We start from the raw sequence: 144,179 nt of genomic DNA, 5'->3' as shown, positions 1-144,179 counted from the left end.
ATAGCCCCCTAGCCTCAGTCCATGTCTGTCAAAACAACACCTCCATAGCCCCTATCCTCAGTCCATGTCTGTCAGAACAACACCTCCATAGCCCCCTAGCCTCAGTCCATGTCTGTCAGAACAACACCTCCATAGCCCCTAGCCTCAGTCCATGTCTGTCAGAACACACCTCCATAGCCCTATGCCCAGTCCCATGTCTGTCAGAACAACACTTCCATAGCCCCTATCCTCATCCATGTCTGTCAGACAACCCTGCCCTACTCAGTCATGTCTCAGACACACCTCCATAGCCCCTAGCCTCAGTCCATGCCTATCAGAACAGCACCTCCACAGCCCCTAGCCTCAGTCCATGTCTGTCAGAACAGCACCTCCATAGCCCCCTAGCTTCAGTCCATGTCTGTCAGAACAACACCTCCATAGCCCCTCAGTCCATGTCTGTCAGTACAACACCTCCATAGCCCCTAGCCTCAGTCCATGTCTGTCAGAACAACACCTCCATAGCCCCCTAGCCTCAGTCCATGTCTGTCAGAACAACACCTCCATAGCCCCTATCCTCAGTCCATGTCTGTCAGAACAACACCTCCATAGCCCCTCAGTCCATGTCTGTCAGTACAACACCTCCATAGCCCCTAGCCTCAGTCCATGTCTGTCAGAACAACACCTCCATAGCCCCCTTATCCTCAGTCCATGTCTGTCAGAACAACACCTCCATAGCCCCTTATCCTCAGTCCATGTCTGTCAGACAACACCTCCATAGCCCCTAGCTCAGTCCATGTCTATCAGAACAACACCTCCATAGCCCTCTATCCTCAGTCCATGTCTGTCAGAACAGCACCTCCATAGCCCCCTAGCCTCAGTCCATGCCTATCAGAACAGCACCTCCATAGCCCCTAGCCTCAGTCCATGTCTGTCAGAACAACACATCCATAGCCCCCTAGCCTCAGTCCATGTCTGTCAGAACAACAACTCCATAGCCCTCTATCCTCAGTCCATGTCTGTCAGAACAGCACCTCCATAGCCCCTTAGCCTCAGTCCATGCCTATCAGAACAGCACCTCCATAGCCCCTATCCTCAGTCCATGTCTGTCAGAACAACACCTCCATAGCCCCCTAGCCTCAGTCCATGTCTGTCAGAACAACACCTCCATAGCCCCTAGCCTCAGTCCATGTCTGTCAGAACAGCACCTCCATAGCCCCCTAGCCTCAGTCCATGCCTATCAGAACAGCACCTCCATAGCCCCTAGCCTCAGTCCATGTCTGTCAGAACAGCACCTCCATAGCCCCCTAGCTTCAGTCCATGTCTGTCAGAACAACACCTCCATAGCCCCTATCTCAGTCCAGTCATGTCTGTCAGAACAACACCTCCATAGCCCCCTAGCCTAGTCCATGTCTGTCAGAACAACACCTCCATAGCCCCTAGCCTCAGTCCATGTATGTCAGAACAACACCCTCCCTCCACAGCCCTATAGCTCAGTCCATGTCTGTCAGAACACACCTCCATAGCCCCTATCCTCAGTCCATGTCTGTCAGAAACAACACCTCCATAGCCCTTATGCCTCAGTCCATGTCTGTCAGAACACACCTCCATAGCCCCTAGCCTCAGTCCATGTCTTCAGAACAGCACCTCCATGCCCCTAGCCTCAGTCCATGTCTGTCAGAACAGCACCTCCATAGCCCCTAGCTCATTCCATGTCTGTCAGAACACACTCCATAGCCCCTACCTCAGTCCATGTCTGTCAACAACACCTCCATAGCCCCCTGCCTCAGTCCATGTCTGTCAGAACAAACACCTCCATAGCCCCCTATCCTCAGTCCATGTCTGTCAGAACAACACCTCCAAGCCCCTATCCTCAGTCCATGTTGTCAGAACAACACCTCCATAGCCCTAGCCTCAGTCCATGTCTGTCAGAACAACACCTCCATACCCCTACCTCAGTCCATGTCTCTGTCAGAACAACACCTCATAGCCCTTATCCTCAGTCCATGTCGTCAGAACACCACCTCAAAGCCCCCTAGCCTCAGTCATGCCTCGTCAGAACAGCACCTCCATAGCCCCCTAGCCTCAGGTCCATGTCTGTCGAACAGCACCTCCATAGCCCCTAGCCTCGTCCATGTCTTCAGAACACACCTCCATACCCCTAGCCTCAGTCCATGTGTCAGAACAACACATCCATAGCCCCCTTGCCTCAGTCCATGTCCTGTCCAGAACAACACCTCCATAGCCCCTAGCCTCAGTCCATGTCTGTCAGAACAACCACAGCCATAGCCCCCTTGTCCTCAGTCCATGTCTGTCAGAACAACACCTCCATAGCCCCTAGCCTCAGTCCATGTCTTCATACACACCTCCATACCCCCCTAGCCTCAGTCCATGTCTGTCAGAACAACACCCCCATAGCCCCCTTATCCTCAGTCCATGTCTGTCAGAACAACACCTCCATAGCCCCTAGCCTCAGTCCATGTCTGTCAGAACAACACTCCATAGCCTCTATGCCTCAGTCCATGTCTGTCAGAACAGCACCTCCATAGCCCCTAGCCTCAGTCCATGTCTATCAGAAACAGCACCTCCATAGCCCCTATCCTCAGTCCATGTCTGTCAGAACACACCTCCATAGCCCCTAGCCTCAGTCCATGTCTGTCAGAAACACACACCTCCATAGCCCCTAGTCCTCAGTCCATGTCTGTCAGATATCCCAGTCCAGTCTTCAGACTCCATAGCCCCTAGCCTCAGTCCATGCCTATCAGAACAGCACCTCCATAGCCCCTACCTCAGTCCATGTCTGTCAGAACACACCTCCATAGACCCCCTAGCTCAGTCCATGTCTGTCAGAACAACACCTCCATAGCCCCTATCCTCAGTCATGTCTGTCAGAAACACACCTCCATAGCCCCCTAGCCTCAGTCCAGTCTGTCAGAACAACACCTCCATAGCCCCCTAGCCTCAGTCCATGTTACTGTCAGAACAACACCTCCATAGCCCCTATACCTCAGTCCATGTCTGTCAGAACAACACCTCCATAGCCCCCTATCCTCAGTCCATGTCTGTCAGAACAACACCTCCATAGCCCTCTATCCTCAGTCCATGTCTGTCAGAACAACACCTCCATAGCCCCCTAGCCTCAGTCCATGCCTATCAGAACAGCACCTCCATAGCCCCTAGCCTCAGTCCATGTCTGTCAGAACAGCACCTCCATAGCCCCCTAGCCTCAGTCCATGTCTGTCAGAACAACACCTCCATAGCCCCTATCCTCAGTCCATGTCTGTCAGAACAACACCTCCATAGCCCCTCAGTCCATGTCTGTCAGTACAACACTCCATAGCCCCCTATCCTCAGTCCATGTCGTCAGAACAACACCTCCATAGCCCCTATCCTCAGTCCATTGTTGTCAGAACAACACCTCAGACCCCTAGCCTCAGTCCATGTCTGTCAGAACAACACCTCCATAGCCCCTAGCCTCAGTCCATGTCTCTCAGAACAACACCTCCATAGCCCTTATCCTCAGTCCATGTCTGTCAGAACAACACCTCCATAGCCCCCTTATCCTCAGTCCATGTCTGTCAGAACAACAGCTCCATAGCCCCCTAGCCTCAGTCCATGTCTGTCAGAACAACACCTCCATAGCCCTCTATCCTCAGTCCATGTCTGTCAGAACAGCACCTCCATAGCCCCCTGGCTCAGTCCTGCATCAGAACAGCACCTCCATAGCCCTAGCCTCAGTCCATGTCTGTCAGAACAACACCTCCATGACCCGAGCCTCAGTCCATGTCTGTCAGAACAACACCTCCATAGCCCCTATCCTCAGTCCATGTCTGTCAGAACACCTCCATAGCCCCCTAGCCTCAGTCCATGTCTGTCAGAAACAACACCTCCATAGCCCCTATCCTCAGTCCATGTCTGTCAGAACAACACCTCCATAGCCCCCTAGCCTCAGTCCATGTCTGTCAGAACAACACCTCCATAGCCCCTATCCTCAGTCCATGTCTGTCAGAACAACACCTCCATAGCCCCTAGCCTCAGTCCATGTCTGTCAGAACAACACCTCCATAGCCCCCTAGCCTCATTCCATGTCTGTCAGAACAACACCTCCATAGCCCCCTATCCTCAGTCCATGTCTGTCAGAACAACACCCATAGCCCTAGCCTCACCATGTTATCAGAACACACCTCCATAGCCCCTAGCCTCAGTCCATGTCTGTCAGAACAGCACCTCCATAGCCCTTATCCTCAGTCCATGTCTGTCAGAACAAACACCTCCATAGCCCCAGCCTCAGTCCATGTCTGTCAGAAAACACCTCCATAGCCCTCTATCCTAGTCATGTCTGTCAGAACACACCTCCATAGCCCCTCAGCCTCAGTCCCATGTCCCAGTCAGAACAGCACTCCATCAGCCCCTAGCCTCAGGCCATGTCTGTCAGAACAGCACCTCCATAGCCCCCTAGCCTCAGTCCATGTCTGTCAGAACAACACCTCCATATCCCCTAGCCTCAGTCCATGTATGTCAGAACAACACCTCCATAGCCCCCTTGTCCTCAGTCCATGTCTGTCAGAACAACACCTCCATAGCCCCTAGCCTCAGTCCATGTCTATCAGAACAAAACACTCCATACCCCCTAGCCTCATCCATGTCTGTCAGACAACACCTCCAGCCCTTACCTCAGTCCATGCTCGTCAGAACAACACATCCATAGCCCCTAGCCTCAGTCCATGTCTTCAGAACAACACTCAAGCCCCTACCTCAGCCATGTCTGTCAGAACACACCTCCATAGCCCCCTAGCCTAGTCCATGCTATCAGAACAGCACCTCCATCAGCCCCTAGCCTCAGTCCATGTCCGTCAGAACAACACCTCCATAGCCCCCTAGCCTCAGTCCATGTCTGTCAGAACAACACCTCCATAGCCCCTAGCTTCAGTCCATGTCTGTCAGAACAGCACCTCCATAGCCCCCTAGCCTCAGTCCATGCCTATCAGAACAGCACCTCCATAGCCCCCTAGCCTCAGTCCATGTCTGTCAGAATAGCACCTCCATAGCCCCTAGCCTCAGTCCATGTCTGTCAGAACAACACCTCCATAGCCCCTATCCTCAGTCCATGTCTGTCAGAACAACACCTCCATAGCCCCCTAGCCTCAGTCCATGTCTGTCAGAACAACACCTCCATAGCCCCCTAGCCTCAGTCCATGTATGTCAGAACAACACCTCCATAGCCCTATCCTCAGTCCATGTCTGTCAGAACAACACCTCCATAGCCCCTATCCTCAGTCCATGTCTGTCAGAACAACACCTCCATAGCCCCTATCCTCAGTCCATTTGTCTGTCAGAACAACACCTCCATAGCCCCTACCTCAGTCCATGCCTATCAGAACAGCCCTCCATAGCCCCTAGCCTCAGTCCATGTCTGTCAGAACAGCACCTCCATAGCCCCTAGCCTCAGACCATGTCTGTCAGAACAACACCTCCATAGCCCCTATCCTCAGTCCATGTCTGTCAGAACAACACCTCCATAGCCCCCTAGCCTCAGTCCATGTCTGTCAGAAAACAACACCTCCATAGCCCCCTATCCTCAGTCCATGTCTGTCAGAACAACACCTCCATAGCCCCTCAGTCCATGTCTGTCAGAACAACACCTCCATAGCCCCTTAGCCTCAGTCCATATCTGTCAGATCAACACCTCCATACCCCCTAGCCTTCAGTCCATGTCATTCAGAACAACACCTCCATAGCCCTATCCTCAGTCCATGTCTGTCAGAACAACACCTCCATAAACCCCCTAGCCTCAGTCCATGTCTGTCAGAACAACACCTCCATAGCCCCTAGCCTCAGTCCATGTCTGTCAGAACAACACCTCCATAGCCCTCTATCCTCAGCCCATGTCTCTCAGAACAGCACCTCCATAGCCCCCTAGCCTCAGTCCATGTCTATCAGAAGAGCACCTCCATAGCCCCCTAGCCTCAGTCCATGTCTGTCAGAACAACACCTCATAGCCCCCTAGCCTCAGTCCATGTCTGTCAGAACAACAACTCCATAGCCCTCTATCCTCAGTCCATGTCTGTCAGAACAGCACCTCCATAGCCCCTAGCTCAGTCCATGCCTCTCAGAAACACACCTCCATAGCCCCTATCCTCAGTCCATGTCTGTCAGAACAACACTCCAATAGCCCCCTAGCCTCAGTCCATGTCTGTCAGAACACACCCATAGCCCTACCTCAGTCCATGTCTGTCAGAACAGCACCTCCATAGCCCCTAGCCTCAGTCCATGCCTATCAGAACAGCACCTCCATAGCCCCTAGCCTCAGTCCATGTCTGTCAGAACAAGCACCTCCATAGCCCCTGATCTCAGTCCATGTCTGTCAAACACACCTCCATAGCCCTCCTCAGTCCAGTCGTCAGAACAACACCTCCATAGCCCCTAGCCTCAGTCCATGTCTGTCAGAACAACACCTCCATAGCCCCCTAGCCTCAGTCCATGTATGTCAGAACAACACCTCCATAGCCTGATCCTCAGTCCATGTGCTCGTCAGAACAACACCTCCATAGCCCTATCTCAGTCCATGTCTGTCAGAACAAACACCTCCATCAGACCCTACTATCCTCAGTCCATGTCTGTCAGAACAACACCTCCATAGCCCCCTAGCCTCAGTCCATGCCTATCAGAAGAGCACCTCCATAGCCCCTATCTCAGTCATGTCTGTCAGAACAGCAGCTCCATAGCCCCCTATCCTCAGTCCATGTCTGTCAGAACAAACCCTCCATAGCCCCTATCCTCATCATGTCTGTCAGAAACACACCTCCATAGCCCCCTAGCTCAGACCATGTCTGTCAGAACAACACCTCCATAGCCCCCTATCCTCAGTCCATGTCTGTCAGAACAACACCTCCATAGCCCCATCCTCAGTCCATGTCTGTCAGAACAACACCTCCATAGCCCCTAGCCTCAGTCCATGTCTGTCAGAACAACACCTCCATAGCCCCTAGCCTCAGTCCATGTCTGTCAGAACAACACCTCCATAGCCCCTATCCTCAGTCCATGTCTGTCAGAACAACACCTCCATACCCCCTTATCCTCAGTCCATGTCTGTCAGAACAACACCTCCATAGCCCCTAGCCTCAGTCCATGTCTATCAGAACAACACCTCCATAGCCCTCTATCCTCAGTCCATGTCTGTCAGAACAGCACCTCCATAGCCCCCTAGCCTCAGTCCATGCCTATCAGAACAGCACCTCCATAGCCCCTAGCCTCAGTCCATGTCTGTCAAAACAGCACCTCCATAGCCCCTAGCCTCAGTCCATGCCTATCAGAACAGCACCTCATAAACCCTAGCCTCAGTCCATGTCTGTCAGAACAACACATCCATAGCCCCTAGCCTCAGTCCATGTCTGTCAGAACAACAACTCCATAGCCCTCTATCCTCAGTCCATGTCTGTCAGAACAGCACCTCCATAGCCCCCTAGCCTCAGTCCATGCCTATCAGAACAGCACCTCCATAGCCCCTATCCTCAGTCCATGTCTGTCAGAACAACACCTCCATAGCCCCAGCCTCAGTCCATGTCTGTCAGAACAACACCTCCATAACCCCCTAGCCTCAGTCCATGTCTGTCAGAACAGCACCTCCATAGCCCCTAGCCTCAGTCCTGCCTATCAGAACAGCACTCCATAGCCCCTAGCCTCAGTCCATGTCTGTCAGAAACAGCACCTCCATAGCCCCCTATCCACAGTCCATGTCTGTCAAAACAACACCTCCATAGCCCCTATCCACAGTCCATGTCTGTCAGAACAAACACCTCATAGCCCCCTATCCTCAGTCCATGTCTGTCAGAACAACACCTCCATAGCCCCCTAGCCTCAGTCCATGTCTGTCAGAAAAACACCTCCATAGCCCCTAGCCTCAGTCCATGTCTGTCAAAACAACACCTCCATAGCCCCCTTATCCTCAGTCCATGTCTGTCAGAACAACACCTCCATAGCCCTCTAGCCTCAGTCCATGTCTGTCAGAACAACACCTCCATAGCCCCTAGCCTCAGTCCATGGCCTATTCAGAAAACAGCACCTCATAGCCCCTAGCCTCAGTCCATGGTCTGTCAGAACAGCACCTCCATAGCCCCCTAGCTTCAGTCCATGTCTGTCAGAACAACACCTCCATAGCCCCTAGCCTCAGGCCATGTCTGTCAGAACAACACCTCCATAGCCCCCTAGCCTCAGTCCTGTCAGAACAATACCCCCTAGCCCCTATCTCAGTCGTTGTCAGACAACACCTCCATAGCCCCTATCCTCAGTCCATGTCTGTCAGAACAACACCTCCATAGCCCCTAGCCTCAGTCCATGTCTGTCAGAACAACACCTCCATAGCCCCTAGCCTCAGTCCATGTCTCCAGAACAACACCACCATAGCCCTTATCCTCAGTCCATGTCTGTCAGAACAAACCTCCATAACCCCTTATCACCGTCCATGTCTGTCAGAACAACACCTCCATAGCCCCTAGCCTCAGTCCATGTCTATCAGAACAACACCTCCATAGCCCTCTATCCTCAGTCCATGTCTGTCAGAACAGCACCTCCATAGCCCCTAGCCTTCAGTCCATGCCTATCAGAACAGCACCTCCATAGCCCCTAGCCTCAGTCCATGTCTGTCAGAACAGCACCTCCATAGCCCCCTAGCCTCAGTCCATGTCTGTCAGAAAAACACCTCCATAGCCCCTATCCTCAGTCCATGTCTGTCAGAACAACACCTCCATAGCCCCTAGCCTCAGTCCATGTCTGTCAGAACAACACCTCCATAGCCCCTAGCCTCAGTCCATGTCTGTCAGAACAACACCTCCATAGCCCTCTAGCCTCAGTCCATGTCTGTCAGAACAGCACCTCCATAGCCCCCTAGCCTCAGTCCATGTCTGTCAGAACAGCACCTCCATAGCCCCTAGCCTCAGTCCATGTCTGTCAGAACAGCACCTCCATAGCCCCCTATCCTCAGTCCATGTCTTTCAGAACAACACCTCCATAGCCCCTAGCCTCAGTCCATGTCTGTCAGAACAACACCTCCATAGCCCCTAGCCTCAGTCCATGTCTCTCAGAACAACACCTCCATAGCCCCTAGCCTCAGTCCATGTCTGTCAGAACAACACCTCCACAGCCCCTAGCCTCAGTCCATGTCTGTCAGAACAACACCTCCATAGCCCCTAGCCTCATTCCATGTCTGTCAGAACAACACCTCCATAGCCCCTTATCCTCAGTCCATGTCTGTCAGAACAACATCTCCATAGCCCCTAGCCTCAGTCCATGTCTATCAGAACAACACCTCCATAGCCCCTAGCCTCAGTCCATGTCTGTCAGAACAGCACCTCCATAGCCCCTTATCCTCAGTCCATGTCTGTCAGAACAACACCTCCATAGCACCCAAGCCTCAGTCCATGTCTGTCAGAACAACACCTCCATAGCCCTCTATCCTCAGTCCATGTCTGTCAGAACAGCACCTCAATAGCCCCCTAGCCTCAGTCCATGCCTATCAGAACAGCACCTCCATAGCCCCCTAGCCTCAGGCCATGTCTGTCAGAACAGCACCTCCATAGCCCCTAGCCTCAGTCCATGTCTGTCAGAACAACACCTCCATAGCCCCCTTATCCTCAGTCCATGTCTGTCAGAACAATACCTCCATAGCCCTAGCCTCAGTCCATGTCTGTCAGAACAACCCCACCATAGCCCCTAGCCTCAGTCCATGTCTGTCAGAACAACACCTCCATAGCCCTCTATTCTCAGACCATGTCTGCCAGAACAACACCTCCATAGCCCCCTAGCCTCAGTCCATGTCTGTCAGAACAACACCTCCATAGCCCCTTATCCTCAGTCCATGTCTGTCAGAACAACACATCCATAGCCCCCTAGCCTCAGTCCATGTCTGTCAGAACAACAACTCCATAGCCCTCTATCCTCAGTCCATGTCTGTCAGAACAGCACCTCCATAGCCCCTAGCCTCAGTCCATGTCTATCAGAACAGCACCTCCATAGCCCCTTATCCTCAGTCCATGTCTGTCAGAACAACACCTCCATAGCCCCCTAGCCTCAGTCCATGTCTGTCAGAACAACACCTCCATAGCCCTCTATCCTCAGTCCATGTCTGTCAGAACAGCACCTCCATAGCCCCCTAGCCTCAGTCCATGTCAATCAGAACAGCACCTCCATAGCCCTAGCCTCAGTCCATGTCTGTCAGAACAACACCTCCATAGCCCCCTAGCTTCAGTCCATGTCTGTCAGAACAACACCTCCATAGCCCCTCAGTCCATGTCTGTCAGTACAAACACCCCATAGCCCCCAGCCTCAGTCCATGTCTGTCAGAACAACACCTCCATAGCCCCCTAGCCTCAGTCCATGTATGTCAGAACAACACCTCCATAGCCCCTATCCTCAGTCCATGTCTGTCAGAACAACACCTCCATAGCCCCTATCCTCAGTCCATGTCTGTCAGAACAACACCTCCATAGCCCTCTATCCTCAGTCCATGTCTGTCAGAACAACACCTCCATAGCCCCCTAGCCTCAGTCCATGCCTATCAGAACAGCACCTCCATAGCCCCCTAGCCTCAGTCCATGTCTGTCAGAACAGCACCTCCATAGCCCCCTAGCCTCAGTCCATGTCTGTCAGAACAACACCTCCATAGCCCCCATCCTCAGTCCATGTCTGTCAGAACAACACCTCCATAGCCCCCTAGCCTCAGTCCATGTCTGTCAGAACAACACCTCCATAGCCCCCTAGCCTCAGTCCATGTCTGTCAGAACAACACCTCCATAGCCCCTATCCTCAGTCCATGTCTGTCAGAACAACACCTCCATAGCCCCTAGCCTCAGTCCATGTCTGTCAGAACAACACCTCCATAGCCCCTAGCCTCAGTCCATGTCTCTCAGAACAACACCTCCATAGCCCTTATCCTCAGTCCATGTCTGTCAGAACAACACCTCCATAGCCCCCTTATCCTCAGTCCATGTCTGTCAGAACAACACCTCCATAGCCCCTAGCCTCAGTCCATGTCTATCAGAACAACACCTCCATAGCCCCCATCCTCAGTCCATGTCTGTCAGAACAGCACCTCCATAGCCCCCTAGCCTCAGTCCATGCCTATCAGAACAGCACCTCCATAGCCCCTAGCCTCAGTCCATGTTGTCAGAACAGCACCTCCATAGCCCCTAGCTCCAGTCCATGTCTGTCAAGAAAAACACACCTCCATAGCCCTATCCTCAGTCCATGTCTGTCAGAACAACACTCCATAGCCCCCTAGCCTCAGTCCAGGTCTGTCAGAACAACACCTCCATAGCCCCTAGCCTCAGTCCATGTCTGTCAGAACAGCCTCCATAGTCCCCTAGCCTCAGTCCATGTCTGTCAGAACAACACCTCCATAGCCCCTATCCTCAGTCCATGTCTGTCAGAACACCTCCATAGCCCCCTAGCCTCAGTCCATATCTGTCAGAAGAACAGCTCCATAGCCCCTATCCTCAGTCCATGTCTGTCAGAACAACACCTCCATAGCCCTAGCCTCAGTCCATGTCTGTCAGAACAACACCTCCATAGCCCCTAGCCTCAGTCCATGTCTGTCAGAACAACACCTCCATAGCCCCCTAGCCTCAGTCCATGTCTGTCAGAACAACACCTCCATAGCCCCTAGCCTCAGTCCATGTCTGTCAGAACAACACCTCCATAGCCCCTTATCCTCAGTCCATGTCTGTCAGAACAACACCTCCATAGCCCTCTATCCTCAGTCTGTCTTGAAAAACACCTCCTAGCCCTAGCCTCAGTCATCTGTCAGAAAAACACTCCATACCCCTAGCCTCAGTCCATGTCTGTCAGAACAACACTCCATAGCCCCCTAGCCTCAGTCCATGTCTGTCAGAACAACACCTCCATAGCCCCTAGCCTCAGTCCATGTCTGTCAGAACAACACCTCCAAAGCCCTACCTCAGTCCATGTCTGTCAGAACAACACCTCCATAGCCCCCTAGCCTCAGCCCATGCTTCGAACACACCCCATACCCCCTTTCCCCCTCCTCCCCCCCCCCCCTCCATGTCTGTCAGAAAAACACCTCCATAGCCCTCTATCCTCAGTCCATGTCTGTCAGAACAGCACCTCCATAGCCCCCTAGCCTCAGTCCATGCCTATCAGAACAGCACCTCCATAGCCCCTAGCCTCAGTCCATGTCTGTCAGAACAACACCTCCATAGCCCCTATCCTCAGTCCATGTCTGTCAGAACAACACCTCCATAGCCCCCTAGCCTCAGTCCATGTCTGTCAGAACAACACCTCCATAGCCCCCTAGCCTCAGTCCATGTCTGTCAGAACAACACCTCCATAGCCCCTATCCTCAGTCCATGTCTGTCAGAACAACACCTCCATAGCCCCTAGCCTCAGTCCATGTCTGTTCAGAACAACACCTCCATAGCCCCTAGCCTCAGGTCCATGTCTCTCAGAACAAACACCTCCATAGCCCTTATCCTCAGTCCATGTCTGTCAGAACAACACCTCCATAGCCCCTTATCCTCAGTCCATGTCTGTCAGAACAACACCTCCATAGCCCCTAGCCTCAGTCCATGTCTATCAGAACAACACCTCCATAGCCCCCTAGCCTCAGTCCATGTCTGTCAGAACAGCACCTCCATAGCCCCTTATCCTCAGTCCATGTCTGTCAGAACAACACCTCCATAGCCCCCTAGCCTCAGTCCATGTCTGTCAGAACAACACCTCCATAGCCCTCTATCCTCAGTCCATGTCTGTCAGAACAACACCTCCATAGCCCCCTAGCCTCAGTCCATGTCTGTCAGAACAGCACCTCCATAGCCCCTAGCCTCAGTCCATGTCTGTCAGAACAACACCTCCATAGCCCCTAGCCTCAGTCCATGTCTGTCAGAACAACACCTCCATAGCCCCCTAGCCTCAGTCCATGTCTGTCAGAACAACACCTCCATAGCCCCTAGCTTCAGTCCAAGACAACATTCCAACACTCTCGAGGAACATTTACAGTCATTGATTGCATCCCAAATGGAACCCTATTCCCTATGTAGTGCACTACTTTTGACCAGGGGCCATAGGGCGACTTTGTGTCATAATTTAAAGTAGTGCACTACATAGTGAATGGAGTGTCATTTGGGACGCAGAGTTGTCTGCTACAGCATGACAAATTGAGAGTATTGTTGGGACGTAAGTCTGTGTCTATCAAGTAGGCAAAGACATGTGTACTGTACTCCATCTAAAGTATTTATACAGTAGAAAGAATGGTGGGCCTGGACAGTAAGTCTGACTGACTGACTTGCGAGTTGACACAAGTCAGGCAGGGTATAGTTGCCTTGTTACTTTCGAACAGGTGCCTTCCCCACAGTCCAAATGCTTAATTTACCATACTGTGTCATGCTTGTATGAGGAACATCAACATTTTGACCAGCCAGGACCCATGGGTGCAGAAGAGACCATCAATGGGTCTTGCTTGGTTCAACAAACATTAGAACAACTACACCAGTTTGACAGAATCTGAAATGGAATGCCAAGGGGATGTTTTGTGGGCTCAATCTATACTATCTCTCCTACACACTGAAGAAGGCTGCAAAGCCAAAACGTCTGTGTACGCTATCCCTGATGAAGTGAAAATATTTTTTTTTACATCGAAAAATGAAGTAAGCTTTATGAGACATCTTTTTGAGTGAGGACCAATCACACCTTTTGTTTGTCTGAATTAAGGGGTTTAAGCACCAGCCAAGCTTGTGGGAGAGTAGCTCTCCACTCTCATATCAACCTGCGCTATATTAGCCGCCTCGTGTTTCAACTGACACGACACCAGGCGTGTCCACACAAGAACCAGCCCGTCGTCCTCCCTGACCCAATGAACAAAATGACAGATTTGATCAATTTAATGTGCTCCACCAGCATTTAAATCTCACTCCTAATTTCAAATCCGGATGAAATGAATAGTGGGTTGGTTGACGTTGTATCTCAGTGACATCCATGCACGCCGGGCCAAGAGCATATTCAAATCAAATCCCCCAAAAATATTTATCAAATTGTCCGAATCCAACAGGTGTAGACTTTAACGTGAAATGCTTAGAACAATAGTAACACAAGAGGAATAAAATACACAAGAATGAAGCTATATACAGGAAGTACCAGTAGATCAGTAGTGAAGGATGTAGAGGGGAGATCTCCTGATGACTTCAGGGCTGCAGTAGATCAGTAGTGAAGGATGTAGATGGGAGATCTCCTGATGACTTCAGGGCTGCAGTAGATCAGTAGTGAAGGGTGTAGAGGGGAGATCTCCTGATGACTTCAGGGCTGCAGTAGATCAGTAGTGAAGGATGTAGAGGGGAGATCTCCTGATGACTTCAGGGCTTCAGTAGTGAAGGGTTTAGGGGGAGATCTCCTGATGACTTCAGGGCTGCAGTAGATCAGTAGTGAAGGGTGTAGAGGGGAGATCTCCTGATGACTTCAGGGCTGCAGTAGATCAGTAGTGAAGGATGTAGAGGGGAGATCTCCTGATGACTTCAGGGCTGCAGTAGATCAGTAGTGAAGGATGTAGGGGGGAGATCTCCTGATGACTTCAGGGCTTCAGTAGTGAAGGGTTTAGGGGGGAGATCTCCTGATGACTTCAGGGCTGCAGTAGATCAGTAGTGAAGAATGTAGAGGGGAGATCTCCTGATGACTTCAGGGCTTCAGTAGTGAAGGGTTTAGGGGGGAGATCTCCTGATGACTTCAGGGCTGCAGTAGATCAGTAGTGAAGGATGTAGAGGGGAGATCTCCTGATGACTTACTTCAGGGCTGCAGTAGATCAGTAGTGAAGGATGTAGAGGGGAGATCTCCTGATGACTTCAGGGCTGCAGTAGATCAGTAGTGAAGGATGTAGGGGGGAGATCTCCTGATGACTTCAGGGCTGCAGTAGATCAGTAGTGAAGGATGTAGGGAGGAGATCTCCTGATGACTTCAGGGCTGCAGTAGATCAGTAGTGAAGGATGTAGGGGGGAGATCTCCTGATGACTTCAGGGCTGCAGTAGATCAGTAGTGAAGGATGTAGAGGGGAGATCTCCTGATGACTTCAGGGCTTCAGTAGTGAAGGGTTTAGGGGGAGATCTCCTGATGACTTCAGGGCTGCAGTAGATCAGTAGTGAAGGATGTAGAGGGGAGATCTCCTGATGACTTCAGGGCTGCAGTAGATCAGTAGTGAAGGATGTAGAGGGGAGATCTCCTGATGACTTCAGGGCTTCAGTAGTGAAGGGTTTAGGGGGAGATCTCCTGATGACTTCAGGGCTGCAGTAGATCAGTAGTGAAGGATGTAGAGGGGAGATCTCCTGATGACTTCAGGGCTGCAGTAGATCAGTAGTGAAGGATGTAGAGGGGAGATCTCCTGATGACTTCAGGGCTGCAGTAGATCAGTAGTGAAGGATGTAGAGGGGAGATCTCCTGATGACTTCAGGGCTGCAGTAGATCAGTAGTGAAGGATGTAGAGGGGAGATCTCCTGATGACTTCAGGGCTGCAGTAGATCAGTAGTGAAGGATGTAGATGGGAGATCTCCTGATGACTTCAGGGCTGCAGTAGATCAGTAGTGAAGGGTGTAGAGGGGAGATCTCCTGATGACTTCAGGGCTGCAGTAGATCAGTAGTGAAGGATGTAGAGGGGAGATCTCCTGATGACTTCAGGGCTTCAGTAGTGAAGGGTTTAGGGGGAGATCTCCTGATGACTTCAGGGCTGCAGTAGATCAGTAGTGAAGGGTGTAGAGGGGAGATCTCCTGATGACTTCAGGGCTGCAGTAGATCAGTAGTGAAGGATGTAGGGAGGAGATCTCCTGATGACTTCAGGGCTGCAGTAGATCAGTAGTGAAGGATGTAGGGGGGAGATCTCCTGATGACTTCAGGGCTGCAGTAGATCAGTAGTGAAGGATGTAGAGGGGAGATCTCCTGATGACTTCAGGGCTTCAGTAGTGAAGGGTTTAGGGGGAGATCTCCTGATGACTTCAGGGCTGCAGTAGATCAGTAGTGAAGGATGTAGAGGGGAGATCTCCTGATGACTTCAGGGCTGCAGTAGATCAGTAGTGAAGGATGTAGAGGGGAGATCTCCTGATGACTTCAGGGCTTCAGTAGTGAAGGGTTTAGGGGGAGATCTCCTGATGACTTCAGGGCTGCAGTAGATCAGTAGTGAAGGATGTAGAGGGGAGATCTCCTGATGACTTCAGGGCTGCAGTAGATCAGTAGTGAAGAATGTAGAGGGGAGATCTCCTGATGACTTCAGGGCTTCAGTAGTGAAGGGTTTAGGGGGGAGATCTCCTGATGACTTCAGGGCTGCAGTAGATCAGTAGTGAAGGATGTAGAGGGGAGATCTCCTGATGACTTACTTCAGGGCTGCAGTAGATCAGTAGTGAAGGATGTAGAGGGGAGATCTCCTGATGACTTCAGGGCTGCAGTAGATCAGTAGTGAAGGATGTAGAGGGGAGATCTCCTGATGACTTCAGGGCTGCAGTAGATCAGTAGTGAAGGATGTAGAGGGGAGATCTCCTGATGACTTCAGGGCTGCAGTAGATCAGTAGTGAAGGATGTAGATGGGAGATCTCCTGATGACTTCAGGGCTTCAGTAGTGAAGGATGTAGGGGGGAGATCTCCTGATGACTTCAGGGCTACAGTAGATCAGTAGTGAAGGATGTAGTGGGGAGATCTCCTGATGACTTCAGGGCTGCAGTAGATCAGTAGTGAAGGATGTAGGGGGGAGATCTCAGCCCAGCTGGAATTCTCTGGATCTGTATGGATATCACACACACATGATCCCCTGAGGGTTACACACACACACACACACACACACACACACACACACACACACACACACACACACACACACACACACGCAAAGGCACACACACGCAAAGACACACACACACGCAAAGACACACACACGCAAAGACACACCCGCAAACACACAAACAAGATTGCCTGAGGGTCTCACACACACTGTGTTCTTTTTTGTGTTGCAGTCTGAGAGTACGCTTTCCCTTTCTGTGGCATGCTGCACATTAATGGTGGCACGTGCATACACACACACACACACACACACACACACACACACACACACACACACACACACACACACACACACACACACACACACACACTCTGAGTCAGAGAACAGTCAGAACAGAACACTCCCTCCTCAGTGCTGTTCTCCCCAGGCATCCCACTGCTAAATTTAGTCCCTCTGATCTAAATATAGGTCTCTGCTATGGGGACGTTGGGCTGGTATAGAGGCAAGAGGAGGAGAGGAAAGTAAACAACAAGTGGAGGAGGGGGGTGAACAAGCGGGAGAGAGAGAGAGGTTCAGATGAAGGGAACATGAGGGAGGGAGGGAGGGAGGGAGGGAGGGAGGGAGGGAGGGAGGGAGGGAGGTTCACAGTTACCCGATGAACAATTAATAAGCTAATTACAGTACATCAAAAGGATCTTGTCTCCCTCTCATGCAGGATTTATTTTTTTATTAAAGATGGGAAGGTGGGGGGGACAGAATAAATAAGGAAATGAAACAGAGAGAGCAGAACAGTCCTGGTTCTGTTTTATTAAAGATGGGAAGGTGGGGGGGACAGAATAAGGAAATGAAACAGAGAGAACAGAACAGTCCTGGTTCTGCTCCACTAGGACTGACAGAATAAGGAAATGAAACAGAGAGAACAGAACAGTCCTGGTTCTGGTCCACTAGGACTGACAGAATAAGGAAATGAAACAGAGAGAACAGAACAGTCCTGGTTCTGGTCCACTAGGACTGACAGAATAAGGAAATGAAACAGAGAGAACAGAACAGTCCTGGTTCTGCTCCACTAGGACTGACAGAATAAGGAAATGAAACAGAGAGAACAGAACAGTCCTGGTTCTGGTCCACTAGGACTGACAGAATAAGGAAATGAAACAGAGAGAACAGAACAGTCCTGGTTCTGGTCCACTAGGACTGACAGAATAAGGAAATGAAACAGAGAGAACAGAACAGTCCTGGTTCTGCTCCACTAGGACTGACAGAATAAGGAAATGAAACAGAGAGAACAGAACAGTCCTGGTTCTGCTCCACTAGGACTGACAGAATAAGGAAATGAAACAGAGAGAACAGAACAGTCCTGGTTCTGGTCCACTAGGACTGACAGAATAAGGAAATGAAACAGAGAGAACAGAACAGTCCTGGTTCTGCTCCACTATTACTGACAGAATAAGGAAATGAAACAGAGAGAGCAGAACAGTCCTGGTTCTGGTCCACTAGGACTGACAGAATAAGGAAATGAAACAGATAGAGCAGAACAGTCCTGGTTCTGGTCCACTAGGACTGACAGAATAAGGAAATGAAACAGAGAGAACAGAACAGTCCTGGTTCTGCTCCACTAGGACTGACAGAATAAGGAAATGAAACAGAGAGAACAGAACAGTCCTGGTTCTGCTCCACTAGGACTGACAGAATAAGGAAATGAAACAGAGAGAACAGAACAGTCCTGGTTCTGCTCCACTAGGATTGCTACTTTGAAGGATTTTAGGCTTCTTATAGCAGTGTCATTGTGAATAGTGGTTGTCTTCACATGTCAGTATTGTGAATGTTAATTTGTCTTATATAACGTGCATTATTCTCATGTAAAATATAATGATGAAATATCATAGTGCAGCAGTCATTTAGCAGTATTGTGTCTTCATGTTGTGAATGGCAGTGTATTTATCTTGATATCCTAGTATTGTGAATGGTGGTGTATTTATCTTGATGTCCTAGTATTGTGAATGGTAGTGTATTTATCTTGATATCCTAGTATTGTGAATGGTAGTGTATTTATCTTGATATCCTAGTATTGTGAATGGTAGTGTATTTATCTTGATATCCTAGTATTGTGAATGGTAGTGTATTTATCTTGATATCCTAGTATTGTGAATGGCAGTGTATTTATCTTGATATCCTAGTATTGTGAATGGTAGTGTATTTATCTTGATATCCTAGTATTGTGAATGGTAGTGTATTTATCTTGATATCCTAGTATTGTGAATGGTAGTGTATTTATCTTGATATCCTAGTATTGTGAATGGTAGTGTATTTATCTTGATATCCTAGTATTGTGAAGGGTAGTGTATTTATCTTGATATCCTAGTATTGTGAAGGGTAGTGTATTTATCTTGATATCCTAGTATTGTGAATGGTAGTGTATTTATCTTGATATCCTAGTATTGTGAATGGTAGTGTATTTATCTTGATATCCTAGTATTGTGAATGGTAGTGTATTTATCTTGATATCCTAGTATTGTGAATGGTAGTGTATTTATCTTGATATCCTAGTATTGTGAATGGTAGTGTATTTATCTTGATATCCTAGTATTGTGAATGGAAGTGTATTTATCTTGATATCCTAGTATTGTGAATGGCAGTGTATTTATCTTGATATCCTAGTATTGTGAATGGTAGTGTATTTATCTTGATATCCTAGTATTGTGAATGGCAGTGTATTTATCTTGATATCCTAGTATTGTGAATGGTAGTGTATTTATCTTTATCCTAGTATTGTGAATGGTAGTGTATTTATCTTTATCCTAGTATTGTGAATGGTAGTGTATTTATCTTGATACCCTAGTATTGTGAATGGTAGTGTATTTATCTTGATATCCTAGTATTGTGAATGGTAGTGTATTTATCTTGATATCCTAGTATTGTGAATGGCAGTGTATTTATCTTGATATCCTAGTATTGTGAATGGTAGTGTATTTATCTTGATATCCTAGTATTGTGAATGGCAGTGTATTTATCTTGATATCCTAGTATTGTGAATGGTAGTGTATTTATCTTGATATCCTAGTATTGTGAATGGTAGTGTATTTATCTTGATATCCTAGTATTGTGAATGGTAGTGTATTTATCTTGATATCCTAGTATTGTGAATGGCAGTGTATTTATCTTGATATCCTAGTATTGTGAATGGTAGTGTATTTATCTTGATGTCCTAGTATTGTGAATGGTAGTGTATTTATCTTGATATCCTAGTATTGTGAATGGAAGTGTATTTATCTTGATGTCCTAGTATTGTGAATGGTAGTGTATTTATGATGATACCTGGAATGCAGCAGTGTTGTCAATGCTAGTTTTTATGTTATATCAAGTCCTCTGCTGATCAAACTTTAACATCAACACTCAATCCTTCCACTTTTCTCTCCCTCTTCTATCCCCATCTCTCACTCTCTCTCTCTCACTCTCTCTCTCTCTCTCTCTCTCTCTCTCTCTCTCTCTCTCTCTCTCTCTCTCTCTCTCTCTCTCTCTCTCTCTCTCTCTCTCTCTCTCTCTCTCTCTCTCTCTCTCTCTCTCTCTCTCTCTCTCTCTCTCTCTCAAACACAGATGGACTGGGTGACTAACGGTGGTATTGTGAAGAAGCTTTCCTCCATCAAAGAGGACGAGGAGGGGTCTGAGGAGGCTCAACACTCGCCCCTCCCCAAAATGCCACGTTCCCCTCTGGGTCTGGGATGGGGGCTGGGCTCGCCCCTGCGCTCCCCACTGCGCTCGCCCCTGCGTAGCCCCTCCCGGCCCCCCACCGACCACCGCAGGCATCGCCCCACCACTCTCCAGATTCCTGTGGTGAGCTTCAGTTGCGCCCCTCTGGACCTCAGTCCCAGGTAGGAACCCTCCGTTGCTGGGGGGAGCGCTTTAATGGACGGACTGTTGATCAGTCAATCCGTGATGTTTTTGACGACATCAGCATCCAGTGCAACTTTTATTATGACTGTTGACTCCGGTTCTCGTACCACAGGCTACTGAAGGAGCTTTGAAGACATACTATAGGATCAAAGACAGGAAATATAGGACTTTTTCTGACATTATCTAACAAGGATGCCCAGGCGATTATTCCACAATCTTATTCTAGACTATTCTAGATTGTCTCTACCAGTCAGACTGGGGGAGTGTTTCAGATTGATGCCAGGTCACAGAGGGACAATGGCCACTTTGTATACTACCTCATCGCCTGGCTGTAGTGCTACGAGCCTATTTCACACCTTAGCACAGCGCACGTTATGCAGATCCATTCATTTATGTTGTGTTCAGTTCACTGTTTATATCAGGATCAACTGTTCATTGGTGTTCTTCTGCCATCTGGTGGCCACAATACAAACTGATATACATGTCTGTTTCTCTCTCTCTCTCTCTCTCTCTCTCTCTCTCTCTCTCTCTCTCTCTCTCTCTCTCTCTCTCTCTCTCTCTCTCTCTCTCTCTCTCTCTCTCTCTCTCTCTCTCTCTCTCTCTCTCTCTCTCTCTCTCTCTCTCTCTCTCTCTGTATCTCTCTCTCTCTCTCTCTCTCTGTATCTCTCTCTCTCTCTCTCTCTCTCTCTCTGTATCTCTCTCTCTCTCTCTCTGTATCTCTCTCTGTATCTCTCTCTGTATCTCTCTCTGTATCTCTCTCTGTATCTCTCTCTGTATCTCTCTCTGTATCTCTAGGTTTGTGGATGGCATTGAAACAGACAGTGTTAGTAGTTTGGGCCAGAAGTTTGACTTCAGCCCCAGTGTGACCCAGAACATCCCACACAGCTCTAGTCCAGGTAGGCCGCATTCATAACCTCCTAAACACAATACTGTACAGCATTGCTATGCATAGTGATGTCCGTTGATCTAGATGAACACACACAACTGTTCTGGGATATTTCAATGTGCTGCTAAGTGTGTTTTAGAACTCTTTCAAACTTAATTGCTCTCTTTCCTGCATGAGCTCTCTCTCTCCCACCGCCGATGACATGGACGTCGATTAAGGCAGCCTCCCACATCTCTCTGTTTCAGAGGGGTTGGGTTAAATGTGGAAGACACATTTCAGTTGAATGCATTCAGTTGCATGCATGCAACTAACTAGGTTTCCCCCTTTCCTGTTTTCTCTCTCTCTCTCTCTCTCTGTGTGTGTCTTTCTACAGGAATGCAGGAGGATGTAGAGAATGTACAGACTATTACTAAACTGACAGAAGAGGTGAGTGACATACAGCAGCACCACTGAGGAATAACTGCCATTCCTAGACTGGATTTTAATGGCAATTCTTAACTTTGCCCTATTCATTCCTCCCCCTCCCCTTCTCCCTGCCCTATGCCCTACTCCCTCCCTGCCCATGTCCTGCCCCCCTCCCAGATGACTAGCCTATCCCTGCAGGTGTCACAGGTCAGCCAGGACCTCCAGGAAATGACACGGCTGCTCAAGCCTCTCCTCCAGCCCCTCCTCCTCCAAGGCTCTTCCCAGTCCGTCCTCTCCTCCCTTATGGCTGCCCTGACTCCGCCCACCAGTGAGACTCTCAGTAGCTCCGCCCCTCCACCTCCCAAAACTCCTTCCAACACCAACTTACTGCTGTTGGAAGATACAGAGATAGAGGGGGAGAGGAGACACCTGGATAGCCACTTTCAGACAACCATCCCCCTGCCCCATCCTCACTCGGCTTCTATAGGGGCAGAGATGACCCCGACTAGCCCTGTTCAGCTCAGCTTCATCGACGAGGAGAGGCCCACTGTCTGAGAGAAAGGATTCACCAACACAGGACTGGCATGACGAGACTGGCATCATGGCATGGCTGGCATGACACCCCTCATATCACTGCATGAGGCACATGCCCATGGCTGCCCTGGGTTACTGTTTATTTAATACTAAGATAACATGAAGTAAGTTATTATTACCAAATGTATTTATTCCTAATATGAAATGTTATGAACTGACAAGTTATTGTTATACCATATCTATCACTGGCTATGATCAAATGAAACACATCAAAAATATAAGTCTTGTTTTACAGTTTAGGCTCTAGAGTTGGTTTGACGCAGAGTGACTGCAGAGAGGATCTTGTCCAGCCAGGCTGTATTAGACATTGTCAGACTTACACCTGTCGTGTCTTTGCTATCGTTAAATTGAAGACTTATAGTTTTTATCATAGATTCCTGTAATTAGGGATTACGCGATCACTTGAGTAATAACGTAATTAATTAACTATGAATTCGAGGGCACCAGGGAAAGTTATTAGATTACAAAGTTATAATTTCCCAATATAACCTTTCAGATATTTTCATATCTGATCAATAGTCTTCTAATTAATGATTTATTTACTCTACCTCACGTCAGTCTCATTCCAAACGTTGTAAATCGTTGATTATCTGCACGAACCCAGTCTTCACTATGAGTCATCCATACATCAATTGTCTTAAATCATTTATTTATTACTAACTAATTAATTCACAGAAATGCATAAACAAACAAACTTAAAATAGTTACATGAAATGATGGGAGCAATATGCCCTAGTGGGCTGAACCGGCATGGCGGCTGTTAGACAAGGGGAAAATGGCGTTCGACTAAGAATTCACTACAGAGTCCATAATTATAACAATTGACATGCTAATCCTTACACATGAACACTCACTCATTCGGGAACAATTGCAATCAATATATATATAGTTACGCTCGGTGTGTGTGTGTCTTGATCGTTGGAGAGAAGTTAGTTTCTGTTGGAGTGAAGTTAGTTTCTGTTGGAGATTCGTCGGTCTCTGTCTTGGCTATTGTGGATAGTTCAGAGTGACATTCGTTATAGAATGATTGTTTCGGCGGTTGTCTTTCTTCGCGTTCAATGATACCGAATTCCTAGCTGCAGACTAGTAGTCAATATCAAAGACTTGTTCTCATTCGTCTTAAGAGTTTAACCACGTGGTATGGTTAAAGATTCAGCCAATGGTACTTTAACCTTCGTTCTCCTCCTAATGGAGAAAAGCATGGTCTAAATGGTAATTTCTTAAAGTTGGCTTTTATTCAGATAGCAGAGAGGGGTGGTTCCATGGTCTCTGACCCAACTGGCTCAGGGGCGGTCCTTGGATTTAGTTCAAATACAACAGGGAGTTGTATTTTCCTTCATTAAACAGTTCAAAATCATATTACACAATTATACAAACAGTATCATACTCACTCATTCATTTTATACAACACACAGATGTAAACCTCATATCTGAGGTTATTATATAAACAGCGGTATGGTAATGTGGTCCCACAGTCTCACATGAGTTTCCCACGTGGTGACAAATGGACCGGTTCATAGCTGGACTGTCCACCGATCTTTCATACTTTTGCAGGAATATGAAATATGTTCGTACCCCAAGTTCTGTGAGGTGGAAGAGAATTCCTTTGTCCTGAAAGTTTACCCTCTCTCTTAATACTGTTTGTGGTGGGGGGATTCTCAGGAATTTACGACATCTCTCTGTGATCACCGCATGGGTTGTGGTGGAAAGGGAGAGGCAGGGAGAGGGGGATGGGGTTTGCAGTACCCAAGCAGGCAACATCATGACACACCAAACACACAATAAAAACACAACTGGTCAGCTGCTTGCCAGTCAGAGTTTTATTTGAGCTCGTGGCCGTGGCTCAGTGTCAGGTCCATTGGTGTTAAGAATGGTAGTAGATGACTTGATCGAGCATTGGGCAGGAGGGATCGGATTGGTTGGGCGAGAGGGGGACAACTCTAGACCCTGGTTACTCAGTGAGGCGTCTGAAGGACTGGACGTTGGGAAACACCGGCTTGCGGTACTCGCCCTTCTCCAGGAGATACTGACGGCCCTCGTAGTTGGGGTGCTCGTAGAAGACGCACAAGCCGCCCAGCACCTTGCAGGAGGGCACCTCGCGCCAGTGGAACTTCTCCAGCACGGAGGGGCAGTCCTCGGTGGCCTCGAACGCCTGGCCTGCCAAGTCTCCCTTCCCGTACAGCTGCAGCTTGTAGGGGATACCGCTAGCCTGGAGGAGGAGGTTAAGGTGGGGGCATCAGTACAGAGGGGAGGGCAGGATAGGTCAAACAGAGATATAGCAGAGATATAGAAAGACGTCAGACATATTCTGGATCTCATTCTCAGATCTCTACAATTCAAGATGATCAACAGGATTTAAATACTGAATGTTACACCAGCTGCATGCTGGGTAAGTCTAGTCTATGTTACTGCTACATTAATACTGAATGTTACACCAGCTGCATGCTGGGTAAGTCTAGTCTATGTTACTGCTACATTAATACTGAATGTTACACCAGCTGCATGCTGGGTAAGTCTAGTCTATGTTACTGCTACATTAATACTGAATGTTACACCAGCTGCATGCTGGGTAAGTCAATCAATTCAATCAATTTTATTTTATATAGCCCTTCGTACATCAGCTAATATCTCGAAGTGCTGTACAGAAACCCAGCCTAAAACCCCAAACAGCTAGTAATGCAGGTGTAGAAGCACGGTGGCTAGGAAAAACTCCCTAGAAAGGCCAAGTCTAGTCTATGTTACTGCTACATTAATACTGAATGTTACACCAGCTGCATGCTGGGTAAGTCTAATCTAAGTTCCTGCTACATTACATTGATATTTCATAACTTCTTGTAATTATCTCTGATTAAGACAAAAACAACTGGAAAATACATACTGTATATTTGTGTATTTCTAGAACAGATACACAGTATTTATGTAACTCTATCAATGTAATGTCTACATGGTCAGTACCATTGACCTAAAATGACACCATAGAAACAGATGACACAGATGGGTCAATATACATATAACAATATCTACATAACAATATCTACATAACAATATCTACATAACAATATATATATAACAATATCTATATAAGAATATACAATTCCCCTAGAGTCAAAAAACAGATCAAGTTTGATGCACACGGACTCAGGTGCGAATGGAACTCTATTCGCTGTTTAGTGCACTACTTTAGACCAGAACCCATAGGGCATAGTGCACTACTTTAGACCAGAACCCATAGGGCATAGTGCACTACTTCAGACCAGAACCCATAGGGCATAGTGCACTACTTTAGACCAGAACCCATAGGGCATAGTGCACTACTTCAGACCAGAATCCATAGGGCATAGTGCACTACTTTAGACCAGAACCCATAGGGCATAGTGCACTACTTCAGACCAGAACCCATAGGGCATAGTGCACTACTTTAGACCAGAACCCATAGGGCATAGTGCACTACTTCAGACCAGAACCCATAGGGCATAGTGCACTACTTTAGACCAGAACCCATAGGGCATAGTGCACTACTTTAGACCAGAACCCATAGGGCATAGTGCACTACTTTAGACCAAGGACCATAGGACATAGTACACTACTTTAGACCAGGACCCATAGGGCATAGTGCACTACTTTAGACCAGAACCCATAGGGCATAGTACACTACTTTAGACCAGGGCCCATAGGACACAGTGCACTACTTTAGACCAGGGGGCATAGTACACTACTTTAGACCAGGGGGCATAGTACACTACTTTAGACCAGGGGGCATAGTGCAATACTTTAGACCAGGGGGCATAGTGCAATACTTTAGACCAGGGGGCATATTGCCCTACTTTAGACCAAGGGGCATAGTGCACTACTTTAGACCAGGGGGCATAGTACACTACTTTAGACCAGGGGGCATAGTGCACTACTTTAGACCAGGGGGCATAGTACACTACTTTAGACCAGGGGGCATAGTGCACTACTTTAGACCAGGGGGCACAGTACACTACTTTAGACCAGGGCCCATAGGGCATAGTACACTACTTTAGACCAGGGGGCATAGTGCACTATTTTAGACCAGGGGGCACAGTACACTACTTTAGACCAGGGGGCATAGTACACTACTTTAGACCCGGGGGCATAGTACACCACTTTAGACCAGGGGGCATAGTGCCATACTTTAGACCAGGTGGCATAGTACACTACTTTAGACCAGGGGGCATAGTGCACTACTTTAGACCAGGGGGCATAGTGCACTACTTTAGACCAGGGGGCATAGTACACTACTTTAGACCAGGGGGCATAGTGCAATACTTTAGACCAGGGGGCATAGTGCCCTACTTTAGACCAAGGGGCATAGTGCACTACTTTAGACCAGGGGGCATAGTACACTACTTTAGACCAGGGGGCATAGTGCACTACTCTAGACCAGGGGGCATAGTACACTACTTTAGACCAGGGCCCATAGGGCATAGTACAGTACTTTAGACCAGGGGGCATAGTGCACTACTTTAGACCAGGGGGCACAGTACACTACTTTAGACCAGGGGGCATAGTACACTACTTTAGACCCGGGGGCATAGTACACCACTTTAGACCAGGGGGCATAGTGCCATACTTTAGACCAGGTGGCATAGTACACTACTTTAGACCAGGGGGCATAGTACACTACTTTAGACCAGGGGGCATAGTACACTACTTTAGACCAGGGGGCATAGTGCACTACTTTAGACCAGGGGTCATAGTGCACTACTTTAGACCAGGGGTCATAGTGCACTACTTTAGACCAGGGGGCATAGTACACTACTTTAGACCAGGGGGCATAGTGCACTACTTTAGACCAGGGGGCATAGTACACTACTTTAGACCAGGGGGCATAGTGCAATACTTTAGACCAGGGGGCATAGTGCCCTACTTTAGACCAAGGGGCATAGTACACTACTTTAGACCAGGGGGCATAGTGCACTACTCTAGACCAGGGGGCATAGTGCCCTACTTTAGACCAAGGGGCATAGTACACTACTTTAGACCAGGGGGCATAGTGCACTACTCTAGACCAGGGGGCATAGTACACTACTTTAGACCAGGGCCCATAGGGCATAGTACAGTACTTTAGACCAGGGGGCATAGTGCACTACTTTAGACCAGGGGGCACAGTACACTACTTTAGACCAGGGGGCATAGTACACTACTTTAGACCCGGGGGCATAGTACACCACTTTAGACCAGGGGGCATAGTGCCATACTTTAGACCAGGTGGCATAGTACACTACTTTAGACCAGGGGGCATAGTACACTACTTTAGACCAGGGGGCATAGTACACTACTTTAGACCAGGGGGCATAGTGCACTACTTTAGACCAGGGGGCATAGTACACTACTTTAGACCAGGGGGCATAGTGCACTACTTTAGACCAGGGGGCATAGTACACTACTTTAGACCAGGGGGCATAGTACACTACTTTAGACCAGGGGGCATAGTGCACTACTTTAGACCAGGGGGCATAGTACACTACTTTAGACCAGGGGGCATAGTACACTACTTTAGACCAGGGGGCATAGTGCACTACTTTAGACCAGGGGGCATAGTGCACTACTTTAGACCAGGGGTCATAGTGCACTACTTTAGACCAGGGGTCATAGTGCACTACTTTAGACCAGGGGGCATAGTGCACTACTTTAGACCAGGGGGCATAGTGCACTACTTTAGACCAGGGGTTATAGTGCACTACTTTAGACCAGGGGTCATAGTGCACTACTTTAGACCAGGAGTCATAGTGCACTACTTTAGACCAGGAGTCATAGTGCACTACTTTAGACCAGGAGTCATAGTGCACTACTTTAGACCAGGGGTCATAGTGCACTACTTTAGACCAGGGGTCATAGTGCACTAATTTAGACCAGGGGTCATAGTGCACTACTTTAGACCAGGAGTCATAGTGCACTACTTTAGACCAGGGGTCATAGTGCACTACTTTAGACCAGGGCGCACAGAAAATACCTTTCTGTCTTCTACACAACTACACCCGCTCTTTACCATAATGGCTCATCCACTTACAAAGTGAACCATCTTGCAGGAGCAGACGTGGTCGTTGAGGCCCATCCAGCGCTGGTAGTCAGGGTACTCTCCCCTGGTCAGTACATACTGGTAGCCGGTGTAGTTGTGCCTCTCGTAGACCACCCAGGCACCACTCTCCACCCTGATGGAGTTACAGCGGCTCAGGTAGGAATGGAAGTCTGTGCAGTCGCTGTCACACTCATAGCGTCGGCCCTGGTAGTTCTTGTCCTCATAGAACACGATCTGGAGAGACAGAATACAACAGACTGTATTCTGATAACAGATTGACCTCTATTGTTCTCCCCCTGAGCTAAATCTAATGTCCATTTGGAACCATTAAAATACTCTGTTATCCTGACTGGGTACAACTAGTGTTTACTACTGATCACATCACATTTCATTGGTCACGTGGACATATTTTGCAGTTGTTATCGCAGGTGCAGCGAAATGCTTATGTTCCTGACTTCAACAGTGCAGTAATTCCTAACAAAACAAAACAATACATGCAAATCCCCAAAATACAAATAAATAATACAAATGTAAAAAATATTAGAACGAGCAATATCAGAGTCCGGAATATATTGTAAATATATACAGTATGTATATTATGGTGTGTATAGACGGTACGGACAGTATATGAATAGAAAATGTGGGTACAGCGGTAGTTGACCAGAATACAGTATATACATATAAATTGGGTAAAACAGTATGTAAACATTATTAAAGTGACCAGTGTTCCATGTCTATGTACATAGGGCAGCAGTCTCTAAGGTACAGGGTTAAGTACCGGGTGGTAGCCGGCTAGTAACAGTGACTAAGTTCAGGGCAGGGTACTGAGCGGAGGCCGACTAGTGGTGACTGCTTAACAGTCTGATGTCCTGGAGATAGAAGCTGTTAATCAGTCTCTCGGTCCCAGCTTTGATGCACCTGTACTGTCTCCTCCTTCTGGATGGTAGCGGGGTGAATACGCCGTGGCTCGGGTGGCTGAGGTCCTTGATGATCTTCTTGTCCTTCCTGTAACACCGGGTGCTGTAGATGTCCTGGAGGGCAGGCAGCGTGGCCCTGGTGATGCGTTGGGCTGACCGCACCACCACCCTCTGGAGAGCCTTTCGGTTGTGGATAGTGCAGTTGCCGTACCAGGCAGTGATACAGCCCGACAGGATGCTCTCAATTGTACATCTGTAAAAGTTTGTGAGGGTCTTAGGTGACAAGCCAAATTTCTTCAGCCTCCTGAGGTTGAAGAGGCGCTGTTGCTCCTTCTTCACCACACTGTCTGTGTGGATGGACTATTTCAGTTGTCAGTGATGTGTATGCAGAAAAACGTGAAGATTTTCACCTTCTCAACTGCGGCCCGTCAATGTGGATATGGGGGTGCTCCCTCTGCTGTTTCCTGAAGTCCATGATCAGCTCCTTCGTTTTGTTGACGTTGAGGGAGAGGTTGTTTTCCTGGCACCACTCAGCCAGGGCCCTCACCTCCTCCCTGTAGGCCGTCTCGTCACTGTTTGTAATCAGGTCTGCCACTGTTGTGTCGTCTACAAACTTGGTGATTGAGTTGGAGACGTGCGTGGCCACGCAGTCATGGGTGAACAGGGAGTACAGGAGGGGGCTGAGCATTCACCCCTGTGGGGCCCCAGAGTTGAGGATCAGCATAGTGGAGGTGTTGTTGCCTACCTTCACCACCTGGGGTTGGTCCGTCGGGAAGTCCAGGACCCAGTTGCACAGGGCGGGGTTCGGACCCAAGGCCCTGAGCTTTGTGATGCGCTTGGAGGGTACTATGGTGTTGAATGCTGAGCTGTAGTCGATGAGCAGCATTCTTACATAGGTATTCCTCTTGTCAAGATGGGATAGAGCAGTGTGCAGTGTGATGCCGATTGCCTTGTCTGTGGATCTGTTGGGGTGGTATTGTAGTGGATCTAGGGTGTTGGGTAAGGTGGAGGTGATATGATCCTTGACTAGTCTCTCAAAGCACTTCATGATGACAGAAGTGAGTGCTACGGGGCGATAGTCATTTAGTTCAGTTATCTTCACTTTCTTGGGTACAGGAACTATGGTGGACATCTTGAAGCAAGTGGGGACAACAAACTGGGATAGGGAGGGATTGAATATGTCCCTAAACGGACGCATGACTCAACCTTCACCTCCCGAGCCTGTTGGGGAGTTGCAGCGATGAGACAAGATCGAAAAAGGGGGTAAAATAATCATCTGTGATTGTCTGGAGTCCCTGTCTCGTGTCTGAGTTGTTGAATTGTGACTCCACTTTGTCTCGCCTGTTTGATTGCTTTATGGAGGGCATAGCTGGTCTGTTTGTACTCGTCCATGTTCCCAGTCACCTTGCCATGGTTCAATGTGGTGGTTCGCGCTTTCAGTTTTGCATGAATGCTGCCATCTATCCACAGTTTCTGGTTTGGATAAGTTCTAATCGTCACCGTGGGAACAACATCCTCTATACACTTCCTGATGAACCCAGTCACCGTGGGAACAACATCCTCTATACACTTCCTGATGAACCCAGTCACCGTGGGAACATCCTCTATACACTTCCTGATGAACCCAGTCACCGTGGGAACAACATCCTCTATACACTTCCTGATGAACCCAGTCACCGTGGGAACATCCTCTATACACTTCCTGATGAACCTAGTCACCGTGGGAACAACATCCTCTATACACTTCCTGATGAACCCAGTCACCGTGGGAACAACATCCTCTATACACTTCCTAATGAACCTAGTCACCGTGGGAACAACATCCTCTATGCACCTCCTGATGAACTCAGTCACCGTGGGAACAACATCCTCTATGCACCTCCTGATGAACTCAGTCACAGTGGGATCAACATCCTCTATGCACCTCCTGATGAACCCAGTCACAGTGGGAACAACATCCTCTATGCACTTCCTGATGAACTCAGTCACAGTGGGAACAACATCCTCTATGCACTTCCTGATGAACTCAGTCACAGTGGGAACAACATCCTCTATGCACTTCCTGATGAACCCAGTCACAGTGGGAACAACATCCTCTATGCATCTCCTGATGAACTCAGTCACAGAGTCAGTGTATACATCAATGTTATTCTCAGAGGCAACCCAGAATATATCCCAGTCCGCATGATCGAAAATAATCTTGAAGCATGGATTCCGATTGGTCAGACCAATGTTGAACCGTCCTTAACTATAGTAGTTCTGGTGTTTGTATCAACAGTATCAAACAATGCTACGATCAATGACATTGCCGAAGCTAACATACGGCATAGCATAAGAATAAACTCCCTGCCTACTGCCTGAAGACTATCGTCAATTCAAGAAGACTCATTTCAAATGAGCATTGACTAAGTTGATACATACTCAATGACTTGGTTATAACAGACAAAGTGCAGAAACAGCTCCCCACACTATCTGACAACATCAAACATAGACTACTGCAGCAACCGCTCCCCACACTATCTGACAACATCAAACATAGACTACTGCAGCAACCGCTCCCCTCACTATCTGACAACATCAAACATAGACTACTGCAGCAACAGCTCCCCACACTATCTGACAACATCAAACATAGACTACTGCAGCAACCGCTCCCCTCACTATCTGACAACATCAAAACATAGACTACTGCAGCAACGGCTCCCCTCACTATCTGACAACATCAAACATAGACTACTGCACCAACCGCTCCCCTCACTATCTGACAACATCAAACATAGACTACTGCAGAAACAGCTCCCCACACTATCTGACAACATCAAACATAGACTACTGCACCAACCGCTCCCCTCACTTTCTGACAACATCAAACATAGACCACTGCAGCAACCGCTCCCCACACTATCTGACAACATCAAACATAGACTACTGCAGAAACAGCTCCCCACACTATCTGACAACATCAAACATAGACTACTGCAGCAACCGCTCCCCTCACTATCTGACAACATCAAACATAGACTACTGCAGCAACCGCTCCCCACACTATCTGACAACATCAAAACATAGACTACTGCAGCAACCGCTCCCCACACTATCTGACAACATCAAACATAGACTACTGCAGAAACAGCTCCCCACACTATCTGACAACATCAAACATAGACTACTGCAGCAACCGCTCCCCACACTATCTGACAACATCAAAACATAGACTACTGCAGCAACCGCTCCCCACACTTTCTGACAACATCAAACATAGACTACTGCAGCAACCGCTCCCCACACTATCTGACAACATCAAACATAGACTACTGCAGCAACCGCTCCCCTCACTTTCTGACAACATCAAACATAGACTACTGCAGCAACCGCTCCCCTCACTATCTGACAACATCAAACATAGACTACTGCAGAAACAGCTCCCCACACTATCTGACAACATCAAACATAGACTGCTGCAGCAACCGCTCCCCACACTATCTGACAACATCAAACATAGACTACTGCAGCAACCGCTCCCCACACTTTCTGACAACATCAAAACATAGACCACTGCAGCAACCGCTCCCCTCACTATCTGACAACATCAAACATAGACCACTGCAGCAACCGCTCCCCTCACTATCTGACAACATCAAACATAGACCACTGCATCAGTCCTTCAGTTTAAAAGTCACCCTTTGAAGTCATCAAATCATAGAATCCCCTTGTAGGTATTAAGTATGTTTTAGACAATGTTTCTATTTTGAGTTCCCCTCCAAATACCGGTGTGTGTGTGTGTGTGTGTGTGTGTGTGTGTGTGTGTGTGTGTGTGTGTGTGTGTGTGTGTGTGTGTGTGTGTGTGTGTGTGTGTGTGTGTGTGTGTGAGAGAGAGACGCCACTGTGCTCCTTCAGCTAAAGCTGTTATCCTGTCCTCCGGACGTTCCATACTCACCCTTCCCATCTTTGACATTGTTTTAGTACCGCCCAAGTCTCCCTGTGTGAGGTGGCGCTGGATCCCGTACCCCGCTCCCTTTTATACCCGCCGTGCCGGTCCTTTGTTTTATCAAACCGCTACAAATGCTTTGTCATGAAAATGAGATCCAAAAATGTAGTCAGTGATTCGAATGCTGTTCATGTCATTTCCAGAAAAGACAAGTGGGGATTATACGACATAAAGGACTGAGCTGACTGAACGGTCAGCTCAGTTCACAGTCTGACCCCGTGAACAGCCTAACTCCCCACCCCACTGAGGTAAACACACAAACAGATACACACACATGCCAATATTATAAACATCAAGACACTCACTAACACACACACACACACACACACACACACACACACACACACACACACACACACACACACACACACACAACAGAGGACGGGTTCGTGGTAATGACTGGAGCGGCATGAATGGAATGGTATCAAATACACCAAACACATGGTTTCCAGGTGTTTGATACCATTCCATTGACTCCATTCCGGCCATTATTATGAGCCGTCCTCCCCTCAGCAGCCTCCTGTGACACACACATACCGACACACACATTAATAACAATATCAGTGCCACAACCAAGACCTCTGCCAAAATGTGAGATCCCAGATGAGTTGGATTATTGCGTTCCAGGACATTGAGAGAACAGAACTGCTGACTCAACTCCCTCTGTTCTCTGTATCAAAATACCAACAGAATCAAGTTTCATCCAATGATCAAGCTGGAAAGCAGCTGTCATTCAAGTCAATGACCAATCATTACAGCATTAGGCTACTGCTGGGTTGTGACAGAGCCGTGGCACCCGCCCAATGAGGGGAGGGTTCACATGGCCTCTATGGGCCTGTTTGTTTGTGTGTGGAATTGATGCAATACAACACGACAATACAACACTACAATACAACACTACAATACAATACTACATTACAATACAATGAGACATATCAATACAATACTACAATACAATACAATGAGACATATCAATACAATAGTACAATACAATGAGACATATCAATACAATGCTACAATACAATACAATGAGACATATCAATACAATAGTACAATACAATGAGACATATCAATACAATGCTACAATACAATACAATGAGACATATCAATACAATACAATGAGACATATCAATACAATACTACAATACAATACAATGAGACATATCAATACAATGCTACAATACAATACAATGAGACATATCAATACAATACTACAATACAATACAATGAGACATATCAATACAATGCTACAATACAATACAATGAGACATATCAATACAATACTACAATACAATACAATGAGACATATCAATACAATGCTACAATACAATACAATGAGACATATCAATACAATACTACAATACAATACAATGACACATATCAATACAATACTACAATACACTAAGACACTACCACAATACAATAAGACAATACTACAATACAATAATACAAACGTTGAATACAATAAGACAATACAATATAATACAATACTGCAATAGAATAATACAATACTACAACACAATAATACAATACTACAATACAATAAGACATTTCAATACAATACAATAATACAAACCTACGAATACAATAAAACAATACAATATAATCCAATACAATAATCCAATATGACAATACAATATAATACAATACAACAATACAATACAACTTTTCAATATAATCCAATACTACAATACAATAATATAATACTACAATAATACAATACAATAAGATAATACAAGAATATAATACAATACAATACAATACTACAATACAATAAGACAATATAATACAATAATATAATACAATAATACAACACAATAATAGAACACAATAATGTAATCAATTAATACATCAATACATCCATATATATAGTACAATAATACAATCAAATAATACAATAATACAACACAATAATACAAAACAATTCAATAATACAATGCAAAAATACAATTCAATAGTACAACAATACAACACTATACAATAATACAACACATTACAATAATGCAATACTATACAATAATGCAATACAATACTACAATACACCACAAGACAATAATACAAGACAATAATACAATAAAATAGTACAATACTACAATACAATACTACAAGACAACAATACAAAAATACAATACAATAATACAAGAATACAATATAACACAATAATACAATAAAGTAATATAATACAATAATACAATAATATAAGTAAGGTGGGATAATCAACGAGCGGTTATGCATTCTGGAAAATAATACAACGCTGTGTAAGGTCAGTTCCACTCAGCTAGCGCGTCATGGAACACACCGTAATGTCTTCATTCCTTTCCGGAGAATGCATGGAGCCCCGAGTTGATTATCCCTTTCATGCCTTGAATATAATTTATCACATTTGCCGCTAGAAATGTGTTCATTTGCTGGTAGAATAGTTGCCGTGGTAACCAAACAAACAGACTAGTTTAGCTAACCAAACCATCAGTCCTAGCTTGCCATTATGAAAAACGAATTCAACAATGCCAATAATGCTTTCAATTCGACTTTTGCTTTCAAAAGCACCTCTAACATAGAACATGTAAGAATGAACTATAGCCATTGAATTATACCATGCAAATATACCGTGCCTTATAGGGAAATAATGCACACTATAGAATGCCCTTCAAGCCAATCAGAAACAAGTATTCAACAATGCCATGGTATAATTTTTTATATTGGCCAGAGAGTTGAGAAGCACCAGAGAGTTGATACTGTAACTACTGCATGGACATCTCTCTATCAGTCTGGTGAATTCTGGTTCTAGACTGATTGACTTCCTGTCTCTGACCTGGTGAGACTGACAGAAGAACATTCCTCTATCTATTGAAATAGGCATTAGTCTTGCAGTAAACACATTTTTGTGGCTGGTGTGTATATGGGTAGCCTCAATGTTCAATGTTGGAATCCTTGTCCAATTCTCTACTTTAAATAACCACAGCGCAGCACTCAAACGTAACTAAACTGTCTTGCCACTGTCTGTCAGCGACACCTGTCTGTCACCCTGCACCTCCAGCAGCTGCCACAAGGGGGCAGCATCTCCACTGTATAAAGCCTCCTATCATGTGTTCACAAAATGTGTCAGTTGAAAATGAAATTAGGTCATTTTTCCATTCTGGTCTCCATGGTTTTTGTTGGTTGACAGGGTCCATCCACATCAGTCATGGTCTCCATGGCGATGAGGTGGCAAGCCAGCACACTTTGCTAACAAACTTACTTAACCCCTGGGACAGTGGCTGACATTGCTATCGTCTTTCTAAGTTCACAGACGAGGGATTGTGGAACAGACCCAGAGGAGTGCCTTGTTGGGGTTCATTCAGTCAGTTTCATGCAATTAGTTCAGTTTCAAATGTAAAAATGTCAATATTTACAGTTACAGGTAAGGAGAGAAAGATTGTTTGCCTTGAGTTCTGGTGGAGGCTGTCTTTGAGGAGGCCCTACATCACCCCACCCCACTACACACACACAAACACACGCAAACTTGTGCGCACACATACACATAGACATGCAAGCGTGTGCACACACATACACACACTCTCCTGGATCAGGGTTAATAACTGTGTGGTTAGCTGTCAGAGGCACTTAGTGTGAAGCTGGGCAGGCAGAGAGGGCTAACATATACATATACACACACACACACACACACACACACACACACACACACACACTCACACTCACACTCACACTCACACTCACACTCACACTCACACTCACACTCACACCCACACACACACACAGGCTCTCTGGCTGTTAAGGAGCCCTGGCTCTGCACACAGAGAAGGAGGATGGGATGAATGAAAGAGAGAAAGGAAGGCAGGCAGGACAAAGGGTAGCTGTTCCAACAGTCAGAGAGGTTAAGGGTGACGTTGTCCCTTACAGGTGAGATCTGCTGAGACATAATGAGACTGGACAACTTCCTTCATCCACAAGTTCACACACACTGTCTGGAAAGAGGGCGCTCCCCCACAACCAACTCTCTCAGAAATATGGACTCAACTACCTCCATAACATGCTGCCAGAGCCGCAGGAAGTCAGGGGGTTTTGGGGGGGGTCTATATCGGTCTGCTAATACAGGACTAGTAAAGGACCCAGTGCCATACTTTGGTGAAAAAATGACAACTAAATGTATTGGAGTGTTAACCAGCATTTGTAACTTGAGTCTGATAATTATCTGTACAAAACAGTTAATCTGATAATACTTGTGGAACATAAAAATACTTGCTTGACATACAGTTTGTTCTCCAGTTTCTTGAAATATAACTTATTTCTGTGTCAACTGAACTGGTCGATTCATTCCTTTCACAGTTTAGTAAACTCTCTTATCCAGAGCAACTTACAGTAGGGAGTGCATACATGTTCATACTGGTCCCCCACGGGAATTGAACCCGCAACCCTTTTATTGCAAGCACCGTCCTGTACCAACTGAGCCACATCATCACACACTGTCATCACAAACCAATTGAAGTCTCAATGTACTCAATTACTGTATTGTGCGTTGTTGTTCGTCATGGTGATAGAAAGTCTGCAGGTACTAACCTAGATGACCAGCGTATGTACAGTACACTCATGTACATTTACATTACGTGGTTTGTAAGGATGGCACACTAATACTGCACAAAAAAGTGATTGTTTTCCATGTTATTTGATCAAGAAAAATATTGAATTTGATGTGGATGTTTTGTGTCTTTGTCCATAACGTTGCACCTTTTGATGTAAATGTTTGAGGACAGGGTTTAGTTCTATCTGGATTCCATCAGAATGACATCACAGAGAAAGGGACTGGGCAACAACTCTTACAGTTCCAACTATTGAATCCTGCAAGATACTGTTCTTAATTATACAACTACCTTTGGTGCCAAAGTGGAGATGCTGTAAAAACATTTGTCCACGCTACAGACGTCTATATCGGTCCGCTAATACCTGTAAGGGCCCAGTACACTACTTTTGTGGAAAAATATTTTTTCAAATATATATACACAACCATTCAAAAGTTTGGGGTCACTTAGAAATGTCCTTGTTTTTGAAAGAAAAGCTAATTTTTTGTCCATTAAATAACATCAAATTGATCAGAAATACAGTGTAGACATTGTTCATGTTGTAAATGACTATTGTAGCTGGAAACGGCAGATTTTTTATGGAATATCTACATAGGCGTACAGAGGCCCATTATCAGCATCCATCACTCCTGTGTTCCAATGGCACGTTGTGTTAGCTAATCCAAGTTTATAATTTTAAAAGGTAATTGATCATTAGAAAACCTTTTGCAATTATGTTAGCACAGCTGAAAACTGTTGTTCTGATTAAAGAAGCAATAAAACTGGCCTTCTTTAGACTAGTTGAATATCCGGAGCATCAGCATTTGTGGGTTTGATTACAGGCTCAAAATGGCCAGAAACAAAGAGTTTCTTCTGAAACTCATCAGTCTATTGTTGTTCTGAGAAATGAAGGCTATTCCATGCGAGAAATTGCCAAGAAACTGAAGATCTCATACAACGCTGTGTACCACTCCCTTCACAGAACAGCGCAAACTGTCTCTAACCAGAATAGAAAGAGGAGTGGGAGGCCCCGGTGCACAACTGAGCAAGAGGACAAGTACATTAGAGTGTCTAGTTTGAGAAACAGACGCCTCAGAAGTCCTCAACTGGCAGCTTCATTAAATATTACCTGCAAAACACCAGTCTCAACGTCAACAGTGAAGAGGCAACCCTGGGATGCTGGCCTTCTAGGCAGAGTTGCAAAGAAAAAGCTATATCTCCGACTGGCCAATAAAAATAAAAGATTAAGATTGGCAAAAGAACACAGACACTGGACAGAGGAACTCTGCCTAGAAGGCCAGCATCCCAGATATTCCGTTAAAAATCACCCATTTCCAGCTACAATAGTCATTTACAACATTAGCAATGTCTACACTGTATTTCTGATCAATTTTATGTTATTTTAATGGACATTTTTTTAAATTTTCTTTCAAAAACAAGGAAATTTCTAAGTGAGTCGTAACTTTTGAACGGTATTGTATGTATATATATATATACAGTACCAGTCAAAAGTTTGGACATACCTACTCATTCAAGGGTTTTTCTTTATTTTTACTATTTTTTACATTGTAGAATAATAGTGGAGACATCAAAACAATGAAATAACACATATGGAATCATGTAGTAACCAAAAAAGTGTTAAACATTCTTCAAAGTAGCCACCCTTTCCCTTAATGACAGCTTTGCACACTCTCTTCATTCTCTCAACCAGCTTCACCTGGAATGCTTTTCCAACAGTCTTGAAGGAATTCCCACATATGCTGAGCACTTGTTGGCTGCTTTTCCTTCACTCTGTGATCCAAATCATCCCAAACCATCTCAATTGGGTTGAAGTCAGGTGATTGCGGAGGCCAGGTCATCGGATGCAACACTCCATCACTCTCCTTCTGGTCAAATATCCCTTACACAGCCTGGAGGTGTGTTGGGTCATTGTCCTGTTGAAAAACAAATTATAGTCCCACTAAGCGCAAACCAGATGGGATGGCATATCACTGCAGAATGCTGTGATAGCCATGCTGGTTAAGTGTGCCTTGAATTCTAAATAAATCAGTGTCACCAGCAAAGCACCATCACACCTCCTCCTCCATGCTTCACAGTGGGAACCACACATGTAGAGATCATCTGTTCACCTACTCTGCATCTCACAAAGACATGGCAGTTGGAACCAAAAATCTCAAATTTGGACTCATCAGACCAAAGGACAGATTTCCACCGGTCTAATGTCCATTGCTCATGTTTCTTGGTTCAAGCAAGTCTCTTCTTCTTCTTGGGGTCCTTTAGTAGTGGTTTCTTTGCAGCAATTCGACCATGAAGGCATGATTCACAAAGTCTCCTCTGAACAGTTGATGTTGAGCTGTGTCTGTTACTTGAACTCTGTGAAGCATTTATTTGGGCTGCAATTTCTCAGGCTGGTAACTCTAATGACCTTATCCTCTGCACCAGAGGTAACTCTGGGTCTTCCTTTCCTGTGGCGGACCTCATGAGAGCCAGTTTCATCATTGCGCTTGATGGTTTTTGCAACTGCACTTGAAAAGAAACGTTCAAAGTTCTTGAAATGTTCCAGATTGACTGACATTCATGTCTTAAAGTTGTTACTCTTTGCTTATTTGAGCTGTTCTTCCCATAAAATGGACGTGGCTTTTTCTGGATACCACCTCTACCTTGTCACAACACAACTGATTGGCTCAAACGCATTAAGAAGGAAATAAATTCCACAAATTAACTTTTAATGAGGCACACCTGTTATTTGAAATGCATTCCAGGTGACTACCTACTCCATATGCTGGGGCTCCATATGGTGGGGCTCCATATGCTGGCGCTCCATATGCTGGGGCTCCATATGGTGGCGCTCCATATGGTGGGGCTCCATATGGTTGGGCTCCATATGGTGGGGCTCCATATGTTGGGCTCCATATGATGGTGCTCCATATGGTGAGGCTCCATATGCTGGCGCTCCATATGCTGGGGCTCCATATGGTGGCGCTCCATATGGTGGGGCTCCATATGGTTGGGCTCCATATGGTGGGGCTCCATATGTTGGGCTCCATATGATGGTGCTCCATATGGTGGGGCTCCATATGGTGGGGCTCCATATGTTGGGGCTCCATATGATGGTGCTCCATATGGTGAGGCTCCATATGGTGGCGCTCCATATGCTGGGGCTCCATATGGTGGGGCTCCATATGGTGGCGCTCCATATGGTGGGGCTCCATATGTTGGGGCTCCATATGATGGTGCTCCATATGGTGAGGCTCCATATGGTGGCGCTCCATATGCTGGGGCTCCATATGGTGGGGCTCAATATGGTGGGGCTCCATATGCTGGGGCTCCATATGCTGGGGCTCCATATGTTGGGGCTCCATATGCTGGGGCTCCATATGCTGGGGCTCCATATGCTGGGGCTCCATATGTTGGGGCTCCATATGGTTGGGCTCCATATGCTGTTGCACCTTCTAGTTGTCTGCAGTGCAGTGCAGAAATCCTGGTAGTGAGTCTCCAAACAAACGTGAGGTTTGGGATCAAAGTCCAGCTCATCCCTGGAGCACAGATAAGATGAATGTGACTGTAGCCCAGCTATGTTTACCATGCCGTAACTAACATGATTATAACTCTGGATCAAACGCTACACTTCACAGTCTGATTGTTTTCACATTGGTCTAGCCTCTTATTCACAGACATCGAACGGGACCATCCCATTCAAATAATTTATGTCTAAGTATTTTTTATTTCCGACAGACAGACAGGTAGCATACAGACATACAGTCAGGTGACAGACAGACAGGATGGTAGATACAGTATATTGTAGACAGACAGACAGGATGGTAGATACAGTATATTGTAGACAGACAGACAGGATGGTAGATACAGTATATTGTAGACAGACAGACAGGATGGTAGATACAGTATATTGTAGACAGACAGACAGGATGGTAGATACAGTATATTCTAGACAGACAGACAAGATGGTAGATACAGTATATTCTAGACAGACAGACAGGATGGTAGATACAGTATATTCTAGACAGACAGACAGGATGGTAGATACAGTATATTGTAGACAGACAGACAGAATGGTAGATACAGTATATTGTAGACAGATGATAAAAGCCACTCGATGACCAAAGTTTCTCTCAGCCTCTCAGCCAGACCTTTATGCCACAAAATAACCACCATCAACTGTTTCCCTATTATTTTGAGATTTGGTCATGTGTAGAGCTACCAGTGGCAGTCATGGAATATGTTACAGTATTATGACCATGTGATAAATCAAATGAAGACAAAGGGGAGGGGGAAAGAGAAGCTGGAGTGAGTTTTGGTCTTGGAGTCTGTAGATTACATTATGTTAGTGGCGTAAGAAATGAAAACTGTTCTCAGTTCCTGCCTATGTTGACTTAACCATCTAGACCCTTAAGATCAAGTGGCAAAGCAAGGTCTTTTAGCTCAATTAACGTCTGTCTGACCCGTGTGCTGCCGTCAATGTGTTTTGCATTAGCTAAGAGGCTACATGAGCTCCCCTCCCTTTGACCCAACAGTAGAGGACCTATGTGGTAATGTTATGACTCTTCAAGGTCCCCAGAAGGTGCGTCATGCCAGACAGGCACATCATACATGCTATCACACCAAGTCATTTAACCTACTACTCAGGTTAACTCCTTGTATAATCTGATTGCTACATGATGTATACCAGGTACCAGGTAGATCAATCAACTGAAATGTTAGAGAGTCTTTTCATGACTATTTAATGTGTGTGTGTGTGTGTGTGTGTGTGTGTGTGTGTGTGTGTGTGTGTGTGTGTGTGTGTGTGTGTGTGTGTGTGTGTGTGTGTGTGTGTGTGTGTGTGTGTGTGTGAGAGCATACTTTCCCTTCGAAACTGTGTGTGTGTTGCCCAATGTCTTGAGGCTTAGGGTCGTGCCTGCAGAAATGTAATATGTTGGAACAAAATTCCTGTGGAGAAAATACCTCTTCAGGTTCCTCACCTTTTTCTTTGTCTCATGAGGAGCCTCTGAAACCCCATGGCACGTGATCTTATCATTGCAATTGTCTCGTATCACCATGATAATGCATGAAATATAATGTGATGAATGTGGTAATTACACTTTTTCAGGTTTTTCATTTATGCCTTTGTAGCAGAATCTGTCAAATCCTGAAACAATTTAATAATTTATTCCTATGAATGTTTTGTCGACTATACCCCCATTTTTTTAAATAATAATTTGCATTCAATTTCGTTCTGTGACTATGCAATTAAAATTATGCCAATATATTCAAGGTATCAGAAGTCGAACACCAAGTAATTGTGTAGCATACAATTCCAACTTCAATTTCCCTGACGGCCTTTGAACAATATTTTCTTCGTCTGTAAAAACAATTGCTGTTGTTTTATGTTAGGTTTCATCTTCCTTTTCTTCTTCGTAGTGCGCACCCATTATTCCTCCGATTGGTGGTGTTGCTAATAGGCTAACATACAACTGTAGTTATTGCGGTAAAGTCGTTCAGTAAGTACAGACACAAATGTGTCCTCTGACATTATGTGCTAGCCTGGGTACCAGTCTTCTGAGCCAACATTCCACTCCTTGCCACAAGACAAATGACAGGAGAGGCAAGGAGTGGAATGTAATACATAGCTGAACAGAGACCGCAAACAGGCTAATTATGTGCCAACGGTCATTGTTAATTCACATTAATTGGAAAGATTTCGTTTTGCAGAGTAAAATAATATATATATATTTAAATATATTAACAATGAAGTAACGAAATAGGCCTGACAAATAGGCAAAAAATATCGGAACTAAAATAACAAATGCTTTCGGCTCATGCGTCAAGATGCGACTAATTATAAACAGAGAATAGTTTTGGTTACAATCACTAACCTACTGTTGTGAATATAGTTTAGACTAATGTTTTAAGCCACCATTTACTCATTGGGAAATAAAATAATTAACATTTGGGTATTAGATTACTTTAGACTATTTGTCTAATAAATTACACCATTCCCTTATTGGCAACTGTGTGAAAATGTATATTTGTCCTATTGAGACATTCTGGAATCGAAAAAGTATCAGTAACAACGCTACAATTAACAAAATGTAATCTACACATTAGTTATAGGTTACGGAATGTCCTTCAAAGTGGTAACTATAGAAATCAAGAGACCTGTTAGTTTAAACTCCACAGAAATCAAACGAGGCGAAAGTATGTAAATTAATTACTTTATAGTTGATTGTTGAAGGTAAGAGAATAGTTGTGAATAATGATTGTTTGTGAAGACCTGTAAAAAGCAAAGTTGAGGCTTTTTGTTGACTGTATAAAATGTCCATAGGGTTGCGCTGTTTTCACGTCATATGAATGACACTCGCAAATGCTACCACTATTTCGGGGCCCTCTGTCTCTCTTGAATATTCATTCTACTAATACAAGTGTCAACATAGCCAATGAAAAGCATCGTCAACTAGGTTGGTTGGTGGCCGACCTACTTGTGGCGATGGACTGTCAAATTTCAGTCTGCAAGATGTAATTATCTAACTCAGGTGAGAAACAAAGCTCCATTTTGTAATTCTTTAAACATTGTATTGCATTCAATGTCGACGACCTGGTGCAGCTTGTCTAAAATCCTGTTGCACGTACGGTAGACCTATAACTACTGACCGTACGGTAGACCTATAACTACTGACCGTAAAGTAGACCTATAACTACTGACCCTACGGTAGACCTATAACTACTGACCCTGACCGTACGGTAGACCTATAACTACTGAAAGTACGGTAGACCTATAACTACTGACCGTACGGTAGACCTATAACTACTGACCGTACGGTAGACCTATAACTACTGAACGTCTTGACTGTAACTCATTGCTGCATGTTTGGTATTTTGATTGATATGTTAGCTTGGGTGTTTTATTGAGGCAATTTTGTTGACTACGAAACGTGTTATGCCCCTGACAAAAAAAGTGGAATATTTCATAACAACGTGAACAACATTATCATTAAATATTATTTAATCTTATAAATCAAATGAAAATAATGTATGTCATGCACTCATAGAAAATATAGTCCAGTAGGCCTAGTTACAGAAAACCGTCATTTAACATGCCACCAACACAGTGAGAATGTTCGTTTGTACAGACGTTATGTACGCCGATGCCTAACACCTTATATATAGACTATCTAGGTATCCGTTGTAAGCCTATAAACGTGTTGGCAATCAGAACGCTGTTTTTATAGTCGAGGAACAAAACGTTTTGAACACATGGCGTTTATGTAGGCCCTGGGTCTGTCTTGTGAAAATGTTATACTATTTTACCAGGCCATACTGCATAGAATATGCCTATACCCTTTACATGTGAATTAAGTATATCATAATTGTGTGTGTGTGTGTGTGTGTGTGTGTGTGTGTGTGTGTGTGTGTGTGTGTGTGTGTGTGTGTGTGTGTGTGTGTGTGTGTGTGTGTGTGTGTGTGTGTGTGTGTGTGCGTGCGTGCGTGTGTGTGGTGAGAATCCATGAGATACATTCTCTCGATTACACTAATTTATTAGTTGCTCGCGCATTTAAACATTTAATCTGACTCAGGTTAGTTAATAGGAAGTAAGTGAAACCAACCTTACATTTACGACACTCATTTGATTGCTATAGTCTTGATATTGGATTTGATTTGAATTTTGTTAGTCATTTAATCATAAATATTGCATGAGTTTTAGGCATATGTATTGTACGTCGAGGAGGACATTATAACGCGGTTACGCACACGGCAAACGCTATCAATCTTGGTTCTGTTTAAATGCCAGAACATTCAGGTTAAGCGTTTGACTGTAGTCTACATGATGTGTCAGAATGATCTCTTGAAAGTCAACAATTGAGAGGAGACAGATTGCACCCAGATATTGTGATCGATCGGCCAATGTCAATTGTTGACATTCCAGACATTTTTGGATCACCTGCTCAAAAGTGAGGAGCTCAATTTTGATTAGCGTGAAAGCCGTCCATGTGCAGTGTTACAAAGGCCAATGACTGATGTTGAATGGATATACAGTATAATAGCTTCTGATACCTCCTCCATTATATCGTAATAGCATCTGATACCTCCTCTCTCGCACCCTGTCAAACGAAGTCTCCGTATACTCCCTCTCTCGTATCATCTATACTATAGATGTCTTGATTCTATAGCATAACCAACGGTCCGATATTTGGTTACCTTGCTGCTTCCACTATTCGTTAAGCCCATCTATGGCTCCGGTAGTAAAGATAAAGTAACATTCTAACTTCATATCCTCTGGAAAGCAAGGAATAAATTAACAAACGTGGACTCTTGAGTTGTGCTGCCTGTCGTCCATCCCCTCGAGCGCATTATAGGCGGTTCAATCTAGGAGCTCCGACAGTGAGGTCTCTCTCTCTCCGCCCCCTTCACACACAAACAAACACGCAAGCAAGCACACAGAGCGTATTTCCTGTATCTGCCTTATCTATCGTCCTCTCGCTCGCGCTCTGTCAAGCTGCTTTGCTATCATACTCAAGTAGAGCGCGGAGGAGAACCATCGAGCTCCGAGTGACGGATATCCGACTTCTGCTCCCCGAAACATCCCCAAGTCCAGCCCTGGATTCAATACTTATAATCAATGGACAGAGCTTTCTACCCAACCAGGCGAGGTACAGACACCACGTAAACAGTGAGTAAAACTTGTTCACCTACTCTTTTATTATGAACTTCACCTTTTCAGTCAGCTTTAGCCTACTTTACCAACATTACAAATACAAATAAAAGTATTAGGTGTCAGTTTATAACAATGATAATAACAACAATGGTTCAAGGCCTAATTATAATAGTAATAGTAATATTTTAAAGGATAAAAATGCTATTAATTAATGATCGTTAATATTAGGCCCAATACAATGTACATTTAATCATTGGTCGTGCGTCTAGCCTGAATAATTGGCTATTAAAAATAATAGCCTAAATGGGTGAAGAATAAAAATTATAAGCAAGGTGTCAATGTTTTGGCGATAATTTAGCGTAAATAATGCTCTATCATTAGGTTACCATATAAAAACTATTATTAGCTATGATAGTAATATTTGGTTTGGATTATATTATCTCATATTTAGATTTTTCATGTAGCCTAACACCTTTAGATTTCAGATAAAAATAAATGTAGATTATACATTCCACATTAACAATAAAGTGTATCAACAGCTTTACTACTGACAATTATTATAATTATAATAATTATTATACTTTTATAATTCTACTTGAGTGTGTACGTTCTGATTTAAATCATTTCGCAAAACAAAGACGAACTCACTGTGTTGACTGCAAAATATATTTAGCACGGGTTAGTATCAGGTCGAGCCTATATCAATTTTACATTTCCCATGCTAATTCATTTAGGACAATTTATCACATTGCGTACCTAGCTATCCAACATGCATTATCTTAGTGAAATTAGTTTCGTTTTGGAGTTTGAAAATGTAGTGCTACTGACTTATTACTCTACTTTTAGAGTTTTATTTCAACTTTTAATTAATCCAAGTAAAAGGCGTAGTGTCCCGAGTCAAACCACTGGCCATAGGTCTAGCCTATATACCTACTTTTTGATTGAGACGTTGACGTATCAATACTTTTCCATGTGTATATTCTCAACTGCATTTAAATGTTTTATCGGAAACACGTCACGGGTCAAATTCAGGAATTTTAGCGCGTTTCAATGTTCATATGTTGAAGACAAACGAATGAGCAACCGGACTGAGAAAGCTGTCTTGCACCATAAGGGAATAAATAATCACCCTACCCTGCATAAATGTCTTTCATTAAAAAAAGTCATCTAAAATGAAACATTTATAAGCTGGCCTAATGAGTGGACAGGGCACATTTTTTGCTCAAACGTTTTTACAGCGAGAGAAAGAGCAGCGTTGCTCTCATCAAGACGAAGCCTATTGTCCCCAAAAATGTCAACAGCAGTAATGTAGTGGTTCCATCAAAATGCCGGTTTCATTTGGATAAACTTGGTTTCACTGCAGTATGCCAAGTGGAGAGAAAAAAGTTGTTCCTCCAGCTTTCTGTCCATTTCTCTCTCCCCAAATAAAAACTTCAGGGCTTGACTATTTAAAAAAAATGACTGAATGAAATGACTGAATGAAATGACTGAATGAAATGCCCCCTTACCATTTTCCTACTTTAACGTTATTTGAAATCTATGTAATACAGTACATGCAAAAGCTAGGCCTCTTACCATGGGTGTGTCTCCCTCATTAAGCATACAGTTAAATGGTTAATTCAAATAAAATCCTATTTTTATTCATCACATGCTTCATAAACAATAGGTGTAGACTAACAGTGAAATGCCTACATAAGGCCCTTCCCAACAATGCAGAGAACAAGAAAATAGACAAATAATAGAGAAGTAAAAGATGTAATAAGACTGTAAGTAATAATACATTCACAATGAGTAATGATAACTTGGCTACAGTGCATTCGGAAATTATTCAGACCCCTTGACTTTTTCCACATTTTGTTTTACGTTACAGCCTTATTCTAAAATTGATTAAATTGTTTTTCCCCCTCATCAATCTACACACAAAACCACACGATGACAAAAAAAAAACTGGAAATATGACATTTATATAAATATTCAGACCCTTTACTCAGTACTTTGTTGAAGCACCTTTTGCAGCGATTACAGCAATTACAGCCTTGTCTTGGATATGATGCTACAAGCTTGGCACAGCTATTTTCAGGTCTCTCCAGAGATGTTCGATCGGGTTCAAGTCCGGGCTCTGGATGGGCCACTCAAGAACATCAGGGACTCCTGCGTTGTCACTCCTGCGTTGTCTTGGCTGTGTGCTTAGAGTTTTTGTCCGGTTGTAAGGTGAACATTCTTCCCATTCTGAGGTCCTGAGCACTCTGGAGCAGGTTTTCATCAAAGATCTCTCTGTACTTTGCTCCGTTCATCTTTGCCTTGATCCTGACAAGTCTCCCAGTCCCTGCCGCTGAAAGACATCCCTACAGCATGATGCTGCCACCACCATGCTTCTCCGTAGGGATGGTACCAGGTTTCCTCCAGAATTGACACTTGGCATTCAGGCCAAATAGTTTAATCTTGGTTTCGTCAGTCCAGAGAATCTTTTTTCTCATGGTCTGAGAGTCCTTTAGATGCCTTTTGGCAAACTCCAAGCGGGCTGTCATGTACCTTTTACTGAGGAGTGGCTTCTGTCTGGCCACTCTAACATAAAGGCCTGATTGGTGGAGTGCTGCAGAGATGGTTGTCCTTTCTGGAAGGTTCTCCCATCTCCACAGAGGAACTCTGGAGCTCTGTCAGAGTGACCATCGGGTTCTTGGTCACCTCCCTGACCAAGGCCCTTCTCCCCCGATTTCTCAGTTTGGTGGGGCTGCCAGCTCTAGGAAGAGTCTTGGTGGTTCCAAACTTCTTCCATTTAAGAATGATGGAAGCCACGTGTTCTTGGGGAACTTCAATGCTGCCCCACATATGTGCCTTGACACAATCCTGTCTCGGAGCTCAACGGCCAATTCCTTCCACCTCATGGCTTGGTTTTTGCTCTGACATGCACTGTCAACTCTGGGAGGTTATATAGACAGGTGTGTGCCTTTCCAAATCATGTCCAATCAATTGAATTTACCACAGGTGGACTCCAATCAAGTTTTAGCAACATCTCAAGGATGATCAATGGAAACAGGATGCACCTGAGCTCAATTTCGAGTCTTATGGCAAAGGGTCTGAATACTTCTGTAAATAAGATATTTCTGGGTTCAATAAATTAGCAAAAATTAGCAAAAAACTGTTTTTACTTTGTCATTATGGGGTATTACATGTAGATTGATGAGAAAATGTTTATATTTAATCCATTTTAGAGTAAGGCTGTTACGTAACAAAATGTGGAAAAAGAGGAATGGGTCTGAATACTTTAAGAATGCACAGTATACACACGGGGTATCAGTGCCAAGTCTATGTGCAGGTGTACAAGGTCATTTAGTTAGATATGTACATATACCTAGGATTAAGTGACTGATAATAAACAGTAGCAGCATACCGTATGTGATGAGACAAAAATGTTAGTGGAAAAAGCTTCAATGCAGATAGTCCAGGTAGCTGTTTGGTTAACTATTTAACTAACTATATATTTAGCTGTCTTCTTTAGCAGTGTCATGGCTAGGGGGTAGAAGCTGTTCAGGGACCTGTTGGTAACAGACTTGGTGCATCGGTACCGCTTGCCATGCAGTAGCAGAGAGAACAGTCTATGACTTGGGTGGCAGGAGTCCTTGACAATTTTTAGGGCCTTCCTCTGACACCACCTGGTATTGAGGTCCTGGATAGCAGGGAGCTCGGTCACAGTAACGTACTGGGCAGTACGCACAACCCTCTGTAGCACCTTGTGGTTGGATGCAGAGCAGTCTCCATACCAAGCGGTGATGCAGCCAGTCAAGATGCTCTCAATGGTGCAGCTGTAGAACTGAGGATCTGAGGGCCCATGACAAATATTTTCAGCCTCCTGAGGGGAAGAAGCCTTGTTGTACCCATAGTGCGGCGCACAATTGGCCCAGCATTGTCTGGGTTTGGTCAGGGGGGCTTTACTTAACTCATTGCACTCTAGCCACTTTTTGTGGCGGGCCGGGCGCCTGCAGGCTGACCTTGGTCGTCGGTTGAATGGTGTTTCCTCCGACACATTGGTGCGGCTGGTTTTAGGGTTAAGCGGGCGGGTGTTAAGAAGCGCGGTTTGGCGGGACATGTTTCGGAGGACACTCGACCTTCGCCTCCCGAGCCCGTTGGGGAGTTGCAGAGATGAGACAAGATCAAAATTGGGGTGAAAAAAGGACACAAAAAATGACATTGCGTCATCTGTGGATCTGTTGGGGCAGTATGTGAATTGGAATGGGTCCCGGGTGAGTGGGATTAAGGTGTTGATGTGAGCCATGACCAACCTTTCAAAGCATTTCATGAATACAGATGTGAGTGCTTTGGGGCGATAGTCATTTAGACAGGTTACCTTGGCGTTCTTGGGCACAGGGTCTATGGTGGGCTGCTTGAAACATGTAGGTATTACAGACTGGGTCAGGGGGAGGTTCAAAATGTCAGTGAAGACACTTGCCAGCTGGTCAGTGCACGCTCGGAGTACACGTCTTGGTAATCCGTCTGGCCCTGCAGCCTTGTGAATGTTAACCTGTTTAAAGGTCTTGCTCACATCGGTTACGGAGAGCGTTATCACACAGTCGTCCTGAACAGCTGGTGCTCTAATGCATGGTTCAGTGTTGCTTGCCTCGAAGAACATAGAAGGCATATAGCTCGTCTGATATGCTTGTGTTACTGGGCAGCTCACAGCTGGGTTTCCCTTTGTAATCTGGGATAGTTTGCTAGCCCTGCCATATCCAACGAGTGCCAGAGCTGGTGTAATACTGTAGGATTTGATCTTAGTGTATTGACACTTTGCCAGTGTGATGGTTCGTCGGAGGTCGTAGCGGGATTTCGTATAAGTGTCCCGATTAGTGTCCCACTTCTTGAAAGCGGTGCTCTAGCCTTTAGCTCAGTGCGGATTTTGGCTGTAATCCATGTCTTCTGGTTGGGATAAACTTATTAAGGAAGCCGATGACTGGTGTGGTAAAATCCTGAATGTTATCGGATGAATCCCAGAACATATTCCAGTCTGTACAAGTGAAACAGTCCTGTAGTTTAGCATTCACTTTATCGGACCACTTCGCACTGGTACTTCCTGTTTGAGTTTTTACTTGTAAACATGAAACAGTAGGATAGAGTTATGGTCAGATTTGCCAAATGGAGAAAGAGGGAGAGCCTTGTATGCATTTCTGTGTTTTGAGTAAAGCTGATCTAGAATTCTGTCAACCCTAGTTGTACAGGTGACGTGCTGGTAAAAATGTGGTAAAACGGATTTCAGTTTCCCTGCATTAAAATGACCGGCCACTAGGAGCACCGCCTCTGAATGTGCATTTTCTTGTTTGCTTATGGAGCTATACAGCTCGTTGAGTGCGGTCTTAGTGCCAGCATCGGTTTGTGGTGGTAAATAGACAGCTATGAAAAATATAGATGAAAACTCTCATGGGAAATAGTATGGTTTACAGCTTATCCTGAGGTATTCTAACTCAGGCGACAAAAAACTCAAGACTTCCTTAACGTTAGAGATTGCGCACCATCTGTTGTTAACAAAGAGACACAGGTAGAAGCTTTCAGTTTTCAGAATGAATGGGTATGGGCGGGCAGTAGGCCTAGTTAATTAAAACATGCTTTGGTGTGGTAGGTTTGATTAAATTCCATCAATTGGCTCCATGTTTGAGTTAAAGTTTGAGTTGAAACAAGTTATCAAACTAGCATTGAAAGGTATTTTGAAGAGAAAATAATTGATTGGTACTTTAATAAAATATGGCAAATGCATGGCTTATGCAGTACTGGGTGTTCACAGTGAATGGTATGACTATGTTGACCCTGTGTTGTCTAGTACATTTGGCATCCATGTGAGTGTGAGTGTAGTATACTGTAGTGAGTGTAGTATACTGTAGTGAGTGTAGTATACTGTAGTGAGTGTAGTTGCTCTAGTGAGTGTAGTATACTGTAGTGAGTGTAGTATATTGTAGTGAGTGTAGTTGCTCTAGTGAGTGTAGTATACTGTGGTGAGTGTAGTATACCGTAGTGAGTGTAGTTGCTCTAGTGAGTGTAGTATACTGTAGTGAGTGTAGTATACTGTAGTGAGTGTAGCATACTGTAGTGAGTGTAGTTGCTCTAGTGAGTGTAGTATACTGTAGTGAGTGTAGTATACTGTAGTGACTGTAGTATACTGTGGTGAGTGTAGTATGCTGTAGTGAGTGTAGTATACTGTAGTGAGTGTAGTATACTGTAGTGAGTGCAGTATACTGTAGTGAGTGTAGTTGCTCTAGTGAGTGTAGTATACTGTGGTGAGTGTAGTATACTGTGGTGAGTGTAGTATACTGTAGTGAGTGCAGTATACTGTAGTGAGTGTAGTTGCTCCAGTGTGTGGTCTCTATGTGTCTGTACAGTCTCCCAGTGTTGTATACTTGTGGTTTCTGTGTGTCTGTATGTGTTTATATTGAGAATACATGGCCTTCATGAGGCCAGGGTCACAGTAGAAGTCTGTGTAAAAGTTCAAACCGGAACCTTTTTGTGACGGGAGCAGTTCCTTTTTTAAACATTGTTAATAAGATATTGTCGAGGTGGCATCAGATTAGACGCATGACTTATTTGAGGCGTGGCTTCCAGATTTTTTGGTCACTTGTTAGCATAAATGTCATTCCTGTTCATCATGTTAAGTTTGTACACAGCAAATTATAATGTTCCTTGAATATTTCTGCATGTTACATATTCTAATATAATAATAACATTAACATTGCTGATTACATAGAGTAATAAAGTGGTAACTATTCCAACTTTGGAATTTGCATAGGCTCTTGAGAAAGTCCTGCACCTCGTTTAGCCTCATTGAAGCTACAAAACGGTCAGTGTTCAACCTTAACATGTGACGGCAATACAACAGAACAGATGAACAACAATGACATTTACTCTAACGGGGACCATAAAAGATCTATCTTAAAGCCACGCCCCTACTAAGCCACACCTCCACTACAGGGTGTCATTAAAGGTTCCTCCAAGAACCCCTCAACTAACCAAAGGTGCAAATATGAAGCATTGACTAGAAATGGTTCCTTGAGGATCCCCAACGTTCCTCAAGTCACTAATTCTAAGAGCGTACAGCATAATCTTTATTATTGTTATTATTATTATTGTTATTCTTATTATTGTCATTATTAACGTTATTGTTATTATCATTATTGTTGTTATTATTATTATTGTTATTATTATTGTTATTATCATTATTGTTATTATCATTATTGTTATTATTATTGTTATTATCATTATTGTTATTATTATTGTTATTATTACTGTTATTGTTATTATCATTATTGTTATTATTATTGTTATTATTATTATTATTATTATTATTATTGTTATTATCATTATTGTTGTTATTGTTATTGTTATTATTACTGTTATTGTTATTATCATTATTGTTATTATCATTATTGTTATTATTATTGTTGTTATTATTATTATTGTTATTATCATTATTGTTATTATTATTATTGTTATTACTATTGTTATTATTATTGTTATTATTATTGTTATTGTTATTATCATTATTGTTGTTATTATTATTGTTATTATTATCATTATTATTATTGTTATTATCGTTACTGTTATTCTTATTATTCTTAATATTGTTATTATTATCATTATTGTTATTATTATGATTATTATTGTTATTATTATTATTATCATCATCGTTATTATTATTATTATTGTTATTATTATTGTTATTATCATTATTATCTTTAATAACGACAAGAAGAGGAAGGAACAACACCTAATAGACACTTGAAAATAAGAAATAGAAACATATATCATATTAAATCTGAGTCTTTTAAAACCCCTTTTCTGTACGGTCCTTTTCATCACCAGACCATAAACATCACGTAGTGGTGCATTGTTCACTTCTTATCAGTTACATCAGCCATATATTTCAACAGTCTCAATGACCGAGTAGCTGTAAACAGTCTAAGAGAGCATGTTGACGGCGTTGATATACGAAGAGATCGACTGTCAACTCCGTCAAGCCTAATGCGTTGTGAACGTTCCATCATCCTCCGAGCTCTTGGAATATTCAGACATAATACTCTCAATGAGGGGTTTGTATACAGCAACTCTTTTGTACAGGACTTTTCTGTTTGGTTACTCAGCCCCTGGATGCATTCCAAATGGCACCCTATACCCTATAGTGTTCTAGGTTTGACCAGAGCCTATATAGGGAAAAGAGTGCCATTTGTGACACAGCCCTTGTTCTGATCTAGTCGTGTGGATCAAAGCTGGAGGGCACTGCTGTGTGATGTCATCAGATGTTATCAGGAGGAGATCTAATGTACTGATAGACATCCATCCATTCAATCAGTCTGACAACTGGCCACTGGACAAACTCACAGGATAGGACTGGTGTGATGAGAGGCGAAGTGAAGAGCTGTGAACACTGAAGTGTGTGTGTGTGTGTCAGAGAGAGAGAGAGAGACCTATGTTGGCAGGGGTAGAGACACCCAACACATATCCTTCCCCTTCATACATGTCTGGTAATAATTTCTCCCTGTTAATGACTCTGGGTGCAGAGATGACGGGGGGGGCGGAGGGGAGGTGTTTAATCCTGTGTCTGTCTTTCCCAAATCCCATGTAGACGTGTTTATCAGAAGCAGATCTGCAATTCTCGGGGGGAATATAGTGTTTAGTCAATAGCTGTTAAGATTTATAAGCTTTTAATTACACAATGCTCTCCAATCAGGCCTAGCTCTCCCATAGTAGGCTAGCTCCCAGGGATCTGGTCCCATAGCATGATGTCTGGTGGCTGGACCAGTGAGGTAGAGACCAGGGATCTGGTCCCATAGCATGATGTCTGGTGGCTGGACCAGAGAGGTAGAGACCAGGGATGTGGTCCCAAAGCATGATGTGTGGTTCTGGACCAGAGAGGGAGAGACCAGACAAGGGGTCTGTGGTTCTGCACCAGAGAGGGAGAGACCAGACAAGGGGTCTGTGGTTCTGGACCAGAGAGGGAGAGACCAGACAAGGGGTCTGTGGTTCTGGACCAGAGAGGGAGGGACCAGACAAGGGGTCTGTGGTTCTGGACCAGAGAGGGAGAGACCAGACAAGGGGTCTGTGGTTCTGGACCAGAGAGGGAGAGACCAGACAAGGGGTCTGTGGTTCTGGACCAGAGAGGGAGAGACCCGGGATGGGGAAATAAATGACCTGAGACAGCACTGTACAGTTCAGGTCAACATGATAGTGTGAAAATGGTATTAGACTGCTGCCTCAGATCACCCAGGTCCCTATGATATGTTGTGGCTGGATCCCCTCACTGTCAGGCCTAGGATGCCTCAGATCACCCAGGTCCCTATGATATGTTGTGGCTGGATCCCCTCACTGTCAGGCCTAGGATGCCTCAGATCACCCAGGTCCCTATGATATGTTGTGGCTGGATCCCCTCACTGTCAGGCCTAGGATGCCTCAGATCATCCAGGTCCCTATGATATGTTGTGGCTGGATCCCCTCACTGTCAGGCCTAGGATGCCTCAGATCACCCAGGTCCCTATGACATGTTGTGGCTGGATCCCCTCACTGTCAGGCCTAGGATGCCTCAGATCACCCAGGTCCCTATGGTATGTTGTGGCTGGATCCCCTCACTGTCAGGCCTAGGATGCCTCAGATCACCCAGGTCCCTATGATATGTTGTGGCTGGATCCCCTCACTGTCAGGCCTAGCATGCCTCAGCTATGCAGTCCTATGGGAAAGAAAGAAAGTGACTGGTCTTTCCAGTTAAACAGAGGGAGAGGCAGCTCGGGTTCTTCCGGATTACAATATTTTGTTTGTGTTGGAAGGCTCTTTTTAAAGGCTGTTATTAATTTGGCATGTGCGTTTTATTGTCATCATGTGCTGCTTTCAGAATGGGTTAATTATCATGCCAGGGGAAACCACAGATTGTGAAACAAACACATCAGATTGCATGACAGATAGCCCCTTTACGTCTAGAGGGTGGTGGCAGACTGCAGTTCGAACCCATGTCTCCTGCACACTATGAGACTGTGTTAGCCTGCTGAGCTGAATCCAGATAGGCAGCAGACTGCTCCTGCTTCTATAATAGTTGTGTGACAAAGTCCGACAGCCAATGGAAGTCGTCAGATCTCAGACACGGTGACTCAAGGTTCCTAACCACATCCGTCTGCTAGAGGCAGCAGGTACTTTAGCTCAGAAGTTCTTGCTTTGGAGCCAAGATGGTTGCTCATGAATTAGGAACCTTTATGTCTTGAAAGTAGTGTGTCAAGTTATAGCCTGTTGTTATAAATAACTTTGCCTGAAAAGCCAACTATCACCCCCTTGATTAGTGGCATAGCCTTTTGGTCAAACCGTAGACCTGGCTATACATACTGTATCATCTCTGGCGACAGACAGGGCGGCAGGTAGCCTCGTAGTTAGAGCGTTGGTCCAGTAACTGAAAAGTTGTTGGTTCAAATCCCAGAGGTGAAAAAAATAATCTGTTGATGTGCCCCTGAGCAAGGTACTTAACCCTGATTGCTCCTGTAAGTCACTCTGGAGCAGAGTGTCTGCTAAAGGACTGAAATGTAAGTTGACAGGCCTCCCTAGCATGAGATTTGGTTGTGTATGGAGTGCTGTGTAGATGACTATAGAGTCTGATAGCAGTCAGTAATATTATTTACAGTAAAGAGCCTGGTGATTTCCACCAGATGCTGGGTTTCTGTTTGTTTGTTGTGGTCTGCTTTTTCTGCTCTCGTCATCTGTAAATAAAAAGTAATGTCTTCAGTATGGGAGGGTTGATGGGTACAGGGAGGAAATGACCACAGCACTCACGCCTCCAACACAACATGAACAGATGAAGGGGTCAGCTCAGTGTGAGAGTTTGATACAGATGAAGGGGTCAGCTCAGTGTGAGAGTTTGATACAGATGAAGGGGTCAGCTCAGTGTGAGAGTTTGATACAGATGAAGGGGTCAGCTCAGTGTGAGAGTTTGATACAGATGAAGGGTCAGCTCAGTGTGAGAGTTTGATACAGATGAAGGGGTCAGCTCAGTGTGAGAGTTTGATACAGATGAAGGGGTCAGCTCAGTGTGAGAGTTTGATACAGATGAAGGGTCAGCTCAGTGTGAGAGTTTGATACAGATGAAGTGGTCAGCTCAGTGTGAGAGTTTGATACAGATGAAGGGGTCAGCTCAGTGTGAGAGTTTGATACAGATGAAGGGGTCAGCTCAGTGTGAGAGTTTGATACAGATGAAGTGGTCAGCTCAGTGTGAGAGTTTGATACAGATGAAGGGGTCAGCTCAGTGTGAGAGTTTGATACAGATGAAGGGGTCAGCTCAGTGTGAGAGTTTGATACAGATGAAGTGGTCAGCTCAGTGTGAGAGTTTGATACAGATGAAGGGGTCAGCTCAGTGTGAGAGTTTGATACAGATGAAGTGGTCAGCTCAGTGTGAGAGTTTGATACAGATGAAGGGGTCAGCTCAGTGTGAGAGTTTGATACAGATGAAGGGGTCAGCTCAGTGTGAGAGTTTGATACAGATGAAGTGGTCAGCTCAGTGTGAGAGTTTGATACAGATGAAGTGGTCAGCTCAGTGTGAGAGTTTGATACAGATGAAGGGGTCAGCTCAGTGTGAGAGTTTGATACAGATGAAGGGGTCAGCTCAGTGTGAGAGTTTGATACAGATGAAGGGGACAGCTCAGTGTGAGAGTTTGATACAGATGAAGGGGTCAGCTCAGTGTGAGAGTTTGATACAGATGAAGTGGTCAGCTCAGTGTGAGAGTTTGATACAGATGAAGGGGTCAGCTCAGTGTGAGAGTTTGATACAGATGAAGGGGTCAGCTCAGTGTGAGAGTTTGATACAGATGAAGGGGTCAGCTCAGTGTGAGAGTTTGATACAGATGAAGGGGTCAGCTCAGTGTGAGAGTTTGATACAGATGAAGTGGTCAGCTCAGTGTGAGAGTTTGATACAGATGAAGGGGTCAGCTCAGTGTGAGAGTTTGATACAGATGAAGGGGTCAGCTCAGTGTGAGAGTTTGATACAGATGAAGGGGTCAGCTCAGTGTGAGAGTTTGATACAGATGAAGGGGTCAGCTCAGTGTGAGAGTTTGATACAGATGAAGGGGTCAGCTCAGTGTGAGAGTTTGATACAGATGAAGGGGTCAGCTCAGTGTGAGAGTTTGATACAGATGAAGGGGTCAGCTCAGTGTGAGAGTTTGATACAGATGAAGGGGTCAGCTCAGTGTGAGAGTTTGATACAGATGAAGGGGTCAGCTCAGTGTGAGAGTTTGATACAGATGAAGGGGTCAGCTCAGTGTGAGAGTTTGATACAGATGAAGGGGTCAGCTCAGTGTGAGAGTTTGATACAGATGAAGTGGTCAGCTCAGTGTGAGAGTTTGATACAGATGAAGGGGTCAGCTCAGTGTGAGAGTTTGATACAGATGAAGGGGTCAGCTCAGTGTGAGAGTTTGATACAGATGAAGGGGTCAGCTCAGTGTGAGAGTTTGATACAGATGAAGGGGTCAGCTCAGTGTGAGAGTTTGATACAGATGAAGGGTCAGCTCAGTGTGAGAGTTTGATACAGATGAAGGGGTCAGCTCAGTGTGAGAGTTTGATACAGATGAAGGGGTCAGCTCAGTGTGAGAGTTTGATACAGATGAAGGGGTCAGCTCAGTGTGAGAGTTTGATACAGATGAAGGGGTCAGCTCAGTGTGAGAGTTTGATACAGATGAAGGGGTCAGCTCAGTGTGAGAGTTTGATACAGATGAAGGGGTCAGCTCAATGTGAGAGTTTGATACAGATGAAGGGGTCAGCTCAGTGTGAGAGTTTGATACAGATGAAGGGGTCAGCTCAGTGTGAGAGTTTGATACAGATGAAGGGGTCAGCTCAGTGTGAGAGTTTGATACAGATGAAGGGGTCAGCTCAGTGTGAGAGTTTGATACAGATGAAGGGGTCAGCTCAGTGTGAGAGTTTGATACAGATGAAGGGGTCAGCTCAATGTGAGAGTTTGATACAGATGAAGGGGTCAGCTCAGTGTGAGAGTTTGATACAGATGAAGGGTTCAGCTCAGTGTGAGAGTTTGATACAGATGAAGGGGTCAGCTCAATGTGAGAGTTTGATACAGATGAAGGGGTCAGCTCAGTGTGAGAGTTTGATACAGATGAAGGGGTCAGCTCAGTGTGAGAGTTTGATACAGATGAAGGGTCAGCTCAGTGTGAGAGTTTGATACAGATGAAGGGGTCAGCTCAGTGTGAGAGTTTGATACAGATGAAGGGGTCAGCTCAGTGTGAGAGTTTTATACAGATGAAGGGGTCAGCTCAGTGTGAGAGTTTGATACAGATGAAGGGGTCAGCTCAGTGTGAGAGTTTGATACAGATGAAGGGGTCAGCTCAGTGTGAGAGTTTGATACAGATGAAGGGGTCAGCTCAGTGTGAGAGTTTGATACAGATGAAGGGGTCAGCTCAGTGTGAGAGTTTGATACAGATGAAGGGGTCAGCTCAGTGTGAGAGTTTGATACAGATGAAGGGGTCAGCTCAGTGTGAGAGTTTGATACAGATGAAGGGGTCAGCTCAGTGTGAGAGTTTGATACATATGAAGGGGTCAGCTCAGTGTGAGAGTTTGATACAGATGAAGGGGTCAGCTCAATGTGAGAGTTTGATACAGATGAAGGGGTCAGCTCAGTGTGAGAGTTTGATACAGATGAAGGGGTCAGCTCAGTGTGAGAGTTTGATACAGATCAAGGGGTCAGCTCAGTGTGAGAGTTTGATACAGATGCAGGGGTCAGCTCAGTGTGAGAGTTTGATACAGATGAAGGGGTCAGCTCAGTGTGAGAGTTTGATACAGATGAAGGGGTCAGCTCAGTGTGAGAGTTTGATACAGATGAAGGGGTCAGCTCAGTGTGAGCGTTTGATACAGATGAATGGGTCAGCTCAGTGTGAGAGTTTGATACAGATGAAGGGGTCAGCTCAGTGTGAGAGTTTGATACAGATGAAGGGGTCAGCTCAGTGTGAGAGTTTGATACAGATGAAGGGGTCAGCTCAGTGTGAGAGTTTGATACAGATGAAGGGGTCAGCTCAGTGTGAGCGTTTGATACAGATGAAGGGGTCAGCTCAGTGTGAGAGTTTGATACAGATGAAGGGGTCAGCTCAGTGTGAGAGTTTGATACAGATGAAGGGGTCAGCTCAGTGTGAGAGTTTGATACAGATGAAGGGGTCAGCTCAGTGTGAGAGTTTGATACAGATGAAGGGGTCAGCTCAGTGTGAGAGTTTGATACAGATGAAGGGGTCAGCTCAGTGTGAGAGTTTGATACAGATGAAGGGTTTCATTTCAAAACGCTATTTATCAATTTTCAGAAATGTTGAGAAATGAGCTTTTATTGTTTAAAGAAATGATGAAACAGATTGGTGTTTTTCACTATCTCATATTGGCATGGGGTTGTTCAAAAACACACATGTATTTGTTTAAAATCTATCACTTGATGTTTTAATTTCAGAGAGACAAATAATGAAATAGTTTTGCTAAATGCTGCAATATCCACCTGACTCTCAGAGTAAGTAGTACTGCTAGGTTTTACAGTGAAATGTACACTTTTCTTTTACATTTGTGACATCAATATATTTTTTTACAATAATAATTAAACAGTCATATGAGATCTGTATGTAAAACATTTACATTTGACATTTTAGTCATTTAGCATATGCTCTTATCCAGAGTGACTTACAGTAGGTGCATTCATCTTAAGATAGCTAGGTGAGACGACCACATACAGTATCACAGTCAAATGAACAGGATACACACATTCCATTCCAGCTAAACAACAGATATATATAGCACAACGGGACCAATGGAATCATCCCAAAAGTGCAAATCAATTGACCCAATGCCTCTGTCTCTTTTCAAACGCTCAACATATCTCAAAGAAAACAGATACTATTTAAACCCTGATCTGATAGAGTCTCCACAATGTCAACACCAGTAAGATATAGATAGCTGCCTGTAGACTCCTACTAGATCAACTAAGTTTAGTGGAGGGTACACTGATCCTAGTTCAGTGCCTATGTTCAAGGGTAACTTCGTCCTAAAGAACAAATGCCTCCTCTATTTTCTCTTCTCTCTCTCTCTCTCTCTCTCTCTCTCTCTCTCTCTCTCTCTCTCTCTCTCTCTCTCTCTCTCTCTCCCTCTCTCCCTCTCTCTCTCCCTATCCCTCTCCCTCTCTCTCTCTTCTCTCTCTCTCTCTTCCCTGTCTGCAGGTCCATACGCTCTGTTGGGAGTCCCTCCTGGAGGTTGGAGGGGGATGGAGCGTGGTGGTACTGAGAGCCCCTGTCTGCGGGACAGTCCCGAGCAGAGAGGGGACAGCCCGGACACCTGCGCCCCCCCGCCGGGCAAGATGAGCCGTCTGGAGGTCAACGGGAGCCCCACGGGTCCACGCACGCGCCTCAACGGCACCCCGTTACGGCCCCTCGGAGGTAGGGGAACACACAGAGGAACACATACACAAGCAGACACACACACGGTCTTGCGCAGCTAACTTTGTGGGGACATACAATTCAGTACCATTCAAAGTCCTATTTTCCCTAACCCTTAACCCTAGCCATAAACCTAATTCTAACCCTAATTCACCACAAAAAAACAATAAACAGCAAACGAGACGTAACGACTGGAGTGCTCACAGGCACTACAAAAAAACAAGATCCCACAATCTAAGGTGGGGAAAAGGGCTACCTAAGTATGATCCCCAATCAGAGACAACGATAAACATGTGGAACTCTATGCACGCTGCGCCTTGGTCCGCTCATTTCAACGAACGTGACAGAGACACATATTTCCCTCAGATTACACAGATCCACAAAGAATTCCAAAACAAACCCGATTTTGATAAACTCCCATATCTACTGGGTGAAATACCACAGTGTGCCATCACAGCAGCAAGATGTGTGACCTGTTGCCACAAGAAAAGGTCAACCAGTGAAGAACAAACACCATTGTAAATACAACCCATATTTATGTTTATTTATTTTCCCTTGTGTACTTTAACCATTTGTACATTGTTACAACACTGGATATAGACATAATATGACATTTGTAATGTCTTTATTCTTTTGAAACTTCTGTGAGTGTGTAATGTTTACTGTTAATTTTTATTGTTTATTTCACTTTTGTATATTATCTACCTCACTTGCTTTGGCAATGTTAACATATGTTTCCCATGCCAATAAAGCCCCTTGAATTGAATTGAGTTGAGAGAGACTGAGAGAGAGAGAGAGACAGAGAGAGAGACAGAGAGAGACCGAGATAAGAGTGAGACAGACAGACAGACAGACAGACACACAGAGAGAGAGCGAGAGAGAGAGAGCGACAGAGAGAGAGCGACAGACAGACAGACAGACAGACAGACAGACAGACAGACAGACAGACAGACACACAGAGAGAGAGCGAGAGAGAGAGAGCGACAGAGAGAGAGCGACAGACAGACAGACAGACAGACAGACAGACAGACAGACAGACAGACAGACAGACAGACAGACAGACAGACAGACAGACAGAGACAGACAGACAGACAGACAGACAGACAGACAGACAGAAGAGAAGAGAGAAGGATTCCTCCTCATAGCCATGGCTTTCTGCTAGTGTTAATGAGGGAGCTGTCTTTGAACTGGGGGATATCAGCCTCTCTGTTTAAAACCACAGCATGGCGGTGTGGAATGGGCCACACACATGCTATCCTAACACTATAGTCCAGAGAGCAGTTTATGTATAGTGTATGTTCACTTGTAGGGACATATACACACACACTTCCACAAATGCGTGCGCAAACACACACACACACACACACACACACACACACACACACACACACACACACACACACACACACACACACACACACACACACACACACACACACACACACACACACACACACACACACACACACACACACACACACACACACACACACACTCCCTAGCTGAGTTATTGGGATATAGCGTGCCTGATGAGACTTGGTTTCCTGGAGTTGATTTGTCGTTGTGCTGTCAGTAGCTTGATTGATTCCTCCAAGTGACTAGTCCTTGAGGATTAGCTGAGTATGATGGAGGGTTTCAGGCTTGGAAAAGGCACAGTTTCATGACTAATGCAAATTATACAATTATTCACTGGTCTCTTTTTTTTTATCTGTGAAAGACATCATTCTGATGTCCTTAATTTGTTATGAGTGGTTCAGAAAATGACTTTATGCAAGACATTGATATGTGCTGTGTGTCAGTGCTTAGTAGTTAAGAGCGTTGGGACAATAACCGAAAGGTCACTGGTTCAAATCCCAGAGTAGACTAAGTGATGAATGTGTCGATGTGCCCTTCAGCAAGGCACTTAGCCTTAATTGCTCTGGATAAGTGTCTGCTAAATGATGATAAGTTATTGAGTAATAACTGAGCTAATCTTCTAGCCCTCCCTCTGTGTTCATATCAAGCCCAGGTTGTATTGGATTCATAATTTCTTTCTTACTGGAATGGAGAAGGTTGTTTATTGTCACTCAGTCCTCTCTCTTTCTTTCTCTCCCCTCCTCTCTCTCTCTCCCTCCCCTCCTGTCTCCCTGTCTCTATCTCGCTCTCTCTCGCTCTCCCCACTTCTCCCCTCTCTCTCCCCCTCCTCCTGTCTCCCTGTCTCTATCTCGCTCTCTCTCGCTCTCCCCACTTCTCCCCTCTCTCTCCCCCTCCTCCTGTCTCCTGTCTCTCTCTCGCTCTCCCCACTTCTCCCCTCTCTCTCCCCCTCCTCCTGTCTCCCTGTCTCTATCTCGCTCTCTCTCGCTCTCCCCACTTCTCCCCTCTCTCTCTCCCCCTCCTCCTGTCTCCTGTCTCTCTCTATCTCTCTCTCCATCCTCCACTTCTCTCTCTCTCTCTCTCTCTGTCTCTCTCTCTCTCTCTCTCTCTCTCTCTCTCTAGGTCTGATGATCCCTGTGTACTGTGTAGTGGAGCAGGTAGATGGGGTCGTGTCTGGGGGTGTGGTCTCTGACGGGGATGGGCGTGGTGACAGACATGCTGAGTTTGTATTGGTTCGTAAGGACATCCTCTTCACCCAGCTGGTGGAGACAGCCCTCGTGGCCCTGGGCTACTCCCACAACTCAGCCGTGCAGGCGAGAGGTGAGTCAGATAGGACAGGAGTGTGTGTGCGAGGGTGTGTGTGTGTGTGGGGGGGGGGGGGGCCTGTGAGAGGGTCAGAGAATTATCCTTTCTGAAAGAGCTGATCACAAACCACCTTTTAAATGTTTGCCGTCATGTGTTTGTCACTTAATCTGCTACTGGCAATATTACAAAACACACTTCATTTTGTGATTCAGTGATGAGAAACACACTATTATTCTTGCTCGTGTAAAGCTGGTACAAGTTACAAAAGGAACGCAATTTACGTGCGACCTAAAGCAAGAACAGTCACACCAAGGCTGCTTCCAACCCTCCACAACAGTAAAACAGTCACACCAAGGCTGCTTCCAACCCTCCACAACAGTAAAACAGTCACACCCAGGCTGCTTCCAACAGTAAAACAGTCACACCAAGGCTGCTTCCAACCCTCCACAACAGTAAAACAGTCACACAAAGGCTGCTTCCAACCCTCCACAACAGTAAAACAGTCACACCAAGGCTGCTTCCAACAGTAAAACAGTCACACCAAGGCTGCTTCCAACCCTTCACAACAGTAAAACAGTCACACCAAGGCTGCTTCCACAGTAAAACAGTCACACCAAGGCTGCTTCCAACAGTAAAACAGTCCCACCAAGGCTGCTTCCAACAGTAAAACAGTCTCACCAAGGCTGCTTCCAACCCTCCACAACAGTAAAACAGTCACACAAAGGCTGCTTCCAACCCTCCACAACAGTAAAACAGTCACACCAAGGCTGCTTCCAACCCTTCACAACAGTAAAACAGTCACACCAAGGCTGCTTCCAACCCTCCACAACAGTAAAACAGTCACACAAAGGCTGCTTCCAACCCGCCACAACAGTAAAACAGTCACACCAAGGCTGCTTCCAACAGTAAAACAGTCACACCAAGGCTGCTTCCAACCCTCCACAACAGTAAAACAGTCACACCAAGGCTGCTTCCACAGTAAAACAGTCACACAAAGGCTGCTTCCAACCCTCCACAACAGTAAAACAGTCACACCAAGGCTGCTTCCAACCCTCCACAACAGTAAAACAGTCCCACCAAGGCTGCTTCCAACCCCCCACAACAGTAAAACAGTCACACCAAGGCTGCTTCCAACAGTAAAACAGTCACACCAAGGCTGCTTCCAACAGTAAAACAGTCCCACCAAGGCTGCTTCCAACAGTAAAACAGTCACACCAAGGCTGCTTCCAACCCTCCACAACAGTAAAACAGTCAAACCACGGCTGCTTCCAACAGTAAAACAGTCAAACCAAGGCTGCTTCCAACAGTAAAACAGTCACACCAAGGCTGCTTCCAACAGTAAAACAGTCACACCAAGGCTGCTTCCAACAGTAAAACAGTCACACCAAGGCTGCTTCCAACCCTCCACAACAGTAAAACAGTCCCACCAAGGCTGCTTCCAACCCTCCACAACAGTAAAACAGTCACACCAAGGCTGCTTCCAACCCTCCACAACAGTAAAACAGTCCCACCAAGGCTGCTTCCAACCCTCCACAACAGTAAAACAGTCCCACCAAGGCTGCTTCCAACCCTCCACAACAGTAAAACAGTCACACCAAGGCTGCTTCCAACAGTAAAACAGTCCCACCAAGGCTGCTTCCAACCCTCCACAACAGTAAAACAGTCACACCAAGGCTGCTTCCAACAGTAAAACAGTCACACCCAGGCTGCTTCCAACAGTAAAACAGTCCCACCAAGGCTGCTTCCAACCCTCCACAACAGTAAAACAGTCACACAAAGGCTGCTTCCAACCCTCCACAACAGTAAAACAGTCACACCAAGGCTGCTTCCAACAGTAAAACAGTCACACCAAGGCTGCTTCCAACCCTTCACAACAGTAAAACAGTCACACCAAGGCTGCTTCCACAGTAAAACAGTCACACCAAGGCTGCTTCCAACAGTAAAACAGTCCCACCAAGGATGCTTCCAACAGTAAAACAGTCTCACCAAGGCTGCTTCCAACCCTCCACAACAGTAAAACAGTCACACAAAGGCTGCTTCCAACCCTCCACAACAGTAAAACAGTCACACCAAGGCTGCTTCCAACCCTTCACAACAGTAAAACAGTCACACCAAGGCTGCTTCCAACCCTCCACAACAGTAAAACAGTCACACAAAGGCTGCTTCCAACCCGCCACAACAGTAAAACGGTCACACCAAGGCTGCTTCCAACAGTAAAACAGTCACACCAAGGCTGCTTCCAACCCTCCACAACAGTAAAACAGTCACACCAAGGCTGCTTCCACAGTAAAACAGTCACACAAAGGCTGCTTCCAACCCTCCACAACAGTAAAACAGTCACACCAAGGCTGCTTCCAACCCTCCACAACAGTAAAACAGTCCCACCAAGGCTGCTTCCAACCCCCCACAACAGTAAAACAGTCACACCAAGGCTGCTTCCAACAGTAAAACAGTCACACCAAGGCTGCTTCCAACAGTAAAACAGTCCCACCAAGGCTGCTTCCAACAGTAAAACAGTCACACCAAGGCTGCTTCCAACCCTCCACAACAGTAAAACAGTCAAACCACGGCTGCTTCCAACAGTAAAACAGTCAAACCAAGGCTGCTTCCAACAGTAAAACAGTCACACCAAGGCTGCTTCCAACAGTAAAACAGTCACACCAAGGCTGCTTCCAACAGTAAAACAGTCACACCAAGGCTGCTTCCAACCCTCCACAACAGTAAAACAGTCCCACCAAGGCTGCTTCCAACCCTCCACAACAGTAAAACAGTCACACCAAGGCTGCTTCCAACCCTCCACAACAGTAAAACAGTCCCACCAAGGCTGCTTCCAACCCTCCACAACAGTAAAACAGTCCCACCAAGGCTGCTTCCAACCCTCCACAACAGTAAAACAGTCACACCAAGGCTGCTTCCAACAGTAAAACAGTCCCACCAAGGCTGCTTCCAACCCTCCACAACAGTAAAACAGTCACACCAAGGCTGCTTCCAACAGTAAAACAGTCACACCAAGGCTGCTTCCAACAGTAAAACAGTCACACCAAGGCTGCTTCCAACAGTAAAACAGTCCCACCAAGGCTGCTTCCAACCCTCCACAACAGTAAAACAGTCACACCAAGGCTGCTTCCAACAGTAAAACAGTCCCACCAAGGCTGCTTCCAACCCTCCACAACAGTAAAACAGTCACACCAAGGCTGCTTCCAACAGTAAAACAGTCACACCAAGGCTGCTTCCAACCCTCCACAACAGTAAAACAGTCACACCAAGGCTGCTTCCAACAGTAAAACAGTCACACCAAGGCTGCTTCCAACCCTCCACAACAGTAAAACAGTCAAACCACGTAAAGCCAAACATTGCTACAGGACAGAATAAATAAAGACCAATGACTGAAATAAATACCTTGCCGGTCAACCCCAAAGACGACTACAGACCAAACAACAGAGACAAAACCGTTCCACATTCCAACCCCGTAAACACAGGCCCTAAATCTGGCAACGTGAAACCAGTTACTAAACCTGGCAACGCCCTGGACTCACTCCGCTCCTCCCAAATGGATACGTTTTGTTATTTGAAATAAGCTTTTATGTTAAATGATTAAATTCTGGTTGAAATCTTTCATTTTTTCCCTCTGTGTAAACAAAATGACACAGGTAATTTTTTAACATGTGACATTGAGCTGGTCGGCAGGTCATTTCAACTCGTGACATTGAGCTGGTCGGCAGGTCATTTCAACACGTGACATTGAGCTGGTCGGCAGGTCATTTCAACATGTGACATTGAGCTGGTCGGCAGGTCATTACAACACGTGACATTGAGCTGGTCGGCAGGTCATTTCAACATGTGACATTGAGCTGGTCGGCAGGTCATTACAACATGTGACATTGAGCTGGTCGGCAGGTCATTACAACATGTGACATTGAGCTGGTCGGCAGGTCATTACAACATGTGACATTGAGCTGGTCGGCAGGTCATTACAACATGTGACATTGAGCTGGTCGGCAGGTCATTACAACATGTGACATTGAGCTGGTCGGCAGGTCATTACAACATGTGACATTGAGCTGGTCGGCAGGTCATTACAACATGTGACATTGAGCTGGTCGGCAGGTCATTACAACATGTGACATTGAGCTGGTCGGCAGGTCATTACAACATGTGACATTGAGCTGGTCATAGCTCCAGAACTAACATTATGAGCAATACTACTTCTGATCCATTTTTACCAAATACCACTGTGTCCATTGTGTGTCTCTCACACACACACACACTCGCACGCACGCACGCACGCACACTCACACACACACACACACACACACACTATTGCAGATGGAGGCTGGCAGGCCGGGGCTATCTGTGTTTGATTCCCCTGATCCTAATGTGATTAGCCTTGTTTAGTTTAGCTGTTCCAGCCCTGGTCTTGAGGAAGGACAGGGGAATGTGTCTGTGTACACATCCCAGGATGCATTTCAGATGCAGAGGGAGAGAGGGGGTGGGGTCTCATTGTCAGATGCAGTGTCTATATAGGGGAAGACTTTTCTTATTTTCTTTTCTGTTGAACCAGCACTGTGTAGGCAAGCAGGCATGGGTCTTACTTAAATCACTGTCATTTCATACTTTGTAATGCCATTATTTTATCTCTGTTTGGATGTGGTTCAATTTCTATAGTTCTATGCTCAGCCACAAGACCGTTCAATGAATAATGGAAACACTCTAGATCGGGAGCGATAAGCGACCAATTCAAAATGAAAGTCTATGTCCTGATGCCCATTTCTAGTCATCCCCTATTTCCTTAATACTCACCTGTCTTTAGATCTGGAGATATCTCTCAGAGCTCTCTATATGATGTATATCTATGAACTCACCTGTCTTTAGATCTGGAGATATCTCTCAGAGCTCTCTATATGATGTATATCTATGAACTCACCTGTCTTTAGATCTGGAGATATCTCTCAGAGCTCTCTATATGATGTATATCTATGAACTCACCTGTCTTTAGATCCAGAGATATCTATTTGGGTTAATTAAACAATCATTCATTTTAATGGGGCGGTATTAATTGGCGTGTGACGCAATCTCCAGCCTTGACCTGTCCTGTCCATCAGTGATGTTGTCTCTTGCACGTATATCCCTGCTATAAAAGGCTTTGCTGGGTCTCTGTGTTTCTTCCCCAGGCTGATAAGGGTTAGGGTTGATAGATGTGGGGAATCAGGTCGGTGCCTCTTCCCCAGGCTGATAATGCATTAATAGATAACACTCTTTATCTCTTTATCTCTATCTTTATCTCTCATTGTTAAACCGTGAGTTTTACAGCCGCTGATTAAAATATAGAAACATTATATCTAGGTTTTCACATATACAGACTTTGTCGTCTTCGGCAACCTTAAGAGATTAACCCCCAGGTGAATGTGTATAAACTGAAAACGGCAGCATGTTGATGACATCATTGTTCTGTCTCCCCTCCAGGCATCATCAAAGTGGGCCACTGGAACCCCATGCCCATCCACTACCTGACTGATGCCCCCGAGGCCACCGTCGCCGACATGCTGCTGGACGTCTATCACATGGTTACCCTCCGCATCCTACTGCAGAGGTCAGTGGGGACAGAGGGGTGTGTGTGTGTGTGTGTGTGTGTGTGTGTGTGTGTGTGTGTGTGTGTGTGTGTGTGTGTGTGTGTGTGTGTGTGTGTGTGTGTGTGTGTGTGTGTGTGTGTGTGTGTGTGTGTGTGTGTGTGTGTGAGAGAGAGAGAGAGAGAGAGAGAGAGAGAGAGAGGGGCGGGGAGAGAGCAGGTTTATTGATATGAAAAGCAGGTTTATTGGGATGAGTCTTGTCCTGGAGGCAGAACTGAGCCGTTTCCGCTAGATAGGCCAGCTGCAAAGGCAAAATTGGAAATATTGTAAAAATGTATGAAAACAAAAATGCAGCTTTTTGATCTTAATTTAAGATTAAGTTCAGGCATTAGGGTTAGCAGTGTGGTTAAGATTAGGGATAAGATTAGATTCAGGCATTAGGGTTAGCAGTGTGGTTAGGGTTAAGGTTAGATTCAGGCATTAGGGTTAGCAGTGTGGTTAGGGTTAAGGTTAGGTTCAGGCATTAGGGTTAGCAGTGTGGTTAAGATTAGGTTCAGGCATTAGGGTTAGCAGTGTGGTTAAGATTAGATTCAGGCATTAGGGTTAGCAGTGTGGTTAAGATTAGGGTTAAGATTAGATTCAGGCATTAGGGTTAGCAGTGTGGTTAGGGTTAAGATTAGATTCAGGCATTAGGGTTAGCAGTGTGGTTAGGGTTAAGGTTAGGTTCAGGCGTTAGGGTTAGCAGTGTGGTTAAGATTAGATTCAGGCATTAGGGTTAGCAGTGTGGTTAGGGTTAAGGTTAGGTTCAGGCGTTAGGGTTAGCAGTGTGGTTAAGATTAGGTTCAGGCGTTAGGGTTAGCAGTGTGGTTAGGGTTAAGATTAGGTTCAGGCGTTAGGGTTAGCAGTGTGGTTAAGATTAGGTTCAGGCGTTAGGGTTAGCAGTGTGGTTAGGGTTAAGATTAGGTTCAGGCGTTAGGGTTAGCAGTGTGGTTAAGGTTAGGGTTAAGGTTAGTTTCAGGCATTAGGGTTAGCAGTGTGGTGAAGGTTAGGGTTAAGATTAGATTCAGGCATTTGGGTTAGCAGTGTAGTTAAGGTTAGGGTTAAGGTTAGATTCAGGCATTAGGGTTATCAGTGTGGTTAAGGTTAGGGTTAAGATTAGGTTCAGGCATTTGGGTTAGCAGTGTGGTTACGGTTAGGGTTAAGGTTAGTTTCAGGCATTAGGGTTAGCAGTGTGGTTAAGGTTAGAGATAAGGTTTAAATTCAGATTTTATGACTTTATGACAGCCAGCTAGTGAGCACTCTGCAGAGCTGCCTCCAGAACAACATTCATGACGAAAAACGCTAACCTGCATTTACAGTGAGTCACTTATCAACAGTGGGTAATGGTAACCGTCAATAATCTTTGTTTAATAGTGTTACCATGGTAGTACCACAGCACACTATAACAATCCACCCTGGTTATGACTTTGTTGATAGGAGTAGATAGTCTCGCTATCATTATGGCCACTGTTTGATATCAGGTTAGCTGGCACCAGGATGACAACACATACACTAAATAGGTGCAGTGAAATGTGTTGTTTTACAGGGTCAGCCATAGTAGTACGGCGCCCCTGGAGCAAATTAGGGTTAAGTTCGTTCCTCAAGGGCATATCGACAGATTTTCACCTTGTCGGCTTGGGTATTCAAACCAGAGACCTTTCGGTTAGTGGCCCAACGCTCTAACCATGAGGCTACCTGCCACCCCATTGGGTGATCCTCATGAAACCAGTTTTAAACATGTCTAAAGCAAAAATCATAAATCATTCTGAGGACTAAGCTGTCTACTTTTTGGCCAGTGACTTTAAAAAAAAATTGATTTTACATTTTCGCTGGAATTTTCTGTATTTTCAGCCCAAATTCTCATTACCGAAATGTGTCCGAAATAGATTCTCTGGTAATTTCATACAATTTTACTTCAGAAAAGCCAAACTTATTTGAATAAAAAACAAAATTAGGTTGCTGTAGTTTGTCCATAAAGCATAAAAATTGTATACTAGTTGAAGTACATTAAACTATAATATGTATTACGTGCAAACATGTGTCTCATTACCGTAACACTTTTTCAAGTTCCTGTAAAAACTCCAATCAGTTTTTAAATAAAGTTTTATTCACCCATGATGCACCTTCTAGAGGAGTAGTAGAAGTTCAATTAATGTATTTGTTTGTATGCCTTCAGAACGAGGTTCTTATTCTCAAACACCCATTTTACCCCACTTGGCCTTCTCATTACCAACATGGCTAAAAAGCTCAAATTGGGAAAAAGTCAGATTTTATTTTAGTTTCATTTGACATATTTTCAGTGTTATGTTCAACTTAGGCCTTTTCATTAGGGTAGCGATGTAAAAAAATATTAGAAATTGTTTTGTTTATTACTTTTTTGGACTGTTACGGTATTTATAATTTTGTGGAAATGATGGTAAAATGCATAGTATTTGATCCAAAAACATAATAATAATAATTACAAAATAGATAGTACAGGTTCTAATCTCAGTGATCCGAGAGGTGAAAAATGACACTTGAGAATTTTTGGGTCAAATGTCAGTTTTGTGAGAACGACCCTATTGTTGTTATGTTGTTATATGTCAAACAGGAAGTTGTGTGAGAACGACCCTATTGTTGTTATGTTGTTATATGTCAAACAGGAAGTTGTGTGAGAACGACCCTATTGTTGTTATGTTGTTATATGTCAAACAGGAAGTTGTGTGAGAACGACCCTATTGTTGTTATGTTGTTATATGTCAAACAGGAAGTTGTGTGAGAACGACCCTATTGTTGTTATGTTTTTTTTTTTTTTTTTTTTTTTTTTTTTTTTTTTTTTTTTTTTTTTTTTGGGGGTGGATCAGCTTAATATTGCGGAAAGAATGTTGCTTCCAATGTAATTGTCTGCATCATTTCCAATCCCCCATATTTTTTTTGTAAATATATATATCCATACACGCATGCATACATATATACATATATACATACACATACCTATATAGACATACATACTTTTTTAAAGAATATACCTTTATTATTATTCCCCGCAACCCTACCACCGCTCCCCCAATTGGAGTAAACTAATAAACACTTCTGCTTTTACCTTCAATTTATACATCTTATACCTATTTTACAGACACAGACTACTTTATAATAGTTCTCTCTTGTTTGTTCTTAGTCCTTCCTCTATTTCTGTTGTCCATCCAATTTTATTTCCACTTGTAACTGTGCTATTTCACAAAAGCTCCGCACCTATACACATTTCACAGATCCCGTATGCCCTACATTGTTTATCTTGTTATTAGTCCCACCCTTCAGTTCCACTCAACCCTTCCCATCTATCTTCCAACATCATCCATTTCGGATTTTTATTTGCCATATATTTTTCAACTGTGCTGTGATGCTTCACAAAAGATTTGAACCTTCCTATTCTCATAGCTTCTACAGATTGTAAATTAAAAATAAACATTTTTGCTAAAATAATTATTATATTATTGATTGATTGACTATGGCTTTTCAAATCCCCCAGTATTGCTATCTGTAGCGTTAGTTCTAGGCAAATGTTGCAATTCTTCAGCCATTCCTGGACCTGTGACCAAAAACGAGCTACATATGGACAATACCAAAATAAATGATCTAATGACTCTGCCTCCTCACAACAGAATCTGCAGAGCTGGGAAGATTGTATACCCCATATATATAACATTCTATTAGTTGCAAGAATTTTGTACAGTAATTTAAATTGAAAAATTCGAAGTTTTGAATCCGGCGTTGTTTTGCGTATCAATTCATAAACCATGTGCCATGGAATGGGTACATCGAAAATCTCTTCCCAACTATTTTGCAATTTATATGGCACAGCTGTCAGTTTTTTGGTCCTTAAATGAAATTGGTATATGTTTTTATTTATCACACTTTTCTTTAACCATTTATGTTCTTTAATACAGGGCCGACATACAAGTTCCTTACTTTTTTCCCCTTCTACTTGCCTCTTCCATTTTTGTGGTAATGCTGCAATTAATTGGTTGTAATTTTGGGTAGAGCAGACATTTCCATATGTCTGTGTTAGCTGCATGTGTGACATAACTCCACCAGTCCTATTTATGATATCATTCACAAAAATTATACCTTTTTTAAACATTTCTTCGATAAATACAGTTTTTTTATCAATTACTATATTTGAATTTAACCACAATATTTGTTGTACTATTTGTTCCGTCCTTTCAGGTGGATTAAACTGAAATTGCAACCAACTTTCTAAGGCTTGTTTAAAAAATAAGGATATTTTGGAGATTATTTCCTTTTCAAACAACCGAAAGTGAGCAGGTGTAATCTGAATAAAGGGAAAAAGGCCCTTCTTGAACATAGGATGAGACATTCGTACCAATTTACTAGAGAACCAGTTTGGATTTAAGTATAACTTTTGTATGACTGATGCCTTTAGTGAGAGGTCTAATGCTTTAATATTTAATAATTTCTGCCCTCCGAATTCATATTCGTTATATAAATAGGCCCTTTTAATTTTATCTGGCTTGCCGTTCCAAATAAAATGGAATATTTTTTGTTCATATAATTTAAAAAGCAGGTCACTAGGTGTAGGCAAAACCATAAGCAAATAGGTAAACTGTGATATGACTAAAGAGTTAATCAGGGTGATTTTTCCACAAATAGACAAGTATTTTCCTTTCCATGGTAGCAAGATCTTATCTATTTTTGCTAACTTTCTATAAAAATTTATTGGAGTGAGATCATTTCTTTCTTTTGGGATTTTTATACCGAGTATGTCCACATCTCCGTCAGACCATTTAATTGGTAAACTACATGGCAATATAAAATGTGTATTTTTTAGTGATCCAATACGTAATATGGTACATTTATCATAATTTGGTTTTAATCCAGAGAGGATAGCAAAGGTATCTAGATCCTCTATGAGGCCGTGGAGAGACTCTAGTTGTGGTTTTAAAAGAAAACATGAATCATCAGCGTACAATGACACCTTAGTTTTTAAGCCACGGATTTCTAATCCATTAATATTAATGTTTGATCTAATTTTAACAGCTAACATTTCGATGGCAATAATAAATAGATATGCCGATAGTGGACAACCTTGTTTTACTCCTCTAGATAGTTTAAAACTTTCTGAGATGTAGCCATTATTTACTATTTTACACCTAGGGTTACTATACATAATTTTAACCCATTTTATAAGAGATTCCCCAAAATTGAAATATTCTAGGCATTTATATATAAACTCCAGTCGTACTTTATCAAAAGCCTTTTCAAAATCAGCTATGAAAACCAGACCTGGTGTCCCCGATATTTCATAGTGTTCTATTGTTTCCAGTACTTGCCTTATATTATCTCCAATGTATCGTCCATGTAAAAAACCTGTCTGATTAGGATGAATAATATCTGACAAAACTTTTTTTATTCTATGCGCCAAGCATTTTGCTAGGATTTTTGCATCACAACACTGAAGTGTAAGAGGTCTCCAATTTTTTAATTGGACTGGATCTTTATATATACCACTTGGGTCCTGTTTCAGTAATAACGATATCAGACCTTCTTGTTGCGTGTCTGATAATCTACCATTTATATAGGAGTGGTTAAAACAAGCTAATAATGGTCCTTTGAGTATATCAAAAAAAGTTTTGTATACTTCCACTGGTATGCCATCCAGCCCTGGAGTTTTCCCATCCTTAAAGGCCCCAATTGCATCAAGCAGTTCCTCCTCTGTAATTTGGCCTTCACATGAGTCTTTCTGTACAGATGTTAATTTTACATTATTAATAGGAAAAAAATCCATACAATTAGTTTCAGTTAGTGGAGATGGAGGAGCCTGAAACGAAAACATATTCTTAAAGTACTTTACTTCCTCTTTCAAAATATCATTTGGTGAATCATGCGTGACTCCATCATTTGTAACAAGTTTTAATACATTTTTTTTGGTAGCATTTCTATATTGAAGATTGAAAAAGAATTTGGTGCATTTTTCCCCATATTCCATCCAGTTCGCTTTATTTTTATAATATATTACACTGGATCTTTCTTGAATAAGTTCCTCCATTTCTTTTTGTTTTTCCTCTAACTTATTCTGTGCCTCTATGGTACTGTTTTTATTGCTATCTAACTGTACTGTTAGTCCTTCAATTTCCTTTGTTAATATGGACTCTTTTGATCTAAATTCCCTTTGTTTTATAGATGAGTACTGAATTGCATGGCCTCTAAAGGCACACTTAAAAGTGTCCCATACAATAAGGGGATCTGCTGTACCTATGTTATGTCTGAAAAAGTCAGTTATAAAATCTTCTGTCCTAGTTCTAAACAATTTATCATCTAGTAGACTTTGATTAAATTTCCAATATCCTCGCCCACGTGGAAATTCTGTAAGAGAAATATATATGCCAATTATGTGATGATCCGACCGCATTCTGTCCCCTATCAACACTTTTTTAACTTTTGGTGCCAGAGAGAATGGTATAAGAAAGTAGTCAAGACGACTAGCTTGATTCAGCCTCCGCCATGTATATCTCACTAAATCAGGGTATTTAAGTCTCCATATATCCACTAATTCCAATATATCCATGACATTCATGATTTCCTTAAGTGCCTGAGGGTGATAGTTTGTAGTGTGATTTCCTTTCCGGTCTATAGAGGTATTTAAGACCGTATTAAAATCTCCCACTATAATAATAGAGTCTAGTGTTGCTTGTAGAGTTGATAAATTCTTATATATATTTTCAAAGAAGCTTGGATCATCATTATTCGGACCGTATAGGTTAACAAGCCATATTTGTTTATTGTCCAATAACATATTTAAAATAATCCATCTACCTTGAGGATCTGTTTGGACAATTTGCACATTTGGATCAAAATTATTGTTAATTAAAACCATCACCCCTTTTGAATTTCTTTGCCCATGGGAGAAATATATTTTGCCCCCCCAGTTCTTTTTCCACAAAACTTCATCTAAAACTGTTGAATGGGTTTCCTGTAAACAATAGATATTATAATCCTTCTCTTTTAGCCAGGTAAATACTGATCGTCTTTTCTTATTATCTGCTAAGCCATTACAATTGTAACTGGCTATACTTATTTCACCACTTACCATAATGAGACACACCTTTCATTCTTTTAATCAGAATATATTTTTGTAAACGTACTATTAAAAAGTAACATAATGATTGAGTGTCTATATAGTTGTACCATGATATTTGCATTTCTACTAAGTAAACCTCCAATTGGTCCCTACTATTCCACCCGCTAAAAGGCCTCATCTTGAGATGGCTTGTCATCCCAATGCCCGGTAGACCACCCTCGACCCCCTGTATCCCATAGCCCTGAACCGACTGGGATCCATTCTTTGAAAAGAGCATACAGTGCCATTTACCGAATTGAAGAAGATCAATTACCATATGCATTTCCATTGCCCTCACCTCGATTTGTATTATATATATCTGTGGATCATCCTCTATTGTCCCTAACATCTTTTACTTCTTCCTTCGCAACAGTTGTGGGATACACACATACACCCACACACACTCAGCCCTTACCCCCACACAACCATAAGCTCACTTTCTCAACAATTGCACCATCCCAGAGCCCAACTCAAGATGGGTCATGATTTACAAATGCACTTGCAGTTGCAGCTGCATGAGAAGGCCTGCAAGACCGCACAAAAAATTAGCAAAAATTGAGAGATTTATTTACCATTGTCATATCCTAGATAATGGAGGTCAAATGTACACCTTATTCCTGAAACACCCACAATACGGCCACCCGTCATGACCATGTCCCCACGCATCTCCATGCAGTCCGACTTTGATTTTGTGACGCCAGGGCCACAATAATATACCCCCTCTCTGAATGTCCGAGTGTGACCCCCTCCCCATGGGTTACTGCAGCTAGTGTTGCCAGCACTGCCACTGCCTGGGTGGGGGCACCCCACCGGAATCCCCACCGGCTAGGTACAAGGTCGTCAAGGTTCTCATTAGCAGCTTTGAGAATTTCCTTGTATATTATGCTCTCCCTTTATGGGGCTTTGGCTTTGCAGGACCAACCCTGCCAAGCAGGCTCAGAATCTTGAGGGGGCAGTGCTGCTCTTGGTCTCTGACCTCATTTTAGCTGCATACAGACCGCTTACAGCGGGCACATAAAACAGTTAGGGACTTCTCCTTAGTATCTGGGTCATTCAGGTGGGTGTCTAGGGTATAGTGCCATGGACCGTACCATTAAAATAGGATAATAAATAATTAGATATAATTTATAAAAAAATAAATAAAAAATGTAGTTCTCCATGATAGGACAATAAATAAATAAGACGTATAATTCATTATAAAAGTATATCCATCATCTGAACAACATTGAAAGCCCTCTCATACCCGGCTCACAGCAATACATTGGCTCTGGGATATGCAACCATTTCATTACTCACTCACTCAACTTTCCAAACATAACAAATAAAATAAAAAATAAACACAAACCATACCATCCACACATACTGTGCCTTCTGTTTACTTAGTTTTTATCTTCACTATGTTGAATTAGTGCTTGTGTGTTCAATTAGTTATATGTGAAGATTTATAGAAAAGCTATATTTTTTATTGTATTGTTACAATCAGTAACCGGGCTTGAATTGTGTTTATTTCCCTCGTCTATGAGAACTTTGTAATTTTTAAAATAACCATGGAGTAGTCTTTGTGTCTCTGAACAACTGGTTATCAATATATAGTTTATCAACGACGAGAGCTACTCGTTTCGCTTTTAATCTATTTTCTTTGAAAATTGGATACAGAACTTTGCGCCGTTCTGCAATTTCCTTCGGAAACTGATCATTCATGCCAATTTTGGTCCCAGCAAGTCTTTTACCCAGGCTTTTAACCATTATTTTATCTTTAAATGAAGCAAATTTGGCAACGATTGGGCGTTCGTACCTCTGCCCTCTCTGTCCGAAGCGGTGAACGCGTTCAAGTTGGATTTTGTCGATAACTTCGCGTGGAATCTGAAGCGCTGTAAGGAGGAACTCTCTAACTATAGATTCAGGAACTTCTCCTTCTTTTTCTTGGATACCTGTAAGTACCAAATTCTCTCTCATGGATCTAGTTTGTATGTCCAGTAAGGTTTCTTTCAGAACGGTGTTCTCCTTTTTAATTCCATTCATTTCGGTTTCAATCTTATTGACTGTCCCTTTTAGCGCGTGTGTTTGCTTCTCCAATGTCGCAGCTTTTTCATCACTCATCTCTAGGCTTGCCTTCAACTCTTTTATATCCTTACTAACTAATTCAAGTATACCCAGTTTGTCATTTATTGATTTTAACAGATCGGTTTCGACCTTTACCATTCCCGGTGGTGAGAATATTAAATCATCAGTGTCTGTAGAAGAGTCACGTTTTCGTTTTGTAATCGGTTCCCCTGTCTTACTCTCCGTCATGTTTGGTTGTTGCCTGTTTTCGTAATATTTGTCGATAAATGTCTCTAGTTTTAGGATTTGTTTTGTGTTATTGTCCAGATTGAAGGTTATCACTCACCAGATTAAGTAGTGCTAATATTTTAGTCTAATTTAGCAGATATTTCGAATATTATGTTTTATCTTGAGGTGCTCTACATAAATCCCTTCAGTCCGCCATTACCCTTACGTTACCTTTACGTCGCTCTGTTCTCACTTTGTTCTCACTGTTTGTTTGTGGGTGATTGTCTTCCGTGTCTGTATGTATGTTAGTACCACACGGGACTGTAGCCTTGTTATGTTGTTATATGTCAAACAGGAAGTTGTGTATTACTGTCTCAGGGTTGTGTTTATTAGGCATCAAACTGACTGAAAGAGGGAGCGACTATGTGAAGTTGTCCAATAATAAATTATATATTTTTTCCATTGCACAATGTTTTCAAATGTTTTCCCTTGCATGTGGTAATGAATCCAACCCTGGTTCCAGCTTTTCCAGGCTGGAGGATCTGCCGTCAGAGCAGTGGAACCACGCTACGGTGAGGAACGCCCTCAAAGAGCTACTGAAGGAGATGAACCAGAGTTCCCTGGCCAAGGAGTGCCCTCTCTCTCAGGTAGCAGCTTATGTCATGTCATGTCATGTCATGTCATGCAACTTAGTCTCTGGCTTAGGTTGTACTGCATTGTATTAAATCAAGTTTATTTTATATAGCCCTTCGTACATCAGCTAATATCTCGAAGTGCTGTACAGAAACCCAGCCTAAAACCCCAAACAGCAAGCAATGCAGGTGTAGAAGCACGGTGGCTAGGAAAAACTCCCTAGAAAGGCCAAAACCTAGGAAGAAACCTAGAGAGGAACCAGGCTATGAGGGGTGGCCAGTCCTCTTCTGGCTGTGCCGGGTGGAGATTATAACAGAACATGGCCAAGATGTTCAAAATGTTCATAAGTGACAAGCATGGTCAAATAATAATCAGGAATAAATGTCAGTTGGCTTTTCATAGCCGATCATTAAGAGTTGAAAACAGAAGGTCTGGGACAGGTAGGGGTTCCATAACCGCAGGCAGAACAGTTGAAACTGGAATAGCAGCAAGGCCAGGTGGACTGGGGACAGCAAGGAGTCATCATGCCCGGTAGTCCTGACGTATGGTCTTAGGGCTCAGGTCCTCCGAGAGAGAGAAAGAAAGAGAGAAGGAGAGAATTAGAGAGAGCCAAGATTTTCAAAATGTTCATATTAGCCTTATAGTGGTGGGGAATCATGTGCCAAGGAGGGCCCTCTCTCTCTGGTAGCATCTTATGTCATCTTATGTTATGTCATGTCATGTTATGTTATGTATCTTAGTCTCTGGCTTAGATTGTTTTTCATTAGCTGCAGAAAGTGGTGTGCTTTTCTTACATGGTGTTCAAATGACACATGACTTCCTGTATACAGATTCCAAAACAACAACACAGATCTGTTTTCTACCGTATGTGACTGTGTTGTGGTGCTCCAGTCCATACAGTATGTGACTGTGTTGTGGTGCTCCAGTCCATACAGTATGTGACACAGTATGTGACTGTGTTGTGGTGCTCCAGTCCATACAGTATGTGACTGTGTTGTGGTGTTCCAGTCCATACAGTATGTGACTGTGTTGTGGTGCTCCAGTCCATACAGTATGTGACTGTGTTGTGGTGCTCCAGTCCATACAGTATGTGACTGTGTTGTGGTGCTCCAGTCCATACAGTATGTGACACAGTATGTGACTGTGTTGTGGTGCTCCAGTCCATACAGTATGTGACTGTGTTGTGGTGTTCCAGTCCATACAGTATGTGACTGTGTTGTGGTGTTCCAGTCCATACAGTATGTGACTGTGTTGTGGTGTTCCAGTCCATACAGTATGTGACTGTGTTGTGGTGCTCCAGTCCATACAGTATGTGACTGTGTTGTGGTGCTCCAGTCCATACAGTATGTGACTGTGTTGTGGTGTTCCAGTCCATACAGTATGTGACTGTGCTGTGGTGTTCCAGTCCATACAGTATGTGACTGTGTTGTGGTGCTCCAGTCCATACAGTATGTGACTGTGTTGTGGTGTTCCAGTCCATACAGTATGTGACTGTGTTGTGGTGCTCCAGTCCATACAGTATGTGACTGTGTTGTGGTGTTCCAGTCCAAACAGTATGTGACTGTGTTGTGGTGTTCCAGTCCAAACAGTATGTGACTGTGTTGTGGTGTTCCAGTCCACACAGTATGTGACTGTGTTGTGGTGCTCCAGTCCATACAGTATGTGACTGTGTTGTGGTGTTCCAGTCCATACAGTATGTGACTGTGTTGTGGTGCTCCAGTCCATACAGTATGTGACTGTGTTGTGGTGCTCCAGTCCATACAGTATGTGACTGTGTTGTGGTGCTCCAGTCCATACAGTATGTGACTGTGTTGTGGTGTTCCAGTCCATACAGTATGTGACTGTGTTGTGGTGCTCCAGTCCATACAGTATGTGACTGTGTTGTGGTGTTCCAGTCCATACAGTATGTGACTGTGTTGTGGTGCTCCAGTCCATACAGTATGTGACTGTGTTGTGGTGCTCCAGTCCATACAGTATGTGACTGTGTTGTGGTGCTCCAGTCTATACAGTATGTGACTGTGTTGTGGTGTTCCAGTCCATACAGTATGTGACTGTGTTGTGGTGTTCCAGTCCATACAGTATGTGACTGTGTTGTGGTGCTCCAGTCCATACAGTATGTGACTGTATTGTGGTGTTCCAGTCCATACAGTATGTGACTGTGTTGTGGTGTTCCAGTCCATACAGTATGTGACTGTGTTGTGGTGCTCCAGTCCATACAGTATGTGACTGTGTTGTGGTGCTCCAGTCCATACAGTATGTGACTGTATTGTGGTGCTCCAGTCCATACAGTATGTGACTGTGTTGTGGTGCTCCAGTCCATACAGTATGTGACTGTGTTGTGGTGCTCCAGTCCATACAGTATGTGACTGTGTTGTGGTGCTCCAGTCCATACAGTATGTGACTGTGTTGTGGTGTTCCAGTCCATACAGTATGTGACTGTGTTGTGGTGTTCCAGTCCATACAGTATGTGACTGTATTGTGGTGTTCCAGTCCATACAGTATGTGACTGTGTTGTGGTGCTCCAGTCCATACAGTATGTGACTGTGTTGTGGTGTTCCAGTCCATACAGTATGTGACTGTGTTGTGGTGCTCCAGTCCATACAGTATGTGACTGTGTTGTGGTGTTCCAGTCCATACAGTATGTGACTGTGTTGTGGTGCTCCAGTCCATACAGTATGTGACTGTGTTGTGGTGCTCCAGTCCATACAGTATGTGACTGTGTTGTGGTGTTCCAGTCCATACAGTATGTGACTGTGTTGTGGTGCTCCAGTCCATACAGTATGTGACTGTGTTGTGGTGCTCCAGTCCATACAGTATGTGACTGTGTTGTGGTGCTCCAGTCCATACAGTATGTGACTGTGTTGTGGTGTTCCAGTCCATACAGTATGTGACTGTGTTGTGGTGCTCCAGTCCATACAGTATGTGACTGTGTTGTGGTGTTCCAGTCCATACAGTATGTGACTGTGTTGTGGTGCTCCAGTCCATACAGTATGTGACTGTGTTGTGGTGTTCCAGTCCATACAGTATGTGACTGTGTTGTGGTGCTCCAGTCCATACAGTATGTGACTGTGTTGTGGTGCTCCAGTCCATACAGTATGTGACTGTGTTGTGGTGTTCCAGTCCATACAGTATGTGACTGTGTTGTGGTGCTCCAGTCCATACAGTATGTGACTGTGTTGTGGTGCTCCAGTCCATACAGTATGTGACTGTGTTGTGGTGCTCCAGTCCATACAGTATGTGACTGTATTGTGGTGTTCCAGTCCATACAGTATGTGACTGTGTTGTGGTGCTCCAGTCCATACAGTATGTGACTGTGTTGTGGTGCTCCAGTCCATACAGTATGTGACTGTGTTGTGGTGCTCCAGTCCATACAGTATGTGACTGTGTTGTGGTGCTCCAGTCCATACAGTATGTGACTGTGTTGTGGTGTTCCAGTCCATACAGTATGTGACTGTGTTGTGGTGCTCCAGTCCATACAGTATGTGACTGTGTTGTGGTGCTCCAGTCCATACAGTATGTGACTGTGTTGTGGTGTTCCAGTCCATACAGTATGTGACTGTATTGTGGTGTTCCAGTCCACACAGTATGTGACTGTGTTGTGGTGCTCCAGTCCATACAGTATGTGACACAGTATGTGACTGTGTTGTGGTGCTCCAGTCCATACAGTATGTGACTGTGTTGTGGTGCTCCAGTCCATACAGTATGTGACTGTGTTATGGTGCTCCAGTCCATACAGTATGTGACTGTGTTGTGGTGCTCCAGTCCATACAGTATGTGACTGTGTTGTGGTGCTCCAGTCTATACAGTATGTGACTGTGTTGTGCTGTTCCAGTCCATACAGTATGTGACTGTGTTGTGCTGTTCCAGTCCATACAGTATGTGACTGTATTGTGGTGTTCCAGTTTATACAGTATGTGACTGTGTTGTGGTGCTCCAGTCCATACAGTATGTGACTGTGCTGTGGTGCTCCAGTCTATACAGTATGTGACTGTGTTGTGGTGCTCCAGGTCTTTATAGGTCTAGTATTACACAGTACACATTCACTAAAACACACACTATATTCTCTCTCTCTCTCTCTCTCTCTCTCTCTCTCTCTCTCTCTCTCTCTGTCTCTCTCTCTCTCTCTCTCTCTCTCTCTCTCTCTCTCTCTCCTTCTCTCTCTCTCTCTCTCTCTCTCTCTCTCTCTCTCTCTCTCTCTCTCTCTCTCTCTCTCTCTCTCTCTCTCTCTCTCTCTCTCTCTCTCTCTCTCTCTCTCATCAGAGTATGATCTCTGCCATAGTCAACAGCTCATACTATGCCAACGTGTCCACCTCCAAGTGCCAGGAGTTTGGCCGCTGGTACAAGAAGTACAAAAGGATTCAAGGTGAGGTGTGTCCCCTCTTGGCTCCCGTAACCTTACACTCCCCACATGGACAATAAGATGCCATTAGCACCTTCCTCTATGCCTCTCCTCTATAACATTGCCTGTCTGTGGCTGGGATCCTAACTGTAAGTCCTTGAGTTGACCCAAGTGTTGGGCCCTTCTTTCAGCAGACAGTTATCATTTGCTCTTGAGTAGTGTCGGCTCAAGCTTTTGGGGGCCTAAAGCAAGACTTGATTGTGGTGGGTCACCTCCCGCCTTATAGCTCAAAAACTATATTTTGGTTTATTTTTTTATTAGTCCACTGTTGATACAGTCCCAAAACATTTTGCAGGTCAGCAGTCAAGTTTTGAAGATATTGGACTTTCAAGAAGCAAACTGTCATTGGCCACATCATGATGATGATGCGTTTTGCAAGTGACAGTTTGGTTCTTAAAAGTCCAATATCTTGAAAACTTGACTGCTGACCTGCAAAACGTTTTGGGACTGTATCAACAGTGGAATAATGATTTTCCTTTAAGTCCATACACACAGTCTGCTTATAGGAGATACAGCACTACTATAGAGACTAGAGACCCCACCATGATGCATGGTAATAGAGAGCTCTATAGAGACCCCACCATGATGCATGGTATTAGAGACAGCTCTATAGAGACCTCACCATGATGCATGGTATTAGAGACAGATCTATAGAGACTAGAGATCCCACCATGATGCATGGTATTAGAGACAGCTCTATAGAGACTAGAGACCCCGCCATGATGCATGGTATTAGAGACAGCTCTATAGAGACTAGAGACCCCACCATGATGCATGGTATTAGAGACAGCTCTATAGAGACTAGAGACCCCGCCATGATGCATGGTATTAGAGACAGCTCTATAGAGACTAGAGACCCCACCATGATGCATGGTATTAGAGACAGCTCTATAGAGACTAGAGACCCCACCATGATGCATGGTAATAGAGACAGCTCTATAGAGACTAGAGACCCCACCATGATGCATGGTATTAGAGACAGCTCTATAGAGACTAGAGACCCCACCATGATGCATGGTATTAGAGACAGCTCTATAGAGACTAGAGACCCCACCATGATGCATGGTATTAGAGACAGCTCTATAGAGACCTCACCATGATGCATGGTATTAGAGACAGCTCTATAGAGACTAGTGACCCCACCATGATGCATGGTATTAGAGACAGCTCTATAGAGACTAGAGACCCCACCATGATGCATGGTATTAGAGACAGCTCTATAGAGACCTCACCATGATGCATGGTATTAGAGACAGCTCTATAGAGACTAGTGACCCCACCATGATGCATGGTATTAGAGACAGCTCTATAGAGACTAGAGACCCCACCATGATGCATGGTATTAGAGACAGCTCTATAGAGACTAGAGACCCACCATGATGCATGGTATTAGAGACAGCTCTATAGAGACTAGAGACCCCACCATGATGCATGGTATTAGAGACAGCTCTATAGAGACTAGAGACCCCACCATGATGCATGGTATTAGAGACAGCTCTATAGAGACTAGAAACCCCACCATTATGCATGGTATTAGAGACAGCTCTATAGAGACTAGAGACCCCACCATGATGCATGGTAATAGAGACAGCTCTATAGAGACTAGAGACCCCACCATGATGCATGGTATTAGAGACAGCTCTATAGAGACTAGAAACCCCACCATGATGCATGGTATTAGAGACAGCTCTATAGAGACTAGAGACCCCACCATGATGCATGGTATTAGAGACAGATCTATAGAGACTAGAGACCCCACCATGATGCATGGTATTAGAGACAGATCTATAGAGACTAGAGACCCCACCATGATGCATGGTATTAGAGACAGATCTATAGAGACTAGAGACCCCACCATGATGCATGGTATTAGAGACAGCTCTATAGAGACTAGAGACCCCACCATGATGCATGGTATTAGAGACAGCTCTATAGAGAGTAGAGACCCCACCATGATGCATGGTATTAGAGACAGCTCTATAGAGACTAGAGACCCCACCATGATGCATGGTATTAGAGACAGCTCTATAGAGACTAGAGACCCCACCATGATGCATGGTATTAGAGACAGCTCTATAGAGACTAGAGACCCCACCATGATGCATGGTATTAGAGACAGCTCTATAGAGACTAGAGACCCCACCATGATGCATGGTATTAGAGACAGCTCTATAGAGACTAGAGACCCCACTATGATGCATGGTAATAGAGACAGCTCTATAGAGACTAGAGACCCCTCCATGATGCATGGTATTAGAGACAGCTCTATAGAGACTAGAGACCCCACCATGATGCATGGTATTAGAGACAGCTCTATAGAGACTAGAGACCCCACCATGATGCATGGTATTAGAGACAGCTCTATAGAGACCCCATCATGGTTTACATAATCTTTTAATGTCACCCTTAATATAGCAGAGAAAACCAAACACTGTCAGCCTCTAATCAGAAGCAGCCGCCAGCCACTCCACACTGGGTGATCCCCTTACACACACACTCAGGGAAACGTCTCTCACACACACACACACACACACACACACACACACACACACACACACACACACACACACACACACACACACACACACACACACACACACACACACACACACACTCAGGGAAACGTCACACACACACACACACTCAGGGAAACGTCACACACACACACACACACTCAGGGAAACGTCACACACACACACACACACACACACACACACACACACACACACACACACACACACACACACACACACACACACACACACACACTCAGGGAAACGTCACACACACACACACACTCAGGGAAACGTCACACACACACACACACTCAGGGAAATGTCACACACACACACACACTCAGGGAAACGTCACACACACACACACACACTCAGGGAAACGTCACACACACACACACACACACACACACACACACACACACACACACACACACACACACACACACTCAGGGAAACGTCTCACACACACACACACACGCAGGGAAACGTCACACACACACACACACACACACACACACACACACACACACACACACACACACACACACACACACACACACACACACACACACACACACACACACACACACTCAGGGAAACATCACACACACACACACACACTCAGGGAAACGTCACACACACACACACACACACACCCGCAGGGAAACGTCACACACACACACACACACACACACACACACACACACACACACACACACACACACACACACACACACACACACACACACACACACACACACAGGGAAACGTCACACACACACACACACACTCAGGGAAACGTCTCACACACACACACACACACGCAGGGAAACGTCACACACACACACACACACACACACACACACACACACACACTCAGGGTAACGTCGCACACACACACACTCAGGGAAACGTCTCACACACACACACACACACATGCAGGGAAACGTCACACACACACTCAGGGGAACGTCACACACACATACAAACACACACACTCAGGGAAACGTCACACACACACGCAGGGGCTCGGGCACACACACATACACACACACACACACACACACACACACAGGGGCATGGCACACACACACACACAACACATACAGAGTGCATGCACACACATGGATGCACACACACTTGGACCTCATAGCAGACCATGTACCCTCTCCTTACTCCCTCCTCCCTGTTTAACGGTGTCATTCCAACATGGAGGCAGATCAAAGTTGACACCAGACCACAAACACAGGGAGAAGTGGGAGAGGAGATAAATGGTGCCTGTGGTCTGACAGGGGAGGGAGGATCAGGTTCCCTACAGCCCAGAGTATTAGTTCTGTTCTGCTCTGCGGACCCAAAAGACAAACACACTGCAGCCCTCCAGATGTTGTAAAACGGGGAATGGGACGTTCCCATTGGATTAGCGTAGTTACCTCAGAATCTGATTGGAGGATCTACTTGTCAGTCTTAGGACCTTCTGTTGATGTCAATTGCATGGCTGGATGGATGGATAAATACATGGATAAAAGATGGATGTAGTTGAATGCTGTGTAACCTACCTACTGTGTTGTACTGTACCGTATAAGTGTATCGTTTTGTTAACCAGTCTGATATATAGCATCTGACTTCACTACAGGTGAATACCTGGAGAAGATGTGGTCAGGACGGGATAAACCTGATATTAAAGGTGAGTTGGAAGGAACACCAATTACCTGAATATATCTATATATAGTATCTAAACAGTATATAGATGGTATTGAGAGCTATTCAGACCTCCTGTCACCACCATGTCATCTCCTGTATATAGATGGTATAGAGAGCACTTCAGACCTCCTGTCACCACCATGTCATCTCCTGTATATAGATGGTATAGAGAGCACTTCAGACCTCCTGTCACCACCATGTCATCTCCTGTATATAGATGGTATTGAGAGCTCTTCAGACCTCCTGTCACCACCATGTCATCTCCTGTATATAGATGGTGTAGAGAGCTCTTCAGACCTCCTGTTACCACCATGTCATCTCCTGTATATAGATGGTATTGGGAGCTCTTCAGACCTCCTGTCACCACCATGTCATCTCCTGTATATAGATGGTATAGAGAGCTCTTCAGACCTCCTGTCACCACCATGTCATCTCCTGTATATAGATGGTATAGAGAGCTCTTCAGACCTCCTGTCACCACCATGTCATCTCCTGTATATAGAGCTCTTCAGACCTCCTGTCACCACCATGTCATCTCATGTATATAGATGGTATAGAGAGCTCTTCAGACCTCCTGTCACCACCATGTCATCTCCTGTATATAGATGGTATTGAGAGCTCTTCAGACCTCCTGTCACCACCATGTCATCTCCTGTATATAGATGGTATAGAGAGCTCTTCAGACCTCCTGTCACCACCATGTCATCTCCTGTATATAGAGCTCTTCAGACCTCCTGTCACCACCATGTCATCTCCTGTATATAGATGGTATATAGAGCTCTTCAGACCTCCTGTTACCACCATGTAATCTCCTGTATATAGATGGTATAGAGAGCTCTTCAGACCTCCTGTCACCACCATGTCATCTCCTGTATATAGATGGTATAGAGAGCTCTTCAGACCTCCTGTCACCACCATGTCATCTCCTGTATATAGATGGTATAGAGAGCTCTTCAGACCTCCTGTCACCACCATGTCATCTCCTGTATATAGATGGTATAGAGAGCTCTTCAGACCTGTCACCACCATGTCATCTCCTGTATATAGATGGTATTGAGAGCTCTTCAGACCTCCTGTCACCACCATGTCATCTCCTGTATATAGATGGTGTAGAGAGCTCTTCAGACCTCCTGTCACCACCATGTCATCTCCTGTATATAGATGGTATAGAGAGCTCTTCAGACCTCCTGTCACCACCATGTCATCTCCTGTATATAGATGGTATAGAGAGCTCTTCAGACCTCCTGTCACCACCATGTCATCTCCTGTATATAGATGGTGTAGAGAGCTCTTCAGACCTCCTGTCACCACCATGTCATCTCCTGTATATAGATGGTATAGAGAGCTCTTCAGACCTCCTGTCACCACCATGTCATCTCCTGTATATAGATGGTGTAGAGAGCTCTTCAGACCTCCTGTCACCACCATGTCATCTCCTGTATATAGATGGTATAGAGAGCTCTTCAGACCTCCTGTCACCACCATGTCATCTCCTGTATATAGATGGTATAGAGAGCTCTTCAGACCTCCTGTCACCACCATGTCATCTCCTGTATATAGATGGTATTGGGAGCTCTTCAGACCTCCTGTCACCACCATGTCATCTCCTGTATATAGATGGTATAGAGAGCTCTTCAGACCTCCTGTCACCACCATGTCATCTCCTGTATATAGATGGTGTAGAGAGCTCTTCAGACCTCCTGTCACCACCATGTCATCTCCTGTATATAGATGGTATAGAGAGCTCTTCAGACCTCCTGTCACCACCATGTCATCTCCTGTATATAGATGGTATTGGGAGCTCTTCAGCCCTCCTGTCACCACCATGTCATCTCCTGTATATAGATGGTATAGAGAGCTCTTCAGACCTCCTGTCACCACCATGTCATCTCCTGTATATAGAGCTCTTCAGACCTCCTGTCACCACCATGTCATCTCCTGTATATAGATGGTATAGAGAGCTCTTCAGACCTCCTGTCACCACCATGTCATCTCCTGTATATAGATGGTGTAGAGAGCTCTTCAGACCTCCTGTCACCACCATGTCATCTCCTGTATATAGATGGTATAGAGAGCTCTTCAGACCTCCTGTCACCACCATGTCATCTCCTGTATATAGATGGTATTGAGAGCTCTTCAGACCTCCTGTCACCACCATGTCATCTCCTGTATATAGATGGTATAGAGAGCTCTTCAGACCTCCTGTCACCACCATGTCATCTCCTGTATATAGAGCTCTTCAGACCTCCTGTCACCACCATGTCATCTCCTGTATATAGATGGTATAGAGAGCTCTTCAGACCTCCTGTCACCACCATGTCATCTCCTGTATATAGATGGTATTGGGAGCTCTTCAGACCTCCTGTCACCACCATGTCATCTCCTGTATATAGATGGTATAGAGAGCTCTTCAGACCTCCTGTCACCACCATGTCATCTCCTGTATATAGATGGTGTAGAGAGCTCTTCAGACCTCCTGTCACCACCATGTCATCTCCTGTATATAGATGGTATAGAGAGCTCTTCAGACCTCCTGTCACCACCATGTCATCTCCTGTATATAGAGCTCTTCAGACCTCCTGTCACCACCATGTCATCTCCTGTATATAGATGGTATAGAGAGCTCTTCAGACCTCCTGTCACCACCATGTCATCTCCTGTATATAGATGGTGTAGAGAGCTCTTCAGACCTCCTGTCACCACCATGTCATCTCCTGTATATAGATGGTATAGAGAGCTCTTCAGACCTCCTGTCACCACCATGTCATCTCCTGTATATAGATGGTATTGAGAGCTCTTCAGACCTCCTGTCACCACCATGTCATCTCCTGTATATAGATGGTATAGAGAGCTCTTCAGACCTCCTGTCACCACCATGTCATCTCCTGTATATAGAGCTCTTCAGACCTCCTGTCACCACCATGTCATCTCCTGTATATAGATGGTATAGAGAGCTCTTCAGACCTCCTGTCACCACCATGTCATCTCCTGTATATAGATGGTATTGAGAGCTCTTCAGACCTCCTGTCACCACCATGTCATCTCCTGTATATAGATGGTATAGAGAGCTCTTCAGACCTCCTGTCACCACCATGTCATCTCCTGTATATAGAGCTCTTCAGACCTCCTGTCACCACCATGTCATCTCCTGTATATAGATGGTATAGAGAGCTCTTCAGACCTCCTGTCACCACCATGTCATCTCCTGTATATAGATGGTATTGGGAGCTCTTCAGACCTCCTGTCACCACCATGTCATCTCCTGTATATAGATGGTATAGAGAGCTCTTCAGACCTCCTGTCACCACCATGTCATCTCCTGTATATAGATGGTGTAGAGAGCTCTTCAGACCTCCTGTCACCACCATGTCATCTCCTGTATATAGATGGTATAGAGAGCTCTTCAGACCTCCTGTCACCACCATGTCATCTCCTGTATATAGAGCTCTTCAGACCTCCTGTCACCACCATGTCATCTCCTGTATATAGATGGTATAGAGAGCTCTTCAGACCTCCTGTCACCACCATGTCATCTCCTGTATATAGATGGTGTAGAGAGCTCTTCAGACCTCCTGTCACCACCATGTCATCTCCTGTATATAGATGGTATAGAGAGCTCTTCAGACCTCCTGTCACCACCATGTCATCTCCTGTATATAGATGGTATTGAGAGCTCTTCAGACCTCCTGTCACCACCATGTCATCTCCTGTATATAGATGGTATAGAGAGCTCTTCAGACCTCCTGTCACCACCATGTCATCTCCTGTATATAGAGCTCTTCAGACCTCCTGTCACCACCATGTCATCTCCTGTATATAGATGGTATAGAGAGCTCTTCAGACCTCCTGTCACCACCATGTCATCTCCTGTATATAGATGGTATAGAGAGCTCTTCAGACCTCCTGTCACCACCATGTCATCTCCTGTATATAGATGGTATTGGGAGCTCTTCAGACCTCCTGTCACCACCATGTCATCTCCTGTATATAGATGGTATAGAGAGCTCTTCAGACCTCCTGTCACCACCATGTCATCTCCTGTATATAGATGGTGTAGAGAGCTCTTCAGACCTCCTGTCACCACCATGTCATCTCCTGTATATAGATGGTATAGAGAGCTCTTCAGACCTCCTGTCACCACCATGTCATCTCCTGTATATAGATGGTATTGGGAGCTCTTCAGACCTCCTGTCACCACCATGTCATCTCCTGTATATAGATGGTATAGAGAGCTCTTCAGACCTCCTGTCACCACCATGTCATCTCCTGTATATAGATGGTATTGAGAGCTCTTCAGACCTCCTGTCACCACCATGTCATCTCCTGTATATAGATGGTATAGAGAGCTCTTCAGACACCACCATGTCTGTTTGTCTGTTTGTATCTGCAGTGGAGAGGGACAGCATGTCAGATGTATGTGGCCTGGGACAGCGCCCCCCCTCTCACCTGACCCCACCAAACCAGCTTGGAGGGTTATCCCTCAAGGTTGGACTAGGGGACCCCCAAACCCCCAGCCAGCAACAAGCCCTCCCCCACCCGTCTCAGCAGCACTCACCCCACGGCCAGCACCACTACAGCTCACCGCCCAGAGGCCAGGCGCCCCCTCCCGGTCCTCCGGCCTCCCTCCAACCCTTACTTGGCCCAGGCGGTCTCCTCTCCCCCCAGCTCAGCCCTCAGATGGTCAGGCAACAACTGGCCATGGCCCACCTCATCAACCAGCAGCTAGCTGTTAGCCGCCTGCTAGCCCACCAGCACGGTCCGCAGGCCCTCCACCAGCAGCAGCACCAACAGTTCCTCAACCACCCACCCATCCCGCGCTCCTGCAAAGCCCCAGGAGGCCTCACTGATCCTGGGATGAATCCGTCGACCGTGGAGGTCTGTCCGGACATCTACCATCAGGTCAGAGAGGAGCTGAAGAGGGCCAGCGTCTCTCAGGCTGTGTTCGCCAGGGTGGCCTTCAACCGCACACAGGTGAGACATCTACCTCCACTTCCACTTCCACTTCCACTTCCATTTCTAAGCACTGAAATCTCCACTTAAGTTGAATTTTCACTTCAATACATCAATGAAGTTAGGATTCGCCCCTATAACTGTAAGGAGTGGCTGCGGGTCTGATTTTTTCAGGTTCTTTGGTCCACAGCACTAAAAGATCCGGAGCCCCCGAAGCTTCTGCACATGTTTATAGTCTCTACTTTACACACAGAGAACAGGCTACTCCGAGAACAGGCTACTCCGAGAACAGGCTACTCCGAGAACAGGCTACTCAGAGAACAGGCTACTCCGAGAACAGGCTGCTCAGAGAACAGGCTACTCAGAGAACAGGCTACTCAAAGAACAGGCTACTCAGAGACAGGCTACTCAGAGAACAGGCTACTCAGAGAACAGGCTACTCCGAGAACAGGCTACTCAGAAAACAGGCTACTCAGAGAACAGGCTACTCAGAGAACAGGCTACTCAGAGAACAGGCTACTCAGAGAACAGGCTACTCAGAGAACAGGCTACTCAGACAACAGGCTACTCGGAGAACAGGCTACTCCGAGAACAGGCTACTCCGAGACAGGCTACTCAGAGAGCAGGCTACTCAGAGAGCAGGCTACTCAGAGAGCAGGCTACTCAGAGAACAGGCTACTCAGAGAACAGGCTACTCAGAGAACAGGCTACTCAGAGACAGGCTACTCAGAGACAGGCTACTCAGAGAACAGGCTACTCCGAGAACAGGCTACTCAGGCCAATGGTTCTGGTGTTGTTTAATAAAGTTAGATCAAAGCATAATCAATGTCTGCCAGATCACATAATGATCACAGTATTCTACATTACATAACCCAATATAATAGCCTAGTATAACTTTACTGGAAGACAAAAAACAACAGCAAATTGTTTTCTCATGTGGCCAAAACTCAACAGCGCGCGCCACTGGGCAAAATACACAGGTAGGCTAGGCTGCAGTTTGTTAGCACCATCTGCTCCAAGATTCGTTCACTCAGTCATTCAACACAACACTGTAGGCTACTTCTAAACAACTCTGTAGGCTACTTCTAAACAACTCTGTAGGCTACTCTAAACAACACTGTAGACTACTTCTAAACAACTCTGTTGGCTATTTCTAAACAACACTGTAGGCTACTTCTAAACAACACTGTAGGCTACTTCTAAACAACACTGTAGGCTACTTCTAAACAACACTGTAGGCTACTTCTAAACAACTCTGTAGGCTACTTCTAAACAACTCTGTAGACTACTTCTAAACAACACTGTAGGCTACTTCTAAACAACACTGTAGGCTACTTCTAAACAACACTGTAGGCTACTTCTAAACAACACTGTAGACTACTTCTAAACAACACTGTAGGCTACTTCTAAACAACACTGTAGGCTACTTCTAAACAACTCTGTGGGTTACTTCTAAACAACACTGTAGGATACTTCTAAACAACACCGTAGGCTACTTCTAAACAACACAGTAGGCTACTTCTAAACAACACTGTAGGCTACTTCTAAACAACTCTGTAGGCTACTTCTAAACAACTCTGTAGGCTACTTCTAAACAACACTGTAGGCTACTTCTTAACAACTCTGTAGGCTACTTCTAAACAACACAGTAGGCTACTTCTAAACAACACTGTAGGCTACTTCTAAACAACACTGTAGGCTACTTCTAAACAACTCTGTAGGCTACTTCGAAACAACACTGTAGGCTACTTCTAAACAACTCTGTAGGCTACTTCTAAACAACACTGCATCACTCAAGAAGATCTAAATGCATATCTCCATGAAACTGACTGAGATCAAATGGTTACTATGCAGAATGATGCTGCATGGATGTTTCACCGGTAAAACGTTAAGAATTATCATGCACTATTAAATGCAGTGTTGTTTTTGTCTTCCAGTAACGTTACACTATGCTATTATATTGAGTTCTGTAATGTAGAATACTTTGATCATTATGGGATCTTGCAGACATTGATTCAGCTTTGATATAACTTTATTATACAACAACGTTCGCCAGAGTAGCTGATACACACATGTGGTCTGCACATGTGCAGAAGCTTCGGGGAGCTCTGGATCTTTGAGTGCAACGGACTACATATCCAGAAGAAGTGGGATCCACGGCCAGAACTGTGACCACTGTAGCTTTTGAAGGGTGGGTGGGTTTGTCATCAGTAGAGAACTGTCTAAAACCCTAGCATGTCATATGAGTGTTCTGAAAGCTGAACTCCACTGATACTGACTGGTGAGAAAGCCCAATACACTGACATAGGGACAGAGTAGAGTAGAGTAGAGTAGAGTAGAGTAGAGTAGAGTAGAGTAGAGTAGAGTAGAGTAGAGTGTGTGTGTGAGAAAGAGAGAGCGAGACAGAGAGAGAGAGAGAGAGAGAGATGTAATGAGAGAATTAGAGTATGAAAGGTTACTTGGAGGGTCCTTGCTAAGAGACCTGACATTTGCGCGCGTGTTTGTGTCTCAGGGCCTGCTGTCTGAGATCCTTCGTAAAGAGGAGGACCCTCGCCAGGCCTCCCAGTCACTCCTGGTCAACCTCAAAGCTATGCAGAACTTCCTGAACCTCCACGAGAGCGAACGCGACCACATTTACCAGGAGGAGCGTGAACGCAGCCTGAACCCCAACCTAGGCAACCTGACCCCAACCAATCAGAACTCCAGCTCCACTGGCCAGCGACTCACACAGGTACACATACATACCCAGGTGTCCTCATGTACGTTGAATAGGAACACTAGGGAATAGCCACATCAGACACACACATCTACAACCACACCTGGGTTTAAATAGATTTTATATTTTCTCTCTAATACTTTTAGCATTTGATTGAGCCTACATGAAGTGCCAGGGTGGGTGGGGTTTGCACTTTTGGGATTGTTGCATTGGTTCCATTGTGTCTGGAAATCTCAATGAAGTGAAGTTTTTAGTATTTGAAAGAAAATGAATACTATTCGAGCCCAGGTCTGGCTACAACCCACATCACAAACAGACACACCCCTGGCAGTACACTAACAGGTAAACAAATGCAGGACATCTCTTTAGGGACTCAGTAACCTAGACGATTAGCCAGTCTTGCTCACTAAAACCTCTCTCTCTTCCCCCCCGCCCTCTTATCCTCCCTGCAGCCCAAGCCCCCCCTGACCCAGGTCAGTGCTGAGCTGCCCCTGAAGTCCCTGGTCAACATCAACATTACATCTGGGATCTATGATGAGATCCAGCAGGAGATGAAGAGAGCCAAGGTGTCCCAGGCCCTGTTCGCCAAGGTGGCCGCCAACAAGAGCCAGGTCAGTCCACACACATACAGTATACCAGGGGTCACCAACAAGAGCCAGGTCAGTCCACACACATACAGTATACCAGGGGTCACCAACAAGAGCCAGGTCAGTCCACACACATACAGTATACCAGGGGTCACCAACAAGAGCCAGGTCAGTCCACAAGCATACAGTATACCAGGGGTCACCAACAAGAACCAGGTCAGTCCACACACATACAGTATACCAGGGGTCACCAACAAGAGCCAGGTCAGTCCACACACATACAGTATACCAGGGGTCGCCAACAAGAGCCAGGTCAGTCCACAAGCATACAGTATACCAGGGGTCACCAACAAGAGCCAGGTCAGTCCACACACATACAGTATACCAGGGGTCACCAACAAGAGCCAGGTCAGTCCACACACATACAGTATACCAGGGGCCGCCAACAAGAGCCAGGTCAGTCCACAAGCATACAGTATACCAGGGGTCACCAACAAGAGCCAGGTCAGTCCACACACATACAGTATACCAGGGGTCACCAACAAGAGCCAGGTCAGTCCACACACATACAGTATACTGTATATAAGTATATCATAACAATGCCATACTCTAGTGAGAGGTGCTTAGTGGGTTTTGTTTGAAGCTACCTGCTAAAGGTGAATTGGTGACATCCAGTGATCAGGATGCTTAGTAAAATGTGTAAATATCTGTAACCGTAACACACACTCACACTCATGTGCATCCCTACACATGCATGTAATGCACACAATCTCCCACACAATGGAGCATGTTATTTCTCCTGGGTTGATGAACTGTGGGGGATTTGATGGGAGGTAAGATCACATATCGGGGTATGTGGGCGGGATGTCAAGCACGCCCTGGTGGTTTGGTACCGCAGGCTGTGGTATCTGACTGTCAGCGCTGGTCGTTTGGTACCGCAGGCTGTGGTATCTGACTGTCAGCGCTGGTGGTTTGGTACCGCAGGCTGTGGTATCTGACTGTCAGCGCTGGTGGTTTGGTACCGCAGGCTGTGGTATCTGACTGTCAGCGCTGGTCGTTTGGTACCGCAGGCTGTGGTATCTGACTGTCAGCGCTGGTGGTTTGGTACCGCAGGCTGTGGTATCTGACTGTCAGCGCTGGTGGTTTGGTACCGCAGGCTGTGGTATCTGACTGTCAGCGCTGGTGGTTTGGTACCGCAGGCTGTGGTATCTGACTGTCAGCGCTGGTCGTTTGGTACCACAGGCTGTGGTATCTGACTGTCAGCGCTAGTGGTTTGGTACCGCAGGCTGTGGTATCTGACTGTCAGCGCTGGTGGTTTGGTACCGCAGGCTGTGGTATCTGACTGTCAGCGCTGGTGGTTTGGTACCGCAGGCTGTGGTATCTGACTGTCAGCGCTGGTCGTTTGGTACCACAGGCTGTGGTATCTGACTGTCAGCGCTGGTGGTTTGGTACCGCAGGCTGTGGTATCTGACTGTCAGCGCTGGTGGTTTGGTACCGCAGGCTGTGGTATCTGACTGTCAGCGCTGGTCGTTTGGTACCGCAGGCTGTGGTATCTGACTGTCAGCGCTGGTCGTTTGGTACCGCAGGCTGTGGTATCTGACTGTCAGGACCCGTGGCGTACCATCATGTCTCCGTGGGCAGATAAACAATGTGGGCGTCCAGGGCCGGGTAGAGAAACGTCTGTCACGCCAGCCAAAGGATCTGACTTACGTGTGTGTTTGTGTATGTGTGTGTGTTGGTGTGCTTACTGTATGTATGTGTGTGTCCTGGGTTACAGCTGTGGGTCTTCAACGAATACATTGGTGATTGTGTGTGTGTGTGTGTGTGTGAGCATGTGTGTGTGTGTGTGTGTGTGAGCATGTGTGTGTGTGTGTGTGTGAGCATGTGTGTGTGTGTGTGTGTGAGCATGTGTGTGTGTGTGTGTGTGTGTGAGCATGTGTGTGCTGGGTTACACTGTGGGACCTCATCAAAGACACTCCAAATGCCTATCCTCCTGAGTCCTCCGCGTCTGTTTATGTTAGAGGGACAAAGCATGCGGAATGTGGTGGCACATGAAGGAGAGGGAGCCACTGGAGATAGCCATCTAGGAGAGGGAGACACTGGAGATAGCCATCTAGGAGAGGGAGACACTGGAGATAGCCATCTAGGAGAGGGAGACACTGGAGATAGCCATCTAGGAGAGGGAGACACTGGAGATAGCCATCTAGGAGAGGGAGACACTGGAGATAGCCATCTAGGAGTGGGAGACACTGGAGATAGCCATCTAGGAGAGGGAGACACTGGAGATAGCCATCTAGGAGAGGGAGACACTGGAGATAGCCATCTAGGAGAGGGAGACACTGGAGATAGCCATCTAGGAGAGGGAGCCACTGGAGATAGCCATCTAGGAGAGGGAGACACTGGAGATAGCCATCTAGGAGAGGGAGCCACTGGACATAGCCAACTAGGAGAGGGAGACACTGGAGATAGCCATCTAGGAGAGGGAGACACTGGAGACTACCTCTGAGGGTTTAGAGCTTGAGGTAGTCACTTCATACAAGTACTTAGGAGTATGGCTAGATGGTGCACTGTCCTTCTCTCAGCACATATCAAAGCTGCAGGCTAAAGTTAAATCGAGACTTGGTTTCCTGTATCGTAATCGCTCCTCTTTCACCCCAGCTGCCTAACTAACCCTGATTCAGATGACCTACCCATGCTAGATTACGGAGACATAATTTATAGATCAGCAGGTAAGGGTGCTCTCGAGCGGCTAGATGTTCTTTACAATTCGGCCATCAGATTTGCCACCAATGCTCCTTGTAGGACACATCACTGCACTCTATACTCCTCTGTAAACTGGTCATCTCTGTATACCCGTCGCAAGACCCACTGGTTGATGCTTATTTATAAAACCCTCTTAGGGGGGAGTGAGGTCTATCTGAGAGATCTACTGCAGCCCTCATCCTCCACATACAACACCTGTTCTGCCAGTCACATTCTGTTAAAGGTCCCCAAAGCACACACATCCCTTAGTCACTCGTCTTTTCAGTTCGCTGCAGCTAGCGACTGGAACGAGCTGCAACAAACACTCAAACTGGACAGTTTTATCTCCATCTCTTCATTCAAAGACTCAATCATGGACACTCTTACTGACAGTTGTGGCTGCTTTGCGTGATGTATTGTTGTCTCTATCTTCTTGCCCTTTGTGCTGTTGTCTGTGCCCAATAATGTTTGTACCATGTTTTGTGCTGCTACATGTTGTTTTGCTACCATGTGGTTGTTATGTTGTGTTGCTACCATGCTGTGTTGTCATGTGGTGTTACTACCATGTTCTTGTCATGTTGCTACCATGCTGTGTTGTCATGTGTTGCTGCCTTGCTATGTTGTTGTCTTAGGTCTCTCTTTATGTAGTGTTGTGTTGTCTCTCTTGTCGTGATGTGTGTTTTGTCCTATATTTATATTTTATTTTTTATTTTTAATCCCAGCCCTTGTCCCCAAAAGAGGTCATTTGCCTTTTGGTAGGCCGTCATTGTAAATAAGAATTTGTTCTTAACTGACTTGCCTGGTTAAATAAAGGTTCAATAAAGGTTAAGTTTATTATTTTTTTAAGATGGCCATCTAGGAGCCACTGGACATGGCCATCTAGGAGCCACTGGACATGGCCATCTAGGAGCCACTGGACATGGCCATCTAGGAGAGGGGTGGCTTGGGATATGTTATGATGTCTGTGTACAGCTCTTCAGAATCCGTCCTCTCGGTTTGGGTTCGTGTCAGAGACACATGGTGATTCATCTTTGGTTCGCTGTCTTTGTATGACTGGTATTTGACAAGAGAGAATGGTTTGACCTGTGAAGGCTTTTGGTCTGAGGGTTGTACAGAGAGATCACATGATCACGGCTGGTCTGAGGGTTGTACAGAGAGATCACATGATCACGGCTGGTCTGAGGGTTGTACAGAGAGATCACATGATCACGGCTGGTCTGAGGGTTGTACAGAGAGATCACATGATCACGGCTGGTCTGAGGGTTGTACAGAGAGATCACATGATCACGGCTGGTCTGAGGGTTGTACGGAGAGATCACATGATCACGGCTGGTCTGAGGGTTGTACGGAGAGATCACATGATCACGGCTGGTCTGAGGGTTGTACGGAGAGATCACATGATCACGGCTGGTCTGAGGGTTGTACGGAGAGATCACATGATCACGGCTGGTCTGAGGGTTGTACAGAGAGATCACATGATTAAGGCAGGAATAAGTCACATGAGGATTCTTGAGGAAGACATAAATAGACTGCTGTTGTTCTGGGTGGTTTTAATTTGGACTATCTAAGAAGTGGATTATAGGATAGAAAAGAATAGGTTGTGTTTGTGTGTGTTTTCACACACGTTAGTGTGGTGTGTGTAAACACGTGTGAGATACATGCTTGTGTGTCTGTGTGTGTGCACCACTGCTGGTCTGGGGGTAGTGTCTCCTACAGGCCTGGCTCTCAGTGAGGGGTCATGGCTCAGTGACCCCATCTGGCTGCATCTGGCCATGGCCCTCTCCGGAGAGACGGAGGGAGGGAGGGAGTAATAGAAAGGAGGGAGGTAGAGAAGGAGCCCTGATCAGGTTATGAACACTGGGTGCTGGAGGAGGCTGTGTACAAACAACAGCTGGTGTCAGTGCCTGGGCCAGTCTAGCAGAGATAATCACATATCTCTCTCTCACAGCCCCACATCATTTTCATCTGGAACTTGTCTTTCGCTCGTTTTCCCAACCTGTTCTTTCATGTCTCTACTCCTCTACATCTCCTTGTCCTTTCTCTCTTTCTCCATTTCCTCTATCACTCTGGTCTGTATGTTAAAATCACCCGTCATCCCTCCCTCTCTGTCAGGGCTGGCTGTGTGAGCTGCTGCGTTGGAAGGAGAACCCCAGCCCAGACAACCGGACTCTGTGGGAGAACCTGTGTACCATTAGAAGGTTCCTGACCCTGTCCCAGGCTGAGAGAGACATGGTGTATGAAGAGGAGTCCAAGCACCACTACAGTGAGAGGCTTCACACTGTCCTCCACATGTCTCCAGAAACACAGGTGAGAGACTCCACTGTCCTCCACATGTCTCCAGAAACACAGGTGAGAGACTCCACTGTCCTCCACATGTCTCCAGAACCACAGGTGAGAGGCCCGAGGGGAGAGGGGTCACCCCTGGCAAATACCTTACCAGTATACGGCTTGGACCCCCCCCCCCCCCCCCCCCCCCGAATTACATATTGGACACAATTGAGGCTGAAACTACAAACATAGAGTGTGCCCACAAAAAGCAAAGACTCTTCGCCTCAGTCCCTCAAAACAATTGTAGACAGATGTGAAGGACTTAGAGTTTACCAGAAGTAGAAGTGTATGTAGTGTGCCATTCAGTTTAACCATAAGCTTGTTGTATGTTAGAAGGACACTTGCCTGAAAGGGCCTGAACCAGTCCATCTTTCTATTCTCTCTCTCTTTCTTCTTGTAATACATAAGCATCTTGGGAAGGATGATGTGGTCACACCATGAACACATTCCTTCACTGCTCTCCTAGAATGTCTGGGACCAAAGCAGGGACATAAATCTGCTAAAAATACTAGCCTCATCTTCCCTGATGGCGCCTAGCGAGGAGAGAGGGAGGGGAAGCAGGAAAGGGGAAGGAGAGAGGGGTGGATGGTAGGAGAAGTGGATACGTAAGGTAATGGCGAGAGAGAACAAGGGAGAGAGAGAAACAGGGAGAGAGACAGACAGAGAGAGATAGACAGAGAGACCAAGATGAGAGTGACAGACAGACAGACAGACAGACAGACAGACAGACAGACAGACAGACAGACAGACAGACAGACAGACAGACAGACAGACAGACAGACAGACAGACAGACAGACAGACAGACAGACAGACAGACAGACAGTGATGAATGGATAAGAGAGAGAATGGTGATGTTGATCTGTCTGTAGGCACCATAAAGATCCAATAAAATGGTAGATATCATTCTCTGGTAAACACTGGCAGCTCCAGGCAGACTGGGTGGTCCTGTAGATGTGTCTATCTCAGCACTACATGAGGCTGCTTGCTGCTGCTGCTGTCATTCTGGATGCTTTGCTCTTATCCCCATGGGCCCTCCCTCCCTCTGCCCCAGACCCCCACCATGTCTGTACTGTACCCTTCCACACACCCCCAGGCTCCACCACACACCACACATGTGTCCCAGCTGTGCTACACACACACGCACGCACGCACGCACGCACGCACGCACGCACGCACGCACGCACACACACACACACACACACACACACACACACACACACACACACACACACACACACACACACACACACACACACACACACACACACACGTACACACACTAACATAAGAACACACACTCTCACTCACAAACATGCAGACAATAAATAACTCATAACAGCCCTCTCTGGTGTAGAGTGGAGGTGAAGTCATGCAGAAAGTTGACTTCTAATCATGACATATTAATTAGTATGTTAGCAGGGTCTCAGAGGGTCTGTACCCTAATGAGGACCCTCCCTAACCAGGACAGCTACATTATTCAGGGTCTGTCTGTACCCCGATGAGGACCCTCCCTAACCAGGACAGCTACATTATTCAGGGTCTGTCTGTACCCCGATGAGGACCCTCCCTAACCAGGACAGCTACATTATTCAGGGTCTGTACCCCGATGAGGACCCTCCCTAACCAGGACAGCTACATTATTCAGGGTCTGTACCCCGATGAGGACCCTCCCTAACCAGGACAGCTACATTATTCAGGGTCTGTCTGTACCCCGATGAGGACCCTCCCTAACCAGGACAGCTACATTATTCAGGGTCTGTCTGTACCCCGATGAGGACCCTCCCTAACCAGGACAGCTACATTATTCAGGGTCTGTCTGTACCCCGATGAGGACCCTCCCTAACCAGGACAGCTACATTATTCAGGGTCTGTCTGTACCCCGATGAGGACCCTCCCTAACCAGGACAGCTACATTATTCAGGGTCTGTCTGTACCCCGATGAGGACCCTCCCTAACCAGGACAGCTACATTATTCAGGGTCTGTCTGTACCCCGATGAGGACCCTCCCTAACCAGGACAGCTACATTATTCAGGGTCTGTCTGTACCCCGATGAGGACCCTCCCTAACCAGGACAGCTACATTATTCAGGGTCTATACCCCGATGAGGACCCTCCCTAACCAGGACAGCTACATTATTCAGGGTCTGTCTGTACCCCGATGAGGACCCTCCCTAACCAGGACAGCTACATTATTCAGGGTCTGTCTGTACCCCGATGAGGACCCTCCCTAACCAGGACAGCTACATTATTCAGGGTCTGTACCCCGATGAGGACCCTCCCTAACCAGGACAGCTACATTATTCAGGGTCTGTCTGTACCCCGATGAGGACCCTCCCTAACCAGGACAGTTACATTATTCAGTGTCTGTCTGTACCCCGATGAGGACCCTCCCTAACCAGGACAGCTACATTATTCAGGGTCTGTACCCCGATGAGGACCCTCCCTAACCAGGACAGCTACATTATTCAGGGTCTGTACCCCGATGAGGACCCTCCCTAACCAGGACAGCTACATTATTCAGGGTCTGTACCCCGATGAGGACCCTCCCTAACCAGGACAGCTACATTATTCAGGGTCTGTCTGTACCCCGATGAGGACCCTCCCTAACCAGGACAGTTACATTATTCAGGGTCTGTCTGTACCCCGATGAGGACCCTCCCTAACCAGGACAGCTACATTATTCAGGGTCTGTACCCCGATGAGGACCCTCCCTAACCAGGACAGCTACATTATTCAGGGTCTGTCTGTACCCCGATGAGGACCCTCCCTAACCAGGACAGCTACATTATTCAGGGTCTGTCTGTACCCCGATGAGGACCCTCCCTAACCAGGACAGCTACATTATTCAGGGTCTGTCTGTACCCCGATGAGGACCCTCCCTAACCAGGACAGTTACATTATTCAGGGTCTGTACCCCGATGAGGACCCTCCCTAACCAGGACAGCTACATTATTCAGGGTCTGTACCCCGATGAGGACCCTCCCTAACCAGGACAGTTACATTATTCAGGGTCTGTACCCCGATGAGGACCCTCCCTAACCAGGACAGCTACATTATTCAGGGTCTGTCTGTACCCCGATGAGGACCCTCCCTAACCAGGACAGTTACATTATTCAGGGTCTGTCTGTACCCCGATGAGGACCCTCCCTAACCAGGACAGTTACATTATTCAGGGTCTGTACCCCGATGAGGACCCTCCCTAACCAGGACAGCTACATTATTCAGGGTCTGTACCCCGATGAGGACCCTCCCTAACCAGGACAGCTACATTATTCAGGGTCTGTACCCCGATGAGGACCCTCCCTAACCAGGACAGCTACATTATTCAGGGTCTGTACCCCGATGAGGACCCTCCCTAACCAGGACAGCTACATTATTCAGGGTCTGTACCCCGATGAGGACCCTCCCTAACCAGGACAGCTACATTATTCAGGGTCTGTACCCCGATGAGGACCCCCCCAACCAGGACAGCTACATTATTCAGGGTCTGTACCCCGATGAGGACCCTCCCTAACCAGGACAGCTACATTATTCAGGGTCTGTCTGTACCCCGATGAGGACCCTCCCTAACCAGGACAGTTACATTATTCAGGGTCTGTACCCCGATGAGGACCCTCCCTAACCAGGACAGCTACATTATTCAGGGTCTGTCTGTAGCCCGATGAGGACCCTCCCTAACCAGGACAGCTACATTATTCAGGGTCTGTCTATACCCCGATGAGGACCCTCCCTAACCAGGACAGCTACATTATTCAGGGTCTGTCTGTACCCTAATGAGGACCCTCCCTAACCAGGACAGCTACATTATTCAGGGTCTGTACCCCGATGAGGACCCTCCCTAACCAGGACAGTTACATTATTCAGGGTCTGTCTGTACCCCGATGAGGACCCTCCCTAACCAGGACAGCTACATTATTCAGGGTCTGTCTGTACCCTAATGAGGACCCTCCCTAACCAGGACAGCTACATTATTCAGGGTCTGTCTGTACCCTAATGAGGACCCTCCCTAACCAGGACAGTTACATTATTCAGGGTCTGTCTGTACCCTGATGAGGACCCTCCCTAACCAGGACAGCTACATTATTCAGGGTCTGTACCCCGATGAGGACCCTCCCTAACCAGGACAGCTACATTATTCAGGGTCTGTACCCCGATGAGGACCCTCCCTAACCAGGACAGCTACATTATTCAGGGTCTGTACCCCGATGAGGACCCTCCCTAACCAGGACAGCTACATTATTCAGGGTCTGTACCCCGATGAGGACCCTCCCTAACCAGGACAGCTACATTATTCAGGGTCTGTCTGTACCCCGATGAGGACCCTCCCTAACCAGGACAGCTACATTATTCAGGGTCTGTCTGTACCCCGATGAGGACCCTCCCTAACCAGGACAGCTACATTATTCAGGGTCTGTCTGTACCCTAATGAGGACCCTCCCTAACCAGGACAGCTACATTATTCAGGGTCTGTCTGTACCCCGATGAGGACCCTCCCTAACCAGGACAGCTACATTATTCAGGGTCTGTACCCCGATGAGGACCCTCCCTAACCAGGACAGCTACATTATTCAGGGTCTGTACCCCGATGAGGACCCTCCCTAACCAGGACAGCTACATTATTCAGGGTCTGTCTGTACCCCGATGAGGACCCTCCCTAACCAGGACAGCTACATTATTCAGGGTCTGTACCCCGATGAGGACCCTCCCTAACCAGGACAGCTACATTATTCAGGGTCTGTAGCCCGATGAGGACCCTCCCTAACCAGGACAGCTACATTATTCAGGGTCTGTCTGTACCCCGATGAGGACCCTCCCTAACCAGGACAGCTACATTATTCAGGGTCTGTCTGTACCCTAATGAGGACCCTCCCTAACCAGGACAGCTACATTATTCAGGGTCTGTACCCCGATGAGGACCCTCCCTAACCAGGACAGCTACATTATTCAGGGTCTGTACCCCGATGAGGACCCTCCCTAACCAGGACAGCTACATTATTCAGGGTCTGTACCCCGATGAGGACCCTCCCTAACCAGGACAGCTACATTATTCAGGGTCTGTACCCCGATGAGGACCCTCCCTAACCAGGACAGCTACATTATTCAGGGTCTGTCTGTACCCTAATGAGGACCCTCCCTAACCAGGACAGCTACATTATTCAGGGTCTGTCTGTACCCCGATGAGGACCCTCCCTAACCAGGACAGCTACATTATTCAGGGTCTGTCTGTACCCCGAGGAGGACCCCCCCAACCAGGACAGCTACATTATTCAGGGTCTGTACCCCGATGAGGACCCTCCCTAACCAGGACAGCTACATTATTCAGGGTCTGTCTGTACCCCGATGAGGACCCTCCCTAACCAGGACAGCTACATTATTCAGGGTCTGTACCCCGATGAGGACCCTCCCTAACCAGGACAGCTACATTATTCAGGGTCTGTACCCCGATGAGGACCCTCCCTAACCAGGACAGTTACATTATTCAGGGTCTGTACCCCGATGAGGACCCTCCCTAACCAGGACAGCTACATTATTCAGGGTCTGTCTGTAGCCCGATGAGGACCCTCCCTAACCAGGACAGCTACATTATTCAGGGTCTGTCTGTACCCCGATGAGGACCCTCCCTAACCAGGACAGCTACATTATTCAGGGTCTGTCTGTACCCTAATGAGGACCCTCCCTAACCAGGACAGCTACATTATTCAGGGTCTGTACCCCGATGAGGACCCTCCCTAACCAGGACAGTTACATTATTCAGGGTCTGTCTGTACCCCGATGAGGACCCTCCCTAACCAGGACAGCTACATTATTCAGGGTCTGTCTGTACCCTAATGAGGACCCTCCCTAACCAGGACAGCTACATTATTCAGGGTCTGTCTGTACCCCGATGAGGACCCTCCCTAACCAGGACAGTTACATTATTCAGGGTCTGTCTGTACCCTGATGAGGACCCTCCCTAACCAGGACAGCTACATTATTCAGGGTCTGTACCCCGATGAGGACCCTCCCTAACCAGGACAGCTACATTATTCAGGGTCTGTACCCCGATGAGGACCCTCCCTAACCAGGACAGCTACATTATTCAGGGTCTGTACCCCGATGAGGACCCTCCCTAACCAGGACAGCTACATTATTCAGGGTCTGTACCCCGATGAGGACCCTCCCTAACCAGGACAGCTACATTATTCAGGGTCTGTACCCCGATGAGGACCCTCCCTAACCAGGACAGCTACATTATTCAGGGTCTGTCTGTACCCCGATGAGGACCCTCCCTAACCAGGACAGCTACATTATTCAGGGTCTGTCTGTACCCCGATGAGGACCCTCCCTAACCAGGACAGCTACATTATTCAGGGTCTGTCTATACCCTAATGAGGACCCTCCCTAACCAGGACAGCTACATTATTCAGGGTCTGTCTGTACCCCGATGAGGACCCTCCCTAACCAGGACAGCTACATTATTCAGGGTCTGTACCCCGATGAGGACCCTCCCTAACCAGGACAGCTACATTATTCAGGGTCTGTCTGTACCCCGATGAGGACCCTCCCTAACCAGGACAGCTACATTATTCAGGGTCTGTCTGTACCCCGATGAGGACCCTCCCTAACCAGGACAGCTACATTATTCAGGGTCTGTCTGTACCCCGATGAGGACCCTCCCTAACCAGGACAGCTACATTATTCAGGGTCTGTACCCCGATGAGGACCCTCCCTAACCAGGACAGCTACATTATTCAGGGTCTGTACCCCGATGAGGACCCTCCCTAACCAGGACAGCTACATTATTCAGGGTCTGTCTGTACCCCGATGAGGACCCTCCCTAACCAGGACAGCTACATTATTCAGGGTCTGTACCCCGATGAGGACCCTCCCTAACCAGGACAGCTACATTATTCAGGGTCTGTCTGTACCCCGATGAGGACCCTCCCTAACCAGGACAGCTACATTATTCAGGGTCTGTACCCCGATGAGGACCCTCCCTAACCAGGACAGCTACATTATTCAGGGTCTGTCTGTACCCCGATGAGGACCCTCCCTAACCAGGACAGCTACATTATTCAGGGTCTGTACCCCGATGAGGACCCTCCCTAACCAGGACAGCTACATTATTCAGGGTCTGTCTGTACCCCGATGAGGACCCTCCCTAACCAGGACAGCTACATTATTCAGGGTCTGTCTGTACCCCGATGAGGACCCTCCCTAACCAGGACAGCTACATTATTCAGGGTCTGTACCCCGATGAGGACCCTCCCTAACCAGGACAGCTACATTATTCAGGGTCTGTACCCCGATGAGGACCCTCCCTAACCAGGACAGCTACATTATTCAGGGTCTGTACCCCGATGAGGACCCTCCCTAACCAGGACAGCTACATTATTCAGGGTCTGTCTGTACCCCGATGAGGACCCTCCCTAACCAGGACAGCTACATTATTCAGAGTCTGTCTGTACCCCGATGAGGACCCTCCCTAACTAGGACAGCTACATTATTCAGGGTCTGTCTGTACCCCGATGAGGACCCTCCCTAACCAGGACAGCTACATTATTCAGGGTCTCTATCATTCTTTCATCCTCTCCTCACAGATGATTTACTTTTCTTGACGAGACTCATTTCCTCCAGAGTGTTGCATCCATAATGACAAAGAAAGAACAGAGAAAGAAAGAACCAGAGATATTTTAATGATGTTGTGTGTTCTGTTGTTGGGTTGGATTTAGAGTTATGATATTTTAGTGATGTTGTGTGTTCTCTTAATGGGTTGGATTTAGAGTTATGATATTTTAATGATGTTGTGTGTTCTCTTAATGGGTTGGATTTAGAGTTATGATATTTTAGTGATGTTGTGTGTTCTCTTAATGGGTTGGATTTAGAGTTATGATATTTTAGTGATGTTGTGTGTTCTCTTAATGGGTTGGATTTAGAGTTATGATATTTTAGTGATGTTGTGTGTTCTCTTAATGGGTTGGATTTAGAGTTATGATATTTTAATGATGTTGTGTGTTCTCTTAATGGGTTGGATTTAGAGTTATGATATTTTAATGATGTCATGTGTTCTCTTAATGGGTTGGATTTAGAGTTATTGTCACGTTCCTGACCTGTTTTCTGTTAGTTTTGTATGTGTTAGTTGGTCAGGACGTGAGTTTGGGTGGGCAGTCTATGTTTTCTGTTTCTATGTTGGTTTAAAGGGTGACCTAATATGGCTCTCAATTAGAGGCAGGTGGTTTTCATTTCCTCTGATTGAGAGTCATATTAAGGTAGGTGTTTTCACACTGTTTGTTTGTGGGTGGTTGTTTCCTGTGTCAGTGTGTGTTGCACCATACGGGACTGTCTAGGTTTGTTTGTACGTTCGTTCTTTTATGTAGTCAGTTTTCCTGTTCATGCGTTCTTCGTGTTTAATGTAAGTTCGTCGTCCAGGTCTGTCTACTCCGTTTGTTGTTTTGTTAGTTTATAGTGAAGTTCGTGTTTTCGTCTTTTCTTTAAATAAATCATGTCAACTCAAGACGCTGCATTTTGGTTTAATCCCTGCTCCTCCTCTTCGGATGAAGAGGAGGAGGAAAGCCGTTACAGTTATGATATTTTAATGATGTTGTGTGTTCTCTTAATGGGTTGGATTTAGAGTTATGATATTTTAATGATGTCATGTGTTCTCTTAATGGGTTGGATTTAGAGTTATGATATTTTAGTGATGTTGTATGTTCTCTTAATGGGTTGGATTTAGAGTTATGATATTTTAGTGATGTTGTGTGTGCTCTTAATGGGTTGGATTTAGAGTTATGATATTTTAGTGATGTTGTGTGTGCTCTTAATGGGTTGGATTTAGAGTTATAGAAGGTCTGACTGGATTTATTCTGTCTGACAGTGGTGGGATGCCTGGGAAGTTTCTCTCTCTATCCCACCACCTGTTCCTTACACTAGTCATCCACTTCCAGTCAGGTTTGTCTCCTTTAAGACATTTTAGTCATCCACTTCCAATCAGGCTCCTTTAAAGGGACAATCTGCAGTTGCTACATACATTTTTTGACTTTTAAATCAATGATATTTACCCATTGATTCTTGAAGAATATAACTTAGAAATGCCTCATGAGCTCAGTTCAACATTCGTACCCCATCAGAACCCAAAATATAAGCTTGTTTTACTCCAATGTTTGTAAACAATGTAAATGTAAACAAACATTGTATTGCCTCAAAACATGGTTAAAACTATAATTTTGATATCATGGATGGTCCATAGCTCTCTCTCTATGAATTTGAGAGTGGTAACATTTCTCCAGCCCCGTCCCTCAGCTTGTTACCGAAACTTCAGATTGCCCCTTTATGACATCAGAAATAGACAAGGAGGCATAAAACAACTAGCCCACACATTTCCTGAAGACCTAAAGGCCTTCTCTCACCAACCCTTCCAAAGAGCATTTAGAAATACTCCATGGTCTGGCCTAACCTCAATATTATTTGAAACATACCATGTTATTATTGAAGGGGGGGAAAAAAGAATGACTATTATCTTTATTTAGGTCCTTTAATTTCCCCGGACCACAGATTTATGGGCGCAGCATTCCAGTGTTTGGGCGTTCAGGCACCCCGCCCTTCTAATAGCCCCAGGAGAGGGGAGTGTGATGGGCCTGGGACTGGGACCTCTCTGTCTGGTCAACGGGATCTCAGCTCCAGTACCACACGTTCCAACTAACCCCCTAGGATGTTAATGGGCTGCCACTAAGAGGGGGGAGTCTATCCTATTCCTTAGGGAACTACTCTCTGCTGCTGTTGTTGTTTATGAGCTTCTAGGGAACTCTCGGGTCAATGGGATCTCTGTTATAGTACAACTAACCCCCTAGAAATGAACTGACATGTGTTACCACTAAGGGGGAAGTGTATCCTATGTTTAAGTGAACTTCTTCTACTGTCTCTGTTGTGGAGTTTTTCAGTTTATTATATGAATATGCATATATGTGTTGTCAGACATAGAGTTAGAGAATTAACTGATTATTACCTAGAGTATGGACTGATTATTACTTTGAGAATGGACTGATTATTACTTAGAGTATAGACTGATTATTACTTAGAGTATAGACTGATTATTACTTAGAGAATGTGGACTGATTATTTCTTCGAGAATGGACTGATTATTACCTAGAGAATGGACTGATTATTACTTTGAATATAGACTGATTATTACTTAGAGAATGGACAGATTATTTCTTAGAGTATAGACTGATTATTACTTAGAGTATGTGGACTGATTTCCTATGTTGACAGTCTGCTCTAATGGGATTCAACATGACATCTCCTCTTTTTCTCCACAGGCACTGCACAGGCAGCCCTTACCTCCAAGGAAGGCCCCATCCCCATCTCCCATGCGGGACCCATCCCCTCTCCTCACTCCCACGCCTGGCACCAGAGGCCACAACTCGGATGGGACTCGAGGCAAGGACAACGGCAGCGTGAGTGGCAGCTCCAGTGGTGGGTCCAAAAAGCTGCGGTCGCGTACCCGGATCTCCCTGGAGGCTCTGGCCATCCTGCAGAGCTTCATCGGTGACGTGGGCCTCTACCCTGACCAGGAGGCTATCCACACCCTGTCGGCCCAGCTGGACCTTCCCAAGCACACCCTGGTCAAGTTCTTCCAGAACCAGCGCTACCACGTCAAGCACCACAACAGCACCACCCAGATGAGCCATGCAGGGGAGGGGGAGGCGGGGGAGGAGAGGGACGGCGAGGGGGTGGAAGGGACTGAGTACCGCGACGGGGAGCTGCTCTCTGAGTCGGAGGGATCAGACGTCGCCGAGTCCAGCGAGGACGGGCGGGGTGGTTCCGAGGAGACTGACAGAACAGAGGGAAGAGGTGGAGGAGAAAGAGGAGTAGGAGTGGAGGGAGAGGAGGAGAAGGACAATGGCAAGGCCTCAGGCCCCCGGCCCACCTCCCTACCACCCTATACGTCCCCAAAGAGTCCCAATGACTCTGGAGAGCTCCATAGATAACCCCCTTGGGCCATGGAGGAGGGAACGACAGACAGACAAGCCCAGGACAGAGGGATGGCGGGATGACGAGACAGATAGAACAGAGGGGAGAAAGTATGGAGGGATGAGGAAAGAAAGTGTCTGGTACTGAAGACCATGAGGATGGCTTTAAGTAGAGGAGAGTCCTACCACACCACAGTGGATGTGGGTACAGGTCAGGACTTATGGCTGTAGACAGGCAGGGATGGTGAAAAGACAACAGAGTACCTCAGAATGAGAGAAGAGATGCACTCTGGGTAATGGAGTCATAGACAGTGACAGGCTGCTGTAAGAACATGATTCATTGTTTAGAAAATGAAAATGGTTTCATTTATTAAATGGGCATATCCACAAGGATGATTAAAACCAAGGCCCCAGTTATGTGTTTCATCACAGAGTCTGTCGTCGTATTCTTAGAGCAGCGCCCTGAGATACTGTACGTGAACAGTGTGTTCTGATTGGTTATCCTATGAACGTTCCCATCATGCCTGGGAAATCCTTGCATTGGCTGTGTGTAATGCAATCACTCTCCCTTAACGTCGACAAATCTTTCCCATTTCACCATCCTACCAGCACTTAAATCAAAACCATATTTATTGTTCTTGTAATAATCTAAGTTTATTGTCTTCATTATGGCTGTTATTCTTATTTTCTATTTGATATCTGTGAAGATGTGTTGCTTTCTGTGTGTGAGATACATTCACAAAGTGTCTCATAGTAGGAGTGCTGACCCCGGATCAGTCTAGCCTTTTACATCATAATGAATAAGATTACATGGACAAGGGGGGACCTGATCCTAGATCAGCACTCTGAGACGTTTTATGAATACGGGCCATTGTGAGGGAGAAGAACACTTTCAAATGAAGTTGTTACTGAACTGAGTGTCTCCAGATGTACTGTATGTTGATCAGTGACCTGCTTACTGTTTCCAAAACAAACAGTCACAGACAAATCAAACCAATAAATGTACTTCTGAAAACAATTGTTGCCAGGTGAAACCTAATGTTGAATCTCCTTTTTTAAACGGGCTAAAATCAGCATCTGAATGGTTAATGAGTAAGTGTGGGTGAGGGGGCTAGATTCATGATATTGCCCTCTTTGAGGTAAGGAATGACAAACTGAAATGACATTCTCACATATTAGATGGAAATTAGTTGCAATCTCAACATAATAAATATAATATTGACTTATCTGTGTTGGTAATTTAAGTTGGCCTTGTTTCCAGTTATTTGACTTATCTGTGTTGGTAATTTAAGTTGGCCTTGTTTCCAGTTATTTGACTTATCTGTGTTGGTAATTTAAGTTGGCCTTGTTTCCAGATATTTGACTTATCTGTGTTGGTAATTTAAGTTGGCCTTGTTTCCAGTTATTTGACTTATCTGTGTTGGTAATTTAAGTTGGCCTTGTTTCCAGATATTTGACTTATCTGTGTTGGTAATTTAAGTTGGCCTTGTTTCCAGTTATTTGACTTATCTGTGTTGGTAATTTAAGTTGGCCTTGTTTCCAGTTATTTGACTTATCTGTGTTGGTAATTTAAGTTGGCCTTGTTTCCAGATATTTGACTGAAATTGTGTTGTTTTATAACTAAGTAGGCTACAAGCTGTTCTATTTCAGCGGTTTGTTAATAAGGTACCCAAACACAGCAAACGTTGAATATTTCTCTGGTCTTCTTTGTACATGAAAAGGCCAAAATTCTTATACTAATAATTTGGAAATCAATCAATCCGCCATCATTAACGCAATGTAAAAATCAAATAATTTATTATTGAAATATTGAAATAGCATGGGCAACTGAGAAAAACAAAGCCAAGTGGCAAACCCTGGGGATGGGGGTCTGGTCTGGGATGGGGGTGTGGTCAGGGATGGGGGTGTGGTCAGGGATGGGGGTGTGGTCAAGGATGGGGATGGGGGTGTGGTCAGGGATGGGAATATGGTCAAGGATGGGGGTGTGGTCGGGGATGGGGGTGTGGTCAGGGATGGGGGTGTGGGCAGTGGTGGAAAAAGTACCCAACTGATGTTCTCAGTTTAGTGAGTCCACCAGATCAGAGGTAAAGCTAATCCTATTTACAGCAGAAAATGTTTTGTCTTTGTAAAACAAACACACCCATAATTTTTTTTGTTGATAAATGTATTTAATCAGGCCATGTTTGTGTAATATCCACATGTAGCCTGCATCTGTAGGGATGTTAGTTCTGGGATCTGTCCCCGGGAAAGATCTAACAGTGGACATAAGGAGAGACAAGACCAGGCAAAACTAGCCAGTTATAGAATATTGTATTGACAGCTGAGCTGACTGAAGACCGGCATTCAACTTGCAGTTGTTGATATTGTTTCCACGGTAACATGTCTTTACATGTGATAAAACTTGCAAGCTACTTTTGTAGCAAGGTGATGTAGAATAAGAGTCTCATGAAATACATTCCAGACACGGGTACTTCTTGCTACAGTATCTTGGCATAACTGCGATTTGACAGAGAAATATCAGCTAGCTAGAAAGGCTACACAGCTGTAGCTATCCCCAAGCTATGCTAGCTAGCTATTTCAATTGGATTAACAACCAGGTAAACTAAGGCCATTTGTTTGATCCAATTTATTAGCAATCCCCATTAGCTGTTGTCAAGGCAGCAGCTACTGTTCCTGGTGTCCAAACACATTAAGGCAGATGGTTAGCAGATGTTAATGCAAGTGTAGCGAAATGCTTGTGCTTCTAGTTCCGACAGTGCAGTAATATCTAACAAGTAATCTAACAATTCCCCAACAACTACCTAATACACACAAATCTAAAGGGGCAAATGAGAATATGTACATATAAATATATGGTTGAGCGATGGCCAAGCGGCATAGGCAAGGTGCAATAGATAGTATAAAATACAGTATATACATGTGATATGAGTAATGTAAGATATGCAAACATTATTAAAGGGGCATTATTTAGAGTGCATTGTATAAAGTGACTAGTGATCCATTTATTAAAGTGGCCAGTGATTGAGTCTCAATGTAGGCAGCAGCCTCTCTGAGTTAGTGATGGCTGTTTAGCAGTCTGATGGCCTTGAGATAGAAGCTGTTTTTCAGTCTCTCGGTCCCAGCTTTGATGCACCTGTACTGACTTCGCCTTCTGGATGGTAGCGGTGTGAAGAGGCAGTGGCTCGGGTGGTTGTTGTCCTTGATGATCATTTTGGCCTTCCTGTGACATCGGGTGCTGTAGGTGTCCTGGAGGGCAGGCAGTTTGCTCCAGGTGATGTGTTGGGCAGACCGCACCACCCTCTGGAGAGCCTTGCGGTTGAGGGCGGTGCAGTTGCCGTACCAGGCTGTGATACAGCCCGACAGGATGCTCTCGATTGTGCATCTGTAAAAGTTTGTCAGGGTTTTGGGTGACAAGCCACATTTCTTCAGCCTCCTGAGGTTGAAGAGGTGCTGTTGTGCCTTCTTCACCCCACTGTCTGTGTGGGTGGTCCATTTCAGTTTGTCAGTGATGTGTATGGGAACTTGAAGCGTTCCACCTTCTCCACTGCGGTCCTGTCGATGTAGATAGGGGGGTGCTCCCTCTGCTGTTTCCTGAAGTCCACGATCATCTCCTTTGTTTTGTTGACGTTGAGGGAGAGGTTGTTTTCCAGGCACCACACTCCCACATATAAAACAAAAGATAAAACAGTACATCATATAACATTATTACACCACTACATCTCTACAATACAACATGTTTAATACCACCATACAGCAACATCACAATGCACATGTGTGTGTAGAGTGTGTGTGTCTGTACCTGTGTGTGTGTCTCTTCACAGTCCCCGCTGTTCCATAAGGTACATTTTATATCTGTTTTTTAAAATCTGATTCTACTGCTTGTGGAATAGAGTTCCATGTAGTCATGGCTGTATGTAGTACTGTAGTCTGTTCTAGACTTGGGGACCGTGAAGAGACCTCTGGTGGCAGGTCTTGTAGGGTGTCCGAGCTTTGCCTCCCTAATCTTCTACATTTGCACACACTGTACATAGATTCTTCCATTGTGTTATTGACTGTACGTTTGTTTATGTGTAACTCTGTGTTGTTGTTTTTGTCGCACTGCTGTGCTTTATCTTGGCCAGGTCACAGTTGTAAATGAGAACTTGTTCTCAACTGGCCGACCTGGTTAAATAAAGGTGAAATAAATAAATAAATACGAATAGTGCTAGTAGTTTAAACAGGCAGTACATTCAGCATGTCAAAACTACTTACAAAAACAAGTAGTGATGAAGTCAATCTCTCCTCCAGTTTTAGCCATGAGAGATTGACATGCATATCATTCATGTTAGCTCCCCGTGTACTTTTAAGGGCCAGCCGTGCTGCCAATTGTAATTTTCCTAAGTCCCTCTTTGTGGCACTTGACCACACGACTGAACAGTAGTCCAGGTGTGACAAAACTAGGGCCTGTAGGACCTGCCTTGTTGATAGTCTGGTTAAGAAGGTAGAGCTGTGCTTTATTATGGACAGACTTCTCCCCATCTTAGCTACTGTTGTATCAATATGTTTTGACCATGACAGTTTACAATCCAGGGTTACTCCTAGCATTTTAGTCACCTCAACTTGCTCAATTTCCACATTATTCATTACAAGATTTAGTTGAGGTTTAGGGATTAGTGAATGATTTGTCCCAAATACAATGCTTTTAGTTTTAGAAGCATTTAGGACTAACTTATTCCTTGCCACCCATTCTGAATCTAACTGCAGCTCTTTGTTAAGTGTTGCAGTCATTTCATCGCTGTAGTAACTGACGTGTAGTGTTGAGTCATCCGCATACATAGACACACTGGCTTTACACAAATCTAATTGTATTCGTCACATGCTTTGTAAACAACAGATGTGGACTAGCAGTGAAATGCTTACGGGCCCTTCCCAACAATTCATAGAGAAATAGAGATATAACAGAAAAGTAAAACACAAAATAATAAAAGTAATAATAGCAACATAATGAGTAATGATAACTTGGCTGTTTACACAGAGTACCAGTACTGAGTCAATGATACCATGACTATATACACAGAGTATCAGTACTGAGTCAATGATAACTTGACTATATACACAGAGTATCAGTACTGAGTCAATGATACCATGACTATATACACAGAGTATCAGTACTGAGTCAATGATAACTTGACTATATACACAGAGTATCAGTACTGAGTCAATGATAACTTAGCTGTTTACACAGAGTATCAGTACTGAGTCAATGATAACTTGACTATATACACAGAGTATCAGTACTGAGTCAATGATAACTTGACTATATACACAGAGTATCAGTACTGAGTCAATGATAACTTGACAATATACACAGAGTATCAGTACTGAGTCAATGATAACTTGACTAAATACAAGCAGTATCAGTACTGAATCAATGATAACTTGACTATATACATGGGGTATCAGTACCAAGTCAATGATAACTTGACTATATACAAGGAGTATCAGTACTGAATCAATGATAACTTGACTATATACATGGGGTATCAGTACCAAGTCAATGATAACTTGACAATATACAAGGAGTATCAGTACTGAGTCAATGATAACTTGACTAAATACAAGGGGTACCAGTACCAAGTCAATGTGCAGGGGTACAAGGTCATTTTGTTTTGTACATATAATTAGGAATAAAAGTAACAGATAATAAACAGTAGCAGCACATGAAATAGTTAAAAAAGTTATTGCAAAAAGGGTCAGTGCAGATAGTCCTGGTAGCTATTCGGTTAACTATTCCACTAACTGTTTAGCAGTCTTATGGCTTGTGGGTCCAAGCTGTTCAGGGTCCTGTTGGTTCCAGACTTGGTGCATCGGTACCGCTTTGCTGTGCGGTAGCAGAAAGAACAATCTATGAAATCTTTTCAGTCTCCTGAGGGGGAAGAGGCATTGTCACCTGGATCAACATAAGACTATTTTGTTTGTGTCATTTTAAAAGAGTTCTCTCTCTCTCTCTCTCTCTCTCTCTCTCTCTCTCTCTCTCTCTCTCTCTCTCTCTCTCTCTCTCTCTCTCTCGCTCTCTCTCTCTCTCTCTCTCTCTCTCTGTACAGTGGGGGATGCTCAGCAGGCTCATTAAGTGCAGATTTATTTATGAGCTAACTTTCTGTGATTTACTGTCCTGTTCGCCTGCCAGGGCACCTGATAACAATTAGAAAGTACAGTATTTATTATCCTCCATGTGGCATGGTGTGCAGAAAGTAGGCTCACCTCTGACCTCTGGCGTAAGCCCCTGATACACTCTCCCCCTCCCCTTCCCTCTCCCTCTCCCCTTCCCCCTCCCTCTCCCTCTCCCCTTCCCTGGACAGAGAGCAGCTTGCTGGATCTTCTGCTCCTAATTCTGCCCTGAGCCCCTTGGATCAACTAATTGAACTCATTATTCGCTCAATTGGCTGAGCATTATCCCCTCTCAGCCCCTCGAGGTCTGAGACTGGCATTGATTACAGAGATTATACAGAGAGAGAGGCTCAACCAGACACAACACTGGAGAGGTGGGCTGACAGGCCTATCGGAGAAGGGGAGAATAAGGCTGCGATTTGCATTGCACTGTCCCAATTCTCCACCCCTGCACTCTCCCTGTCATTTTAAAAGCATAGGAATGTTCTAAGTATTGGCAAGAAGGAGTTTCCACCATTGCTAAATCCATACAAGAAAGTGTGCAAGGCAAGTGCACACTTTGGGAAAATGGTGGAGAATCTGGACGCAGCATTTGTGCCCAGTCTGCCATGTTTCCATCATCACAGCAGGGGTAAGGGTTCCTCTGGTTCCTCAGGGGTAAGGGTTCCTCTGGTTCCTCAGGGGTAAGGGTTCCTCTGGTTCCTCAGGGGTAAGGGTTCCTCTGGTTCCTCAGGGGTAAGGGTTCCTCTGGTTCCTCAGGGGTAAGGGTTCCTCTGGTTCCTCAGGGGTAAAGGTTCCTCTGGTTCCTCAGGGGTAAAGGTTCCTCTGGTTCCTCAGGGGTAAAGGTTCCTCTGGTTCCTCAGGGGTAAAGGTTCCTCTGGTTCCTCAGGGGTAAAGGTTCCTCTGGTTCCTTAGGGGTAAAGGTTCCTCTGGTTCCTCAGGCGTAGGGTGTGGGTTCCTCTGGTTCCCCAGGGGTGGGGTGGGGGTTTCTCTGGTTCCTCAGGGGTAAGGGTTCCTCTGGTTCCTCAGGGGTAAAGGTTCCTCTGGTTCCTCAGGGGTAAAGGTTCCTCTGGTTCCTCAGGGGTAAAGGTTCCTCTGGTTCCTCAGGGGTAAAGGTTCCTCTGGTTCCTCAGGGGTAAAGGTTCCTCTGGTTCCTTAGGGGTAAAGGTTCCTCTGGTTCCTCAGGCGTAGGGTGTGGGTTCCTCTGGTTCCCCAGGGGTGGGGTGGGGGTTTCTCTGGTTCCTCAGGGGTGGGGTGTGGGTTTCTCTGGTTCCTCAGGGGTAGGGTATGGGTTCCTCTGGTTCCTCTCCAAAAGTGATCTGTTCAGAATTAGCCCGCCACAATACAAACACATCCCAGCTAACTGTAGTGGTGTATGTGGGCCTCATATGACCATAGTTACACAGACACAATAAAAGGCATCATTGTGTATTAGGTGACTAATATTAGTTTGAGGGAGATGACGGGAGTGTGGGGGGCTGTCATCACGCTGCTGTGTGTGTGTGTGTGTGTGTGTGTGTGTGTGTGTGTGTGTGTGTGTGTGTGTGTGTGTGTGTGTGTGTGTGTGTGTGTGTGTGTGTGTGTGTGTGTGTGTGACAGAAAGACAGAGCTCCATTTATCCATCTGTGTGGCACTGTCTGTCTGTGTGGTGGACTGTCTACCCTAATGCTATCTATTTCAAAATACCTTGTTTCCAATGTTCATGGAGTACAGTATGTGCTTGTTGAGACTGCAGGGACAGTGTGTGTGTGTGTGTGTATATATGTGTGTGTATATGTGTGTGTATATGTGTATATGTGTGTGTGTATTGTGTGTGTGTGTATATTGTGTGTGTGTGTATATTGTGGGGCTGAGTAACCACAGCTGGGCATTATAGAAACCATATTACTGCCTGATAAGCTGCTATTAGAGGTGTGTGTGGGGTGAGTGGGAAAGGGACGCAGGTGCTCTGTGGGCTGATATTACCCAGGATGCATAGGGATGTGGGGTTGGGCAGTGGGGGCTCTCTCTGGGGAGCGCAGAAACACACCTGTGATCCCCTTGCTAGCACGCTCACACACTTCCCCACTCCGGCAGATGAATCCACACTCTGATAAACACGCTAATACTGGGGAGCAGGGAGCACACACCATGGAGCACACCACGGGCACCAAGCCAACAACACGTGGCACTGGGCTTTGCAGTAACACAGTGTGGACAAGAAACTACAACCTACACAGATAAGACAGGATGATAAAAAACTACAACCTAGCTAGATAAGACAGGATGATAAAAAACTACAACCTACCCAGATAAGACAGGATGATAAAAAACTACAACCTAGCTAGAAAGACAGGATGATAAAAAACTACAACCTAGCTAGAAAGACAGGATGATAAAAAACTACAACCTAGCTAGAAAGACAGGATGATAAAAAACTACAACCTAGCTAGATAAGACAGGATGATTAAAAAACTACAACCTAGCTAGAAAGACAGGATGATAAAAAACTACAACCTAGCTAGAAAGACAGGATGATAAAAAACTACAACCTAGCTAGAAAGACAGGATGATAAAAAACTACAACCTAGCTAGAAAGACAGGATGATAAAAACTACAACCTAGCTAGAAAGACAGGATGATAAAAAACTACAACCTAGCTAGAAAGACAGGATGATAAAAACTACAACCTAGCTAGAAAGACAGGATGATAAAAAACTACAACCTAGCTAGAAAGACAGGATGATAAAAACTACAACCCCGCTAGAAAGACAGGATGATAAAAAACTACAACCTAGCTAGAAAGACAGGATGATAAAAAACTACAACCTAGCTAGATAAGACAGGATGATTAAAAAACTACAACCTAGCTAGAAAGACAGGATGATAAAAAACTACAACCTAGCTAGAAAGACAGGATGATAAAAAACTACAACCTAGCTAGAAAGACAGGATGATAAAAAACTACAACCCCGCTAGAAAGACAGGATGATAAAAAACTACAACCTAGCTAGAAAGACAGGATGATAAAAAACTACAACCTAGCTAGATAAGACAGGATGATTAAAAAACTACAACCTAGCTAGAAAGACAGGATGATAAAAAACTACAACCTAACTAGAAAGACAGGATGATAAAAAACTACAACCTAGCTAGAAAGACAGGATGATAAAAACTACAACCTAGCTAGAAAGACAGGATGATAAAAACTACAACCTAGCTAGAAAGACAGGATGATAAAAACTACAACCTAGCTAGAAAGACAGGATGATAAAAAACTACAACCTAGCTAGAAAGACAGGATGATAAAAACTACAACCTAGCTAGAAAGACAGGATGATAAAAAACTACAACCTAGCTAGAAAGACAGGATGATAAAAACTACAACCTAGCTAGAAAGACAGGATGATAAAAACTACAACCTAGCTAGAAAGACAGGATGATAAAAAACTACAACCTAGCTAGAAAGACAGGATGATAAAAACTACAACCTAGCTAGATAAGACAGGATGATAAAAAACTACAACCTAGCTAGAAAGACAGGATGATAAAAACTACAACCTAGCTAGAAAGACAGGATGATAAAAAACTACAACCTAGCTAGAAAGACAGGATGATAAAAAACTACAACCTAGCTAGAAAGACAGGATGATAAAAACTACAACCCCGCTAGAAAGACAGGATGATAAAAACTACAACCCCGCTAGAAAGACAGGATGATAAAAAACTACAACCCCGCTAGAAAGACAGGATGATAAAAACTACAACCTAGCTAGAAAGACAGGACGATAAAAACTACAACCCCGCTAGAAAGACAGGATGATAAAAAACTACAACCCCGCTAGAAAGACAGGATGATAAAAACTACAACCCCGCTAGAAAGACAGGATGATAAAAACTACAACCCCGCTAGAAAGACAGGACGATAAAAAACTACAACCTAGCTAGAAAGACAGGATGATAAAAACTACAACCTAGCTAGAAAGACAGGATGATAAAAACTACAACCTAGCTAGAAAGACAGGATGATAAAAACTACAACCCCGCTAGAAAGACAGGATGATAAAAACTACAACCCCGCTAGAAAGACAGGATGATAAAAACTACAACCCCGCTAGAAAGACAGGATGATAAAAACTACAACCCCGCTAGAAAGACAGGATGATAAAAACTACAACCCCGCTAGAAAGACAGGATGATAAAAACTACAACCTAGCTAGAAAGACAGGACGATAAAAACTACAACCTAGCTAGAAAGACAGGACGATAAAAACTACAACCCCGCTAGAAAGACAGGACGATATGCTCCTGTGGCACTCACGACTGTGATACCCGGTTGATTATTGATACTTGTTGAGCTGTCAACTTCATCCTCCGAAATAAGTTCTTTTGATAGAGAAAATAAATAGGACACTTTTGTGTAGTTTATTTATTGTTGTTGTTACTCAACACTCCTTACAATAACCCTTTATACTGAACCCCCATGCCAACCTGAACCAGGCTGGAATATTGCTTGGAAATCTCCCAGGCGCTGGCTGTCGAGAGAGACTAGATACAAAGACATAGAGAGAAGGGAGAAAGGGAAGAAGTGACAGAGGGACAGAGCACACACAAACTGCTGTGCAGTGACACACTTCATTCCAGGGAGCTAATTCTTAATAGATCATTGGCTCTCACACTGTAGCCAATCACGTTAACCATCAGGCAGGGCTATAAGGGGTCAAATGTCAGGGCTACTTAATCTCCTGGATGCTTCTATGCATAATGATACTCCCAAAACCTGTCTTCTCATTCATTTTCTCAGTGCAGTGGTCAATATTTAAAAGTTCCAGTTTGGCTCCTGAGTTGCTTAATACACCCTGTCCCCACATAACGTTGGTTAACGAGCTGTCTTCCATAAGGACAGATTCAACTCTATCAGGGTCAACTCCCAGAGGAGTGTGTGTGTGTGTGTGTGTGTGTGTGTGTGTGTGTGTGTGTGTGTGTGTGTGTGTGTGTGTGTGTGTGTGTGTGTGTGTGTGTGTGTGTGTGTGTGTGTGTGTCTACCAGTGCCAATGAGTAACCCGCGCCTCTTATCAAGATAAGGCAAATAGAGGAGAATGGCTGATAGATTGGAGGCATCGTGTGACCATGTTGACGACTGCTGCTGTTAATACCTGAAGGGTGCCTACACTAATCCACCAGGGTCAATCATTCATCTGGAAGGTGCCTGACTGGGAAGTGTCTGGATGGATGACAGAGGGAGAGTGGAGGAATTCCCAGAATGTGCATGAGAGAAGGGCTACTCTGACTGTGATTCTGTATGTAGTCGGCTCACCTGGCTGCCTTAAGATGAATGTCCTTACTGTAAGTCGCTCTAGGTCAGTGGGGCTCCCGAGTGGCACAGCGGTCTAAGGCACTGCATCTCAGTGCTAGAGGTGTCACTACAGACCCCGGTTCGATTCGTGATTGAGAGTCCCATAGGGCGGCTCACAATTGGCCCAGTGTCGTCCGGGTTTGGCCGGGGTAGACTGTCATTGTAAATAAGAATTTGTTCTTAACTGACTTGCCTAGTTAAATAAAGGTTAAATAAAAACAATGAAATAAAAAGTGTGTCTGGTGAATGACTAAAATGTAAATGTACGGACTGAAAGCACTATGAATAGAGGAAGAAGAGTGTTGTGGTGAGATGTTTAGCCAAGAAAAGGGGACATTAGTAGTTGAAACATGATACCCAAACTGCCATTTCATAAATCAAACCTCTTTCAAGATAAATGAAACAGTCTGAAATAAACTGGGCATGTCAAAGTGACTTTTATAGAACGACCAGGATCCTTTTACTTCAGCTCCCTACTTATGAGTCGCATGTCTTTGTGGTTTACAGCGAACGGAACTTTTACTGTGTGAAATATCGACACATAAAATTATCGGATTCCAGACTTCTAACGGTTGGAGCCTTATTAGTCTTTAATTGTTTGTGTTTTTACCCTCCGGAATGCACTTCAGATGTGTTTTTAAGGACATAAAATCCATCACGCTTTGATCGAGTGCTATTTAGAGGTGGACTTGAAAGCTGGGGCTCGTCCACTGTTAATTTAGGCGAGTCGGCGTAATTAAACGTTTGTTTTTGGAGGCTGTGATGTGATGTGGTCCGTCTGACTGAGATTCATCTCGGGGTGGTGTAGCCTAGCAGTAGAGGGGTTTGGTTTCAACATCTGTCTGTTTCTTACTGAGACATGTTATGTAGAGCATTAGTAGTGATGTTATGTACCTCCCACTATATCCCCCACCACCCTCAGGATATATTCTCTTGTTATGTAGTGATGTTATGTACCTCCCACTAAATCCCCCACCACCCTCAGGATATATTCTCTTGTTATGTAGTGATGTTATGTACTTCCCACTATATCCCCCGGTGTCCTCCCGGGTGGCGCAGTGGTCTAGGGCACTGCATCGCAGTGCTAGCTGCGCCACCAGAGTCTCTGGGTTCGCGCCCAGGCTGGGCTGGGCTCGCGCCCAGGCTCTGTCGCAGCCGGCCGCAACCGGGAGGTCCGTGGGGCGACGCACAATTGGCATAGCGTCGTCCGGGTTAGGGAGGGTTTGGCCGGTAGGGATATCCTTGTCTCAGTATGTAAAATGTAATAAAATGTATGCGCTCTGGATAAGAGCGTCTGCTAAATGACTAAAATGTAAATGTAAATCCCCCACCACCCTCAGGATATATATTCTCTTGTATTCTCTTATATTCTCTAGTGATGTTATGTACCTCCCACTAAATCCCCCACCACCCTCAGGATATATATTCTCTTGTTATGTAGTGATGTTATGAACCTCCCACTAAATCCCCCACCACCCTCAGGATATATATTCTCTTGTTATGTAGTGATGTTATGAACCTCCCACTATATCCCCACCAACCTCAGGATATATATTCTCTTGTTATGTAGTGATGTTATGAACCTCCCACTAAATCCCCCACCACCCTCAGGATATATATTCTCTTGTTATGTAGTGATGTTATGAACCTCCCACTAAATCCCCCACCACCCTCGGGATATATATTCTCTTGTTATGTAGTGATGTTACGTACCTCCCACTAAATCCCCCACCACCCTCAGGATATATATTCTCTTGTTATGTAGTGATGTTACGTACCTCCCACTAAATCCCCCACCACCCTCAGGATATATATTCTCTTGTTATGTAGTGATGTTATGTACCTCCCACTAAATCCCCCACCACCCTCGGGATATATTGTCTTGTTATGTAGTGATGTTATGAACCTCCCACTAAATCCCCCACCACCCTCGGGATATATTCTCTTGTTATGTAGTGATGTTACGTACCTCCCACTAAATCCCCCACCACCCTCAGGATATATATTCTCTTGTTATGTAGTGATGTTATGTACTTCCCACTATATCCCCCACCACCCTCAGGATATATTCTCTTGTTATGTAGTGATGTTATGAACCTCCCACTAAATCCCCCACCACCCTCAGGATATATATTCTCTTGTTATGTAGTGATGTTATGTACCTCCCACTAAATCCCCCACCACCCTCAGGATATATATTCTCTTGTTATGAACCTCCCACTAAATCCCCCACCAACCTCAGGATATATATTCTCTTGTTATGTAGTGATGTTATGAACCTCCCACTAAATCCCCCACCACCCTCAGGATATATATTCTCTTGTTATGTAGTGATGTTATGTACCTCCCACTAAATCCCCCACCACCCTCAGGATATATATTCTCTTGTTATGTAGTGATGTTATGTACTTCCCATTATATCCCCCACCACCCTCAGGATATATTCTCTTGTTATGTAGTGATGTTACGTACCTCCCACTATATCCCCCACCACCCTCAGGATATATATTCTCTTGTTATGTAGTGATGTTATGTACCTCCCACTAAATCCCCCACCACCCTCGGGATATATATTCTCTTGTTATGTAGTGATGTTATGTACCTCCCACTAAATCTCCCACCACCCTCGGGATATATTCTCTTGTTATGTACCTCCCACTAAATCCCCCACCACCCTCAGGATATATTCTCTTGTTATGTAGTGATGTTATGTACCTCCCACTAAATCCCCCACCACCCTCGGGATATATTCTCTTGTTATGTAGTGATGTTATGAACCTCCCACTAAATCCCCCACCACCCTCAGGATATATTCTCTTGTTATGTAGTGATGTTATGTACCTCCCACTAAATCCCCCACCACCCTCGGGATATATTCTCTTGTTATGTAGTGATGTTATGAACCTCCCACTAAATCCCCCACCACCCTCGGGATATATTCTCTTGTTATGTAGTGATGTTATGAACCTCCCACTAAATCCCCCACCACCCTCAGGATATATATTCTCTTGTTATGTAGTGATGTTATGAACCTCCCACTAAATCCCCCACCACCCTCAGGATATATATTCTCTTGTTATGTAGTGATGTTACGTACCTCCCACTAAATCCCCCACCACCCTCAGGATATATATTCTCTTGTTATGTAGTGATGTTACGTACCTCCCACTAAATCCCCCACCACCCTCAGGATATATATTCTCTTGTTATGTAGTGATGTTATGTACCTCCCACTATATCCCCCACCACCCTCAGGATATATATTCTCTTGTTATGTAGTGATGTTATGTACCTCCCACTATATCCCCCACCACCCTCAGGATATATATTCTCTTGTTATGTAGTGATGTTATGTACCTCCCACTAAATCCCCCACCACCCTCAGGATATATATTCTCTTGTTATGTAGTGATGTTATGTACCTCCCACTATATCCCCCACCACCCTCAGGATATATATTCTCTTGTTATGTAGTGATGTTATGTACCTCCCACTATATCCCCCACCACCCTCAGGATATATTCTCTTGTTATGTAGTGATGTTATGTACCTCCCACTAAATCCCCCACCACCCTCAGGATATACACTGCTCAAAAAAATAAAGGGAACACTAAAATAACACATCCTAGATCTGAATGAATGAAATATTCTTATTAAATACTTTTTTCTTTACATAGTTGAATGTGCTGACAACAAAATCACACAAAAATGATCAATGGAATTCAAATGTATCAACCCATGGAGGTCTGGATTTGGAGTCACACTCAAAATTAAAGTGGAAAACCACACTACAGGCTGATCCAACTTTGATGTAATGTCCTTAAAACAAGTCAACATGAGGCTCAGTAGTGTGTGTGGCCTCCACGTGCCTGTATGACCTCTGAGGATCTCATCTCGGTACCTAATGGCAGTCAGGCTACCTCTGGCGAGCCCATGGAGGGCTGTGCGGCCCCCCAAAGAAATGCCACCCCACAGCATGACTGACCCACCGCCAAACCGGTCATGCTGGAGGATGTTGCAGGCAGCAGAACGTTCTCCACGGCGTCTCCAGACTCTGTCACGTCTGTCACATGTGCTCAGTGTGAACCTGCTTTCATCTGTGAAGAGCACAGGGTGCCAGTGGCGAATTTGCCAATCTTGGTGTTCTCTGGCAAATGCCAAACGTCCTGCACGGTGTTAGGCTGTAAGCACAACCCCCACCTTATTATGTAGTGATGTTATGTACCTCCCACTATATCCCCCACCACCCTCAGGATATATATTCTCTTGTTATGTAGTGATGTTATGTACCTCCCACTATATCCCCCACCACCCTCAGGATATATATTCTCTTGTTATGTAGTGATGTTATGTACTTCCCATTATATCCCCCACCACCCTCAGGATATATATTCTCTTGTTATGTAGTGATGTTATGTACCTCCCACTATATCCCCCACCACCCTCAGGATATATTCTCTTGTTATGTAGTGATGTTATGTACCTCCCATTATATCCCCCACCACCCTCAGGATATATTCTCTTGTTATGTAGTGATGTTATGTACCTCCCATTATATCCCCCACCACCCTCAGGATATATTCTCTTGTTATGTAGTGATGTTATGTACTTCCCACTATATCCCCCACCACCCTCAGGATATATATTCTCTTGTTATGTAGTGATGTTATGTACTTCCCATTATATCCCCCACCACCCTCAGGATATATTCTCTTGTTATGTAGTGATGTTATGTACCTCCCACTATATCCCCCACCACCCTCAGGATATATATTCTCTTGTTATGTAGTGATGTTATGTACCTCCCACTATATCCCCCACCACCCTCAGGATATATATTCTCTTGTTATGTAGTGATGTTATGTACCTCCCACTATATCCCCCACCACCCTCAGGATATATATTCTCTTGTTATGTAGTGATGTTATGTACCTCCCACTAAATCCCCCACCACCCTCAGGATATATATTCTCTTGTTATGTAGTGATGTTATGTACCTCCCACTATATCCCCCACCACCCTCAGGATATATATTCTCTTGTTATGTAGTGATGTTATGTACCTCCCACTATATCCCCCACCACCCTCAGGATATATATTCTCTTGTTATGTAGTGATGTTATGTACCTCCCACTATATCCCCCACCACCCTCAGGATATATATTCTCTTGTTATGTAGTGATGTTATGTACCTCCCACTAAATCCCCCACCACCCTCAGGATATATATTCTCTTGTTATGTAGTGATGTTATGTACCTCCCACTAAATCCCCCACCACCCTCAGGATATATATTCTCTTGTTATGTAGTGATGTTATGTACCTCCCACTAAATCCCCCACCACCCTCAGGATATATATTCTCTTGTTATGTAGTGATGTTATGTACCTCCCATTATATCCCCCACCACCCTCAGGATATATTCTCTTGTTATGTAGTGATGTTATGTACCTCCCACTAAATCCCCCACCACCCTCAGGATATATTCTCTTGTTATGTAGTGATGTTATGTACCTCCCACTATATCCCCCACCACCCTCAGGATATATTCTCTTGTTATGTAGTGATGTTATGTACCTCCCACTAAATCCCCCACCACCCTCAGGATATATTCTCTTGTTATGTAGTGATGTTATGTACCTCCCACTAAATCCCCCACCACCCTCAGGATATATTCTCTTATTATGTAGTGATGTTATGTACCTCCCACTATATCCCCCACCACCCTCAGGATATATTCTCTTGTTATGTAGTGATGTTACGTACCTCCCACTATATCCCCCACCACCCTCAGGATATATATTCTCTTGTTATGTAGTGATGTTATGTACCTCCCACTATATCCCCCACCACCCTCAGGATATATATTCTCTTGTTATGTAGTGATGTTATGTACCTCCCACTATATCCCCCACCACCCTCAGGATATATTCTCTTGTTATGTAGTGATGTTATGTACTTCCCATTATATCCCCCACCACCCTCAGGATATATTCTCTTGTTATGTAGTGATGTTATGTACTTCCCATTATATCCCCCACCACCCTCAGGATATATATTCTCTTGTTATGTAGTGATGTTATGTACCTCCCACTATATCCCCCACCACCCTCAGGATATATATTCTCTTGTTATGTAGTGATGTTATGTACTTCCCATTATATCCCCCACCACCCTCAGGATATATTCTCTTGTTATGTAGTGATGTTATGTACTTCCCATTATATCCCCCACCACCCTCAGGATATATTCTCTTGTTATGTAGTGATGTTATGTACTTCCCATTATATCCCCCACCACCCTCAGGATATATTCTCTTGTTATGTAGTGATGTTATGTACTTCCCATTATATCCCCCACCACCCTCAGGATATATTCTCTTGTTATGTAGTGATGTTATGTACTTCCCATTATATCCCCCACCACCCTCAGGATATATATTCTCTTGTTATGTAGTGATGTTATGTACCTCCCACTATATCCCCCACCACCCTCAGGATATATTCTCTTGTTATGTAGTGATGTTATGTACTTCCCATTATATCCCCCACCACCCTCAGGATATATTCTCTTGTTATGTAGTGATGTTATGTACTTCCCATTATATCCCCCACCACCCTCAGGATATATTCTCTTGTTATGTAGTGATGTTATGTACCTCCCACTAAATCCCCCACCACCCTCAGGATATATATTCTCTTGTTATGTAGTGATGTTATGTACTTCCCATTATATCCCCCACCACCCTCAGGATATATTCTCTTGTTATGTAGTGATGTTATGTACCTCCCACTATATCCCCCACCACCCTCAGGATATATATTCTCTTGTTATGTAGTGATGTTATGTACCTCCCACTAAATCCCCCACCACCCTCAGGATATATTCTCTTATTATGTAGTGATGTTATGTACTTCCCATTATATCCCCCACCACCCTCAGGATATATTCTCTTATTATGTAGTGATGTTATGTACTTCCCACTATATCCCCCACCACCCTCAGGATATATATTCTCTTGTTATGTAGTGATGTTATGTACCTCCCACTAAATCCCCCACCACCCTCAGGATATATATTCTCTTGTTATGTAGTGATGTTATGTACCTCCCACTAAATCCCCCACCACCCTCAGGATATATTCTCTTGTTATGTAGTGATGTTATGTACCTCCCACTAAATCCCCCACCACCCTCAGGATATATATTCTCTTGTTATGTAGTGATGTTATGTACCTCCCACTATATCCCCCACCACCCTCAGGATATATATTCTCTTGTTATGTAGTGATGTTATGTACCTCCCACTATATCCCCCACCACCCTCAGGATATATATTCTCTTGTTATGTAGTGATGTTATGTACCTCCCACTATATCCCCCACCACCCTCAGGATATATATTCTCTTGTTATGTAGTGATGTTATGTACTTCCCACTATATCCCCCACCACCCTCAGGATATATTCTCTTGTTATGTAGTGATGTTATGTACCTCCCACTATATCCCCCACCACCCTCAGGATATATATTCTCTTGTTATGTAGTGATGTTATGTACCTCCCACTATATCCCCCACCACCCTCAGGATATATATTCTCTTGTTATGTAGTGATGTTATGTACTTCCCACTATATCCCCCACCACCCTCAGGATATATTCTCTTGTTATGTAGTGATGTTATGTACCTCCCACTATATCCCCCACCACCCTCAGGATATATATTCTCTTGTTATGTAGTGATGTTATGTACTTCCCATTATATCCCCCACCACCCTCAGGATATATATTCTCTTGTTATGTAGTGATGTTATGTACTTCCCATTATATCCCCCACCACCCTCAGGATATATATTCTCTTGTTATGTAGTGATGTTATGTACTTCCCATTATATCCCCCACCACCCTCAGGATATATATTCTCTTGTTATGTAGTGATGTTATGTACTTCCCATTATATCCCCCACCACCCTCAGGATATATTCTCTTATTATGTAGTGATGTTATGTACTTCCCACTATATCCCCCACCACCCTCAGGATATATATTCTCTTGTTATGTAGTGATGTTATGTACCTCCCACTAAATCCCCCACCACCCTCAGGATATATATTCTCTTGTTATGTAGTGATGTTATGTACCTCCCACTAAATCCCCCACCACCCTCAGGATATATTCTCTTGTTATGTAGTGATGTTATGTACCTCCCACTAAATCCCCCACCACCCTCAGGATATATATTCTCTTGTTATGTAGTGATGTTATGTACCTCCCACTATATCCCCCACCACCCTCAGGATATATATTCTCTTGTTATGTAGTGATGTTATGTACCTCCCACTATATCCCCCACCACCCTCAGGATATATATTCTCTTGTTATGTAGTGATGTTATGTACCTCCCACTATATCCCCCACCACCCTCAGGATATATATTCTCTTGTTATGTAGTGATGTTATGTACTTCCCACTATATCCCCCACCACCCTCAGGATATATTCTCTTGTTATGTAGTGATGTTATGTACCTCCCACTATATCCCCCACCACCCTCAGGATATATATTCTCTTGTTATGTAGTGATGTTATGTACCTCCCACTATATCCCCCACCACCCTCAGGATATATATTCTCTTGTTATGTAGTGATGTTATGTACTTCCCACTATATCCCCCACCACCCTCAGGATATATTCTCTTGTTATGTAGTGATGTTATGTACCTCCCACTATATCCCCCACCACCCTCAGGATATATATTCTCTTGTTATGTAGTGATGTTATGTACTTCCCATTATATCCCCCACCACCCTCAGGATATATATTCTCTTGTTATGTAGTGATGTTATGTACCTCCCACTATATCCCCCACCACCCTCAGGATATATATTCTCTTGTTATGTAGTGATGTTATGTACCTCCCACTAAATCCCCCACCACCCTCAGGATATATATTCTCTTGTTATGTAGTGATGTTATGTACCTCCCACTATATCCCCCACCACCCTCAGGATATATATTCTCTTGTTATGTAGTGATGTTATGTACTTCCCATTATATCCCCCACCACCCTCAGGATATATATTCTCTTGTTATGTAGTGATGTTATGTACCTCCCACTATATCCCCCACCACCCTCAGGATATATATTCTCTTGTTATGTAGTGATGTTATGTACCTCCCACTAAATCCCCCACCACCCTCAGGATATATATTCTCTTGTTATGTAGTGATGTTATGTACTTCCCATTATATCCCCCACCACCCTCAGGATATATATTCTCTTGTTATGTAGTGATGTTATGTACCTCCCACTATATCCCCCACCACCCTCAGGATATATTCTCTTGTTATGTAGTGATGTTATGTACCTCCCACTAAATCCCCCACCACCCTCAGGATATATATTCTCTTGTTATGTAGTGATGTTATGTACCTCCCACTATATCCCCCACCACCCTCAGGATATATATTCTCTTGTTATGTAGTGATGTTATGTACCTCCCACTAAATCCCCCACCACCCTCAGGATATATATTCTCTTGTTATGTAGTGATGTTATGTACCTCCCACTATATCCCCCACCACCCTCAGGATATATATTCTCTTGTTATGTAGTGATGTTATGTACCTCCCACTATATCCCCCACCACCCTCAGGATATATATTCTCTTGTTATGTAGTGATGTTATGTACCTCCCATTATATCCCCCACCACCCTCAGGATATATATTCTCTTCAGCTTCCTGACTTACTGTACCAGCTAGTTGATTCCGTCACAATTCTGTCTCTCGTCTCCCCTTTATAAGAAAATACTCCTTCCTTTTCCCTCGCTCATCCCCCCTCTCTCTCTTGCACGCACACACACACACACACACACACACACACACACACACACACACACACACACACACACACACACACACACACACACACACACACACACACACACACACACACACACACACACACACACACACACAACTCCTTGTTGTCCTGATTAATGAGTGACAGACAGTGGTGTGATGTGCCCTAGTTGACAGAGCCCAGTGCCCTTTGACCCTCTGCCACCTTTTAATGCCCGGTGTGTCAGTCATTAAGACAGGAAGTAACTGGGGTTATTAATTGTCCACACCTCCATGGGACAGAGAGCAGGGGCTGAGAGGGTAGCCTGACAGACAGAACATCTACTTACTATGACTGTGATACTGTATGTGTTTGTCTCACCTATCTTACTGTAAATCTGGATAAGAGCCTCTGCTGAATGACTAAAATGTCATGTAAATGGAAGGTCTAACCAAGTGAGTGATGTCCATCAGAGAGGTATGACTTGTTTCAGGCTGGTCAACAGGAACAGTTACAGTCCTCCACAACTATAGTGATCACGTCACTAACTTTCAGAACATTCCAGTCACTCAATGGCTCAAACTGGCGCACACACACCTGGTTTTATAATTAGCTGCTAAATTAGAAAACCTATAGATTTCAGTCCAGGCCCAGTTCTTCCTACCTATAGCCTATCCGCTGTCAGACACTCTATAGTGTTATACTGAGGGAGGAAGGAAGGAAGGAAGGAAGGAAGGAAGGAAGGAAGGAAGGAAGGAAGGAAGGAAGGAAGGAAGGAAGGAAGGAAGGAAGGAAGGAAGGAAGGAAGGAAGGAAGGAAGGAGAGGGAGGAAGGAGGGAGGGAAGGAGAGGGAGGAGGGAGGGAGGGAGGGAAGGAGAGAGAGGAGGGAGGGAGGGAAGGAGAGGGAGGAAGGAGGGAGGGAGGGAGGAAGGGAACACAGCTGGCTGTGTTGCTGCAGACTCAGAGCACCAGCTGCAGACACTTGTGTAGAAGCTGCCACCAGGTGCTCAGGATTTCACGCTCTTTCCCTCCTTCAGTGGGTGGCTGCCAGGGCGGTGTTCTGCTGAACCGTTACCGTCTCGCGTTAACACCCCCGCCACCGACTGTTCCCACCTCAGCAGAGCATAGCCCACTGAGCTAAAGGCTGGAAAGTGAGGTGGCTGGGGGGAGACGAAAGCCGCTGACTTGCCTGAGCATAGCGTGTAATCTCTTATGAACTCAAACAGCCTTCTTATAAAAATAAAATACACCGTCCTGTATAATCTTAATACTTTTTATGGGTAAGACAAAGTGATTGTTTTAAAAGGGATAAAAATAAATATATGCCTTTTTCAGTTGTGAGTGCCGTCTAGAAATGTAATTCATTCAGCTATTCAGCTTGTCACGTTCCTGACCTGTTTTCTGTTGTTTTGTATGTGTTTAGTTGGTCAGGACGTGAGCTGGGTGGGAATTCTATGTTGTGTGTCTAGTTTGTCTGTTTCTATGTCCAGCCTAATATGGTTCTCAATCAGAGGCAGATGGTAATCGTTGTCCCTGATTGAGAATCATATATAGGAGGCTTGTTTTGTGTTGGGATTTTGTGGGTGTTTGTTTCCTGTCTCTGTGATTGTCTGCACCAGATAGGTCTGTGTCGATTTTTGCACATTTGTTATTTTGTATTGTTGTTTGTAGTGTTTTACTTGTTCTTTATTAAACATGTTTAACACTAGCCGCGCTGCACTTTGGTCCTCTCCTTCACCTATGGAAGAAAGCCGTTACAGAAACACCCACCAAACCCGGACCAAGCAGCGTGGCAACGGGCAGCAGCAACAGCAGCAGCGGTACAAGGAGGAATGGACATGGGAGGAGATTCTGGACGGAGAAGGACCCTGGGCAGAGCCAGAGGAGTGTCGCCGTCCCAAAGCGGAGCTGGAGGCATCAAAAGCGGAGAGGCGGCATTATGAGGCGCTTGCAAGGCAGAGTGGGTGGAAACCCGAGAGGCTCACCCAAAAATTTCTTGGGGGGGGGCTAAAGGGGAGTGTGGCGAAGCCGGGTTGGATACCTGAGCCAACTCCCCGGGCTTACCGTGGAGTGAGAGGGCGTCGTACTGGTCAGACACCGTGTTATGCGGTAAAGCGCACGGTGTCCCCAGTACGCGTGCTTAGCCCAGTGCGGGCTATTCCACCTTGCCGCACTGGGAGGGCTAGGTTGGGCATCGAGCCGGATGTCATGAAGCCGGCCCAACGTATCTGGCCTCCAGTACGTCTCCTCGGGCCGGCGTACATGGCACCAGCCTTACAGGTGGTGTCCCCGGTTCGCCTGCATAGCCCAGTGCGGGTTATTCCACCTCGCCGCACTGGCAGGGCTACGGGGACCATTCAACCTGGTAGGGTTGGAGAGGCTCGGTGCTCAAGAGCGCGTGTCCTCCTTCACGGTCCGGTATTATCCGGCGCCACCTTCCCGCCCCAGACCAGTACCACCAGTGCCTACACCACGCACCAGGCTTCCAGTGCATCTCCAGAGCCCTGTTCCTCCTCCCCGCACTCGCCCTGAGGTGCGTGCCCTCAGCCCGGTACCTCCAGTTCCGGCACCACGCATCAGGCCTATTGTGCGTCTCAGCCGGCCAGAGTCATCCGTCTGCCCAGCGCCGTCTGAGCCATCCGTCTGCCCAGCGCCGTCTGAGCCATCCGTCTGCCCAGCGCCATCTGAGCCATCCGTCTGCCCAGCGCCGTCTGAGCCATCTGTCTGCCTAGCGCCATCTGAGCCATCTGTCTGCCCAGCGCCATCTGAGTCATCCGTCTGCCACGAGCCATTAGAGCCGCCCGTCTGTCCCGAGCCATTAGAGCCGTCCGTCAGTCAGGAGCCGCTAGAGCCGTCCGTCAGTCAGGAGCCTGCCAGAGACGCCAGCCAGTCAGGAGCTGCCAGAGACGCCAGCCAGTCAGGAGCTGCCAGAGACGCCAGCCAGTCAGGAGCTGCCAGAGACGCCAGCCAGTCAGGAGCTGCCAGAGACGCCAGCCAGTCAGGAGCTGCCAGAGACGCCAGCCAGTCAGGAGCTGCCAGAGACGCCAGCCAGTCAGGAGCTGCCAGAGACGCCAGCCAGTCAGGAGCTGCCAGAGACGCCAGCCAGTCAGGAGCTGCCAGAGCTGCCCTACAGTCATGAGCTGCCCTACAGTCATGAGCTGCCCTACAGTCATGAGCTGCCCTACAGTCATGAGCTGCCCTACAGTCATGAGCTGCCCTCCAGTCATGAGCTGCCCTCCAGTCATGAGCTGCCCTACAGTCAAGAGCTGCCCTACAGTCATGAGCTGCCCTCCAGTCATGAGCTGCCCTCCAGTCATGAGCTGCCCTCCAGTCATGAGCTGCCCTCCAGTCATGAGCGGCCCTCCAGTCATGAGCGGCCCTCCAGTCCGGAGCGGTCATTCAGTCCGGAGCGGTCATTCAGTCCGGAGCTGCCACTCAGTCCGGAGCTGCCACTCAGTCCGGAGCTGCCACTCAGTCCGGAGCTGCCACTCAGTCCGGAGCTGCCACTCAGTCCTGAGCTGCCTCTCTGTCCTGAGCTGCCTCTCTGTCCTGAGCTACCTCTCTGTCCTGAGCTACCTCTCTGTCCTGAGCTACCTCTCTGTCCTGAGCTACCTCTCTGTCCTGAGCTACCTCTCTGTCCTGAGCTACCTCCTAAATCATGTGGGGGCCTTGGGGAGGATTCTTAGGCCAAGGTCGTGGGCGAGGGTCGCCACTCAAAGGACGCTAAGGAGGGGGACAAAGACAGTGGTGGAGTGGTGTCCTCGTCCTGCGCCGGAGCCGCCACCGCGGACAGATGCCCACCCAGACCCTCCCCTTGAGTTTTAGGGGTGCGCCCGGAGTTCGCACCTTGAGGGGGGGGTTCTGTCACGTTCCTGACCTGTTTTCTGTTGTTTTGTATGTGTTTAGTTGGTCAGGACGTGAGCTGGGTGGGAATTCTATGTTGTGTGTCTAGTTTGTCTGTTTCTATGTCCAGCCTAATATGGTTCTCAATCAGAGGCAGATGGTAATCGTTGTCCCTGATTGAGAATCATATATAGGAGGCTTGTTTTGTGTTGGGATTTTGTGGGTGTTTGTTTCCTGTCTCTGTGATTGTCTGCACCAGATAGGTCTGTGTCGGTTTTTGCACATTTGTTATTTTGTATTGTTGTTTGTAGTGTTTTACTTGTTCTTTATTAAACATGTTTAACACTAGCCGCGCTGCACTTTGGTCCTCTCCTTCACCTATGGAAGAAAGCCGTTACACAGCTATTGAGGTGACAAAATATATCTGAATGATTAGCCAGCTGCATTTCTAGTGAACGAGGCCAACATTACAGTTCATATGGGGACAGATCACCACAGTGACATGACAGTGTTTGTAAATGATCCAGCTGTGTTGGTGAAAATGTGTTATGAAGAAAATCGTGTCCTGTACACAAAAAATAAAAAAAATATTGTGCCTGGTACATATTTCTAGTAAGCAATTTGTGATACTGTGTTGAGATACTGTGTTGTGATACTGTGTTGTGATACTGTGTTGTGATACTGTGTTGTGATACTGTGTTGGGGAATGTGGTTTTAGAGACCAACCCAGGAAATAACACCAACTGCCCTCTTAAACCTCTCTGACGTACCATCCCTTAGAACCATGTAATCACTGAAGAGAACTGCTGTCCCTCTGTATCTCAATATAAAACAGATCACTGGCACATCCTGAATGGAAAACGAGTGTCTAAAAGAAAGAGAGAAACACTCAGTTGAGTCGGACAAAATTCAGTGAAAAGAGAAGGACATACTTCACTCTGGCTCTACTCCTCTCCTGTCCCATCACATCTCCTGTCTCCCCTCTCTCCATGCCAATCCTTTTCCCATCCCCAAATCTGTCATTTATCTAATCATGGCCGTTTGAAGCCTATCTGGGACATAAACACACAAAGGAAGTCTTTAAACCTGTAATCACAGCACTGCTCCAATGCTGCAATACAACCCGTGTGTGTGTGTGTTGCAGCCCAGCTCCAGTTGTAGAAAACTGCTAACAATTAGACCAATTAGTGGCTCAGCGTCCACAGCCCAGCACCGCCCGCTTGTTTATAATGTCATCCAACGTCAACAGTCGAAACTTGAGAGAAACAATATACATCTGCTAGATGAAACTCAAACTGCCCAGGCCTGGCCCAAAGTATTAAAATAGGCTTTCCTTGGTTGGTATAGACATGAAACTGACACAGGACAGGAGAGCAAAGAGACATGAAACTGACACAGGAGAGCAGAGAGATATGAAACTGACACAGGAGAGGAGAGCAGAGAGACATGAAACTGAACAGGAGAGCAGAGAGACATGAAACTGACACAGGAGAGGAGAACAGACAGACAAGAAACTGACACAGGAGAGCAGACAGACATGAAACTGACACAGGAGGAGAGAGAGACATAAACTTACACAGGAGAGCAGACAGACATGAAACTGACATAGGAGAGGAGAGCAGACAGACATGAAACGACACAGGAGATGAGAGACTTGAAACATGCACAGGAGAGCAGAGAGACATGAAACTGACACAGGAGAGCGAGACATGAAACTGACACAGGAGAGGAGAGCAGAGAGACATGAAAACGACACAGGAGAGCTGAGAGACATGAAACTGACAAATGAGAGCTGAGAGACATGAAACTGACAAATGAGAGCTGAGAAAAGAAACTGACACAGGAGAGGAGAGCAGAGAGACATGAAACAGACACGGAGAGCTGAGACATGAAACTGACACAGGAGAGGAGAGCAGAGAGACATGAAACTGACACAGGAGAGCGAGACAGAAACTGACACATGAGAGGAGAGCAGAGAGACATGAAACTGACACAGGAGAGGAGAGCAGAGAGACATGAAACTGACATAGGAGAGCTGAAACATGAAAACTGACACAGGAGAGGGAGCAGAGAGACATGAAACTGACACAGGAGAGCTGAGAGACATGAAACTGACACAGGAGAGCTGAGAGACATGAAACTGACACAGGAGAGCTGAGACATGAAACTGACACAGGAGAGCTGAGAGACATGAAACTGACACAGGAGAGCTGAGAGACATGAAACTGACACAGGAGAGCTGAGACATGAAACTGACACAGGAGAGCTGAGAGACATGAAACTGACACAGGAGAGCTGAGAGACATAAACTGACACAGGAGAGGAGAGAGACATGCAACTGACACAGGAGAGGAGAGAGACATGCAACTGAACAGGAGAGGAGAGAGACAGAAACTGACACAAGAGAGCTGAGAGACTGAAACTGACACAGGAGAGGAGAGAGACATGAAACTGACACAGGAGAGCTGAGAGACATGAAACTGACACAGGAGAGCTGAGAGACATGAAACTGACACAGGAGAGCAGAGAGACATGAAACTGACACAGGAGAGGAGAGATACATGAAACTGACACAGGAGAGGAGAGAGACATGAAACTGACACAGGAGAGGAGAGCAGAGAGACATGAAACTGACACAGGACAGGAGAGCAGAGATACATGAAACTGACACAGGAGAGCAGAGAGACATGAAACTGACACAGGGAGGAGAGCAGAGAGACATGAAACTGACACAGGAGAGCTGAGAGACATGAAACTGACACAGGAGAGCTGAGGACATGAAACTGACACAGGAGAGCTGAGAGACATGAAACTGACACAGGAGAGCTGAGACTGAAACTGACACAGGAGAGCTGAGAAGATGAAACTGGCACAGGGGAGCAGAGAGACATGAAACTGACGCAGGAGAGCTGAGAGACATGAAACTGACACAGGAGAGCTGAGAGACATGAAACTGACACAGGAGAGCTGAGACATGACACTGACACAGGAGAGCTGAGAGACATGAAACTGACACAGGAGAGGAGAGAGACATGAAACTGACACAGGAGAGCAGAGAGACATGAAACTGACACAGGAGAGCTGAGAGACATGAAACTGACAGGAGAGGAGAGAGTCATGAAACTGACACAGGAGAGCTGAGAGACATGAAACTGAAACAGGAGAGCGAGAGGACATGAAACTGACACAGGAGAGCTGAGAGACATGAAACTGACACAGGAGAGCAGAGAGACATGAAACTGACACAGGAGAGGAGAGAGACATGAAACTGACACAGGAGAGGAGAGCAGAGATACATGAAACTGACACAGGAGAGCAGGAGGACATGAAACTGACACAGGAAAGCTGAGACATGAAACTGACACAGGAGAGCTGAGAGGCATGAAACTACACAGGAGAGAGAGACATGAAACTGACACAGGAGAGCAGAGAGACATGAAACTGACACAGGAGAGCTGAGACATGAAACTGACACAGGAGAGCAGAGAGACATGAAACTGACAGGAGAGCAGAGAGAGACATGAAACTGACACAGGAAGCTGAGAGACATGAAACTGACACAGGAGAGCTGAGAGAGATGAAACTGACAAGGAGAGCAGAGAGACATGAAATTGACACAGGAGAGCAGAGAGACATGAAACTGACAAAGGAGAGCAGAGCAGAGAGACATGAAACTGACACAGGACAGCTGAGAGACATGAAACTGACACAGGAGAGCTGAGAGAGATGAAACTGACACAGGAGAGCAGAGAGACATGAAACTGACACAGGAGAGCGAGAGACATGAAACTGACACAGGAGAGCAGAGAGATGAAACTGAAACAGGAGAGCAGAGAGATGAAACTGCACAAGGAGAGCTGAGAGACATGAAACTGACACAGGAGAGCAGAGAAATGAAACTGACACAGGAGAGCTGAGAGACATGAAACTGACACAGGAGAGCAGAGAGATGAAACTGACACAGGAGAGCAGAGAGACATGAAACGACACAGGAGAGGAGAGAGACATGAAACTGACACAGGAGAGCAGAGAGACATGAAACTGACACAGGAGAGGAGAGAGACATGAAACTGACACAGGAGAGGAGAGAGATGAAACTGACACAGGAGAGGAGAGAGACATGAAACTGACACAGGAGAGAGAGAGATGAAACTGACACAGGAGAGCAGAGAGACATGAAACTGACACAGGAGAGGAGAGCAGAGAGCATGAAACTGACACGAGGAGAGCAGAGAGAATGAAACTGACACAGGAGAGGAGAGCAGAGAGACATGAAACTGACACAGGAGAGGAGAGCAGAGAGACATGAAACTGACACAGGAGAGGAGAGCAGAGAGACATGAAACTGACACAGGAGAGCAGAGAGACATGAAACTGACACAGGACAGGAGAGCAGAGAGAGACATGAAACTGACACAGGAGAGGAGAGCAGAGAGACATGAAACTGACACAGGAGAGCAAAGATGAAACTGACACAGGAGAGCAGAGATGAAACTGACACAGGAGAGCTGAGAGAGATGAAACTGACACAGGATAGGAGAGCAGAGAGACATGAAACTGACACAGGAGAGCTGAGAGCAGAGAGACATGAAACTGACACAGGAGAGCTGAGAGAGATGAAACTGACACAGGAGACCTGAGAGAGATGAAACTGACACAGGAGAGGAGAGCAGAGAGACATGAAACTGACACAGGAGAGCAGAGAGACATGAAACTGACACAGGAGAGCTGAGAGAGATGAAACTGACACAGGAGAGCAGAGAGACATGAAACTGACACGGGAGAGGAGAGAGACATGAAACTGACACAGGAGAGGAGAGAGACATGAAACTGACACAGGAGAGCTGAGAGACATGAAACTGACACAGGATAGGAGAGAGACATGAAACTGACACAGGAGAGGAGAGCAGAGAGACATGAAACTGACACAGGAGAGCAGAGATGAAACTGACACAGGAGAGCAGAGAGACATGAAACTGACACAGGAGAGGAGAGCAGAGAGACATGAAACTGACACAGGAGAGCAGAGATGAAACTGACACAGGAGAGGAGAGCAGAGTGACATGAAACTGACACAGGAGAGGAGAGAGACATGAAACTGACACAGGAGAGCTGAGACATGAAACTGACACAGCAGAGCAGAGAGACATGAAACTGACACAGGAGAGGAGAGAGACATGAAACTGACACAGGGAGGAGGAGGAGACATGAAACTGACACAGGAGAGCTGACACAGGAGAGCAGAGAGACATGAAACTGACACAGGAGAGCAGAAAGACATGCAACTGACACAAGAGAGCAGAGAGACATGAAACTGACACAGGAGAGGAGAGCAGAGAGACATGAAACTGACATAGGAGAGCTGAAACATGAAACTGACACAGGAGAGGAGAGCAGAGAGACATGAAACTACACAGGAGAGCTGAGAGACATGAAACTGACACAGGGAGACTGAGAGACATGAAAATGACACAGGAGAGCTGAGAGCATGAAACTGACACAGGAGAGCAGGAGACATGAAACTGACACAGGAGAGGAGAGAGACATGAAACTGACACAGGAGAGCAGAGAGACATGAAACTGACACAGGAGAGGAGAGCAGAGAGACATGAAACTGACATAGGAGAGCTGAAACATGAAACTGACACAGGAGAGGAGAGCAGAGAGACATGAAACTGACACAGGAGAGCAAAGATGAAACTGACACAGGAGAGCAGAGATGAAACTGACACAGGAGAGCTGAGAGAGATGAAACTGACACAGGAGAGGAG

At 45.3% G+C, this 144,179-nt stretch overlaps 2 protein-coding genes across 2 annotated transcripts; one reads left to right on the top strand and one right to left on the bottom strand.

The window, feature by feature from the left end:
- Positions 1–24,459: 24,459 nt before the first annotated feature.
- Positions 24,460–33,414, bottom strand: LOC120033354 (gamma-crystallin S-like). Its single transcript, XM_038979657.1, has 3 exons — positions 33,406–33,414; positions 28,543–28,785; positions 24,460–24,717 (listed from the first exon to the last, which is right to left on the bottom strand). The coding sequence occupies exons 1-3, from the start codon at positions 33,412–33,414 to the stop codon at positions 24,460–24,462; spliced, it is 510 nt and encodes a 169-aa protein (XP_038835585.1).
- A 28,483-nt stretch (positions 33,415–61,897) lies between these two features.
- On the top strand, positions 61,898–119,622 carry LOC120033255 (DNA-binding protein SATB2-like). Its single transcript, XM_038979529.1, has 11 exons — positions 61,898–62,069; positions 64,545–64,742; positions 70,191–70,317; positions 80,245–80,368; positions 84,615–84,717; positions 93,361–93,941; positions 96,433–96,651; positions 97,089–97,247; positions 102,078–102,272; positions 112,590–113,124; positions 119,582–119,622. Exons 1-11 carry the CDS (start codon positions 61,898–61,900, stop codon positions 119,620–119,622), a joined length of 2,454 nt encoding a protein of 817 aa, XP_038835457.1.
- The last annotated feature ends 24,557 nt before the right edge of the window (positions 119,623–144,179 follow it).

This window comes from Salvelinus namaycush, chromosome 40, assembly GCF_016432855.1.
Source record: "Salvelinus namaycush isolate Seneca chromosome 40, SaNama_1.0, whole genome shotgun sequence".
In the NCBI taxonomy this organism is placed as follows: domain Eukaryota; kingdom Metazoa; phylum Chordata; class Actinopteri; order Salmoniformes; family Salmonidae; genus Salvelinus; species Salvelinus namaycush.
Note: the sequence above shows the minus strand (reverse complement) of the source record. Positions and strands in the feature narration are given on the sequence as shown.

What these genes read in the sequence shown, in the direction of transcription:
- LOC120033255 (XM_038979529.1), top strand. Translation starts at nt 61,898, where the DNA reads ATGGAGCGTGGTGGTACTGAGAGCCCCTGTCTGCGGGACAGTCCCGAG. An exon ending in CTCCGCATCCTACTGCAGAG is followed by an intron (nt 70,318 to 80,244) that starts GTCAGTGGGGAC and finishes CCCTGGTTCCAG; the next exon opens with CTTTTCCAGGCTGGAGGATC. An exon ending in TGGCCTTCAACCGCACACAG is followed by an intron (nt 93,942 to 96,432) that starts GTGAGACATCTA and finishes TTTGTGTCTCAG; the next exon opens with GGCCTGCTGTCTGAGATCCT.
- LOC120033354 (XM_038979657.1), bottom strand. An exon ending in CCTGCAAGATGGTTCACTTT is followed by an intron (nt 24,718 to 28,542) that starts GTAAGTGGATGA and finishes CTCCTCCTCCAG; the next exon opens with GCTAGCGGTATCCCCTACAA.